The sequence below is a fragment of the Schistocerca cancellata genome, chromosome 11 (genome assembly GCF_023864275.1).
Source record: "Schistocerca cancellata isolate TAMUIC-IGC-003103 chromosome 11, iqSchCanc2.1, whole genome shotgun sequence".
Taxonomy (NCBI): domain Eukaryota; kingdom Metazoa; phylum Arthropoda; class Insecta; order Orthoptera; family Acrididae; genus Schistocerca; species Schistocerca cancellata.
Genome location: NC_064636.1, coordinates 127,332,040 through 127,448,157, shown reverse-complemented (window position 1 = coordinate 127,448,157; position 116,118 = coordinate 127,332,040). Strand labels below are relative to the sequence as shown.

Below are 116,118 nucleotides of genomic sequence, written 5' to 3'. Positions count from 1 at the left end.
CAAGCAAATGGCAACAATACCAACAACATAACTATCAAACTATAACCTAAAGCTTTTTTTTTCGTGTGTGATGGGATTTACAAAGAAAGTTTAAGAAACCTCCAAAAGTGTAAAAACACTGTTAAGGATATTTACAAAATGGTTCTGAACAATTTGTTTCATATTTGTCAGCACTATAGCCTTAATTGTTTACAAACAGATGAAATTAAAATGCAGGGAGAAAGAGCAGCAGCAGACGAGGGATCGGCGGAGCAGGGAGTCCCAGCGTCAGCTTTAGAAATGAGTGCCTATTGCTCAGTAATAACTTGGTGACAGTACTTGTTACTATATTTAAAGCTTAGACATAGCTATTTTTCAAGGTTTTTGCTTAAATTAGCTAGCAAATCTAGGTCGCATGTGTCTAATAACCTTACACCATATAACACTCCTGTCTGCTTCTGCTATACCATAACCTTAAAGTTGTTAGAGTAATTATGGTATAAAGCAACAGAGCAGTGTTACCCTCTGAGAGGAATTTTGTTATGTTGACCGTGTTGTACCTAACGGAGGTGGCTTATCGGAAATGGAAGTCAGAATTACGTAAATATTTGAACAGTAACAAACAAAATTTTGCCTATCTGCACTGTTCAAAGGATAAAGAAAACGGTCGCCAGCCTAACTAGGCAAGAGAATGATTAACATTCTCGTTCAAGAAAATAGTTATTAGTAACTTTAATGAATAAACACAACCTATACTTTGTCACACGCGAGTGCAGTGAACTCTGACACAGACATATGTTTACGGTAAGATTGAAACTAACAGTTAGAGCAGCAGAAATTATAAGAGATACCAAAACACACTATTACTTTCAGGGCTTAAAGAAATTATGGTTTTTATAATTAGTGGTCTTCCCATTACTTGTTACCTAGCATTAACACAATATACAGACTGTGTATCTTGTTATACTATTAATATGCACTTCCAGTACACAAGAGAGAGAAACAATTAGCAAACATGAGTATATAACGTTTCACAACTGCAGCTTTCTCACCTTTACTACAGCGAAACACAATGTTGACAAAGTGCAAGAAACTGACTCACCTTTTAGAATTTACTACAGACAACAATGTAATCATTTACTTTATAAGCCTCAGTCTTAAGAACTTTTAATTTTGAAGTTGGCAACAGCACTTTAATAAGCAGTTTTAATAGGAATATTTTCAGCAAACAACATTTACGTTAACTCACTCTCTTGCCACCTTAATTTTAACTTTCTTTATACTATGTTGAAGAGGCATTTTTAGAAAAGAAACCCATGTTCTTTCAGTAGGGACACTCGGTAATCACTTTAGTTCAAACGGAGAGGAACCTGAGAGGTGTTACAATAAGGAAAAAAATCAAGGTAGATACATAAATTCAGATATAAATTACCTTATATTTGAGCACACTAACACATCCATTAAGCTGATCCTTCACTGTACATCATTGTAGTATTCCGATGTAATGATTGCGCAATGTGGTGGCAACTGCATGTTGTTAGGTGGAATTGCAGGTAGAATTGCTGGACTCAGTCATTTCTTGGTGGCGATGATTGATACCAATCCCAGAATATTTCCAGCTATTTATCCATTCTTCTGAGGCATTGGAAAGCGGCAGGAAAAGCCTCTCTGAACCAGCACAATATGCATCTTTTACATGGCAGTGCACAGACTCGTAGCTCGTCCCCGGCTCATAGCTCGTCCCCGACTGACTATCAGTTCCACCTTTTCTACCTAGGCCAACCACAATTTGCGCGCGCTACACAGTTCCGTTCCCGAGGGGAACCACTACACCTTTTACATACAAATTAACTAAGAATCCTAAGTGAAGGTCAGCAGTTTACATAACAGCAAACAAACACATTAAATAAAACAAAACATTTACACATATTGACATCTCTACAAAAAATTATTCACACAAAATTACAATTATATACAGTAAGTTTTGTTCCCTCCAAATGCGACAAAGAGTTTAAATGAAAGATATGCTACACAGCATAGAATCAAACCATGACATCAAAGTTTGTATAAAGAAAGCAGTATACAATTTTATGTTATCGATTCAATCACACACATTTACAGAAGCACAGCAGTGTAACATTAAATAAAACAAAAGCAAAATAAATCAGTATAGCATTAGAGCTATGGTGTTACAACCAGTCTACCATTTAGCATACATTGCTCTGCTAGGAAGCTCAACATTTCTACATCAACACCAGTGAGTATTGGAACAACAGTGGTACTGGGACAAAGTACCGTTATTCAAGATGGGGGCGATGACGTAATCCAAGATGGTGGCGATGATGTCATCCAAGAAGTCGGATTTTGACGGGAAGTTTGAATTTTACAGCAATGTGCCACGATCCCCTCCCCCAGAAAAATGGTACTGCGTCACACCTAGGAAAATGGCGGGAAAATGGACTTGTCTTTATTATGTAACCAATTTCAAGCTTGTGTGTTCGCCACCAGGTCTGTACTCCAACTGACTTAGTTCATATCGTCGCCACCAGAGATCGCCACCGTGATGTCAAATCATGACGCAAGTATCGTTTCTAAGATGACTGCACCCAGTGTATCCACCACGGTACACACGGTACACAGAGGACGCTGTCTTGAAGTCAGCTGATGGCGCGAGTACCGTTATCCAAGATGGTGACAATTTTTTTTTTCTCCACTCAGTTGACTGGAATTGGTGGTGCACATTCAGTATTTTCTGCGCTGTCGTTGTCAGACCATTGTCATGTGTTCGATCATCGAGATGAATGTCAATGATAGAGCCGCTTTCAATAGCTGCATTACATGGAGACATTCAAAGGAGGCCTGTAACCACAGTTCACTACATCACATATGGAAGAGTATGATAATGGAGGAGTGTAGGAGGAAGAAGTACAAGAATTTTGTTCAGCAGATTTCAGCAATGCAGAACGATGGACCCAGGATGCATATCATAACCAACACATGCTCATGCGCATGCCGAAATATTCATATATGTAAGAAAAAGGGTTCGCTACGCTTTCAACTGCTTTTCAAGGTCACCCAACCGCTCATTTCCACATCCGAAATACAGGCACATAGATCGATGTATGTAGGAAATGTCTTATGATTTTGGGTAGGTTAGCGAGTAAGACACGTAAAAATCCTCTTACAAAATTTTTATTAACTTTTGCATATACATTTACACACAGGAAACATCTCTTTCTTTATTTTTGTTAGGTGTAGCTTTAATAATGTACAAATTAATTTTTAACTTATAGCTTAAATCCACACCTGAATCATCTTTCTCCGACCACTAATTTGACAAATACAGAGAAGATATATTCTCGGATTCTAATACATATCTAATTTTCTTCCTGTAAAATATTTGTTTTATGGCTTTAACTATCAGCTCTGTTCCTTCCTGCAGTTCTTCTAGGCGAGAGCATTCGGTGATTTTAATTTTTCCTTGTATATCCTGTATGTCGCTGCTGTTAAAGCGTTCCACGTCCACCTGTGTGTATGTCGGCAACTCTTCTGCTCCACATTCTTGCAGGACTTCTGTATAGAACTTTAAGTTTACAATTTTTGCAAATGAGTGGCCATTAAATATAGCTGTTCCATCAGTTTTAAACTTGGCAAATGGCTGTTCCGTGGCTAGGTGGGCAACATCCAGCTCGCCACGCTTAGATAGAATGTAACTATCCTTTTTAAGCCGATCCAAATGGGAATAGAGATTAATAAACACGTTTTCTGTGTATCCCTTAATATAGTAAACGTTCTCAATTCCAGCGATTTCGGTCAGTACTCCAACACGTGACCAGTTTCTATGGATGTTTACTGTAAATGCCAATATTTGTATTCCCCTTTCGTAGTCAGATTTTTCCGTACAGAATGTTTAAATCCATATGTAAACCTGGCCTGCACATCGGCAATAGCTTCTTTCTTTTCCAATTGCAGCTTATATTCTTGCTTTATGGCAGTTGTCTTCTCCATACACTCCAGTCTCCTTTTCTTTACTTGGAGTTCCTCCATTTCCAGTTTTCGTTTCCGTACACTTAATACATTAACTGCACTTAATGGAGCAATTTATTTAATCTGGAATGGCTTAAGTCTGTTTTATGCATTGGTTCTATTTCTTAAGACGAGGGGTATAACATTATCTGTAGGAACCAGTCCCAATTCAGCGATATCTATTTAGGGTGGTATAGTGGAGAACAGGATTCTAGACTGAGAAATATAAGTTTCTCCTGCTCTAACATAACACTTCTGAGTAGTACTTATATTGTCTTTGTTGGAGTCAGAGTTAAGAATATCCACGTAGTTTACAGGTAGATAATTAAAACTGTTTGCAGACAGAGCATAATTTATAAGCCTTTCTGGGCCTTGAGGGTGTGGCTGACGTACTTGCACACCTGTCAATTTTCGGGTGTTCTCATTACCCCAGTAGACAAATTGTACAACGTCGTTAAACACCACACAGCAACTGTTCTGTAAATTATTAGTTAGCTGACACCACATGGCTGCAGTTGGCATAGAGTAAAGTGGAGTGCATCATGGTGTCCAATACACTTAAACAACTTAGCACTGGGTGGAACACACTATCCTTAGCCAAAGAAGACGTAAAAGTTTCCTGTAGTCGCGTGTCTGGACACTTTACATCTATAAGATGGTTACTTATAACTTTGTTTACTCCTGGACTTGTGATTTGACATATAAATTTGTGATATACCTCTACCCTACAATTGGAGCTCATCCACGTTCAACAGTCTCTTCGAGCTGTTATATCGTTGTCCACAATCACATTGCTGCTTCCCTGATGGTCTCCTTCCATGCAGAAGTAGTGGGTTGATATTAGGTAGTCGCACATCTCCATTTCATTAAAAATTCCGGCAAAGTCTAGCGTTATGTCTAAATCTTATCCCTTGAGAAAGGACTGGCATTCACACACTATCTGACATGTTAAATTTTCTGACAGAATTGCCCACACAAATTCCTCATCCAGTTGTACACTTCCCGCAAGCAGTAGTTGGGCAGACTGATGCCTGAGGCAGTGGAGACGCTGTCGGCAGGGGCGGCTGTCTGGCCAGGGCTGCTGTGCAGCTGGTAGCAGGGCGGCCCCTGCAGACGCCTTGTAGACGTGATGCCTGACAGAGGAAAATGCACTGAAGATGGGCAGAAGCAAAGTGTGGGAACAAGGGAAAAATTTCTTTAACTTTCTGTAATGTGATAGTGCAGGTCAATGTTACGTGATACATGGTAATACGTCTTGTAAGTGGAGTGTCACAGCTGTGTGTTGTATTTGTGATTATATGTCATTCTACAATTCTTTCTTCTTTAAGATAAACTGCTAACTTTTCAAATGATTAGCATATAACTTCGTTTGATTATTGCTACAGATGGCACACTGCAGTTATACAAATTAATTACTGAGTTACGCACATACATGAGTCAATTAGTTCCAGTGTAAAGTCAAGTGCCGACTCGCCAGTCGGGAACGTGAGAGCAGAGAGGGCTGTGCAGAAGACGTCTGCAAATAGCACGCTGACTGACACCTCTCTAAGACGACAACGCGACAGCAGCGGCATCTGGGCGAAGAGAACATAAGGGTAGGTCCCGACGGGTCGCGGCCACAGCGTCAAGATTAGGCACTTCAAGACCACCGACTTTGGAATTGTATATACTGAAGAGATTTTTTTGTTTGTGTGTCGCCCTTTCCTTGCAATACTTCTGTATTATTGTCAAAGTTAAGTATTGCCATTGGTTCATTTAGCAATAAAACACTTTAATACTATTTGCTTGAATTGCTGTCTAGTGATCAGAGAAGGAGGTTCCCCAGGCACAATATATTGGGCATCTAGGCATGATACAACATTGACGATGAGTATTAAGAGGAACTCAGTCCCTGACGACCAAAGATTTCGTTTTCTATTTTACTGGCGCTTTAATTCTGCGTTGGCTTTTCTTTGCAAGGGTGTGTTAACTTGCTTTAACCCTGTGGCGCATAGCGTCCTCTACAGTGGACAGCTGTTAATGGTCGCCTCTCCTGCATTTTCAATCAGTCCTGACGCTGCTAATGCACACGGTTCAGTGCAGTCGGGAGTCCCTACTGGTGTTGTGCCCTGCGTGCATTTGCACCCGCATGACTGATTGAAAATTCCAGATAATTTACCATTATAAGTTGTCCACTGCAGTGAAATTCACGCACCACAGGGTTAATAGTTTCTCTCATATTATTTTCACTAATCAGTGTTTCCAGGTGGGCGTTGCGGCGATTTTCTTTGCTTCTGTACTTATTTTTATTGGCTGCCTTGTCTGTTTATTGCAGTTCTCTGTTCCAAATCGAACAACCCACTTCTCCCACCCCTTGGTCCAGCGGCACAGCTGCTAGCGATATATGAAACGCAGCTGACACAGATGTTTCAGTTTCAGAGTCAGCAAATCGCAACTCTACGGACTACAGTACAGCAGCTACTCACCGCTCAAGCCACTAATGAAACGCAAAATACCACACCTCTAGCTCCGAGTGCCATACTGCCTTTTTGCCAGTTTAATTAACAACAAGACGAATGGCTAGATGGGTTGCAACAGTCTGAAGCCCACATAATTGGTCACAACATACCAGGTACTGTGGAACTTCATTATTTCTTATCAACAGCAGGAAGTGCTGTGATTTGTCTCATTCAGAGATTATTCCCTACCGCAACTCTGAGTGAACTTTCCTATGATAAGGTTGTAGATTCACTAATTAACTATTAAGACCAACAAGTAAATGTGGTAACAGCTAGATATCAATTCTTTCGTTGCAAGAAACGGTCAGAACAAACTTACTGTGAATGGGTAACAGATTTGCATGGTGTGACGAGGAACTGCTAATTCAAAAGTGCTTGTGGTGCTTTATATTCAGATGTTATGTCACGTGATGCGATCGTGTACTATGTAACTGATGTCTCACTTAGAGAACAGACTTTGAAACAGTCTGAACCATCATTTCAGCAAGTAGTGCAAATACTAGATCAGTACAATTCGGGTGCCATGTCGGCTGATAAATGTAAGCAGCCGCCAATCTGTCAGGTTGAGTCCCTTGCTCCTGACAGGCACATTAGGCAGCATACACTTGCGAGCGCCACGCCATGTAAACAGTTCTCTATGGAGCCTAACCAGCTCTCTACACAGGCAAACAGAGTTAAGTCATGCCCTTGGTGCTACTCACACACGCCAAGACTGCCTGTCTAGACAAGCACAGTGTTATGCTTGGGAAATTAAGGTCATGTACAATCCGTATGTATGCAACAGAACAAACATAAACGAAATAGTAGTCACAAGGCCCATGTAATCAATGCAGTCTAGTCAAAGCCTGCTGGAGGCATCAGCATAACTAGCAAGCGAACAGTTTCTTCAGTGCAGTTTCTTCAGTGGGCACAAAAAGTTTGTGAGAAAACTTATTGTTCATTTGCACATTAGTGGAAAACATGTGAAATTTCAGTTGTACACAAGTGTCTCAGTAACATCGCTGAATCGTAAATTTAGGTTCCCTACGCCTGTATAAACCTAGCATGTACCTGATGGCTTATAACAGACAAGACATTCCCGTTCTCAGAAAATGTACTTTGCCTGCCATGTATCGCTCACATTCGTGAACTTTAACTTTCAGTGTGCTACAATCATGCGATTGTGAGAACTTATTTGGCCTTGATTCATTTGATTTGTTGGGCTTCCAAATTCAGTACAATGTGTTGGCAGTCAATGCATTCAATGCTAAAAACAGTGTAGCTAGTTTGCTAAAAGAATTCCCTTAACTCTTTTCTGAACGTTTAGGAAAGGCTAACAGTTTTGTTCCACATATTGGTCTACTATGAATTTCTCTGGTCAACCTAAATTTTACCAGGCTAGAACTGTTCCTATTGCATTACTGGACGAAATAGCCGCTGGAAATAAAGAATTGCAAGCTAGCGGAGCTATTGTTCCCATTGGTTTTTCTTCCAAACTTTCAGGTCGCATTCACCTCTACTTCGACTTCAAGTACATGGTCAACCCACAAACTGCGATTCATACTTACTCCTTACCTCGCTCAGAGGATCTCTTTAATAGATTAGGCGCTGGTCGCTACTGTTCAAAAATTGATTTGTGTGATGCGCGTCTTCAAATAACGCTCGATGAAGAATCTCGAAAAGTGTGTATAGTGAATACTCATTTGGGCTTGTTTAAATATTTGAATTTGCCTAATGGCAGTGCTTCCACACATGATGTTTTCCAATGTTATTAGGAACAGCTGACTGCTCAAGTGCCAAACTGTTCAAACTATTTAGACGATATTGTTCTAGCAGGTCGTACACCTGAAAAACACACTGTAGATTTGCGTGCTTTGTGTGTTACCTGATGCAGGACTAAAGTGTTGACTGGACTAGTGTGATTCTTTTTTAAACATGAGTTACAGTATGTTGGTCATGTCGTAAACAGTCAAGGTTTTCATCCTCTTCAGTAGCATTTGTTAGTCATACGAGACCTGCCAGTTCCTCGCAATGTCACAGAATTGCAGTCAGTTTTAGGGAAAATGAACTATTATTCTCGGTTAATACCGAATGCTGCAGAAATTGGTGCTCTATTCGACCGCTTGCGTCGCAAGATTGTCCCCTTTGTTTGAACAGATAAGTGCCAAGTAGCTTTTCGAGAACTTTAAGATGTGTTGCTCAATGATCGATGCTTAGTTGACTTTGATCCTGACAAATCAACTGTATTGCCAGTTGACTCTTCCTCTTATGGACTCGGTGCCGTTCTCTCACATAGATTTGGTGATAAAGACAGGCCTGTTGCATTCGCATCAAAAGTGTTTTCCAAAGCTCATTGTAATTATTCGCGTATAGAGAGAGGGGCACCGGCTATTGTGCATGGTGTCACCAAATTCCACCACTATTTGTATGGCATGAAATTCTACTTAGTAACGTATCACAAGCCTTTGCAGTCGTTGTACCTACTGGCCAAAAATTGCAATGATGGGCTTTGTTGTTGTCTCAATATCAGTAGGGGATTGTCAATCTTTGATAGATCAACATGGTAATGCGGACGTACTTTCAAGTCTTACGATTGACCCTGATACAGACTTTGACGCTTCTGCAGCATTTTGTTGTCACATCGATGGTCAGGATTCTGAATTGCTTCAACCTTTGCCTCTGAACAGCAGGAAAATTGCACAGGCCACGGAAGCTGATTCAGATTTGGAGATCCTGCTAAACTACATTCGCACTATTTTGCCTTGCTCATAGTATAGTATTAAGACCTCCGTAGGGCGCCAGTACTTTGCACGTCGGTATAGCATCGCTATAAAGCGAGGGGTGATTCTTGTTCAAAATGATAGTGGACTGACACTGGGGGATTATTACGAAACAGTTAGCGCATCGTGACTGGACTTGGAAGGGTATGTACAGCCAAATAGAACAGCGTCACGCATGTGGGGAAATTCCGTCCGCTATACCATAAAAATTCTCTTCTTGGCCTAAGTCGCAATCACCATGGCAACGTGTGCACATAGATTTTGTGGGATCTTTTTGGTTGCTTGTGGTATACGCTTATAGCAACGGTTTCTCACCTCCTATCGTTCGCATCCACAAGATGGACCATCGCTGGTGGACACTGCTCCACCAGCTCCACCATTCTCAATATCCGACGTCGAAGTATGGACGCAGACGGTGGGCGCGAGGCGAGATCGTTCGCCGACTTGGTGCTTGCGTGTATCTCATTTCAGGCCCAGACGGATTGCAGCACCGACATCAGGATCAAATTCGCCACTGTAATGTGCACAGTGATCGTTGTGTATCTCTTCCACCAGATTTATAGATCCCGAGGACAGTGTGGCCACAACAGCTGTCAAAGGGTGTCGTCACGACACCGCGGGACGACCCCATGGAGACGGAGGCGTCGCCTCCTCCTCTCGTCCTACCCATGGAGCTGGACCCGCCAACGCCGCAGCAGCTTGCGGCTTCTCCATCTGGTTACGGGTCTCAGGAGTTGGGTGCGTGAACTTCTGTGCGTTTTCCGGGGGACGTTTGCACCTGAGCGCAGGCCAGATGGCTGCTACTGCTCTCATCTTTTACTTTCCCCTCTTTGGGTAAGTGTGAGGGGGAGTTTGTAGCCTTTCGGCTTTTACTCCCCTGTGGACGTGTCTGTGTGATTTTTCTATAGTTTCTAAGGTGTCTGTGATAATGTGATGATTGTTGTGTGTGTGTCTGGTACTTGCCTAGGGTAGGCGAGAATTTTTATGTTGTGGGGGAAGGAACAGGATTAGGGATTGTGTGTTGCGATTTTCTCTTCGACTTAGTCGTCGAAGACCGTCATAGGGCGCTTGTGTTTATCGCGGGACATGTCATACCGACCTAGGGAGTGGATGAGTGCGTTTCCGGATCTGGGAAAACCCTCATTGAAGGCCCTTGCCAGATCCTGGAAACGCTCTCTCAGAAGTGGGATTTCGGCTGCGGCGTGCAAGTCGTCTGTGAGGAATCCAAGGGGTAGACGCAGTGCCCTTCTGAGGGCGCGGTTCTGCAGCCTCTGGAGTTTGTCCAGGTGCTGCTTCGCCGCGTATCCCTAGACAGGGCACGCATACTCCATTACTGGCCGGATCAGGGCCTGATATACATTTACTGCTACTGGGCAGGGAAGGGAGCTGGTTGTGTTCAGGATAGGGTATGGGATGGACATTCTGGCGCAGGCCTTCCTGTGGACCTCGTCTATGTGGGGTTTCCACGTAAGACGAGAGTCCAAGGTTACGCCAAGGTACTTGGCGGTTCTGCGCCAGGGGAGTTGGTTTCCGTTTAGGTAAAGGTGGAGGGGGGGGGGCGTTGAGGAGGTTCGCGCCTTCCGAGCCTGCAGGTAATCAGCATTGCCTGCGACTTCTCAGAGTTGATGGTGATGCGCCAGTGACGGGCCCAAGTTTCTGTGTCATCTAAAACCTTTTGTAGCCTGCGGATGACCAGGTCCTTGTTCGCGTTTCTCGTGTAGAAGGCTGTATCGTCAGCGTACTGTGCGGTATGCACCAGGGGGGCCGTTGGAGTGTCCGCAGTGTACAAACTGTACAATACGGGCCCCAGGACCAATCCCTGTGGCACCCCTGGACGAATACGCCTTCTGGTGGAGGTGGCAGTTTCTACTTTGACGGTGAAAGTCCTATTCGTGAGATAGCTCTTGATCAGCTGAACTATGCTCCCGGGAAACCCTTGTGTGTACAACTTGTAGAGTAGCCCTCTATGCCATACCGAATCGAAGGCTTTGGCTACATCTAGTAGCACTATCCCGCAGTAGCCTCTGTGGTTGAAGCCCTCTGTGGCTGCTTCAACCATTCTCATGACCTGTTGTGGGGCAGAGTGGTGCTGCCAAAACCCAAATTGGAAATCTGGCAGAATTTGCTCTCTGGTAATATGTTCTTGTATGGGTCTTAGCAGGAGGCACTCATAGATCTTGCTGAGGGTTGGCAAGAGGCTAATCGGCCTGTAGTGCTGCGGGAATAGACGGTCTTTCCCTGGTTTGTGTATCGCGACCACTTCCGCATGTTTCCAGCAAGCTGGGAAAACACGGGATCGAGTAATCTCGTTGAGGACGTTCGCGAGGTGTGTGATTGCTGTGGGTGGGAGTTTTTTGACTAACTGATTGGTGACACTATCGTGCCCTGGTGCCTTTTTTGTAGGGAGGAACCTGATTACTCTTGCCACGTCCTCGGGGGCAAAATGTATGGGTTCGTCCTCTGGGTCTTCCTCGGCATTGAGGAAGACAGCCAGCTGACGACGGACCACTCTTTCATGCTCGTCATCCTGGGGTTCTGCCGCTTGGAACTGCTTCTCGAAGGAGTCGGCGAGGGCGTTGGCCTTTCCAGCATGGCTGTAGACCAACACCTGATCGCCGTGCAGTGGCGGCATCCTAGCGCGTCTTTTTGTAAAGTGTTTGGTCGCTTGCCATAGTGTATGATCGTCTACTTTGAGAGCTGTGAGGCGGTTTTGCCATTGCTGGTTTCTGTGCTCATTGAGCGCTACCTTCAGTTCTCTCTGTAGACGATTGAGCAGCCCCCTGGTGGCCTGATTTCTGGTGATCTTCCACTCTTTTGCCACTCTGTTCTTATGTCGAATTTGAGCTAGCAAGTGTTCCGGGAGCTGTATTTGCGGCGGTGGGCCATCCCTTTGTGGAGGGGTGGCTTCTTCCGCTGCTTGCAAGATGGTGCCTGTTAGGTCTTGTAGCGCTTGTTCAACTGTTTCAGCAGTAGGTGGCGGAGCGCTAGCGATATCAGAGGCGACAGTTTCTTGGTATTGCTCCCAGTCTGTACGTTTGTACGACGTCTGGTACCGTGGGAGTGCTACCCATTCTCCCACATCGACCTCCAGAATCACTGGGTTGTGGTCGGAGGACATTCTGTTGATAGCCCTTGCGGTCACAAACCCTGCGATCCTCCTAGTGAGAGCTATATCTATCACGTCGGGCCTGCCTCCATTTTTTGGAAAATGTGTGGGCTCGACTGGACCCCATGTTTCGAAGTGGTGGGTGTGCGCTAGTTGTTGCAGTTTGGCGCCTGCTCTGGAGGTTACTCTAGAATTCCAATCAGGATGTTTGGCATTGAAGTCACCCCCTATTAAGAGTTTGCCTTCAATTTGCCCTAGAGCAGCTATATCTCCCTCTTCTATCTGGTCGTTTGGGGGTCGGTAGACTGCAACAATTGTTAGGGGTCCAGTGGCAGTGGTTACCTCCACCGCCACTGCTTCGATTTTGTTGGTAGCTGGTAAAAATACCTGGTGGTGGGGGATCCCTCTTTTTATGTAAATGGCCACTCCTCCGCCTTGGGTTGGCCTGTCTTTACGGTAGCTAACGTAGTTGGGAACTGTCGCTTTTATTCCCGGTTTTAGGTGGGTTTCCCCCATCATGCATATGTCGATGGAGAACTCCTTCATGAGTTCTCTGAACTCGACCTCTTGATTAACAATGCCGTCTGCGTTAAAGACGCACATTGTCAGGCCTTGAATATTCGGTCTTCTATTCATGATGGGGTTTTGATACTACTGGGGAAGTTGCAGAGGGGAGCGACTGCTGGACTGTTGACTGAAGGGCGAGGAGGATCTGTGTGTTCTGCTTCTGGGCTTCCCTGAATTCCTTCATCATTTCCATGACGAGGTTCATGGTCTGCACCATTACGCCTAACACCTGATCCATGGGGGGGGAGTGTGTGTGGGGTTCCCTAGTGCTTCCTCCGTCTTGTTGGACCTGGTCGTTGTTGCTGTGTATTTCCCGGTGTTGTTCTCGTGATAGTGTCTGGTGTTGTGATGATTGGGCCACGCATTCATGGTTCCTCGGAGGAGAAACCACTTCCGCATAGGTCGCCCTCGGTGTGTCCAGCCTTGGTTTTGCCCAGGCCTTGTCCGTGTGAGTTGTCATGTTTTGTTTTCTGGTGTGTCTGGGTGGGTTTATGGTGTTTTGTTTCTGTGTGTGGGGGGCGGCCTTTGCACCCTTTGCTTGTTGTGTGTGTCGTTTGTGGACCTCACAACCTTGGTAACCCGCTGTGTGGTTTTTGCCACACAGCGCGCACCTTATTAGTGGGTCCGTGTGTAGAAGTGTACATGTTCTTGTGTCGTGGGCCTCGGCGCACTTCCTGCACCTTACTGGCATGGTGCAGTAGGCGGCGATGTGATTCAGGCCCTGACACCTGAAGCACTGCACCGTCTTGTTCTTACGGCGCAGTGGTTCAGTGGTGACAGGCACAGCCAAAACCATTCTTATCTCCCTTTTCTTCTAAGGGATGTCTGGGAGTTTGGCCTGGTATAGTGGCCACTTACTGTTGATGTTGCCCATCTGTTGGACCGCCTTGACGACGTACCCCTGGGCGGTCAAATCTGTTTTGATCGCCTGGGGGGACACTTGTCTTGGGAGGTCTCTTATCACAATGTTTCTGTTCCTTGTTTTAGTTGTGGGGAACGTGTTGTGTGGTATGTTTTTGTTTGTGAAAAGTGTTTTGACTGTTGTGTAGTTTTCAAGTGTGTGTTGTGTGATTTTGATCTTGTCTCCACCAGCAGGTTTTGCCTGGAAACTGCCTCCCCCGATTTCTGCCTTCAACAGCTCGAAGAGCTCTTCATAGCTTTGTGCGAATTCTTCTACAATCGGGGGGAGGTGGTGGGCGACTTGATTCTGTGTTTGTGTTGTGTTTCCTGTTGTCGCTGGCTCATCAGCAACAGCCTGAAATCTGTTCAGGGTGGGTTCCACTCCCCGGGCCGGCGGGAGCTTCGGCTGGCGAAACGTTTTCCTCGCCAGCACGAAACCATCCGCATCCTGCCCGGTTACGCGGTTCCCTTCCAGTACCGGTGTTTCCTGGTCCCCTCCCAGTGCGACGACAGGTGCTGTCGGGGGCGCTGGCTCCTCAGAGGGTGTGGAAGCGGTTGGGGTGGGGTTGGTGGATTTCTTCTTCCCCTTGGAGTGCTTCTCCTTCCGGTCCTTCCTTACGCGTCGCTGGTTAGATGTGGTGGACTTGAGTGGGGGGGATTTAAGGTATTTGGAGCGGGTGGAAGACTGAGACGAGGGGGTGGGTTTGGGGAGGATTTTGGTCGGCAGACGGGGCATCTGCTTGCCATTTTTCATGGATTCAATGAATTCAGGTAGTGTGTCGGTGGCGTGGGCAAGCAGGAGCGGGGTTAGGGCGAGGTTAGGTGGGGTGGGATTGTAAGTACTGACGATGTATGAGGTTGTTGGTGTTCTGTGTAGGGTGGCATTATTTGCTGTGCTATTTGCCATGTCCGGAGTGGAGAAGGGGGCGCTGCCAGGGGGGTGCCAGTTACAGCCTTCGTTGGCACCGTTAGGTCTCCCGGCTGCATTGCTGGCCCTACTGTATTCGTGGACGCGGAGGTCTGGACGGCGGCGGCGGAAACCTTTTCTGTGGTTCCGCGGCCGGCTTCCAGGTCCTGGCCCACAATTTACCTACTCTTGGGGGGAGCAGAGCCTGGCTCTGCGGCAGCTGGGGCGCTCGAGACGGCCGACGACGCGGCCCGCGGTAAATACAAGACGCGCTTTTTGTCAACAGCGGTTGATCGCTTTGACCCCAAAGCACCACTGGAGCTCGACATCCCGCAGAACAAGAAGAAACACGACAACTCTGCTGCCGGGCTTCGCAAAGTAATGAATCCTGCCCGCCGTCGCTTGCTGTAGACCTGTGAGAGAGTTACCGCCAATGCTTTAATAAAAGCAGAGCCGAATAATCTCCTGTTTTGTCTCCCGTGCAAGCCTATGACTGACACTAAACGAGTGAGAGGAGCGATGCTCAACCCTCGACTGCTACTCAGCGAGTGACCCTGATACAGACTTTGACACTTCTGCAGCATTTTGTTGTCACATCGATGGTCAGGATTCTGAATTGCTTCAACCTTTGCCTCTGAACAGCAGGAAAATTGCACAGGCCACGGAAGCTGATTCAGATTTGGAGATTCTGCTAAACTACATTCGCACTATTTTGCCTTGCTCATAGTATAGTATTAAGACCTCCGTAGGGCGCCAGTACTTTGCACGTCGGTATAGCCTCGCTTTAAAGCGAGGGGTGATTCTTGTTCAAAATGATAGTGGACTGACACTGGAGGATAATTACGAAACAGCGCGTCGACACTGTACTCGGGAGAGTATAGACAGCCAAATAGAACAGCGTCACGCATGTGGGGGAATTCGGGCCGCTCCACCATAAAAATTGTCTTCTTGGCCTAAGTCGCAATCACCATGGCAACGTGTGCACATAGATTTTGTGGGATCTTTTTGGTTGCTTGTGGTATACGCTTATAGTAGTTTCTCACCTCGCATCGTTCGCATCCACAAGATGGACCATCGCTGGCGGACACTGCTCCACCTGTTCCGCCATCCTCAATATCCGGCGTTGAAGTATGGACGCAGACGGTGGGCGCGAGGCGAGATCGTTCGTCGACTTGGTGCTTGCGTGTATCGCATTTCAGGCCCAGACGGATTGCAGCGCCGACATCAGGATCAAATTCGCCACTGTAATGTGCACGGTGATCGTTGTGTATCTCTTCCACCAGATTTATAGATCCCGAGGACAGTGTGGCCACAGCAGCTGTCAAAGGGTATCGTCACGACACCGCGGGACGACCCCATGGAGACGGAGGCGTCGCCTCCTGCTCTCGTCCTACCCATGTAGCTGGACCCGCAAACGCCGCAGCAGCTTGCGGCTTCTCCATCTGGTTACGGGTCTCAGGAGTTGGATGCGTGCCCTTCTGCGTATTTTCCGGGGGACGTTTGCACCTGAGCGCAGGCCAGATGGCGGGCTGCAACTGGAAGCCTGACGTCCGCTGCAGCCACAGTTTCCAATCCACCGCTGCCTCCACGCTCCTGCCTTCCCTCCCATTGTCGCGCTCCTTATACGACGACGGTCCGTCGTTTTGGGGGGAGGAATGTTATGGCGTAAAGTCGAGCGCCGACACCCAGTCGGGAACGATAGAGCTGACTGGGCTGTGAAGGAGACGTCACCCAATATCACGCTGACCGACCTCTGTCTAGGACGACAAAGCGACAGCTGCGGCCTTCGGGGGAAGAGAACATGCGCACACTCCCAGCTTGTCGCGGCCACTTCTACATCAGAGATTAGTCACATCGAGACCAGTGACTTGGGAAATGTGTATACTGAAGAGATTTCTTTCTTGCATGTCGCCCTTTGCTTGCAGCACTTCTTTGTTGTTGTCAGAGTTAAGTATTGTCAATGATTCATTTCGTAATAAAACTCTTTATTACCATTTGCTAGAACTATTGTCTAGTGATCCGAGAAGGTGGTTTCCTAGGCCGCCGGTATTCGACGGCTTGACAGTATACAACAAAATTCACTCTGGAAACGGAACTAATGTGTCGTAAGTACTGGTAATAATACCAATTTTTAACTGCAGACACAAGTTGCTCGACTGTCAGCACATTAGGTACAGAAGTAAATTCAGTAAAAGATCTCAAATGAAGATGTATTTTATGTACAGAGCTTAAGTGTCGGCAATCTAGATACAAGGAAATTCATAAGAGTCTTATATAAGTTCCACATAGCACCAAACATGCGTCTAAAAAGTATTTTTCAGTAACAAAATATTGTAGAAAACTGGTGTTCATTAGTAATAGAGAATTATTCAGTTTGTTTTGAATTTTCAGCAAAAGGAGAGTCCCTCTTTGAACTTATGGTAGTCCATAAACACTCTTGGTGTTATGGTACTTGCGTCGTTGTATGTACTATGTAAATTAGGGTGCAAACCAAGACTGGAGGATAAACTTTTCTGTATTCTTTATTTTATAAGTAACAAAGATCCCATAGAAGGCTTTTTTTATTTTACTCCAGAGTCGTTTGCACTATATTTAGCTTGATCCTAGGATATCTATGAGACACTGGTGGTTGTTCCGCTCGGCTAGGTCCAGCGGCGTGTCCCCATCGTAATTCCTGACTTCCCTGTCGGCCCCTGCCTCCAGTAGCGCAGTCGCCGCGTCTGCTTGTCCACGCCGTGCCGCATCGTGCAGTGGTGTGTTCCCAGTGTGATCCCTGGCGTTGCAGTCGGCAGAGGATGCCGCCAGCAGCCGCACCACAGCCGTATTGTCATTCCATGCAGCCTGATGCAGAGGCGTGTTCCGCCAGCGGTCCCTGGCGTTGACATCAGCTCCACCCTCCAGCAGACGCCTCGCCACCTCCACGTATCCCCTGGCTGCTGCCCAGTGCAGTGAGTTCTGCTGGTTCTCGTCCTTCGCCTCCACGTCCGCCCCAACTATCAGCAACGTTCGCACCTTGCTCACTGACCCCTCCTTAGCTGCCGCAATCAGCAACTTGCCCTTCTCTTCTCCAGAAAGATCCCTGCAACAAAAGGAGAATACTTACAGCTCCAAACACACACGCCCGAGGAGGAAACACTGTGGCAGAAGCAGAACTGTGATGAGCCCCTAAAAGTCAAGAAAGTTACCGCAATGCACTGGTGTCCAAAATTAAAGCCTCTAACTGCGATTTCCCATCCTGTGTACAATTCACGATGTAATCATGCAAACTGTCAACAGATGTCTGCACAACCGTGTTCTACACGGAAGTTGGCATTCCAGTCAACGGACAACCACGCCCACGACGAAGTCAGTGCAGCTAGCAATTGGGTAGTGGTTGCTGGGTACTCCCACATCCGCAGTCGCTGTAGACACAGTCACAGATGGTGCAGTATGGTACAGAAAAGACGCATTCCAGGCTCTCTGCAGTGGAGGGCCATAGGAAGAATGGGAGGAGGACAGTCACAACCTGATGTGGCCCAATGGGTTAATGTGAATCGCACTGTTGTTTATCAGATGTGGCGACTGTTTGTAGAGATGGAAACTGTATCTCGAAGACGAGGGCAGACCACGTATGATTCGAGAAAGGGAGGACCATTATTTGGTTAAAAGGGCATCACAGTACTGCCTTAGTAGTGCATGGCAACTGGCACCTCACCTTGCAGGATGCACTGCTGTTGTATCTAGGCAAACGTTATACAGAAGATCTCACCAGAGTGCCACTTATTGTCAGGGGCCCGTTGTTTATGTACCTCTGACACTTCACAGAAAGAAATGTGTAGAGTGAAGTCGTCAACATCCCACCGAATGGCCGAACAGTGTGCCAATGTTATCTTCACACGTGAGTCCCGAAATGGTCTGGAGCGTGTTTCTCGACGGATTTTCACATGGAGGGAACGTGGAACAGGATTTCGTGACCCAAATATCGTGCAAAAGAGACTGATATCAGGGAGGTTCTTTAATGGAGTGCTCAGCGATTACGTGGACTACCTGAACACCTCTTCATGACATTGTATGGGTGAATTGGCAAGGCTTAACTCCTGTAAGGTATAGTGACGGGATCTTGGAACCTCATATGCCGTCGTTGCGAGGTGCTGTGGCCTACACTTTGTATTGATGGACGATAAATGTACGCCTCATAGAGATCAGCTGATTGAAGGTTTCTTGGAAATTGAAAATATTGCACACCTGGGATGGTATGCTAGACCTCCCAATTTCAATCCCATAAAGCATGTCGCGGATTCACACCTCTACCAGAAAACTTCAGTGAGTTTGTTTTTACTCTGCACGGCAGAGTATACGAGAGGATGTAGAAAATCGTACATTCAAGGCTACAGCGAAGAGACAAAAGAGAAATACGAAACGTATTGTGGTCTCTATGACGCCAACCCATTCTCGCCACGGACAATGGAGAAGAAGTCATAATAACAATGATTGAAAATAGAAGTGGTAACACACTCTAGAAAGCATTAACATAACTCACAGTAGTCGGTAAGTGTGGAGACTGCTCAAAAATTTGATGGTATACCTACAGGTACACCAGGCTTTGTTGGCAGTACAGCAAACCAAAGCCTTCCAGTAGCTGAAAAACGGTAAAGCGAAACACAGACTGAAGAAAGGGCATGCGAGTAGACTAGATGCTTTCCATGAAGAAAATAATGATACACTCGATCATACATTTACAATATGAGAACTGAAAGAAGCAGTCAAAAGTTTAAAGACTTGGAAGGCCGCAGGCCTAGATGATATTAAAAACGAACAGATGATACGTCTTGGTGTCGGCTCTAAATTGTGGCTGTTGGAGTTCATGAACTGCTCTTGGGCAACTGGATGAATTCCTGAAATCTGCAGACAGGCAAAAATAGCTGCAATTCTTAAGCCTGGTAAGGACCCAGAAGATCCTAAGTGTTATCGGCCAATCTCTCTGTTGTGCACAACATACAAACTGTTTGACACTAAACAGATTCAAAGAGCTGATTGAGGGCACCCTAATAAAAGAGCAAGCAGGATTTTGGCCTGGCAAATCTTGTACCAGTCAAGCTCTCAGCCTAACCCACTATACTGGAGATGGGTTTGAGAAAAGACGAACTACAGGAATGGTGTTTATAGATTTTATGGAAGCATATGATACTATCAGTCTCAGAAATCTCATTGCAAAAGTGCAAAAAACAACAAAATGCCCTCAATTCACTTCTGTACTCAAATCAGTTCTATTTAACAGAAGGTATTTTGTTGACTTCCAAGGTAACAAGAGCAGATGGTGACTACAAAAAGATGGGCGTCTCCAGGGCAGTGTTCTTGCCCCCAGGTTATTCAATATTTATACAAATGACCAGCCTATTTGTCCCTGGTCAAGATCTTTTATTTATGCTGATGATAGGGCAATAGCGGCTCAGGCATAAAACTACAAGAATATTGAGGAAATACTAGCTGACAACCTGGAAAATCTCAACTATTACAAAGAAAACCAGTTGAAACCCAATCTAAGTAGGATCCAAACTTGCCTATTCCATCTTAACAACAGAGAGACGAAGCAAGAACTGAATGTTTGGTGGAATGACACAAGATTAAAACACTGTCCTCTCCCAGTGTACTTGGGAGTTACTCTTGATAGGACACTGTCATTCAAGAGGCACATTGAGAAGAGCAAGGCAGAAATCCAATCACAGAATAACTTACTTGGCAAGCTAACACCATCAAAATGTCGAGCTAATCCAAAAGTTATACGCACCACCGCAATGGCACTCTGTTACTCTGCTGCTGAGTTTGCAAATCCTGTTTGGGAGCAATGATGCCACACAAACAAGCAGGACAACTGTCCTGAACCAGATGTGTAGACATATTACTGGATGTCTTAAGACAACAAGAGTAGAACACCTACGATCCTTGTCAGGAATTGCTCTGCCAAATGTCCGACGTTCAATACAGAGCAGAACTGAACGAACAAAACAGGTTCAAAATCAACGTCATCCGCACCATGGGTACCAAATGTTACCTAAGTGCCTTACGTCAAGAAGTAGTTTTCTCCACTCAACCCAACCACTCATAGGTCCACCAAAAACTTCTAGAAAAAGACTGTGGCAGGAACAACAAGAATATGCACACGATTCTGAGGAAGTGCTGCCATGAGATGCGGAACTTGAGTGGGAGAGATGGAAAACCGTGAACAGGCTACGTTCAGGAATGGACAGATGTAACAGAAATCTGCGCAAGTGGGGAATTAGTGAAAGTGCTTTGTGTCCGTGTGGGAGCATCCAGACGATTTCCGTTAGTAAACCACCCAAGAGCGTGCACGGCCCAAGACCTGATGGCGTGCACCGAAGTAGCGAGGGCATATGTGGACTTCTGGAAGAATGACATGTGAAACAAAGACTGTATAAAATTTTATTATACTGTATATACAGGGTGTTTCAAAAATGACCGGTATATTTGATACGGCAATAAAAACTAAACGAGCAGCGATAGAAATACACCGTTTGTTACAATATGCTTGGGACAACAGTACATTTTCAGGCAGACAAACTTTCGAAATTACAGTAGTTACAATTTTCAACAACAGATGGCGCTGCGGTCTGGGAAACTCTATAGTACGATATTTTCCACATATCCACCATGCGTAGCAATAATATGGCGTAGTCTCTGAATGAAATTACCCGAAACCTTTGAAAACGTGTCCGGCGGAATGGCTTCACATGCAGATGAGATGTACTGCTTCAGCTGTTCAATTGTTTTCTGGCGGTACACCCGGTCTTTCAAGTGTCCCCACAGAAAGAAGTCACAGGGGTTCATGTCTGGTGAATAGGGAGGCCAATCCACGCCGCCTCCTGTATGTTTCGGATAGCCCAAAGCAATCACACGATCATCGAAATATTCATTCAGGAAATTAAAGACGTCGGCCGTGCGATGTAGCCGGGCGCGAACTTGCATAAACCACGAGGTGTTCGCAGTGTCGTCTAAGGCAGTTTGTACCGCCACAAATTCACGAAGAACGTCCAGATAGCGTGATGCAGTAATCGTTTCGGATCTGAAAAATGGGCCAATGATTCCTTTGGAAGAAATGGCGGCCCAGACCAGTACTTTTTGAGGATGCAGGGACGATGGGACTGCAACATGGGGCTTTTCAGTTCCCCATATGCGCCAGTTCTGTTTATTGACGAAGCCGTCCAGGGAAAAATAAGCTTCGTCAGTAAACCAAATGCTGCCCACATGCATATCGCCGTCATCAATCCTGCGCACTATATCGTTAGCGAATGTCTCTCGTGCAGCAATGGTAGCGGCGCTGAGGGGTTGCCGCGTTTGAATTTTGTACGGATAGAGGTGTAAACTCTGGTGTCATTTGGACCGCAGCTGCAACACGGCGAACGGAAACCCGAGGCCGCTGTCAGATCACCTGCTGCACTAGCTGCGCGTTGCCCTCTGTGGTTGTCGTACGCGGTCGCCCTACCTTTCCAGCACGTTTATCCGTCACGTTCCCAGTCCGTTGAAATTTTTCAAACAGATCCTTTATTGTATCGCTTTTCGGTCCTTTGGTTACATTAAACCTCCGTTGAAAACTTCGTCTTGTTGCAACAACACTGTGTTCTAGGCGGTGGAATTCCAACACCAGAAAAATCCTCTGTTCTAAGGAATAAACCATGTTGTCTACAGCACACTTGCACGTTGTGAACAGCACACGCTTACAGCAGAAAGACGACGTACAGAATGGCGCACCCACAGACTGCGTTGTCTTCTATATTTTTCACATCACTTGTAGCGCCATCTGTTGTTGAAAATTGTAACTACTGTAATTTCGAAAGTTTGTCCGCCTGAAAATGTACTGTTGTCCCAAGCATATTGCAACAAACGGTGTATTTCTATCGCTGCTCGTTTAGTTTTTATTGCCGTTTCAAATATACCGGTCATTTTTGAAACACCCTGTAGGTTTCCATGAATTTTATTTTATAAATTAGCATTGCAATATTGTACATTTTATAGAGGAAAACTTATTGTATAATGTGTGGATTTATTGTAAATTGTTTATAGTATGCATACGAAATATATGTAGTTGTGAGATGGGTTGCATCACTCAAGCATCCACCAACAATTCCATAAGACTTGCGAGTAGCTCTGCAGGAGTAATGGTGTTATTGCCTCCACAAGAGATTGATGACATCATTCACAGCTTGCCTTGTCGATGTCAGGGTTGTATGAGCCAGAGGTGGTCACAGCCTATGCTGAGCACATTATCCAGTTGTCGGATTGTTTGTGCAAATCTGTTAACTTGGAAAAAACGAAGAACATTTTTTTCTATCTTTATGCATACTGTAGTTGTTTATGTTCTTTGTTCTTAACATTTTTCCTACTTCACTATCACCTGTTTGTACTTTTTTATGGCAAAATAAACGCAACATCTCAAAATTTCCGTTTGTTGCTTTAATTTTGGACACCAGTGTACATCGAATTTCATGCGCTTTTCGTACCATTCAAATATCTAGGCAATCTGGATCTTGGCTTCGTGAACACACTAAAGACCTGACAGCATTTATATACACTGTTGAGGTTCTTACGGTGTTCAGTCCAGAGACAGCTCTGATGCAACTCTCCATGCTACTCTACTGTGTGCAAATTTCTCGTCTCCAAGTAACCACTGCAAACTACATCCTTCTGAATCTGTTCTGTGTATTCATTTCATGGTCTCTGACTACGATTTTTAGCCTCCACACTGCAATCCAGTACTATATTTGTTATCCATTGATTCCTCAGAACATGTCCTAGCAACCGATCCCTGCGTCAAGTTGTGTCATAAATTCCTCTTCTCCCCAATTCTGTTCGGTACTTTCACATCAGTTATATTATCTACCCACCTAATCCTCTGCAGTGTTCTGTAGTACCACATTTCGAAAGCTTCTATTCTCTTCTTGTGTAGACTATTTATCGTCTAAGTTTCACTTCCATTCATGGCTACACTGCATACAAACACTTTCAGAAACGACCCCCTAACACTTAAATCTGTACTCGCCGTTACCAAATTTCTCTTCTTCAGAAACTCTTTCCTCGTGATTGCCATTCTACAGTTTATATCATCTCTGTTTCCTACATCATCAGTTATTTTGCTGTCCAAATAGCAAAATTCATTTACTACTTTAAGCGTTTCATTTCGTAATGTAATTCCCTCAGCATGAACTAATTTAACTTGGCTCTATTCCATTATCCTCGTTTTGCTTTTGTTGATGTTCATCTTATATCCTTCTTGCAAGACACTGCCCATTTTGTTCAGCTGCTCTTCTAGGTCCTTTTCTGTCCCTGACAAAATTACAATGTCATCAGACAACGTCAATCTTTTTATTTCTTTTAATTCCTACTGCAAATATTTCTTTTGTTTCCTTTACCGCTTGCTCAATGTACGGATTGAATAACATTGGGGACAAGCTACACAACCGGATCAAAACTATCTAGACACCTTTATATAATGTGTGGCTGACCAACAAATGTAATGAAAGGACGATCCGCCAGTATAAAAGGAAGCAGAGACGCATGTGTTGTCAGCAGAGAACCAGAAATAGCAGAATGGGTTCATCAGGGAGGTTCAGTAATTTCGAATGTGCACTAGACACTGGATGGCACCTGAGTAACAAATGTACCAGTATTATTTCGACCATGGATGAGTGGAAACGAATGGTCCGGACATGTGAATCACCGACGGAAGGTTCTGTTTTTGGTTGATGACTGTTACCTGCCATTTTGTGTAATGCCAGAAGTGAAGGACTGAGGAGATGGCGTTACATTATGGGGATATATCCATGGTCATGTTGTCATTCCCCTATTGAGCTTAACACTAAATCCGATAGCATGTAAATCACGCTTTCCAGCTTTATGTACTGCATACAATACAGTAACATTGTTTGTATTAGGAAGACATTGCTCCTTGTAATAAATCATTATCTGTTACGCAAGAGTTTGTGGACAACAACATTCCATGACTGTACTATTCTGCCCTGAATTCAGAGCTGAATCCAATGTAACTGCTTTGGGATGAGTTAGAAGCTTACTTCGCTGCAGATTAAAGAGTCCAACGTTGAGGAAGAATGGGTTCTCATTTCTCCACTGAAGTTCAGACGCATTACTGAAAGTTTCCTCAGCAGAGTCAAAGCCTTCATAGAGATGAAACTTTGACACATCCCTTATTAATGTTCACTAATGAGTGTCCAGAAACTGTCGATGTAACTGAATGTCTACTGAGAAATGGGCCATGTTATTTGCATGTGACAGCAACACCTACATTTTGATGTTACAAACTGTGTGTTGCAGCCTCGGGAATAATATGTAAAACTTTCTTTGTGAACTAAAGGCAATTAAGTACAAATATATTCTATTAATCTGTCAAATGAGATTATTTTAACCAGTAGTTTTCTAATTGGTTTGATGCGGCCTGGCACGAATTCCTTTCTTGCACCAACCTTCATCTCAAATAGCACTTACACACTACATCCTCAATTAACTCCTCGACGTATTCCAACTGTCTTCCGACTGAAGAGAAAGACACTCTTCAGTCTTTACACTCTACATCTCCTTCGCCTTGTCAGTATTTCCCCATGTCACAGATTCTGCAGAGTACCCCCCTCATTCCATATCCAACAAGTCCACCTAATTTTCAACGCTTTTCTCTAGCACCACATCTCAGACGCTCGTAGTCTCCTCAGTCACGGTGTTTTGCCAATGTCTACGATTCAGTATCCTACAAAGTAGTTCTCCAAACATAGATTCTCATAAATTTCTTCCTCAAATTATGACCTATGTTTCATAGCAGTAGAATTATGTTGGCTAGTTGTACCAATTTTGCCTTTGCTAGTATGCTTTTTATGTCCTTCTTGTTATGTATATCATGGGTTATTTTGCTTACAGATTTCCTTAATATTGTCTACTTCATGACCACCAATTTAAATGTAAAAAATTCCGATATCTGCTGCTTCTCATTATTCCTTACTCATCAGACTATCCATTCAATTCAACAGATCCCATTATTCTGCACTTTCTCTGAGGACAGCAATGTCATCAACAAAATTTTCATTGGCATTCTTTCACCGTGAATTTGAATCCCATCCTTGAATCTTTATTACATTTCCATCATAGCTTCTTCGATGAATAGATTAATACTAAGGGCAAAAGACTGCACCCTGTCTTACACACTTTTAATCTGAGTACTTTATCTTTATTTTCGAGTCTTATTCTTCAATCTTGGTTCTTGTACATGTTGTAACCCACCTGTCTTTCCCTGTAACTTACTTATATTTAAGTAAGACTTTCGAAGCTCCTGCAGAATTTTATACTGTCGAACGCTTTTTCTAGGTAAAAAACTTTTGACCGTATTTTGACTTTTCGTCCGATTTGCTTCCATTATCAAGTACAACTTACGAACTGCCTCTCTAGCGCCTTTACCTCTCCTAAAGCCAAACTGACCGTCATCTGACAGTTGTTCAATTTTCTGTTCCATTCTTATTTACATCATTCTCATCAGCAGCTCGGATGTATGAGTTCCAAAGATGATTGCGCTGTTATTTCCACAGTTATCTGCCCTTGCTACCTTTGGAAATATGTGGATGATATTTTTTCTGAAAGTGTGACAGTACATTGCCAGTCTCATTGATTCTACTCTCGAACTTGGATAGTCGTTGGGGTGCCACTTTCCCCTATGAACTCAGTAGTCATGATGAAATTTTATGTATCCTTTTAGCTTTATTTGTTATAAAATAGACCAGAGCTCTTTTAAATATGGCCTCTAACAGTACATCTTCTATATCTTCCACGCCAACACAGATTGCTTCCTCTACCATGTCATCAGAAAAGTTCCTCCATCATAGAGGCTGTCAATGTAATCTTTCCATTTATTTGCTCTCTCTTCTGGCGTTGGGAATGGAATTCCCATGGTAATTATTGTTTTCGCTTTTCTATATTCTGTGTCAGTCCTTCCTACGACTGTTTGTTTACAGTGTTGTCTTAAGTTTTCTACAGTTATTTAGCCTTGGCTACCTAGAACATCGTACATATGTCATTCCTAAATGATTCACATCGAGGTGACAAGTTGTGCAAAAGTGATGTGCACATACACAGATGGCGGTAGTAATGTGTACACAAGATATAAAAGGGCAGTGCATTGGTGGAGCTATCATATGTAATCAGGTGATTCATGTGAAAAGTTTCCGACACACAGCGAGAATTAACACTTTTCACACCGAACTGTAGTTTGAGCTAGAAGCATGAGACATTACATTTCGGAAATCGTTAAGGAATTCAATATTCCAAGAGCCACAGTGGCAAGAGTGTGCCGAGAATACAAAATTTGAGGCATTACCTTTCTCCACGGTCAGTGCTGTGGCTGACGGCCTTCACATAACGACTTAAAGTAGTGGCGCCTGCATAAATGGGTCAGTGCTAAGACAGAAGCCAAACTGCGTGAAACAACCGCAGAAATAAATGCAGAATGTACTATCGACGTATCTGTTCGGAATTGCGGCGAAATTTTGCGTCAATGGGCTGCGGCAAAAGACGACCAGTGCAAGTGCATTTACTAACAGTATGTTATCACCAGCAAAAGGGCTCTGAGCACTATGCGACTTAACTTCTGAGGTGACCAGTGGCCTAGAACTCAGAACTAATTAAACCTAACTAACCTAAGGACATCACACACGTACATGCCCGAGGCAGGATTCGAACCTGCGACCGTAGCGGTCGCTCGGTTCCAGACTGTAGCGCCTAGAACCGCACTGCCACTCCGACCGGCTATCACCTGCAGCTCCTGGTCTCATAACCATATTGGTTGAATCCTAGACGACTGGAAAATGGTGACCAGGTCAGATAAATCTCGGATTGAGTTAGTGAGAGCTGATGATAGTGTTCGAGTGTGGTGTTGACCGCAAGAAGCTACAGACCCGAACTGCCAACAAGGCGCTGTGCTAAATGGTGATGGCTCGATAACGGCGTGGGTTTTGTTTACACGGAATGGGCAGGGTCCTCTGGTCCAACTGAGCCTATCATTGAATGCAGACAGTTATCTTTAGCTACTTGGAGACCATTTTCAGACATTTGTGGACTTCACGTTCTCAAATAACGATATCATGTCAGTGGGCGAGAACTGTTCATGAGTCGTTTGGCGAACATTGTGGACCACTCGAATAAATGATTTGACCACCCAGATCGCGCAACATGAATCCCATGGAACATTTATGGGACACAATCGAGAGGTCAGTTCGTGCACAAAATCCTGCACCAACAACACTTTAGCAGTTGCGGGTAGCTATAGGGGCAGCATGGCATATTATTTGTACAGGGGACTTCCAACAACTTCTTGGGTCCCCACCACCTCGCGTTCGTGCTCTAGGTTGGGCACAAGGAGGTCTGACATTATATCAGCAGGTATCCCACGACTCTGGCCATCTCAGTGAATGTAGCTGTCTTCCTGTCTTTCGCTGAACACTTTTATACTTTCTTCTTTCATCGGTCAGTTGCACTTTTTTTTTTTTTTGTTACCTAAAGTTTCTTTGAAGTTGGCTTCCCTTTATCTGTGTTCGTCTGTCCACCGCCTGTGGTTTTACGTTCTAGAGATGTCCTCTCCTCTTGAACTGAACAGTCCACTGTCATATTCCTTACCGCAATATCCGTATCGTTGGTAAACTTTAAGTTTCATTTCTCAGTACTGCAATATGCTACATCCTTCTACACTGATTCTTCTGGTCGACTCTCTTAAACCTCACTCTACTCTTCATAATTACTAAATCTATGTTTATATCTGGGTACACCGTACATTCCAATATCTGATTTCGGAATCTCTGTCTCACTATCATGTAATCCAGCTGGAATCTTCCAGTGTCTCTGGGTCTTTTCCAAGCTTATTTTTTCCTCACATGATTGATGAACAGAGTATTTGTTATTACCATCTCAATTTCAATGCAGAAATCAATTAGACTTTCACCCCTCTCATCCCTATGCCAATCCCATACACCCCATGACCCTTTCTTATTTTCTTTCCCCTGCAACTGCATTTCAATTGCATACTTCCTCTCTTTTCTCATTTTGCTTGTGTCGTTACCATGTGTACCTGACCTATCGTTGTTGGCGTTCGTTTGATTTCGAATCTGGTGAGAAAAACTCTGCCATAGAGCTGTTCACAGTAGCCCATTCTCTCTCCTCCTTCCTATACATAATGAATCCTACTCCAATTACAGCATTTTCTGCTGCTGTTGATTTTACCCCAATGTGTATTATGACAAATCCTTAGCCTTCTTCTGTTTCACTTCAATGACCCCCACTGTATCTAGACTGGGGCCTTTGCACTTCCGTTTTTAGACTCCCTAGCTTTCTAATTACGATCAAACTTCTGAATTCAAAGCTCCAAGTCGCCGAAGGTTAGCCCTTCCTAAATCATTCGGTCTCTTTTCCATTGTCACTTCGACCTTGGTAGTCCACTCCCAGAGATCCAAAAGGGTAACTGGTCCAGAATCTTTTCTCAATGCATATTGCATCAAGACAGTATCCCTGTTAACGACGTATGTCCTATGGATACACGTTATGTGGTTTTAATTTATTGGATTCCTCGCGTCATTGATCAGTACTGACTCTTCTCCCTTTTAAGGGCAGTTTCCCACCCCAAGGGAAAGGGAGTGCCATGAAGCTCTGTCGTTACTCCACCCTATTTGACAAGGCCTTTGTCAGGAAAATGGCGACTTCTTATGCTGGACGTCTTTGCTGACACTGCTGTTAATTTTCGTTCAGAGGTTAAGCAGTTCCTGTGCTGGAACCTGGGACGCAGAAAATTTTGACCACTAGTCAATGGCGCACTCCTAAGCCATTGGCATATGAAAGCAGACACTGTCCCAACGTTTATAAGACTAACATATAAAAATGTGAAGTATGTCGTTCAAGAACTTTTTGAGATTTTGGTAACAATGTTAACAACGTCTTTTACTTTCGAAATAATACAGTACCAAGAACAAGCAGTGCGACATAAACGAAAGTTCGTAGGTGTGTTTCTAAATCTGGAATATTATGTATTTTCAAATTTCAATGCAGTTGCTCAAGAGTGGCGATAGTAGCATCACTACGAGGAATCCAATCAGGCTTGCTTTAAAAACACGCTGTAACGGGCTTGAGCGTTAGTTACCTTTGAGTTTTGACGCAGTGAGTTGATGTAGGGCAAAAATGCCTTTGAGACGACAAAGACGCTGTTAATAACATCTCATAGAGACTAAGCGAAGTCTGTACTAGGGCTACGAGATTCTGGTTGTTCCATTCGTGATGTAGAAATATTTCACAGTAATGTACCCACTATACATGCCTGTTGGCAGCGGTGATTAGAAGAATATCCGGTCGCAAGAAGACTGGGTTCCAGACGGCCACGTGGCACTACTGAGAGGGAAGACCATCCTGTTCGGCGTATTACTCTGGCAGCAGTTTGAGCAGCAGTTATCACCAAGTAACACAATGAACTCTTACAAATCGGTTACTTTAAAGACAGCTCCGAACCAGATGGCCTGTAGCATGCGTTTCACTGATCCCAAACCACCAGCCTCGGTGCCAGTAATGGCCATGTTTTGATTAGGCCAGTTGGGGGCCTACAACCAGCCTTTCTGTGTGTTAACACACTGGACCTACACCTGGAGTTATGGTCTGTGGTGCGATTTCGTATGACAGCAGGAACATTCTCATGGTTATCCCACAAACCTTGTCTGTTTCAATCTGGTGATTCGACCCGTTCTGCTGCCATTAACGAACAGGATTCCAGGGGTAGATCTTCAACAGGATAACGCTCGCACACTTACCGCTCTTGTAACCAACATGTTCTATAGAGTGTTGACAAGGCTCTTGGCATTCTCAATCATCAGGTCTGTTTCCAGTCAAGCAGATATGGGACATCATCATACAGTAACTCCAGCATCATGCACCAACAGCATTAACCGTCCCTGTACTGACCAACCAGATGCATCAGGCATCGAACTCCATTTTAAATACTGATATCTGATACTTGAGCAACACAATCCATACATGTTTGTATGCCTGCATTCGACCTTTTGGCAGTGCTCCAGCATTTCACGTGTCCAGTGGCTTATCTCGCACTTACATTAACTTGCGATCCTGCAATGTTAATCAGTTAAATATGTAACCCTGGCAAATCTATTCCCGACGTTTCACGGTTCTATATTAACAAATTTTTGGTTTTGTGATTCCTTTAAATCCGTGTATTTATGACTGTAAACTATTTTTGTTTAAAGCTGTTCTCGCTTTTAGTCTTCCAAAGCCTATATTGATGTAGGACCTCTTACTAGTCACCACAGACGTCTGATGCCGAAGAAAAAAGGAAGCGTTGGCTCTCTTTCGCCCTGTACATTGTTATTCACATTACTACCATGCTCTCCAGGCTGGTGTTCTTAACTCACTCTCAACAAACTTTTCACTCCATTATCGAGTATTGTCTTAATATGTTTCATTTCCTGCTCTTAATAGTTTATTTCCTCATGCTGATGTTTCTCTGTCGCTTTTTAGCCAGCTTTCTCCTCTTTTTGTATTAGTCTCTTTATGCAGAAATATTTTTCCCTTTCCATGTCTTGTCTCTTATTCAACAACAATAATTTATTTTCTAATTTTTTTCAGCTCCTTTTCAACTGAGATTCTGCTAATTTTATATCTAGCACGTGTAACATAATTTACAGACTTTACCTGAGATCAAATACATTAATTATTTTTGATTATGCTGCATCATCTTACATTGATGAGTTTCTGGTTTATCTACAAAGTATTCCTCGTTGTGCTCTCTATCTTTAGTCTTTCCTGTTACACTTACTTCGCGTGGGTTGTCTTCTTATGTCAAATGGCTGATGATATTTGTATACGACAAATTGGGTAAATACCTATCAGGCTCTCTATCTTATAAAATTTCAGCGTACATTCTCTGTAGCTTTCTATATTATCAGACCCGGGGATGAAGTTTTTTTGACAGCCTGTGTGCATAAAGCTTTTAGACTGGGAAAAGTATTCTCAATTTGTGGACCACTCGAGTAAATGATTTGACCACTTGGATCGCCAGACATCGTACGTCTGTGGACAACCATAATAGGTAATTATAGCCGGAAATCCTTGAATCACTGGGAGAGAATAAGTTTTCTTAAGTCGACTGAAACATTACTGATCCCATTGTCATTGTTAAAATACCTGGTAGGGTTCCATGTTTTCTCTTGAATAGGTACAGACTCCGTTATTGCCCAAAAACTTGTTGGATTCTGCTCTGATTAACTGTAAAGGCACATTGAATACTCTGAATTGCCACTTTTGGGCCTGTTGAATTCAGGCATCAACTGAACTGTGTCTTGCAACAATATCAGTTCACTATCAGATAGGGTTTCTATTTCACAAAGCGACAGTAAAACATCGGTGACTACCACTATAGATCAATGATTTCAAAGAAGAAAAGTGAAGTGATGACGAATTTACGCTGAAACTGGTCTGCGATGAATAAAAAGAAAAACTCCTGTCACTTCGCCTGTAAAACTCCCTGAGCTACAGAAGATTTTACAGCTGTCGATATACGGCTACTGTGTCCATCTCCACTCAATCATGCCCACACAATAGGATTGACCTGATTTTTATTCATCCAAAATGGCAACCTTTATCACTTGGCCACCGACAGGTCCGACTTCCACTTTCGTAGAAGCCCATGTTGCCATGAATGATTTCCAAAAACTGCCAATAGACGTTGTCACATACGTCTCTCGTAGTAGGATAAGCCACGGATCTCAGCTCATTTAACTCCCCCAGCTACGGTGTTACAACACACCCTGTAAGAGAATTTCTCATTATGCCGTTGGAAGAATAATCGTGGAAATTAAAGTGAAGGGTTCTTCCCTACATGGGTAATTCATGAGATAGAAAACCATGTACGTCTACGTCTACGAGATTACTCTGCTATTCACAATAAAGCGCCTGGCGGAGGGTTCAATGAACCACCATCAAGCTGTGTCTCTACCGTTCCGCTCTTAAACGGCGCGCGGGAACAATGAATACTTAAATTTTTTTGTGCCAGATCTCTTATTTTATCGTGAAGATCGTTTCTCCCTATTTAGGTGGGTGCAACAGAATGTTTTCGCAATCGGAGGAAGGAAACTGGTAGTTGAATTTAATGATAATATCTGAGTTTGTTTTAATGATTGTCAATCCAATTCACGTATCATGTCTGTGGCACTATCTCCACTACTTCGCGGTAATAAAAAATGAGCTGCGCTTCTTTAAACTTTTTCGATGTCATCCGTCAGTCCCACCTGATACGGATCCCATACCGCACAGCAGTACTCCAAAATAGGATGGACAAGAGTGGTGTAAGCAGCCTCTTTAGCAGACCTGTTCCACCTTTGAAGTGTTCTGCCAATGATTTGCAGTCTTTCGTTTGCTCTACCCACAACAATATCTACGTGATCGGTACAGTGTAGGTCATTTGTAATTGTAATCCCTAAGTATTTAATTGAATTTACAGCCGTCAGGTTCGTGACACTTATCGCGTAATCGAAATTTTGTGGATTTCTTTTAGTGCTCGTGTGAATAACTTCATACTTTGCTTTGTTCAGGGTCAATTGCCACTAATATAGACCAGGAACGATAGAGGGCCTGTGAGAATTCCCTGGGGAACGCCGGATATTACATCTGTTTTACTCGATGTCTTTCTGACAGTAAATCACGAATCCAGTCGCGCAAATGAGGCAATATTCAATAGGCACGCAGTTTAGCTAGGAGACGCTTTTGAGGAAATGTAAATCAAAAAATATGGAATCATTTTGACATCCCCTGTCGATAGCACTCATGACTTCACAAGTATAAAGACCTAGTTATGTTCCACACGAACGATATTTTTCAAGCCCTTGATGATAATGTGTCAATAAATCATTTTCTTCGAGGTAATTCACAATGTTCAGACACAGAATATGTTCCAAAACCATACTGCAAATCGACGTTAGTGATATGAACCAGTAATTCAGCGGATTACTCGTATTTCCCTTTTTGGGTATTGGTGTGACAAGAACCATTTTCCAGTCTTTAGGTGCGGATCTTTCTGTGAGCGAGCTGATGTATGTACTTGCTAAATATGGTACTTTTGTGACAGCATATTCTGATAGGAATCTGACAGATATACAATTTGGATAGGAGGCCCTGCCTTTATTAAGTGATTTAAGCTACTTTGCTACACCGAGGATATCTGCTTCTATGTGTCTCACTTTGAAGTTATTCTTGATAGGAATTCAGGAATATTTATTTCTTCTTATTTGGTCAAGACGTTTCGGAAAACTATGTATAATAACTCTGCTTTAGTGGCACTGTCACCAGTGACTTCACCATTGTTATCACACAGTGAAGGTTATTGACTGCTCCTTTCCACTAGTGTGCTTAATGAACTACCAGAATATCTTAGGGCTTTCTGAGAGATTACTAGGCAGAGATTTCGCTGAAAACTGAAACTGCTCCCAATACACCAGCAAAGTCGTTATTTTTGGGGAAATATTTAGTGTTATCTTGCACAAGTCAGCTGTGTTAGGAACTGAAAACGAGTCATGCAACAAACCTGTAGAAGGGTGTATAGATCCCCTTATATCCTTTCCTCGTCGAACGTCACAATTAATGAAAAGAAAAACTTTATACTAGACCTACAACTTCTGCTTCGTCAAAAACGTAAAATAGCGACATTCGATTTCTTCACTTTATCACTTGGCTAACTGCCCAACATGTCGCTCTGTGATTGTGGGCAGTCTACACGTAAAGTGACTGAACTCACCGCAGGCGAGAGACGGCGGCGTCATCAGGCTCTGGAGTCGTCTGGGGAGAGGTGGGGGGCGCAGCTGTGGCTGGGCTCCGGCCGTCGTCGCTGTGGCCACTGTGCGGCTGCGAGGAGGCGCCGGTCCTGCTCTCTCCAGCGCTTGGCGTGCTGCACAGAAGGAACACTGCTTCCAAAAGTGATTTCACATCGAGTCCAGTGGTCAGATTACCACAGACTGTACAGCTGAGGTACTGTCCACACACAGATAATAGAACGCACACTGCCAACGACAGTAGTGGCCCACGTAAGACGAATGACAGCATTCAGGTAATCATACATCTTCCTTCTCCTCATTTTCTCATACCTGTAGCCTAGCATATTACACAATATCTGGTACAAAATAAATATAAGATGTGTACAAAGCTCAACAAATATGCTTACAACACCCATTGGTCATCATAACTTCAATAGACAACAGCATAAATCACAAAGAAATTTGAATGACAGTAACCCTTAAATGCACTTAATGTGGTACTACCGACATGAGATGGTGTTTGTAGCTCGTATGTTAAGGGGGTTGGACGTCAAACGGACCGACTTGGAGCAGAAGAGGCACCACAAGACACTAAATTCTACTGTCTATATTTTTACAAATAAATTCATAGAATTTTTGTCAGCATGACCAGGATTCACAATCATAGCAGTGGAAGTTCAAAAACATAACGAAATAAATTATTTTTACATGTGAAATTTTATAACTTTTTCACTTACTATTGGCTGCATTCTTTTCTATAGGTACACTTTTCTTCATAAGTAAGAGAGATTCTTCGATGAATTTTGCACAGCATACAATCCATACATAAGGGTGTATGAAATTATAGAATTTATTTAATTTTCAAGAAAATGAATGACCTGTTACATTTTAAACTTCATGTTTAGAAAAAACTAAATTTTATAGTTAATTATCTCAAACTTTACCACTGCGCTGCAGAGTGAAAATCTCATTCTGTTTACCACAGTTTTTAATACAGATGGAAAATTCTAGAGTTTTGCATTATGGAGTTGTGTTTAATAAGGATACCAAGTTGGAAAAGGAATGGCATATTTATTTTGGGTGTTACATGTATCTGAGAACAGAAATTTGTGTTTTGCAGAAAATGGCCATTTAAGTTTCTGGCTGCATTTGGCATCTTTTAGAACTATCCAGCCCCACAAATAGGTTTTTTTCCATTTTATAAATCTGTTTTCGTCTTTTCCACATTCCTATGATTCACTATTTCCGAATTTATCACTTCCAAAAGTGATTCATGTGCTTTCACTACACGCTCTCTGTTTATTGCATATAAAGCTTTGATGCAGTTCACTTTGCCCTTGATTCCCATTTTCTCTAAAATACATATCCAGTTTTACACACTATCATTAAAACATGTAACTGCATCATAAACACCAACAGCAAGTACATCTCTTCCACACAAAAATTGGTTTTTGGCAATCTTTTCCATGCACATTCATTAAAGCTTTCATTGGGGTTTGGGTGCCGCCATCAAGAAATTTCTTCTATGTCAATAGTCCCTTAATACACGTATGACCATCTCTGGCGCTAATATAAACATTCGAATTCTACACAGCGAAATACACGTATGTATGACAGCAGACTTCTGTGGTAAGGGGTGTAGCGCTTAATCTTGGTACACGCAGGACCAAATAGAGTGGCTTATAATCACTGAAATATATATGTTTTATACATCAAACTTTTCAGAAAGATGTACTCTACAAAACAGACATATTTTCGAAAAGTCGATTTTTTTTTAAATTTTTGACTTCCTACCCGCTTAGGAGACAGGAATCCGACTATAGGGGGAAGAAATTGGAGAAAAAAAAATCTCTTTGGGTTCTCTCGTCGCTGTTGTCTGTCAGAATGATGCGAAAATAAACCCAGAACACGAAGAAATGGGATATAAATCAAGAAGGGGATGAATTATGCCAGTGATATGATGTTGTGCAAGGTTGTTAGTTTGTGGGATGTCGCTTCCGAACATTATTGATGGCCCCAAAACAACACAGTGGCCGCAACGCTCTCCTGACGCGACAGCACATGGGCAATGGCTCCAGTTCCGCCCTGGGGCCACGACGACGACAGCCTTCGCCAGCCGCCCCAGGCAACGCGTCGCCCCCTGGGTGAACGGCAGACAGCCCGGCGGCTGCATCGGGGGTCACCACTGGGTTAGGCGAATGCCGCGCCGAAAACTGGGGTCGACCTCCATGTCTGTGTACAGCGAGAGAAACTCGAAAGCGCAGAACTGCTCCTTTGCCAAGCAGACTACTGTCACAAGGGACGTCATATCCGTCTCGCCGCTCGCTACTCGCTATCAAAGACAACTGAGGCGTAAGGTATTTATGGTAAAATGAAAAAGTTGATCTATGAATACTAGAAGTAGACATATAACATGTAGGGATTAATTCTTATCACTTTACGGTTCCATCAAGTCGTTAGACTTCCACGAGCCTTAGACAGAGTGCTCGTGCGCCATTGCCGAGTAATAGCTGCTCTGCGAGTTTTTTCTGTATGTTGATATTTTAATGCCTCACAAGGAGGTGACAAAATAGCCAAATACAGTATGTCTACAAGGCATAATGTCGTTGATAAATGTTGCATAATATGAAACGAATTAGGTACGATAGAAGACAGTTACCGAATTTTCAGATGTTTAAGTGAATATCGCCCACTCATGGGGAATAGAAAGAAACGCTTGTTGCTTACTTTCATGTTCCTTGCATAAAATTGCACGATAGATCGTCATGTGGTCGAATGAGTCATTTTAGATGCAAATTTCCAGTTAATTTATACATCTATTTGAACTCTAAACATCACCATACAATTACTATTCTTTTTCCCCAAAATGGTAACAAGAAACACAGATTGAGTCATCAGTTCCCACCCATACCATTTTACACATTACAAACATAGAAAGTCTTCTACAGAGTAGGAGGAGTTCTCAAGCAGAAACTTTTTCAATTTATTTCCAAATTTTACCATACTGTCTGTTAGACATTTTATATCACAGGGTAAGTGGTCAAAAGTTTTTGTTCAAACCTTAATGGCAACCTAAAGTAAACCTTAATGTTTAGTAAGGAATGTAATTTTTTCTTCTGTTATTGTAATCATGAACCTCATGGTTCCTTTTGCACTGTAGTAGATTGTTTACAACAAGCTTCATGAGGGAATAAATATACTGTGAAGCGGTAGTCAGTAGGCCCAACTCCTTAATCAGATGGCTACAAGACGATCGCGCGTGAGCGCCACATATTATTGTTACAACTCGTTTTTGGGCAATGAAGACCTCCTTTCTTAAAGATGAATTACCTCAGAACATTATTCCATATGACATTGCTGAATGAAAAGAAGCAAAATATGTCAACTTACTGATTTATCTCGTTTCAAAATTTGCTATGATTCTAAGTGCAAATGTAGCGAAACTAAGTTTTTTTAGGAGTTCCCAAATTTATGTTCTTCCAATTAAAATTCTCATCAATATGGACACCTAAGAAATTTAAAAGTTTCTATTCTATGTATTACTTCACCACCATGTGTTACACTTACCATTGATGCAGTACCCCCAGAGGTGCAAAACTGTATATAATGTGTCTCTGTGAAATTCAGGGTGAGACAATTTGTAGAAAACCAAACAATGATTCTTTTGAGAACTTTGTTTACCATTTCTTCCAGTTCTGTATTAACACTGAGAGAGATAACAATACTGTTGTCATCTGCAAAAAGAACTAATTCTACTTGCTGTACATTAGATGGTAGATAATTAACATATATGAGAAACAGTAGTAGACCTAAGATTGAGCCTTGGGAAACCCCATATGTGATTTCCACCCCGTCATAATTATGTCCCTGAATTCTGTTGGTTGAGTTACTACTAAATACAGCTTTTTGCAACCTTTTGGTTACATGTGATAAGATGTATTGGTTGACTACACCATCAACCCTACAAAATTTATCTAGCAGTATATTATTATTTTCACCATCAAATGCCTTGGATAGGTCAGAGAAAACACCCACCGGTGCTGTTTTGTTACTTAATGCTTGTACTATCTGGTGTGTGAACATTTAAATGTCATTATCAGTAGAGCATCCCTTCTGAAAGGCAAACTGCGATTTGGTGACAATATTATTGTTGCCAAGGTGTGATAATCTTCTACAATACATCACCTTCTCAAAAATGTAGGTAAATGATAGAAGCAGTGAAACAGGTCGATAGTTGCTGATGTCTCTCTTATCTGTGAAATAAAAGGTGTCACATTCAAATTCAAAGCTGAACACTATTCAGTCTGTGAATCCAAAGAAGAGTGAAGAGACCGATTGAAACAAGTGTACTGTTACAAGTCACTGTTTCAGAATTAATAATGCGATGCGTGACAGATAAATTAAAGCATACCGAAAAAGCGGTGAGATGTCATTCTGGCTTCTTACACAAACACGCCATCAGCTGCAGTGTAACTGATCAGGGTTTCAAATCTCCATGACAGGTAGACCGGACACCACAGCACGTTTATATAATGCCCGTGAACAGTGTCAGATGTTGTGTGATACTTGTGAAGGATACAGAGACACTTTCTATGCATGCGTTATCTGCAACTGACATAGTTTGGAAGCTGCTCCACTCTTGATCTCCAGTTGCGTGGCTGGTCTAATTGTGCAGCAATAAGATTTTGGGGCATTTAGACGTTACAATGTAGCAGTGTTGAGTTGCACATGACCACGAGGGCAGGCATTATCGTTGTCAAGGTTACAGTCTATCACGTCTGGTCAAGACAATGGAAGAATGCCATATTGCATACTGGGCTCACAGTGACCCCTTTACAACTATGCCTACCATCTGAGACCAAATAATGGTTTTTTATCAGCAATGTGTTATCCTGCACTTTGGTTCAGAGATTAATTTATTATTTTATTTATTTATTTATGTCATTTTCTCAATACCCTCTCGGGTGGAACAGCGATCATTGCAATTTATAAATAACAGACTCATTAGCCAGAACATTATGATCACCTGCCTATCATCGATTAAACGTGTACTGGCAATAGCAGAGTCACTTCACGAGGAATGACTGCTAGTCAGACGCATGCACAGTCGATGTAGGATCAGCAAATGTGCTGTCCATCTGTAGAAGGGGAAGGTATGCTATACATCTCAGTTTGAAGGAGGGAATTTTATGATGACCTGAACGCTCATCACAAGCATTTCGGAATGCACGATTTGTTGAGTGTTCGAGGAGTGCTGTGGTAAGTGCCTTCGACATGTGGCGAAACCAAGGTGAAACTATGCCCAGACGTCATGGGGTTGGGTGGCCAGCCCTCATTACATTCTCGAATGTTGTAGGCCGGGCAGACTGGTAGACTGCGACAGATGGTGCAGGCTACAAGTGTGTCTGAACACACAGTGCCCTCAAGACTCCGAACAGTGTGCCTCTGCAGCTGACAACCTATACATTCGCCAATGTCAACACCATGACATCAGCAACTATGGCTGAAATGGGCATATTAGCATCTCCTGGGCACCTATGCTGTGGGACAGAGAGAACCTGGCGCTGGTTCCACTGTGCTCTGGGGAAATTCACCTTGACATTCATAGGTCCAGTAGAGATTGTTCAAGGCACCATGATGGCCAACAAGTAATATACACTTGTTTCAGACCACATACTCCTCTTCATGAGGATCATGTTTCACGATGGCAGTGGCGTATTTCAACAAGATAATGCACCATATCACAACGAATGGAAGTGATGGAGTATTTCGAGGAACAGAGTGGCGAGTTTCAATTAATGTGCTGGTCCCACAACTCACCAGATGGGAATGTGAACGAACACATCTGGGATGTGCCTCGACGTGGCGTAAGAGCTCATTCCTCCAGTGAGGAATTATTGGGAATTAGGTGCCTTGTGTGGGCAGTGTGGCGCCAATTCCCTTCCAGACCATGATGCGTCACTGCTGCTATCCATTGCAAAGGTGGACATATCAGGTATTACATAGGTGATTATAATGTTCTGGCTGATGAGTGTTTTCATTTAGTCTACTGGTTACTGGTTTTGGTACACAGTACCACCTCAGGACATCCTCTGCCATGCTCTCGGGAAACTATCAGGTACCTCAAATATGTCAAGCTTGTTTTTCTCTTATTTCTTTCTTATTTTGAACATTATAATGTGGTATGTCTAAAATATAAGATTTTCACTGTCCTTGTTTCTGTCTACTAGTATGCTCCAACATTTAAATGGATATCGATGTGGTGCTCTACATAGTGGCATTCGTTATTTCAAATCATCTTGCCTGATTTTACTATTTCATTTTACATATTGCTATTAACACTACAATGAGAACTGATACTGTAATTGCAGTAATAAACAATATAACTCTTACAACTATTGAAAGCCTCTATTAATACTACATCACCATGAATTTTCTCTAGAAGCTACAACTACTACTGTTACTACTATGTTATTACTGGCATTTCTTACTAATATTAACACTAATACAAATACTTATACTGCTGTTACAAAAGATAACATTATATTTATTGACTCAGAGAGAAAGGATACTAGTTTACTGCCTTGTATAGCTTTGCTCTTTCCATGTACAGTAGTCTAAGGTGGACCCACATACACACGCAATTTATTAGAAGGTGGGGTCAAATAAAAGCAGCCAGAAATTAGAGTTCAATAGTACAAAGTAATACAACAGAGGAAAGTAAATGCAGCACTAAGATGCCTATATCAGCTGTTGAAAATGACCACCATTCATCTCTTGATGCTTTTGGGCCCTGGTCGGTAGGCTGCTGATGGTGGATGGAAGATTGGATGCTTGAACTGCTGCAGTCTCATCTTGAGTGTTCTGCAGCAGTTCTTGATGACTGTGAGGGTTGTTGTGATTGACTCTGCTCTTGAGGGCTCTCGTGCAGTGTAATAACACACTGACAGATCAGGTGACAAAGGTGGCCAGGTAGGGCCCCAACCAGGCTGACCTCTGCTAACAACTGTGAATCATGAAATTGTGTATCTGTGATCAAAGGTTCGGCTTTCTGTATGACCAGTTGCTCCATCTTCTTGGAAGTAACTGAACACCTTTCCCTCCTCCATTAATGCTGCCACAAATAGCTCCAAAATGTTGGCAATGTGATGGGCCAAAGTCAGCAGCTCATTGAAGAAGGTGAAACCAGTAATGCTGCGTGCAGACATTGCACACCAAAATCCAACCTTATGATCGTGCAAAAGTGTTTCGTGGAAGTTCTGCTGACTCTCTGCTAGCCAGGACCTGTGATTCTGTTAGTTGACGTAACAACTCAGCTGAAATTAGTCTCCATCAAACATAAAGAAAAAATCCATGTCCAAGCCATTCATTGCAATCTCAGTGAATGGACATTCACAAATGTGGAGGTGATTAGGAGCATCTGCTGGTTTTAATGCATGACCAACAGACATGCGATAGGGATATACAGGGTGGTCCATTGATAGTGATCAGACCAAATATCTCACGAAATAATCATCAAACACTACAAAGAGAGATACTCGTCTAGCTTGAACAAGGGAAACCAGATGGCGCTATGGTTGGCCCGCTAGATGGCGCTGCCATAGGTCAAACGGATATCAACTGCGTATTTTTAAATAGTAATCCATATTTTTTATTACATGTTCGTGTAGTACGTAAAGAAATATCAATGTTTTAGGTGGACCACTTTTTTCGTTTTGTGATAGATGGCTGTGTAATAGTCACAAACGTACAAGTACGTGGTATCACGTAAAATTCCTCCAGTGCGGACGGTATTTGCTTCATCACGCAGTACCCATCTTAAAATGGACCGTTTAGGAATTGCGGAAATGGTCGATATCTTGTTGATATACGGCTATTGTGATCAAAATGCCAAATGGGCGTGTGCTATGAATGCTGCTCGGTATCCTGGACGAAATTATCAAAGTGTCTGGAACGTTCGCCGGATAGTTAGCCTACGTTATTTAAGGAAAGTGTTCAGCCACATGTGAAACGTCAACCACGACCTGCAACAAATGATGATGCCCAAGTAGGTGTTTTAGCTGCTGTAGCGGCTAATCCGCAAATCAGTAGCAGACCAATTGCGCGAGAATCGGGAATCTCTAAAACGTCGGTGTTGAGAATGCTACATCAACATCGATTGCACCCGTTCCATATTTCTGTCCACCAGGAATTGCATTGCGACGACTTTGAACGTCTTGTACAGTTCTGCCACTGGGCACAAGAGAAATTACGTGATGATACCACAAGATGTTTCACTGCATTACAGAATGGCGATGTACTTCCAACATTATGGATGTCTGGCACATAGCTCGCGTACGGTTGAAGCGGTATTGAATAGCATACTTCATGACAGGTGGATTGATCGTCGAAGCACTATCCCATGGCCCGCACGTTCACCGCATGTGACGTCCCCGGATTTCTTTCTGTGGGGAAAGTTGATGGATATTTGCTATCGTGATCCACCGACAACGCCTAACAACATGCGTCAGCGCATTGTCAATGCATGTGCCAACATTACGGAAGGCGAGCTACTCGCTGTTGAGAGGAATGTCGTTACACGTATTGTCAAATGCATTGAGGTTGACGGACATCATTTTGAGCATTTATTGCATTAATGTGGTATTTACAGGTAATCATGCTGTAACAGCATGCGTTTTCAGAAATGATAAGTTCACAAACGTACATGTATTGGACCACCCTGAATATGCAGGTCTGCGTAATCAGTGTGACATCCTGGTCTCTTGTGACAGGTGTTGGATTGATTTGGTAGGTCTCTGAAACATTTTCTGGCGCACAGCTGCCATGTTTTGTGATGTGCAAGGGAGTTTAGGCATTTTTTGTTTTTACTGGTTCAAAACAGATCCTGTTTGACATCAATTTTGGATTAAGCGTTGCATGGTACTCGTTGCTCACACTTTAACACCACTAAATTTCGCAGAAAACAACTGACCATACCGTTTCCATTACTTCGTTGTCACATAACTTTTTACAACGAACGCCTGCTGCTCCACTGTGAGTACCACCGCCCCCTTTGCTCTACTCCACTCACACTGGCACAGCCCCCACTACAATCTGAACTGATGTCGATCATGTGGTGGATCACATGGCGTGCTTGTCACAGGGTGTGGCTATATGCATAAATTCACGTGCAATCGTATTCATTCTCCCAGGCCACTTTCATTTGCTCCAACCTGTACTAACAGAAGTATCTAAGGTCTCTCTAGGTTTGGAGCCAGATTGGCGACGCTATCATGTCCGGCAATATCTTTCTGCCTCGAGACAGCATTGCAACCAATCAAAGGGTATCACTTGTATTTCACTCATTTTTCTAATCTTCTTAGATACACTCGTGGTCAACTCCCTTAACACTTTTGTTATTGAACCAGCCAATCGTAGTAATGTATTGTTTTGTTCACAGTCCCTAAGATCATGAGCATGTCTTCCTCGTCCCTGCATTGGTGTCAGAGGCCACTAGCAGATGGGTTATGGAATTATTCAGCCACGTGTAGCTGTCATTACTACCAACACAGAAAAGACTTCTATTGGAGTGGTTCTGTCAATATAATGCATAGACTACTCGCATTACAGCTATGAATCACACTTTGTACTGGCTCAGATGAGCATCGTCAGGCACTATGGCGGCGACCTTGGTCGCATTCCTTCTGTTTTCTGAAGATGTGCAGCAGTGTTACTTCTGGGGCCATGGTGTGTGGATCCACTGGGTATGACCTCAGCTCAAGACTCATACTGACTGAGGGCGCTGTCGGCACAATGGTATGCCACTGCCATCCCATGTCCCTGTTTGCTGCCTCTCATGCAACAGTAATGTGACATCAACAATCAACAGAAAAATGCTCACCCACACATAGGATGTATCTCCATAAATTGTCTGCGTGATGTTGAAATACCCCCACGTCCCGAAAGACATCCAGATCTAACATGTCGGGCGTCAATCCATAGCAGTGCTAGTAACTGCGATATCAAGGACGAGTTGCAACGGTTAATGCCCACTTTCCCTCAGGAGAGGATAAAATGAAGATTTACTTTCCAACAGAACCAACGCATGTGTCCAGGTAAGTGTGGTTGCAATGCCAAACTATAAATGTGTTCATACCACTAAGTTCTGTGTAAATTTGACTCGATTTTTCAATGACTGATATAATGTCACATACTGCATCAACATGTGAAGTATCATTTCGTTTCGTCAGCCCTTCCGAATACTTCAGTTCTTGTTGATGCAATGTATATTTAAACATAAACTCTACATCAAGCGATGTTCATACTCTTACGTGGAGGTTATCTTTCCAGTCTTACATGCTTCACTTTCTCCAGACTCTACCTTTCTCTTTTGCAGCTGATAAAGTCCATAAATTTATGTTCATGTATGATACTCATATAGCAATGCACCAGCAACCTACTTCCACATCCATTCCCTTCGAGATTAATTTGGGAGATACATAACCAACAATGGAACTAGAAACTCCATCCACTACATTAATATATACAGAAACTTTGGAAAAGAATTTTAGCTTAGGAAACAATCCCCATACTACCACACTGAATGAACATAATACAAAGAAAGATGTTGATATCGATTAAAACAATAAGTTTACTGTTAATCACTGCCATCTCTGATTTTTAGAAACTAAAATTCGATTTTTTCGCCATAACACTTTGCTGACGCCACCCTCCTCTAATTTGTTTAAAGAAATGCTTATGTAGTGACAGAACTCACGGCATGCCACAGACGGGGGTTGAGTGGGGACCTGTGGTCTGCACAGCTGTGTTGAGGGTCCGGCCACAGCCGCTGTGCTCACTGTGTGGCTGTATATTGGGGGTTGGTCCTGCTGTGTCCAGTGGCTGGCCCACAGTGCAGAGGTAGACTGTTCTGATACATGTAGTAAGAGACCACTGGGCAGCTGTCCATCTACAGATAATGGGACCAATACAGCCAAAGGCAACAGTTGGTCCACTAACCCATTAAGATAAATGACTTACTAGTGAGACAATCAGTTTACACGCTGCTTCTCCTCAGTTGCTCATACTAGCAGTTTAACATACCAAGCTACAGTCACTCAGAAGTTAGATTGGCAAAACTTTTAAATGTACTAAATTTGCTACTACGTCCATCAGATGGTGTTCGTAGGTCATATGCTATAGACTGGGCGGTAGGGGTAACATATGGTAAATATGATGACAGATAGTTCTGAAATGACCGGGGAAGGAAATTCAGAGAAAAATGGAGCACAATATTTGTCATATTACGAAGCTACTGCAGTAAAAATTTAACTTCCGCTAAAACCTTTATCACAGAATTGAAACTTCGGCCAATAGATTTATTTGATTCACACTGGCCAATGAGCACCCACACGAAACAGGTGAACATTAAATAGTACCTGACTGGGAGGCTCAACGAGTCTATGAGTATGATCAGTAAAATAAGCAGACACATTAAGTATATAATATATATTTACGCCTAAGTGCTGATCACAGGTTGTAACTCACTGAAATCAAGAATTTTGTTTCGTTACTGTGTTCAGTGTAATGATATTTATCAGACTGTGATTAGTGTGTGTGTGTGTGTGTGTGTGTGTGTGTGTGTGTGTGTGTGTGTGTGTTATATTAATGCTTAATAATTTAAATATAAGTGCAATGCACAGACAAAGGAACTATGCTACATATGCCAGTTGATGCAAGTTTGTATGCAGTGTGATAACCAGTGAAAAAGTTGTGGCTGGTGTTTGGACAATGTGGAATTTACAAGTGGTGCTTATGAAGCAAGTGTTGTGATGGAAAAGGACAAGTATTTCAAGAGCCGTGCAAACCATGCTGCACGTAGCAGTGGTATTTAATGGCAGTAACTGTTGGGAGAACCGTGTATCAAATGAGAACTATTGAAGATGTGCCAGTTTCTAGTTTCGCCAGTTGTAGTTTTGTTCTGTGTGTGTGTGTGTGTGTGTGTGTGTGTGTTGGTTAACGTTTGTGATTTCTCATGAAGAAACTGGGCAATGAATATACCATAGACATAGAAAGAGAGGCTTCATGTATATGCATGTAACGTGGATGGATACTTGTGTGAAGTGGTTGTCATGGTAAGCAATGCAATAGTGTACATAGCTTGACGCAATGAAGAAGATACTGGTTAGGTTTTGTGACATGCACCCTATTTAAGTTAAGAAGTGCGTTTGCCAACTTTGCTTCTAAATAATTCAGATAGAATTACATATTTAAAGTTAATGTGTAAATAATAGGCATCTTAAAAACATAGCTGTGGCGATAAGCAGTTTCATTCAACATTAATTTTCGTTTATAATTATGGGATACACTTCTGTAACAATAAAAATCAATGAGAAATGAATCACTGAGTGTACGGATTATTATCTGAAAGATATGAATTCCAGTTTTTGAAGCAGCTCAGTAAGTAGTGCATAAATATTCAGACATATCTAACAATAAAAGTAATTTATGATAATTACATGTCACTAACATTGCAGTGAGTATTTATAATGTGATATTTTGATAACAAAGAATAGAAGGATCTAAAGACCTCTTTCATTTTGACGTGGTTAGGAATGGACCAATAACTGGAACAGGTCAGATAAGGAAACCCCTAAGCTCTAGCAGAAGAAAACACTGCAGGACTAATCTTTACTAAAGCCACAGCAAAGACTGGTCAGTAGATATTTGACAGACCCTTCTCTAAGAGCCAAGAACGGAGTTTTCACACAAAAAGCGCCTTCCTTTGTGTGTTGCACAAGCTAGTGCACTGAAGTATGGCAATATCACGAGAAACAATAGACTAGAAGTGGGAAGGAAATGTGAAGGAAGACAGAGCATTATGCGGAACTGCCTGAAGCGGCAGAGCTGTTGTGAAACCCTGTCGCCTTTCTTGTGAGGTCGTCATGTGGTGTTTAAGAATTGTGTTTTTATATCACCTTCTTTAAGAGAGATGTTCCATATATGCTCCGATTGAGAATGACAACATTTTCCTTAGAGCATAGTAAACTTCAAAAATCTTATTTCTAATACCCCTCGAATACTTCGTTAGAGTTAATGAATTTTGTTACAGAACTTGTCAGCGAATCCCACATATATATCTAGAACGTAAAACGGAGATACACAACACTGTTGTACTGATATGGGTGTAGCGACTAATGTGACTGACTACTCCACTACCACGAATATTTCAAGATTTACAGAATGAGAAAATCACGATTGGGGAATTTATAATACGTTGCTGCCCACCTTGAACTGTGCTGCAGCATTCTAAAGTACACTATGTGATCAAAAGTATCCAGACACCTGACTGAAACTGAAATACAAGTTCGTGGCGCACTCTATAGGTAATGCTAGAATATAATATGGGATCAGCCGACCATTAGCCTTGATGACAGCTCCTACTCACGCAGGCATACGTTGAATCAGGTGCTGGGAGACTTCTTGGGGAATGCCAGCCCATACTTCATGGAGTGGTGCACTGAGGAGAGGTATCGTTGTCAGTCGGCAAGGCCTGGCACGAAGTTGGTGTTCCAAAACATCACAAGATGTACTGTAGGATTCAGGTCAGGACTCTGTGCCGGCCAGTCCATTACAGGGATGTTTATGCTGTGTAACCACTCCGGCACAGGCCGTGCGTTATGATCAGGTGCTTGATCAGGTTGAAAGATGCAATCTCCGTCCACGAATTGCTGTTCATCATAACCGCCTCCGAATTTTACTGTTGGCACTACACACACTGGCAAATGACGTATTCCAAGGATTCGCCACACCTACTCCCTGCCATCGGATGGCAACATTTTGTACCGTGATTCGTCACTGTATCCACTACAAGTACAATGACAGTTAGGCGGGAGGTGAAAAAACTAGGATTTCATGGTCTAACGGCTGCTCTTAAGCCACACATCACGAAGGTAAATGCCTGGTGTAAGAAGCGTAAGCATTGCACGATTGAGCAGTGGAAAAACGTTGTGTGGATTGACCAATCATGGTACACAATGTGACAATCGGATGGCAGGGTGTGGGTATGGCGAATGCCCTGTGAACGCTCTCTGCCAGCGTGTGTAGTGAGAACAGTAAAATGCAGAGGCGGTGGTTTTATGATATGGTCGTATTTGTCACGGAGGATGCTTGCACCCCTTGTTGTTTCGCGTGTCATTATCACACCACAGACCTACATTCATTTTTTAAGTGCCTTCTTGTTTCCAACTGTTCAAGAGCAGTTGGGGAATGGCGATTACATCTTTCAACATGATCGAGCACCTGTTCGTAATGCATGGGCTGTGGCCGAGTGGTTGCATGACTGTAACGTCTTTGTGAAGGACTGGCCCACACAGGGTCCTGACCTCAACGCTACAGTACACATCTGGGATATATTGGAACGCCAGCTTCGTGCCAGGTCTCACCGACCAACACCGATACCTCTCTTCAGTGCAGCACTCCGTGTAGAATGAGCTGCCATTCCCCAACAAACCATCCAGCACCTGATTGAACGAATGGTTGCGAGAGTGGAAGCTGAGATCAAGGCTAAGGGTGGACCAACACCACACCGAATTCCAGCATTACCGATGGAGGGCTTCATTGAATTTGTAAGTCAAATTCATCCAGGCGTCTGGATACATTTGATCACAGAGTGTATACAAGAAAATGGAAATCAGTAGTAGTGTATTTTACTGCGCATGCACATCTAATTAAACTTTGTGGTGGACATTGTAGGCCTGGAAGTACACACATTTATCGTCGTGTAACGTGGAATTTTGACTCGTCTCACGCTTACCTGGTGTCTGTCGGTGTCTCTGCAATCAGGCGAGCCAACTCCACAACTGTTTGTGGGTCGTTGACTACAGCCTCAGCCCAGCCCTGCGTCGCCATCACATGGAGCAAGTGGGCCTTTATGAAGGCGACGGCGGCCTGCTTCAGCCTGTTGGCGGAATGCCTAATCGCGATAACACCTGCAGCTGCCGCAGTCTCGACAGACAGCTGGGCGACCACCTGTTGCTCACAGTGCGCTTTCAGTACCGACAGGCCGTATACGTCGGCGGCGACCAGCAGCTTTGGGGCCATGCTGGGCAGCTGGGGCACCTGCAGGGTGTAGAGGTATGCCAGCACCTGGCGCAGCACAGGACCCTCTGTGTCCGAGATTACGAGTTGGCTGCTGCTAGCCTCTAAGGTGACGCGACGGAACATGTCCGCAAACACAGGACTCCTAGCGGCCAAGACAGCCCTATGAGCCACAAGCCGCGTGTCCCCAGCCAGCAGAGTCACCACAGCGCCGTCCCCGGCGTCCAGCAGAGCACCCAGATCCACGGCCGTGGCCTTCTCAGCCTCCTGAATGAGTCCCACTGTCAGCGATTCTGGAACACAGTTTCCCAAATATTTGAAAAAGTGGGAATGGCTGTCAGTCCAATCAATGCCACAATTTAAAGGCATTTCTAAAGCTACTATCAGGATAAAATTTACGCCCAACATAGATTATAGTGTGTAGATGAAGGAAATAATACTTTTGAAAATCTATTATATCTCCTCTTAAAACTTCCCTATTTGCTTGCACAAAATGTCACAGAAGGAATAGAGGCCTCTTTCTACAATTACCTGCTCAAAGTATCAAAATGAATATCTTGCACAAAACTAAGAGCATACATTGTTCAACACCCAGTCCCGATTTCTGCAGTTATTTAAGAAAACAATGATATTTCATGCCTGAATTCGGTATCCCTCTGCCCTTAACTGATATATCAGCATGTTTCTCTCCAGGAACTGATACAGGGGATCAAATAACTGCTCTCACAGTCAGGAATGACTTTCTAGAAACGTGACATAGAGGTGGCAGGCATAGCTAGATGGCAACTTCTGACATATTCCAATATGACAACACCCAACATTTTGTAGGGTAGTGGCATAACACCCCAATGGATAAAATTAAATTTTATGAGGAGTACAAATAACTGTGACTAATTGCGTTTCGCTCACAATACTAAATTATTTCTAAAAGATCATGTTTATAATGACTATTTCGCAACAGTTTGTAGCTATTACATAATTTATCATCAATAAATTTTTATTTTCAAATAATAGAAGTAATGAATGACAGAATGTGGTGCATGCTACAGCTTGTGAAACGAATGTATGAACTTCATCTTCCACACATAATCCTCTTGCTGCACACAATAGTTTTCACTTTGTACCATGATGGAGAAATGGAGACGTATAGATCACATATGCTTCAATATCTCATAAAATTTCTAGGAAATGACCAGAAATTTAGTCATCACTCACTTCATAATAATAGATGTAAAAATATTAAACTTCAACTCAACACTTACTATGTAATGGCTACTATTGTAGTGTAAGATATGTACAGTACTTTATTTTTATTATTATTTCTGGCACCTAGTCAGACACAAAGCGTTGGCAAGTTAAAATCGTTCGATTTCTGACACTGCTGAGGTAAGGAGTCCAGCAATCAAGTGATTCAGAAACAGTAAGTAGAGTGCACGAATTTTCACTTGATTGATTTTAAGTATAGGTGCAGGGTGAGGGTGACACAAGTGTCAATAGAGATAGAGGTGGTGTAGAGGAAACAAGTTTTGTAACAAGTGCATAACTTCATTGCAGACAGTTAGTTAACTTCCATTTCTGAGTAGTCTTAGACACAATGAGAAAGGCTACATCATTACAAATAAGAAGTACCAATTGTATAGTTACATTAGTCTGAGGTTTAATAAAACTTCTACAAAAGCTAAGTATCATTTATCTTTCATCACTTTCAAAACAAAAGTTTTCAAAGGAAATATTCTTCTTAGTGGAGTTTAGTTCATCGCTAAGGATGATGACTTGGTGTGTGTGTTTGGGTGTTTGGGTGGCTGGGAGGGGAAGGGGGAAGTGGAGCTCTAGCTAGTGCCTGTCTGCACTCTGGGATAATGCTCCCAGAAAGGTTGGGAGCCATTACTGTAGGGGGATATGTCAAAGCCAGTCATAGAGAATATGCCATCTTTTCAACACACATTCTTTCCATCATTTCGTATTTGATGTCACCCTACAAAATTGTTGCAGATGGAACTGATAACTGACCTTTGTTGTTGGAAGTTCCTCATTACAAGCTGTAAGTAGCGCTGAAAATAGTCACAATTCCAGTTACTACATTAGACGATCAGATTGATCCATTATATGACGTTTTAAATCACTATTATTTATTGCAGCTATTTTATATCAGCTAGCTCTGAAAATCTGAGAAACAAGGATGCTCTGGGAAAGACCACATTCCAGCTGAATTTGTCGAATCTGGAAGAATTGAAATTAGAAATCTGTTAAATACTCCCTTGTGTAACATATAGGAACAGGGGAAATTGCACTCAGACTAGAGAAACATTATACGATAGTTATTCTTGTCTAAAAAATCAAAAATTACCGAAGTCTTAGCTTAGTTGTGAATGCCACATCAAATAAAAGCTTCCTCTGTCTTCGAACAATTGACACACGATTATCAGAAAGTCAGTTTGGATTCGGACAAAAACCGAATAATCCAAGAAGGAGTAATATCTTTAAACTTAATTTTAAATTGTAAATAAATAGCTTTTGTAGGTATACAGGAAATGTTTCATGATGTAAAATGGCCAAATAAAGTTTGAGGTACAGAAGAGAGTAGGAATATGCATAGAGAGTGATATGTGGAAGCTGTATAAAAAAGGAGAGGACTTCTATTGGAGTGCACTCTACACACGTTCTACACATATTCATGAATGATCCTGGCAATACCGCACCGATTATTCCATGAGTGGACACTGCACACCACACAGTCTCCCGTTGAGGGTGAAGTGACATCCCGATCGCCAAATGCTGACTCTCAGTCCCCCAACTGTGCCAATTTCACTTGCTAAAGCATCCATCCAAATGAAAGTGGCCGACAACAACCTGGCGTGTTCGATGGGCATTCTAATTCCCATCGTGTCCCGCGCCTGTGGCATTGGACTGGATGAAGAAAACCCATTGAGTTCCCTCCATAGTCGCCAGATCTAACAGCTACAGACTTTTACTTGTGGGGAACTGTGAAAGATAACGTCTATCGACGTAAGCCACGCACGCTGGAGGAGATTACAGCGACATGTGCAGCGATCTCAACTGTAATAGTGACTGACATACACTCCTGGAAATTGAAATAAGAACACCGTGAATTCATTGTCCCAGGAAGGGGAAACTTTATTGACACATTCCTGGGGTCAGATACATCACATGATCACACTGACAGATCCACAGGCACATAGACACAGGCAACAGAGCATGCACAATGTCGGCACTAGTACAGTGTATATCCACCTTTCGCAGCAATGCAGGCTGCTATTCTCCCATGGAGACGATCGTAGAGATGCTGGATGTAGTCCTGTGGAACGGCTTGCCATGCCATTTCCACCTGGCGCCTCAGTTGGACCAGCGTTCGTGCTGGACGTGCAGACCGCGTGAGACGACGCTTCATCCAGTCCCAAACATGCTCAATGGGGGACAGATCCGGAGATCCTGCTGGCCAGGGTAGTTGACTTACACCTTCTAGAGCACGTTGGGTGGCACGGGATACATGCGGACGTGCATTGTCCTGTTGTAACAGCAAGTTCCCTTGCCGCTCTAGGAATGGTAGAACGATGGGTTCGATGACGGTTTGGATGTACCGTGCACTATTCAGTGTCCCCTCGACGATCACCAGTGGTGTACGGCCAGTGTAGGAGATCGCTCCCCACACCATGATGCCGGGTGTTGGCCCTGTGTGCCTCGGTCGTATGCAGTCCTGATTGTGGCGCTCACCTGCACGGCGCCAAACACGCATACGAACATCATTGGCACCAAGGCAGAAGCGACTCTCATCGCTGAAGACGACACGTCTCCATTCGTCCCTCCATTCACGCCTGTCGCGACACCACTGGAGGCGGGCTGCACGATGTTGGGGCGTGAGCCGAAGACGGCCTAACGGTGTGCGGGACCGTAGCCCAGCTTCATGGAGACGGTTTCGAATGGTCCTCGCCGATACCCCAAGAGCAACAGTGTCCCTAATTTGCTGGGAAGTGGCGGTGCGGTTCCCTACGGCACTGCGTAGGATCCTACGGTCTTGGCGTGCATCCGTGCGTCGCTGCGGTCCGGTCCCAGGTCGACGGGCACGTGCACCTTCCGCCGACCACTGGCGACAACATCGATGTACTGTGGAGACCTCACGCCCCACGTGTTGAGCAATTCGGCGGTACGTCCACCCGGCCTCCCGCATGCCCACTATACGCCCTCGCTCAAAGTCCGTCAACTGCACATACGGTTCACGTCCACGCTGTCGCGGCATGCTACCAGTGTTAAAGACTGCGATGGAGCTCCGTATGCCACGGCAAACTGGCTGACACTGACGGCGGCGGTGCACAAATGCTGCGCAGCTAGCGCCATTCGACGGCCAACACCGCGGTTCCTGGTGTGTCCGCTGTGTCGTGCGTGTGATCATTGCTTGTACAGCCCTCTCGCAGTATCCGGAGCAAGTATGGTGGGTCTGACACACCGGTGTCAATGTGTTCTTTTTTCCATTTCCAGGAGAGTAGTTGCGACGAGCCGGCCGTTGTGGCCGAGCGGTTCTAGGCGCTTCAGTACCGAACCCGGCTGCTGCTACGTTCGCAGGTTAGAATCCTGCCTCTGGCATGGAAGTGTGTGATGTCCTTAGGTTAGTTAGGTTTAAGTAGTTCTAAGTTCTAGGGGACTAAGGTCACAACATGTTAAGTCCTATAGTGCTTAGAGAGTTGCGACGACCGCTCGTCGTTCTGCTATGTGTATAGCCGTCGACTATGAACTTTTTAACACTTGAAGTAACCATATGCTGAGCTAAAGGTTGTGCAACATCTGTGATCGATTATTAAATGTAAAATAAACACATAAGTAATACATTTCGTTCCTTATGGTGTGTCTACATTTTTCTGGCGGGCTGTATATGAAGAAGAAAGAAAAAACATAAATTAGTTACGGAGTTCGGCGTGTACACATTTTATTCAGAATGTAAACGTCACTACATATATTCGGATTAAGGTTATGACATCTTCGGTGTGACTGCCGTCATAGGCAATGACGTGGCGCAGACGAATAGCGAAATTCTGCGTGACCCACTGAAGTGTCGGAACATAGATGCTGTCGATGACCTCCTGAATGTCTGTTTTCAGCTCAGCAATAGTCTCTGGGCTATTGCTGTACACCTTGACCTTAATACAGCCCCACAAAAAGAAGTCGATGTATTCAGATCTGGAGAATATGGAGGCCAATCGAGGCCCATGCCAGTGCCTCCTGGGTACACCAGAGCCAGAATGCGGTCCCCAGAATGCTCCTCCAGAACATCAAACACTTCCCTGCTTCGAAGTGGTCGAGCACTATGTTGTATGAATCACATCTTATCGAAATGATCGTAACTTTGGATAATCGTGATGATATCATCTTCCAAAACCTTTACGTACCGTTCGGTAGTCACCAAAAGAATATTGCACTGATTATTCCGTGACTGGAGACTGCACACCACACAGTGCTCCGTTGAGGGTGAAGAGACTTCTCGATCACTGAATGCGCAGTCTCAGTCCACCAAATGCGTCAATTTCGCTTATTGACGAACCCATCCAAGTGAATGTGGGCTTAACCGCGAAACGAAACCATATTCACATAAAAGTCCTGTTCGTCAATTCTGCAGACAACAGTGTAGGCGAAACACGACTGCTGTTCCATGGCCCTCGAGCTTAAAGGTTGAGAAGCTTGAATTTTGTATGGGAAAAGATGCAGGTCTTCAACAACTACATGTCGCAGTGCCTCCCAGTAGATTCCCAGCTGTTGTGCAGCTCGTCTGATAGATTTCCTGGGGCTGGTTTGAAACACAAGACTTGTTACGTTGATGTTTTCAGTCGTTTTCATCCTTTTTGGACGACCGACATTGCGAACACTGTCAGCAAGAGAGCTACCCGTTATCTCAAACTTTCGAACCATATTCTTTATTTTTAGCACACACGGACCGGTTGTCTTCAGCTTGATCTCGGTCGCACCACTTCCTTTGAGCCGCATTTGGTGTGCTATTGCTAGCGCAGCAGGCCTCCACAAGTGGTATATGTTCAGGTACATTGTACCGTGACGTTTTCTTGTGCACGTGGCCGACAACAACTCGGCGCACGCGCATGCACATACTAATTACCATCATCCCCCGCGGCCAAGCATGCAGTTTGAACGTCATAAAGCAAACCGTTCAGAATCTGTGAGGATTTCATTTCATGTAGGTCAATAATTGCACCCTCAAACTTCCTGGTAGATTAAAACTGTGTGCCGGACGGAGACTCGAAATCGGGACCTTTGCCTATCGCGGGCAAGTGCTCTGTCGACTGAGCTACCCAACCACGACTCACGTCCCGTCCTATGGGCTTCATTTCTGCCAGTACGTCGTCTCCTACCTTCCAAATTTCACTAGCACTCCTGCCAGGAAATTTCCTATCAGCCCACACACCACTGCAGAGTGAAAATTTCTGTCGGGAAACATGCCCCAGGCTGTGACTAAGTTACGTCTCCGCAATATCCATTCTTACAGGAGTGCTAGTCCTGCAAGATTCGCAGAAGAGCTTATGTGACGTTTGGAAGGTAGGAGACCAGGTCCTAGCAGAAGCCCAGAAGACGGGACGTGAGACCTGCTTGGGTAGCTCAGATGGTGGAGCACTTGCCCGCAAAAGGCAAAGGCCCCAAGTTCTTGTCTCAGTCAGGCACACAGTTTTAATCTGCCAGGAAGTTTCATATCAGCACAGAGTGAAAATTTCAGTCTCGAAGTGTCACCCAAGTTTCCTTCCTGATTTCGATCGTAACCATGGTGTTGTTGTTGTAATGGTCTTCAGTTCAGAGACTGGTTTGATACTGCTCTATCTGCGTAACCTCCTACATCTCAAAGTACCGACTGCAATCTACATCCTTCTGAGTCTGCTTAATGTATTCATATCTTAGTGTCCCTCCAAGGTGCTCTCCAGTACTGAATTGGTGAGTGCTTGATACCCCTAAACATGTCCTACCAACAGATGCCTTCTTCTAGTCAATTTGTGCCATAAATTTCTCTTCTCCCCAATTCTATTCAGTACCTCCTCATTAGTTACGTGTTATACCCATATAATCTTCAGCATACTTCTGCAGCACCACATTTTGAAAGCTTCTATTCTCTTCTTGTTGAAACTACTTATCGTCCATGTTTCACTTCCATACATGGCTACACTCCATACAAATACTTTCAGAAACGACTTCCTGACACTTAAATCTATACGTGATGTCAACAAATTTCTCTTCTTTTGAAACGCTTTCCTTGTCATTTCCAGTCTACATTTTACATCCTCTCTACTTCCGCCATCACCAGTTATTTTTCTCCCCAAATAGCAAAACTCATCTACTACTTTAAGTGTCTCGTTTGCTAATCTAATTCCCTCAGCCACAACTGATGTAATTCGAATACATCCCATTGTCGTAGTTTCACTTTTGTTGATGTTCATCTTTTGTCCGCCTTCTGTCTGTTCTACTCGACTGCTCTTCCAGGTCCTTTGCTCTCTGAGAGAATTCCAATGTCATCGGCAAACCTCATTTTATTCGGATTTAAATTCCTACTCTGAACTTTTCTTTTGTTTTATTTACTGCTTGCTCAATATGTAGATTGAATTACATTGGGGACAGGCTAAAACCCTGTCTCACTCCATTCTTAACCACTGTTTCCCTTTCATGCCCCTCGGCTGTTTCAACTGCCATCTGGTTTCTGCACACATTGTAAATAGCCTTTCTCTCGGTGTATTTAACCCCTACCACCTTCAGAATTTGAAATAGAGTATTCCACTCAATATTGTCACAAGGTTTCTCTAAGTCTACAAATGATAGAAACGTAGGATTGCCTTTCCTTAATAAACCAAATAACCGTAAACATACGCCAGTGTATTGCATCTTTCACCTTAGACAAATACATTTTTTTCAGCTTAGGAAGGCAAGAGTCAATGATGAATGAAAAACAAGCACAGTACTGTTATGTCGTCCGTCAGTCCCTCCCGATGGGGATCGCACACCACACAGCAATACTCCAGAATAGAACGGACAAGCCTGGTGTAAGCAGTCTCTTTAGTAAAACTGTTGCACCTTCTAAGTGTTCTGCCAATGAATTGCAGTCTTTGGTTTGGTCTACCCAAAACGTTATCTATGTGATCCTTCCAATTAAGGTTATTTGTAATTGTAATCCCCAACTATTTAGTTGAATTTACAGTCATCAGATTTGAGTGACTTATCGCGTAATCGAAATTTAGTTGATTTCTTTTAGTACTCATGTGAATAACTTCACACTTTGCTTTATTTAGGGTCAATTGCCACTTTTCGCAGCAAACATATGTTATCTACATCATTTTGCTGTTCGTTTAGGTCATCTGATGACTTAACAAGACGGTAAACGAGAGCATCATTTGCAAACAATCTGAGAGAGCTACTCAGATTGTCTCCTATGTCGTTAATATTCTTCAGGAAAAACGGAGGGAAAAATTTGGAAGTTTGTGGTAAGGTCTTATGGGACCAAACCGCTGAGGTCATCCGTCCCTAAGCTTACTCGCTATTCTATCTAACATAAACTAACTTACGCTGAGGGCGACACACAGACCAATGCCCGAGGAAGGACTCGAACCTCCGACGAGGGAGCCGCGCGGAGCGTGACAAGGCGGCCCAAACCACGCGGCTACCCGGCTCGGGAACAACAGATGGCCTATAACACTTCCTTGGGGAACGCTGGATATTGCTTCTGTTTTAATCGATGACTTTCCGTCTATTACTACAGACTGTGATCTTACTGAGAGGAAATAACGAACCCAGCAGCACAATTGACGCTGTTTTCCATAATCATGCAGTTTGGTTAGATGACGCTTGTGAGGAACGGTGTCGAAAGTCTTCTGGAAATCTAAAGACATGGAATCAATTGGACATCCCCTGCAGATAGCATTCATTACTTCTTGAATAGTTGTGTTTCGCAACGATTGACTATGTGTCAATAAATCGTTTTCTTCGAGGAAACTGATAATGTTCGAACACAGTATATGTTCCAAAACCTTACTACAAATGGACGTTAGTGACGTGGGCCTGTACTTTAGCGGATTACTCCTACTTCCATTTTTTGGTATTGGTGTGACTTGAGCAATTTTCCAGTCTTTAGGTACAGAACTTTCTGTGGGCGGGTGGTTGTTTATAATTCCTAAACATGGAGCTATAGCATCAGCATAATCGGAAGGGATCCTGAGTGGGATACAATCTGGACTGGAGGCCTTACCTTTATTAAGTGATTTAACCTGCTTGCTACACCGTGGAACCGAGCGAGCTGGCGCAGTGATTAGACACTGGACTCACATTCAGGTGGACGACGGTTCAATCCCGCGTCCGGCCATCCTGATTTAGGTTTTCCGTGATTTCCCAAAATCGCTCCTGGCAAATGCCGGGATGGTTCCTTTGAAAGGGCACGGCCGACTTCCTTCCCCATCCTTCCCTAATCTGATGAGACCGATGACCTTGCTGTCTGGTCTCCTTCCCCCAACCAACCAACCAACCTACACCGTGGATGTCTACTTCTATGTTTCTCATCTTGGCAGTTGTTCTTAATTGGAATTCAGGAATATTTACTTTGTCTTCTTCGGTGAATTAGTTTCGGAAAACGTGTTTAATAATTCTTGGTGGCATTGTCATCAATGAGTTCACCGTTATCGGGCAGTGGAATTATTGATTTCGTCTTGGCACAGGTGTGCTTTACGTATGAGCTATCGCTGTCCATTTTCACTGTCAACTGTCCTCAGTGCCAGTGATTGGCCGCAGAGTCGCACTGCTGCAGGAGGATCACCTGTTTCTGGAGGTGAGCGGTGCGCCAAGTCTTAATACAATGGAAAGGGGTTGCTTGGAAGAAAAGTGCACTCTCGTCTACCTCTCGCTAAAGCATTACTAAAGGTGGCGTTTGGACATTTAAGCTGCTGATTCAGAACAGCTGACACCATGAACTTGCCTTCCACATATAGGCAGTATTGAAACTGGTGTAGATACAGTCGCAAGTTCGAATCCTGCCTCGGGCATGGATGTGTGTGATGTCTTTAGGTTAGTTAGGTTTAAGTAGTTCTAAGTTCTAGGGGACTGATGACCACAGATGTCAAGTCCCATAGTGCTCAGAGCCCTTTGAACCATTTTGAAACTGGTATACCGAATCACTGCATACACATATACATATCTTTCGTGCATTGCCTGTTGGCTTTCCCTTTCACAAATTTGTAACCACACAGAAAACGTTTATATTTGATGTTCTGTCAAACATTTCGGTAGTTATGTCACTTTGTACGTATATCCACACACGACTTTCAGTGCTTACTCATTAAATGTTGGTGTCGTATGTCTCCCTGTAGTCGCCACGCCTACAGGATAGCTGGCAGGCTGATCCCTGCAGAGGACAGAGAGCTGAACCTCACCGTGGTCGTCGAATTGCATGCCAAGACAACTTGGTGGCCAAGGAATCAGGGTTTAAAAGATGGTTTTGCTCTAAATGCAAGTCCGTCTGGAGACTACACACCCTGTTCCTCGATGCTCAAAAACTCGGTGATGTTTTCACAATTCTTCTCTTACTTTCGTTTCGGCCCCAGGCCATTGCTTCAGTATCTTTCTTTCGTCACTGTACATTATACTGTTGTGTGTATTTTGTTAATTCACTACGATTTATCTATAATGTCTGGTCTCACTTCAGAATAACGAAAGACGTCTCTCCTGTATGCATTTTACATCTGTTTGTTACCAGATTTTTCTGACACAAAAATTAAAGATTTCTGAGACACAAATTAAAGATTGATATGATTAACTTAAATTGTATAGGCACTTAAGTATTTTGCAACCATATATACTTTTTTCAGTTTTTATGTATCTTGTGTACTTCACCGTCATAATTGTACGAAAAAATGGACTACGCCTGTCACTGTAGACTTTCATTTCGCCTCTACGCATCCACCCTTCAATACCTGATCTGCTGCCCATTGAAAGGTACATTTTCAATTTCTTGCTTTTTCCGTATGTACTTGCAAATAATAACCGATCTAAAAAGTACGACCACTAACAGCCATAATTATTAGTCTGCAAATGACGCAAGTACTGATATAATACTGTTTAGTACTCTGTTCTCACTCGCCAATAGAAATATTTGCACTTATACCCACTACACCATGCATGTCTACATGCAGGAAAGTGTCCGATCTGTACGTATAACTAACTACACACACTAAGCATTTGAATGTTATACGCTGAAAGGTCTCTGTTGGATTCCTTTCATGTTAATTTCTTAAATCTTTTGTCATTTACAGCATACATTTCACTTCAAAATTTACTGTGGTGTATCTGACTCTACCTGGGAGCAGACTGAGCAGTGGAACGTGTTACTTTTACACACAATCAAGAACGATCTGTCACACTACTACACTTTAAAACACAGTTTATATGTAATTCATGTCACACAGTCTCATACGGAACCTACATCCGCTTTCTTTTATATACTGTATATGATAAGAAACTGTCATCCCCCTTTCCTTCTGTGTGAAAAGATGAATGAGCAAATGTATTTCTAGTTGCATGCTTGATGGTAGAAGGTCATTGTCGGAACAAGTAGCTACGCTTTCTAAAAGCAAAGAGGTTTCTATTCTTAGTATGGTCCTGTCCATCCCTTGTCATGGTGGTATAGGAAGCTGCCTCACTGGTCACTTCCGTTTTGTATCTGGAAGCACCCTTGGTAGGGGCCCAGTGCAGTCTGTCCGCGGTGAGCGTCTAAAGTGGTGAGATCTCCGGCTAAGCGATTCCCTGCTAAGTCCGTAGGACAATGGATGTCTTAAGTTCAGCCTAACTGAAAATTTAATCACCTTTATTTCAGGTTTAGATCTAAAATATCTAATGTTGTCTTAAATTGCAATGCAGTGTAATTCGAGTGTGAAGTTCGGACTATCTTCCAGTAGTTGCTTTGTCACTACTTTGTGAGTAAAGTGGAACCACGTGTTGATCAGTAACTCTAACTAGCATCATCAATCTAAAATGCGAATGTGCGTGAGATTATAACGTCTCGTCTTGACAATATTTTTCAATATAGCGACTGTTCTTTATGTTCAACCCACTTGGGGTGTACTTTGTGAGACCAGTACCACGTGCTTATACAATTGTTTGACCTATCAGGTTAATAGTAAGACGATAGTAACCACTTCGAGGTTTTTCTTTTGTAATTTGTGTTTCGAAGTAATTTATTTTAATTATCAAAATTATTGGGGAGTTACACTCTTTGTGTAAACCAAGCTGACCACGTGAAGAATGTAGTGTAATTATCAAAGTAGCCCTCAGCTATTCTTTTCAGGAAGATTTCACAGAGAGTTAGTATGAATTTAGTATATCAGTGTGTGGTAATTTCATGATGGACAGGATTGCGCTACGAACGTAACTTCTTTGGGTGAAAATTGAATCGGTTGGTTGTGGTTAATTTCCTCTTGCATATGTCTCAACGTTCTGCAGGTGTTATTTTATGAATGCAGTGTTGTATGCAGTCTCCCAATCTTGGCTCCATATTTGATGTGTTCTGTAAGATTACAAACTCACATTTTCACAATCCTAAATAAGGCACCAGTTTAGTTATGAATCAAGTTTAATATGCTAAAATTTTAACGGAACAATGATCAATGTTAAAATAAATGTCCAAATATAAACTGATTTATTTCTTTTTATTTAAATTTTTTATATATATATCGCTGGTTATCGTAAGATGACTACTAAAATATTATAATTAATGTTAATATGATTGGGAATTCGGTAAGCTACACTGGACACCTGTTGAAACAGTGGCTCAGTAATGCAAGGTTAACTTCCCCATATAGCTCACAGCTTTTAACCCGCTTTTATTGTCTTGAATATCAGCACCGCTTTCAGAACAAATTAATGCATCAACATTACAACACACTGAAGAACCAAAGAAATTTCGTGTAGGGCCCCGCAAGCACGCAGAAGTGCCGCAACACGACGTGGCATGGACTCGACTCATGTCTGAAGTAGTGCCGGAGGGAACTGACACTATGAATCCTGCAGGGCTGTCCGGCTGTCCCTAAATCCGTAGGAGTACGAAGGGGTGGAGATTTCTTCTGAGCAGCACGTTACAAGGAATCTCACTTATGCTCAACAATGTTAATGTCTGGGGAATATGGTGACCAGTGAAAGTGTCTAAACTCAGAAGAGTGTTCCTGGAGCCAGTCTGTAGCAGTTCTGGTCGTGTGGGGTGTCGTATTGTCGTTCTGGAATTGCCAAAATCCGTCGGAATGTACAATGGACACGAATGGATGCAGGTGACCAGACAGGAAACTTGTGTACGTGTCACCTGTCAGAGCCGTGTCCAGACGTATTAGGGGTCCCATATCACTCCGACAGCACACGCGCCACACCATTACAGTGCATCGACCAAGTTGAACAATCTCCTGCTGACATACAGGGTCCATGGATTCCGAAGGTTGTCTCCATACCTACATCCACTCGATACAGTTTGAAACTAGACTCGCCCAACCAGGCAATACGTTTGGAATCATCTACAGCCCAGGCGAGGCGCGAAGACTTTTGTCATGCTGTCATCAAGGGTACGCGAGTAGGCCTTCGGCTCCGAAATCCGTTATCAATGATTTTTTCTTGACTGGTTTGCAGCCTGACTCTTGTTGATGGCCCAGAATTAAAATCTACAGCAATTTGCGGAAGGGTTGCACGTCTGTTACGTTGAACGAAATGGTTGTACAGGAAATTCTCCACTTCATCGCTGCCTCGGAGATGCTGTGTCCCATCGCAACTGCGCCGACTATAACACCACGTTCAAACCCACTTACATCTTGATAATCTGCCATTCAAAGCAGCATAACCGATCTAACAACTACCCAAGACACATGTTGTCTTATACCGGCGTTGCCGACCGCAGCCCCATGTTCTGCCTGTTTACATATCTCCGCATTTGAATACACAGGCCTATACCAGTTTCTTTGGCACTACAGTGTAGATGACTCATCATAAATCTCTCTGTATACACAGACATACACGTTCTTTGCGTATTGCCTGTTGACTTTTTCTTTCATACATTTGTAACAACACGGGAAACATTTCCATGGTTATATATGTTTGTACATATATCCAGACATAACTTACCAGGCTTAATCGTGAATTTTCTTGCCGTATGTCTTCCCGTGAACGCATACGTACTTCTTTAAAAGCACTGTTCACAGTCAATTGTCTTCCTTTCGTAAGTAGTGTTGGATATAAGCAGACAAATGCACTATTTTTATTTCAGCCATGTTAATTACTTAAGGTTCGATTTTCAAATTGTGCCGAGTACTGTGCATGCGTTGCATTGTAATTCAAATAAACGAAGTGTTTGTATGTAAGTTCTCTGTAGTGAAATATTTTTCGTCATCAGGCCACACATGTGGCATGTGGGAAGCATGTATTAGCCTAATTTAGTAATCACACTTGCAGCGAAAGTTCTTGTGCTAAGCTGCTGGTTTCTGAAAATGTGAGCCGCAACTGTAAACAACAAACGTTCCAACTCGAATGGCATATCTGCTGCAATCATTGGATTTTGAGGCATTGGTATATCTTATCTTGCAATGTCCGCATTTAACATTGTGGTTTCAATGATATTATAATCTTTTTTTTGCAAAAAAAGTGATGCAATTGGATAATCGTGGCGGCTTAATGATTCGAAGAAGAATAACAGCCAAGCAAATTTCCAGCGGAAGGCCTGACAAATGAAGTGAATTTAATAATTTAGTTGAATTTTTAAGAACTTCATTCTGATTTATTGCAGTACCAGTGTATAGATATACAGTTGCTTCGCCCGATAATTTTGGTTTACATGCATATGAAAAGCTATGTTTAAGAATGTGTAGTTCACGAACGAACTACTTGAAATGAACTGTTCTGAGAAAGGAACTGTTTGAAGTGGACTTTCTCTTAGTGAAATATAGTTCGTTTGCTTCTTGTTTCCCCTACATATTGGAAGTTAGAATCTGTGTGAACGAATTTCTCCTCCCTTGAGAGTGAGTACAGCCGATTCCCAGGAAGTAAATGTCCTTCGTTCTGACCTCCTAATGGTGAAATGTGCGGACTACATCTGATTAGAAGACTGAAACCGTTCTGTAGTTTGTAGTCTCATTCGGCCTTTCTCCTTCCATCTGTTGTCAACATAAGGCAAAAGTTTCTGTGATGATTTGAGAGGAGCGAAGATTACTGTTAACTTTCTAGATTACTTAGCTTGTCATTTTTAGTTTTCTGCAGTTCTTCTTTTCTGGAGGTCTGATTCTTTGAAGATATAAATGTCACATCAGCTCCTCGCACTTGGTTTAAACCAAATACATTTTAAGATTGTGGTTGCAGCAAGTTTTTTACACAAATATATTTTCTCACATTGTAGTATACCATACAGATTTTTGATATTTCGCATTAACAAAGCCGAAATTAAACTGTTCGCACAAAAATACGTCCGATCACAGACATGCTTACGACTCTCTCACTCTGCAGGAATAGCAATATTCCAAAGGGTTTACAATTTTGGTTAACAAATGAATTCTTACTAGATTTATTTACATAATTAATTTCGATTATTGTTTCGTAAATGAATCCAGAAATCAACAAAGAAAACGGTACAGGATTGCGTAATTAATTACAGAAATTGTAAGGGTGACAATAACTCGTAATTTCAAATGTTTGTAAAAAAAATTATTTTAACTATACATTCAGAAGTAGTAGTTATCGATTATGATATCTAAACTAATATATTTTATAAAGTAATTCCATTTCATAAATTTTTGTTCGAAATATTACATGCTACGTCTGAAATTATATGAAAGTTTTCAGAAAGGTAGCTGAGATAATATTGACTGATCCAAGATTCCAAAAATAATACTGGTATCGACAAGTACTGTTGTGGAAAAGTAGTGCTAGAGGAGGATGTCCCGTCACATGTCCTCTTACTTAAGTTCAGGCTCCAGTTCCGAACTGTGCGAACTGCGTCGGGTAGAAGAGAGAAGCCATTCCATTTGTAGGCTTAGTTCACCTCACCCTACAGTGCCTGTATCTAAATATTTCCTTCTCATGTTAAGAATTAATTTTTGCGAAATACTTAATAAGAGCGAGTTTTCCTATTTCTAGATCTTGTCAGATAGAGAATTAGATTGCAGATAATCGCTTTGGCGAGGAGGAGAATAATTTCATTGTTAGTGCTTCCCACTTGCTGCGTTCCTAACTAAATATCGAGGTATAACTGAAAATGCACAGTCCATTGTGCCAAAAAGACTGCATGTAAAAAAAACATAGAAATATGCTGTCTCATTTGTTTTTAAAGGTCATTCAGTTTCATAGTCCACCTCCATGACTGAGTGATAGTTCGGCTTGCATAGCCATGGCACGCGGATGACTGCTCGCGTCCCGCCCGTCGTGGAGAGCACGCGCTCGGTTTCTCTGTTTACCCCCCACCGCGGCTCCGTGCACTGCCCCCTGTTACGAGCGAGCCGTGGCGCACACTGAACGCCGGATGGCGACCAGGATCAGGTTTCAAGTTGAATATGCACGACTACGACCTTTCGAAAATGAGTTGCACGGGATGATCTTCGCCTGGACCCACAGGTTGTAACTATCCATTTACTTTTCTATTACTGGTAACGTTGAAGGTGTCAATATGCGCACCGAAGAATTGTGTACCGACATTGAGATCCACCGCGTGCCAAACGTCAAGTTTAAGGACCCTGACGGACATGGCGGGGCCTCCATTCAATTAGGGTCTCTGAGCTCCCAATTGAGGTCCCACCACATATCGTCATGTCGTCTTCCAAGCCATATGGCAATGTACACAGTCACCAGGCCGACAGAAGGAAAACCTTTGATACCTATCCTGTTCTCAACAGTGTCCGTCAACCAAAATTTGACTTAGTGAAGCATGTGCCATTATTCCGAAAGCATCATAGTACAGTAACTGCATTAATCAAAGTAACTAATGACATTAAGCATGCTATGGACAGAGGTGAAGCTACCATCCTAACACTGCTTGACTTTAGCAAGGCTTTTCATACTGTTGACTTTGATATATTACTAATTAAAATGAAACAGCTGAATTTCTCAAACAGCGCAATACACTGGTTCGACAGCTACCTCAGAAACATAAGTCAATGGGTCATGGAAAAACGTGCTCTCTGGACTTCCCATGGCTCCGTCCTTGGTCCACTACTCATCTCCCTGTACATTAATGATATTTCTTCCGTGATTTACTCCTGCAACTACCATCTATATGCCGACGACATCCAACTGTACACAAGTGCAAGCCCCAAGAACATTGCTGACGCAGTAGCGAGTATGAACGCAGATCTTTGGTTTTTTTCTCGATGGGCACAGAATCTAGGTCTGGAACTAAACCCCAAGAAATCCCAGGTCATTCTTATATCTCATTAAAAGATAATCAGCTGGTACTTTGACGAAACAGTCCCTCAAATACTCCTCAATGTTACCCAACTACCCTATCAAAAAGCAGTAAAAGACCTTGGAACAATCTTGGATGAACGCCTAAACTGGGAAGAACAAACTGTCTCAGCTTGCCGGGAATCGCTCTCCTCCCTACATGCAATCCAAAAATTTAGAAAAATATTTCCAACCCACGTTAAACAAAAATTAGTCCAAACACTAATCGCGCCTAATCTATACTACTGTGAAGTAGTTCAACACGGCACAAATAGTGAAAATTCGAGATGCCTCGAGCTAGTGATGAATGCTTGCGTTAGATGCGTATGCAGTATACGGTTGTATGATCATATCAGTCATTCATACTCCAAGCTTGATTGGATACGCCCACATAAGGTATGCGATCTCTGCACGATGTGCTTACTTCACCTATTTCTTAGTCACTGGTTCCCCCAATACTTATCTTCTCACATTAAACACCTATCGTCATTCCACAACCGCAATACCAGATCGGATACGTCTAGCATTTTGGCTGTACCCTTACACAACACAAAATCTTTCTCTGTGTGATGCTCCATCTCAGCCATACGACTATGGAACGCGCTCCCCCGTGATCTGCATCTTATCCAGAACCATTCAACATCTGTTGTTGAAAATTGTAACTACTGTAATTTCGAAAGTTTGTCTGCCTGAAAATGTACTGTTGTCCCAAGCATATTGCAACAAACGGTGTATTTCTATCGCTGCTCATTTAGTTTTTATTGCCGTTTCAAATATACCGGTCATTTTTGAAACACCCTGTATAATGGACGCAGTATGCAAACATTTGTCTTGCATCGCAGATCCTGCACATGGCCCAAACTTTTCATATCCTGCCGTCAATAGATAGACATGTGTTAGCCGAGCTGGCATGTTGTTTAAGGTCCGCTATGAGTCCCCCACCCTCGTGAAGCGCAGAGGAGGCCTCAGCTTTTGTCATCTCCAACATCAAACAACTGCCCTCTTTAAATTCTTGGATGTCAAGATGTGGCAACGTATTTCGACTTGTCTGATTAGCCTATTGACTAGTCTCTGTCGTTGCCCCAGCGCCGCTGACAAAGGTCCCAACGTCCTTTTCCTGCTGGAACTATTTCTTTCATAAATACAACTACATCTGGACCCCGCTTCTCCCTCCAAGGCCAAGGTAGTGTATGTCTCACTGCAATTGCAGCTTCTGCTGAATGTGATTGAGGAAAAACAGCCCCTTTTCTCGTGGAATGTTGTATGGAGGGAAGTGCAGGCCCAGACTATTGCGTCAGATGTCCAATCCACCTGATACACGATGGTTAATGGAAAGCAGATATTAAAGTCGCTTCTATGCAGGATACACCTCACAGCATCACCATTACATACTACATGTGGCCTACAACGATATCTGTGAAGGCGAGGTGAATGATGTTTGGCCTTTGGTCGAGCAGATGTGGGCATTCATCTCACACATGACTCCAGACATCACTACAGTCCCAAAGCTTCTCTTCCCAGGCATGGACTGTTTACTGTGGACTAAGACTCAATCAGGAGCTTGGATTAGCGGACATGCTGCCTACCACCTGTTTGGTGGTGGTCCCTCGATTTGTGGCAGTACCTTAATGACTGTCATTGTGCAGTTGTCAAGAATTCTAAGAACCAACAATATTTATCGAACATTCTCAAGGGTGCTTTCTGTAACCACCTTCGCAAATGGATCATACATGCTAGGAACAGCGACATACCTTCCTTTCCTCCGTTTTACAGAATCTATCCCCTGAACAGATATTCATACACACTTGTGAAAAGATGTGCGTCAGTGAATTACTAACGCATCCCTACCACCCAGATTCTCTCCCGATGATGCTGAAGGCTATTGCCAGTCTTTCTGGGGAAGTGCTGGCGCAGCGAAGGTGGCTTAAAAACACAATTAAAAAAGATCTCCGTTGTATCCTCCTTTCCCCTTTGGTAAACGTTAATGATATTAACTGGGGCTACACATGAAGTTCAGGAGATCATTTTATTTTTTTATTTTTTTTTGGGGGGGGGGAGGGCTTCATTTACGATAAGAGTGGCTGGCGATGGCATTGACTTCTTCGTTTCCTTTGTGTGCCTAGGTATAGTCAAGAATGGTAGAAACATGGTAAAAAAAAATGGTCAGTGAGGCATAGCTGACATTTTCTCCACTCAGGGACTGGGCGTTGCGTTGACTTCAACATCATTTCATCCCAATCGACACGCAGGCACCGAGGTGACTTTACCTGAAAAACCTTGCAACAAGTGGCTGGACACACAGGTGAGGCTCCTGGCCTATCCACAAGCATCATCAATGTATTCAGTTTAGTAGGCAATGAAATTATTAAATTTTACATTCTAATTATTGCGGCGCGGAGTGACCGCGAGGTTTAGGCGCCATGTCACCGACTGCGTGGCCTCTTTCGCTGGAGGTTCGAGTCCTCCCTCAGGCATGATGTGTGTGTTGTAAATAGCATAAGTTAGTTTAAGTAGTGTGTAAGTCTAGGGACCGATGACCTAAGTTTGGTCCCTTAGGAATTCACACACATTTGAACACATTTTTTCTAATTATTAGTTTGCGGGTTATTATTACTACTCTTGTTTTTTGCTCATTTGAACTACTTTATTCAACTAACAAGAAGAAATACCTCTAAAGGAGAAGTTGTGTACAAAGAACTGCATCGCCCATCTCTCACAATTTTTGTAATTCTGTGGGATATTTTGAAAAATTTGAGCATCATTTTGTGTATGATTGCTGTGGCTTTACCGAAGTTCGTTGCCAATGTGATGCTTTGTGTTGATTTATTGGTTGTCATTTTTCCATTCCAAATATAGAACAATTGTGTTGCATAACATTCAGCAAATGCAACATGTAGCTGTTTCTCACTGATATTCGTCTCCAAAGTCAGTTTTGCACATATTTCTATAATACCGGTAATTTGGGAAGTGCTTTCACTTCATCAGTGGCTTCTGAATGAGGTACAGCTGAAAGAGCTTCGTCAAGAAGCAGCAGACAAGAGGACGAGTGGGCCACCAAAGTGCTCTTCATTATCTCTCAACTATGAGAGTACGATGAGCTCTTTTTTGCTCTGTAGTGCATTCGTCCCTCATAATGAACTGACGTGATTGGAGTTCTGTACCCATTACAGTAGTTTTGTGGGTACTGGATAGAGATATCGCAGTGATTGAACAGGCGACAGTAATTTAGTTGCTGAAAGCAATGCTTGGCCACTATCGAAAAGAGTTGCTGCAGTTCCAGATGATGCAGCTGCAAGGGTACTACTTCATTCCGACCATATGTTTTCTAAATAAATGAAACGGACAACGTTCTGATTTTGCCTCCTGGGGCATGTAGGATATACTATCAACGACATTGACTTGTAATTGTAAGCATGGTTATGTTATAGCCTATATGTTATTCTGGAACCAATTCCAGAAGATTCGTTTGAATAGGTGTGCCCAATTATTCAACGTCATAGAGTATTTCACATTGCTTATTGTGAACGAAAACGTTGTTTGAGGCTTGATTTGGGGCAGCCATTCCCAATAGTTTGTTAGGGAATGATAAGCGTATGTCGTCCATCAAAACCAGCACCTCATTATAGAGGTTTGGCGTGAATCGAATGTTTGGATTTTGATTATTAGAATGCTTGGATGTTAACCCTTAACTGGAAGCGATAATTTAACGAACATAACTATAATCGCTGGTCCAGATGGACCCTTCAATAAAATTCAACACAATCCCCATAAAGGAAATAATTCATATGTAAATGGATAATTATTGTATTAAAATAAATTAAATTTCAAATATAAATAAACTTTTATTGAGTAAAAATTTTACATTGTGTTATTTGTTTAAGTCCTATGTTTCATATTTTACAAAAAAATTTTAGTATATTACTTTGGATTGCTACATGATTGCTTACATCAAAAAACCTAGATATACTATGGGGTTCTCATAACCTCCGCTTAACATAAATAACGACTCTACATGCCACCAGTCATAAACAAAAATAATGAAAACGAAACATGGAGGTGTCCAAATGTTATCTACATCAGTACCTGAACGAAGAACAGCACTTGGTACACAACACTGCTTTTCCTGCATGCCGTTTACAGATGAATTTAAAACAAGTGTCGCATTTTTGCGATTGTTTGCTGTCAGTTTTAGGACCACATAAATAACGTTTTCCCCTTTTTCGTGATCCACATTGATTACAAGGTGAATTTTCTGGTCAATGGTCATTTTGTGGCTCATCAGCTGCCCCTAGTAAATTATCTATCCTGCTCCCAAATCTACTAAACATGAATAATCTTTCTTTCTGTGATAAAGAGCCTCATAAAATTTAGTCCAATTTCTTTATGTAATGATTACTTTTCATACGCTTTACACCATTTGATGCCTTCCATAATACGAATCGACTTGCAATCGCAAAATTCAATGTTCTTCTGGGACTGAATAATTGGCGAATTTCTGATCTCATGTATCAACACCACCTTTCATTCTCTTGTAAAATTCAATTATCTCAGGTTTTCCAGTATTTTCATTGACTGAATTGTCATGGTGCATTGATGAGATCACCACTGTGCTTCGATCCTTTTTCTGGACATAAAATGTCAACGTTTTATCCTTCATGAAACCAAATAACGTAGATCCTACTACCCGTTGTTTATTGGATAAAAGTTCTGGTGGTATTTCCCTTTTAATTTTGTTCATCGTTCCAATGAAGGTCAAACCATTTTCAATCAGTTTGTCAACAAGCTCCACGGGAAAAAACCCATTATCGGCAGTTATATTTCTATTTGTTCCAAATAAAGGTTCTGCAAGCTGCAGTACATTCTGTATTGGAAAGGAAAGTTGGCTTGTTTTATAAGTAATTGCTTTGCCTGTATAGATAAAAGCATTGTATAGACGGTGTGTTTTAGCGTCGCAAAGGCACTTAATGTTGCTGCCATATTTAGCAGACTTCGAGTTCATATAAAGCTTGAAAAAACATTTCCCTCTAAAAGGGCGAAGCAGTTCATCAACTGTCAAATATTCTGAGCAGCTATTTCTTTCTTTTTTTTTTTTGACAGTTCAGAATGAAATCTCCAAATATTTCTGAGTGAGAGTAGCGCGTTCATTAGCTCTTCTTTCTTCCCAGAAATTCACATATTGAACTCTCGAAGCAGATAACAGGAACGTAAATCTCTTTACTGACATCGTTATTCTGAATATATCTTGGCTTGTTACATCAGTTGCCCATAAACTCTGTATGTCTTCATGGCCCGATTTCAATACACTTGATAATAGTAACAAACCAAAGGATGCTTTCATTTCCGTAATACTCACATGGTTAGTGTAAGTTGCATTATTTTAATACTTTTCTGAATATTCTGTTATTTTATGATTAGTGTGAGTGCAAATATGTGCGATTATTTCATCTGATATCAGCAAATGCCATGACTGAATTGGTGACATGCTCCGTTTTTGACGAACTGTATCGATGAGACGAGGCAAGTGAGTGATGAAGGTGTGGCTTCTGAGTCTGGACCTAGCTGGTGGATGAATAGACCACTTTAATCGATTTTTACGACAAAAATATGAACTACTTGAGAGCCAACTAACTCACTCTACTAAACCACCAGACGATGGATTACTTGAATCAGAACAAATGTCTTGTTGTGTATTTTCATCGTCACTTATGTCGTCATCACTTATGTTCTCTTAATCGCAAGGTTCAAAATCGCTTAAAGATTCTGTATCTGAACAATTTTCGTCTAATAACAGTTCACAGATTTCTTTTTCAGTGATACTGTGCTGCATTCTGGGAATAAAGTGCCTGAAACCCACAAAATAATTCAATACACACTGACTAAAAGAAGTCCGTATCTGGAATCGAGAGTCACATTGGACTTTCAGGAAATTTCAAGTAGCGAGCTCCCCATCCCTGGTGTACCTCACGATGTACTGAGACAGGAACGTACCTACAGCTTTTGCATGGAGGGGGGGTGTAAGACTATCATTTAAGAAGCTAAACCTGTCTTCGCCCCACCACATAAAAAGATTTTGCTGTTAACGCCAATAGTCAATCAAGTAGAAATTTAAAAACCCACAAATTCGTTAGCATCTATATTCCATGTGGGTATAACTGTAGAGAAACATTAATTGATGCAAGCGTCTTTAAATAAAATATATGTATTGTAGCTGTTGAGGTATTTATTTATGAAAAAGCAACTAATTCTAAGCTAACATTGGAGGTAATTATATATTTTTGAATATCATTATTAATCATTTATATTAAGCGATAATATTTTACATTAGTCTTTGTATTTAAACTGTGACACTTTGGCATTTTGCTGTAACTTCAGGTCGTAAGTTAATTTAAAAATAAACATTAATTGCTTTAATTTAAAGTATTATATTTAGCCTTTTACGTCTTGCTCCTAACTTACTAATAATTTCTTCACAATGTAGTTGCACCGCCAGGGGTGCAAAATTGTTTTATTCGCCACTGTTTGTCACATTTACTTTTCAGCCAACGAACAGTCCACCATTTTTGCTGGCAAAAAAGCTACTTCAACATGGACAAAGTTGCAACTATTATTCATTATTAAACTTCATGAAATTATATCACACTGTACAGTCTCAGTGATTGTAGTTTCAAGATTAGGTACCACAAAAAGAGAGCTCCAAAACAATCACACGCTTTCTATGTTCATATTGTTCACGGAAAACTTATTTTAGGAAAATTATAAGAAACTTTCAATAAGTGATTGAATAATTTCTTAATTTGAGATTTACTCGGCCAATACATGTGCCTGTAACCACATGAAATTTCATTAAGATGACACTAACACGTTTCAAGAGTTTTGAAGTGAGTAGTTCCTAGGGAAAACGCCCATAATCCAGGCAATTGTTACTATAAATATCAGTGGAAAATAGTTATTAAACATTATAACCAAATTCTCTCATATAATAGCCTAACGCAGAATTAAACTAGAAAAAATTGGTATAACGTATTTTGCGATAGGTCCATTTGTTCACTTGTAATGAAAAGTTAAACTAGAAGGTTATTCTTAATTGTTGCAAAACTGTGGCTCAAATTCATATAACCCTTTTTATAATGGTAAATAGGAGACTCACCCATCTTTTTTTCTTCCTCAGTTTTCCTGGATGGGCCCGCTTCTTCATGCTGAGATTCCGCATCACGTGGTGACATTCCACTATCTTTCGAAACAAGTGCATCAGAATTCTGTGTCTCTTTTTTAGAAAAAAAACCAGGAGGGATTTCTGTCTTGTCCGTTTAATTGTTTTTTTTTTTTAACGCGACTCTTTTAACTACTAAACACACGCACGCACTGTTTAAGCTGGCTTAACACACTACGCCCGAAACTTCGTCACTCTAACTGTGACTGCCCAAGGGGAAGCTACAGAACACACGGGGTTGATTCCGTTCAATGTTGCCAGCCAAAAATAAGTTAATTCCGCTATAAGCACATCCAAATTCCACTACATTTTCAAATGTAATTTATGATATAGTCAACATAATTCCTGACGATATACAGGCTAAATAAATAATTTAAGCTATAAACAAATATATTCCATATCTTTCCAGCTGGGGCATCTAACGATCAGCGACAGCTAGGACGACAGTGTCCAGTGATGGACCTGAATATCCGTGCCTCATTCAAATACTTGCTGTTAACCTAGTAATTGTAGTTTGATCCGACAGGTAATTTTCCTCTTTATATGGAATCTGAACTGACTAAGGCGTAAGGAGTTAATTTATAAGGTATTTTTTTTTAGCATTGTGTGTGTGAAACGTTTCAATGTTTATTAAAATCACAGTGAAATTTATGAATTTTTTGATGCACCAATTTTTGATCACCTTCATTTCTCAGATAATAATTGATACGTCTTTTCAAACTTACGGGAATGTCCCTCCGTAATGTACGATCCCATTTACAATGACAATCCGAAAAACCATGGCAATGGCTATAAACGAAGTTGATACGGCAACGGTTACCAGCGTAACAACTACAGGGAAACAAAACAATGAAGGCTACCAAAATGGATCGCGAAATCAGAACAGTTCTCAGCAGCAGGACCAAGTCATGCAACACCAACAAAATGCACCACCACAGCGAGCAACGAATGCAAAATATCAGCAGCAGTTTAAACAAAATCAGAAGCCGCGTGGAGCATACAGTCCGACCATATTCTGCACCTAAGTCAGGCCGCCGCCGAAATACAATTTTTGCAACCAGCCGGGATTCGTACCAACGGTAGCATGGTATTCAAGCTCTACCGTGACGATAACAGAAGACAATGGCACGAGCGCTACATCAAACGGTAGCAGCTCAGCACAAAGGGAAGCGGAAAACCGGAAGCAGCTGGTCCAGGCCTCCGTGGGTTGGCTGCTGAATGCGTAGGGGGCGACTTCATGTCGGAGTTAATAAGTCTCATACGCAGAACTCAGATATACGTGAACAATTAATAGGAGAAAAGGTGACTAAACCAACAGAAGACGTATGGCAAGACCGAGTACAAGCTTCTGCGCAGATCTATATATCGCTCATTTACCAATCATAACAATAGAAGATACAGGTACAAACGGGAATGCAATGTCGTTGTGTGTTTTCAGACAAGTATCTGCCATAATCAAAGTACCCACTTTACCGGTTCAAGGCTGTACAGTTACCAGTGCTGTCGGTTCCATGATTCAAAGAGTAAACCAGTCCGAACAGAATCAATGACAATTGCATGTGTGTGCTTAGTCGTGAAAAATCTATCCATTCCTTGCATACTCGGTGTGGAGTTTCTCCGCAAGACAAGAGCAGTAATTGGTATTTATAACAGTACGCGGGTACCCGGGTTCGATTCCCCGCGGGGTCAGGGATTTTCTCTGCCTCGTGATGACTGGGTGTTGTGTGCTGTCCTTAGGTTAGTTAGGTTTAAGTAGTTCTAAGCTCTAGGGGACTGATGAACATAGATGTTAAGTCCCATAGTGCTCAGAGCCAGCCTATAACGGTACATGCAAGCTGACAGTTAACGAGACAGCAATTACGGTTTAACTTTTGCGTGACATCATAAGAGCAGCGGATCGACAATGCCATGTCCTGATGCACCGACTGTACCGGTGGGGTAAAGCACGCAGCGATCACCTGTTGCATTTCAGCCAACACGTTTCTGATTGTGACGAATACGAGCAAATACCGGCTCAAGAAGAAATAATTCGCAAAACCATTGAATCACGTGAACTAACAGACGCCCAGCAGCAGGATTTATTCCATCTTTTAATGAGATATTCACCCGTATTTTCTACCAAGCCAAGGATTATAAGAGGCTTCGAGTTCGACATGATCATTTCCCAAGGCACGTACTGCAAGACCACCTATGCCCCGGCCAGTGTGGCCGAGCGGTTCTAGGCCCTTCAGTCTGGAACTGCGCGACCGCTACGGTCGCAGGTTCGACTCTTTCCTCGTGCATGGATGTGTGTGATGTCCTTAAGTTAGTTAGGTTTAAGTAGTTCTAAGTTCTAGGGGACTGATGACCTCAGATGTTAAGTCTCATAGTGCTCAGAGCCATTTGAACCATTTGAACCACCTATGCGATTTGGCAATCCAAGAACGCAGTCGTTAGAGACGGGATAAGATAAATGATCAAGTGTAACATTATCTTAAACTCTGATTCACCCTATTGCAACCCCTTAGTTCCTGTTATGATGGAAGATGTCAGCGTAAGGTTGGTACTGGACGCTAGCAACATTAATAAAATAATATCACCGGTTTTCAGGAGGCCTGAACCGCTCGAAGAGCAATTCCAGAAATTTAGAGGTGTAAGGTATCTGTCTAGTTTTGACCCAAGACGTAGCCGCTGTCAGGTCTGGCTGTCACAACAATCGAGGAAGTATACATCATTTAATTTCGCCGGCCGGTCGTATCAGTTCAAAGTAGTTCCGTTTGGTTTGAATGTCAGTTCTGGAATATTTATTGCGGCTTTGGATTACGTTCTGGGACCAGAAATTTTAGACGTAGTGCGGTGTACGTCGATGACTTGCTAATTGCCACCATTTCATGAGAAAACCACATGCAGCTCATCGAGAAAGTGTTCAGGAGGTTCACGGACAACGGAGTTACTGCCAACCTCAGGAAGTCAATATTCGGGAAACAAGAGATCAAATTCTTAGGCCACGTGTTATCTTCAGAAGGAATTCGACCGGATCCCAAGAAACTTTCACCTATAGAAAACTTCCCTACGCCCACCACGAAACGTCAGCTTAAAGGGTTCATTGGAATGGTGTCATTCTTTCGGCGTTTTCCATCCGAACAATGCCTTAACCACCCGTCATTACACGATCTGTTGAAAATGAACGTTCCGTGGAATTGGATGGAAGAGTGTAAACGAGCTTTCAAGGGGATAAAAGAAGCATTACATAGGGGTCCTTATTAGACTTGTCATTTGTTAAACCCTACAGATAAATACTGTCATTTTGTTGCATGTGGAACTAGCATATGTGAAAAACGCAGATTGGTTAATGAATGGACATTTCTACGTGATTTGTAAACTTTTCAAACCACTCAATTTCTGTCATTGTTATTCACGTAAGTGTTAACATGTTATATGTACGTTAAGTCCAAGTTCGTAATTATAGTGACAATTACCCTAAATTTGTGTTTGCTTAATCATTTACTTTCTATGTGTCAAGTTTTCTTTTTACAGAGCCAACCGTGTCCGACGTGTCATTGCGCGGACAGAACAGTCGAGGGCGACGTTAACATACTGCTTATATTCCACCATTGTAATATTCCTCAAATTCAGTTTCAGACTGGCCCTTAGGTACATTTTCAGTGCGAGTGACGTCCGGGACTTTCTTAGCAAACTTTACTTCTCCTACTGAACATCGCTCACACGAAGCCTCACTGTTCCACAACACATAACCAATGAGGAAGTACGAACAGAACTGGAGAGAAAAGAAACTGGTGGCACAACCTAGTTAGAAGAAGGTATCTGTTGATAGGACACACACTGAGACATCTGGAGATCACGAATTTAGTACTGGAGAGAAGCATGGTGAGGGGGCGGGTGGGGGAGGGGGTTAGAGTCATACAGGGAGATCAAGTAATGAATACAGTAAACAGGTTGAGAGGGATGTAGGTTGCAGCAGTTACTTGGAGACGAAGAGGCCCGCACAGCATAGAGTATCGTGGAGAGCTGCGTGAAATCAGTCTTTGTACTGAAGCCCATAATAACAACAACCTTACTATTATTTCAGTTTTCAAATAGCATTTGCTTCTTTATACTATTTATCACAAATGGGATATGTGGTACCTGGATGTAATATAATTTCAATAGTTGGAGACAGTTGCTTATTATAGCACACAAATATTAGAAAACTTGCACGTGCACATACCTAATGCTGTAATTGTCACATGAAACTTAAATTTGCTTCAGCTGTTAGTATGAGGACCCTGAGGCTAGTCCATCAGTAGACTCAGATGAAGGCTGTACATTTTAGTCATAACATGATATGAGATACACTATTAACTATGTATACATGACATCATAAGCACTTTAACTTCAGACCTGCACAATCATCATTAAGCTTGCCCTTCAAGCCTAACCAGTCACCATTATGAATTTAGCTTTTACAGATAACTGTTACACTGTACTATGATTTTAAGACGAGCAATCTTTAAGTTCGATACTTGAAATCTATTATTGGCAATTACACTTTAATAAAAAAACAACTATCCTTGTACAAAAAAAACGTGGAGTACGTCAAAACTTGGCCTGACTGAATACTTATAGGATCAACTACTCCACTCAAGTTATTGCTTTTTTTTATGGGAGGTAATTAGTTTTCAGTTCAATGCTGGGATTATTGCAGCACTTGGAATAGGACCTTGTTTAAGTAAATGATTGCGCATAAAATAAGAGTACCCAACCCATTGTTTAGGGAACAAAAACTTATTCTTCATTAATAGAACAGATAAGTGGTCAATGCAATTAGTCAGTACTCAAATGATTCTGTGAGATGCAGGTGGTGGCAGTGTACATCTCATGTGGCTATTCAAAAAATGTGCCAAAAATATCCATGGCTCTTGCTGTATAAGGTAAACTGTCTACAACTACTGAAACTATATTACATCCAGGCACCACATATCCCATTTGTGATAAATAGTATAAAGAAGCAAATGCTATTTGAATACTGAAATAATAGTAAGGTTGTTGTTATTATGGTCTTCAGTACAAAGACTGATTTCACGCAGCTCTCCACGATACTCTATGCTGTGCGGGCCTCTTCGTCTCCAAGTAACTGCTGCAACCTACATCCCTCTCAACCTGTTTACTGTGTTCATTACTTGGTCTCCCTGTATGACTTTAATCTTCTTGGTACGGTATTTCAGTGCTAACTAGTGAATACCTTGAAAAATGAGCCTACGTTTTTCGACACCCGAGGCTACATAAAATAATTTTGCCGCTCTTCTTGCGTCGTTCAGTTCACAAGGTGTGAACACTTTGCGTGCTAGCCACCAATTTACTGTACGTGCAAAGGAACCTTTCTTTCAAGCTTCAGACGATTACACACCTACTTCCCGCTTGGATGAACCAGTGTTTCAACTGAAGTTCTAACGTTTTAATTCTTTCACAGACTATTAATTTCAGAATTACATCAAATTCGAGTAGCAATACACTTACGTTGTACACACTAATTTCTCTGCATTAAAGCAACACGCTGAGTCCTCCCTAACAAATAAATCCTCAGTTAAGTCACAAATTTCGCATCATACCCCATATAATCTTACTTTTGGTAATAAGTGTGGTTATGGCAGTGAGCCAAATGATTTTATCGAAAATCGAAATTACTGCATTTACCTTACTGCCTCGATTATAGCTTCAAGGATGTCATGAAGGAAATGTGACATGTGACCGTTTTCTAAATCCATACTGATTGGCAATGAGGTCCTTCTATTCAAGGAACCTCATTACGTTTGAGATGAGAATATGTTGAAGAATCCTAGAAGAAATGGATGGCAAGGATACTGCACGGTAGTTTTGTGAATGACTCCTGCTACTCTTCTACTAGATGGGTGTCTCCTCGAACGTCTTCCAACTACGGGGCACTGTTATTTGTACTGGAGATTTACAATAGATTTTGGTTAAGAGAGAGGCTAAATCAGACGCAAATTCGGTGTAGGGTCTGATAGAGATTCCATCGGGCTTGGAGCCTTGTTAAATCTCAGCTGTTTCTCAACACTAATGACACTAATGGTACATCTATATCTGTCATCGTCACAAATTAGAGCAATACCCCACAATACCACCTCTAAAGAAACATTTTGGGATACTAATTCAGAGTTTCTGATTTTGCTTTGCTATTCTTGATTGCTGTCATTACCTGGTCTGCGAGTGTCTGAACACTAAATTTGGTACCAGCTTTACACAATACCGGCATTTCCTTGGTTTTGTGAGAGATCCTTCCTATTCTGTTACAGCAGTCCTAGTAGGAGTGAAATTATGAAAAATCCAGGATGGAATGTTACCATATTACGAAAAGGAAAGTTGCAACTCACTACTGACAAGAAATGCTGAGTTGCAGATAGGCACAACAAAAAAGTCTCAAAGTTAAAGCTTTTGGCCAGTGAGGCCTTGGTCAACAGTAGACACACACACAGACACACACACAGACACACACACACACACACACACACATGACTGAAGTCTCAGGCAACTGAAACCACATTGTGAGCAGCAGCACGAGTGCATGATGGGAGTGGCGACTGGGTGTGGGGAGAGGAGGAGGCTGTGGCAGGCAGGGGAGCGACGGTATGGTGGGGTGGTGGACAGTGAAGTGCTACAGGTTAGACAGAGGGCAGCGGAGAGGTGAGGAGGGAGGGGAAGTAGCAGAAACGCAGGGAAATAAAAGGACTGGGGGTGGTGGTGGAATGACGGCTGTGTAGTGCTGGGATGGGAACAGGGCACCTTACTGGATGCGTGAGGACAGTGACTAACAAAGGAGGACGCCAGGTGGGTTGTGGGAACCTTTGTCAGTCAGTCCTCACCCATCCAGCTCCTACCCTACTCCCATTCCATCACTACATAACCGTCATTCCACCACCAAAGACAGTCTTTCTATTTCCCTCCTTTTCTGCTACTTCCCTCCCCCTCCCCACCATTCCCATTCCCACCATCTAACATGCAGCACTTCACTGTCCGCCGCCCACACATACTACCCCTACCCCTCTCCACCCCAACCTCCTCTTCACCCCAACCCTGTCGCCACTCCCATCATGCAGTGCTGCTGCTGCTCGCAGTGTGGTTTCAATTGCCTGAGAGAGCAGTCGTGTGTGTGAGTTTCGTTTGCGTGAGTACCTGTGTGTGTGTGTGTGTGTGTGTGTGTGTGTGTGTGTGTGTGTGTGTGTGTGTGTGTGTGTGCTTGTTGTCTATTGTTGACTGCAGCTTTAATGACCAAAAGCTTTAATTATGAGAGTCCTTTTGTTGTGCCTATCTGCGAGTCGGTAGTCTGAGTAGGTTAGACGAAATTCTCTTTCATCAGCCAAACACATCTCATTTAGCATCTTCCTACATGTAGCCCCACGTTTTGCCTAGCATTTATTGACCAGTTGTCTCTTTTTCTTTAGATGTTTCTTTAAAATGACTGCAGACTGTGGAGTGTCCCTCTTATCATGAACTGCTCTACATATGTACAAAGTGCACAGTTGACTGTTCTTATAAACCTGAACCACAATTTTTCTACATGTTTTTCTCCAGAGCTAAATATTTCGAGTTTTGTATTCAAATAGGTCACAACTGCTTCTATATCTGGTTTGCAGAACATATATGTATTCTGCTACTTGTTTTAGTTGCCATTTGTACGTTGTAAATCATTGTTGCTTCATGGTTATTGATACTAGTTTCTGTGTGAGCTTCCTCAAAGAGTTATGGTCATTTTGAAACTATCAGATGCAATATCACTAGTGGGCTTCCAAACAGTCTGTTTTAGGTAATTCTCAGACAACTCATTTAGAGGTGTTTCACCAGACGTCTTGTCACCCCCACCTCTTACTAAACTGTCATTTTCTCAGTCGATTGTTGCACAATTAGTATCTACTTCAACAATGAGAGTGTGACTTGGAAACTTATGTAACAGTGCTTCGGCTTTCTCTATAATATTTTGTTGCATCTGGAGTAGATCTAGAAGTGGACAGAGGGACCTGATTCCAAATTAATGCCCACCGATGATACTGAGTCTTTCCCAGACAGCCTCACACGCAGTTTATGTTTCTGTTTTGGTTGGTACAATTTGTTTGTGACCTGGGACAAATGCCCTACTATCTCCATGTACATTTTCGATACACGCTGAAATTTTTATCAGTATCTCACTGCTGTCAGTTCCGCGTTTCCACCAGCTTCTGTACCGGGTATTATGTGAGCTACTGGGCCTGCTTGAAACCCTGGCACGTTCTTATCGGTGACTGAGAAGTTGATCACTTGAACTATAATACTCTCGCCAGTATGTGACTCTTCTTTGGAACTGACTCTTTCAGGTCCCTATCGTTATCTGGACTGGATGAAGAGTAGTCTAATCTGAAAATCGTTATGTCCACTCCGCACCCAAACAGCTACCTGAGCAGCAGGCTCTGATGTGTACCTAACAACTGACCCATTTACGGTGTCTATAGAGTACTCAACCCCTTGACGCAAGTCCAAGAAATTTCAGGCTGTTTTGTCACAGAACCTTTGAATCAGTAGTTACATTCGACTGAGAACGTGGGGGGCACGACCAGTTTTGCACTACAGCAAATTGTCTCACTGAAATTAGATGACTGAGACCACCATTATCAACCTTCTCTGACAGTTGAATGATCCAAGTGTGGCCGAAGAGCGCGGCGAGCTGCCGGTTGCACTACGTTCCCTCAGCAGTTGAGGGAATGGCCTCTTCAGCAGGCTGAATAAGGCTTCCAGCCATAGACAGTGAGTACACTTAGTCTTCCCTCACATCGTTTCTTGCATTTACCTAACGGATACATTCACTTGCCGTACATTTGAACTTCCTACAGTTAACAGATGCTATCCTTTCATGTGTGCCTCTTCTTGACACTGCACATACCGTATTACTCAAAAGTTGAAGTTAGTCTCACTGACTCAGTTTCGATTTCAGTGGAAGTCTGCACCTCCTATTTGTTGGTTAGGGTGATAGGTACCGCGTGCTGAGTCCTCCCTGGTCCCTGCTTCACTGTCCATGCAGCCTAGTCCTACCAATGGCAGACCACTCACAGCCAAGTGGATGGGCGGTGACAGATCATGTACTATCTGTAGAAGCTGCTGACAGCCAAGAAGGATGAGCGGTGATAGATCATGAACTTCCTGTGCAAGCTTCTTACAGCCAAGTGGGTGAGTTTTGATAGATCATGTACTCCCTGTAGAAGCTGCTGACAGCCAAGTGGATGATTGGTGATAGATCATGTACTTCCTGTACAAGCTTCTTACAGCCAAGTGGATGAGTAGTGACACATCATGTACTTCCTGTAGAAGCTGATGACAGCCAAGTGGATCAGCGGGGACAGGTCATGTACTCCGTGTAGAAGCGACAGCAGGAGATGGTAGTAACTCAGGTATCTGTGGTATATCTGATACATGACTGCTGGTAACTCTCCAGAAACACCCATATACAGCAGCTTCCAGGCGACTGATCTTAACTTATGAACGTTAGCTAACTCTTCCCACGTTCGAGGAAGGTGTTCACAGTAGGGCTGCAGTGTGGCTGGTGTAATGTTTTTCAGAACAGTAAATAAGTATCATTGAAGTAAGCCTGCAGATCCTTTCTTATGTTCTGGGCCAGTTAAGCTCCAAGAACAGCTAGTTACCGTTAAGATCTGAAGCAGTCCGTTCGCAAATCGATGTTACCTTTATAGTGCAGTAGCATCTTCTATAAACGCTACTAATCTCGTGAAATTTTTAGAGGTTGTAGTCGAAAACCAAATGAAAATTATCGTTAGTTTACAGTAAATGCAGACAATGGGACACATGTTACTTACAACAAGCGCTACAGGAACACTGATTTTATGCGACACACGTACTACACATCACTGATAACTCATGAAAATTTTAAAAAATTTACGTATATTCACTTTGATACACAATTAAGGATTGGATAAATCTTTCTTTGAATGAGGCTGCTACTCCGATAATTTTTATGGAGGATAATTGTTGATCGCAGCTGATGTTGCAGCACAAAATACGTGCCTGATGGTACATAGCGTACGAAAACGGAATGTATTACAACTCAAGCAGGATTTAAATACAGTTAACACGAAAAATGTTTAAAATTGATGTGAAGTTTTAGGACGTGACTCTTAGAGGAGACTTTATCTGTCATATCTGATTTTACTTGGACACGAAGGAAATAGAGGAAGTCGGTTGTTACATTTTGAACTTGCGTGTCCAAGATGAACTCTGTAACATCAGTATGTCTCTAAAAAAAAAAAAAGTTACGGTGTGGAACATAACACAGGTAAGTAAACCTTTGCGAAAATTCTACCGATACGTTACACAGACAGATTACTCTATGGAATATGCAAGATGATTTTTTCAACCATATAAAAACTCTAGTGATTGATCAATGAGAGGGTAAGGAACAAAAAATGTCTGATGGTGCCCAGAAACGCATGATCCGTATGCCAGAAACCATTTATACAATCATACTTTGTTACAGATGCTGCAGTGTAATACCATGCAGCTACAGTTACAGTATGCATGATATCCTCGTAGAGGGTGGTACTGTTTATCGCACATCATGACCTAGGATGCAGGAAGTCGTGAAGGACGTACCCGAAATGATCAGAGTCTACAGTTGGAAGAAAATGTAGTCAGCAGTGTGGAAGGCGACCGCCATTCAGTAGCAGCCAGTGGACTGGCCTGTACAGGGTAAGCCAGACGACCGTGTGGGACATTCTCCATGTCGATTGTTACTACCGTTATCACTTACAGTGTGTGCAGGGCGTACGAGCGACAGACTTTCCACATAGGGAACAGTTCTGTCACTGATTTGTTCACCAGGCAACCACGATTCCGGGATCTGTGTTATCCATCCTGTTCACAGACGACGGCACCTTTACGTGGAGTGGTATCTTCAACTCTCGTAACAGGTATCTCTGGGATGGTATGCAGAACGCCCACGGTATGGTGACAGCGACTCATCAGCATCTGTGCAGCCGGTATGTGTGGGCCGGGATAATTGGCGGCCGTATTTTGGGACCAGCCTTCCTTCCACATCGCCTAATAGGCCTGAACTATGGGCGCTTCTTGCGGGCGTCTTTCTGGAAGAAGTGCTATTGATGATTCTAATGGTTATGTGGCTGCTACACTTTGCCGTTAACATCCAGACGCATCTCAATGGCGTCTTCCCTGGTTGATGGATTGGAGAAGGTGGTCCAGTTGCATGGCCTGCTCGTTCACCGCATCTCAGCCCGTGCGATTTCTGGTTATGGGGCGAGCTCAGGAAGTGTCGTGCACGCGTAGCCAATTCCAGATGTGGAGACACTGGAGCAGCGTATTCATCCCGCCTTCGACGCTGTTCGTATGCAGCCTGGCCGGTGTGAGCGTGGGAGGCAGGGCACGCTACGGCGCGTATACACGCATGGATTGAGGCACATGGAAAGCATTTTCAGTACATACTGTAACTGTCGCTGCGTGGTACAGCGACTATTAGACTGCAGTCTTCGTAACAGTGTATGATTGAATAAATGGTCTCTAGCATGGAAATCATTCATTTCCGGACGTAAGTTCGTTAGACCTTTCTTGTTGCGCATGCTGTCATCCATCAATCCCTAGAGTTGGTACACGGTGGTAAAAAACACCCTGTATACGCAGCATGATGACCAAATGGCATTCCAACTGGAGCTTTCTACAGTACCGAAAGCAATGGTACACTGATACCCAACCAACGATGTTGCGCAGTTCCCTCGCAGTATTCCTATGACTGCCCTGTGACCCAAAGCAGTTACCCCAACACGTTCACGCCTGTGTGAACCACGTGTGGGTCACGCCCATCTCTGCCAGTTATGTTACTTGCATAGCAATAACGTCTGACGTACGTATTGCCTATCATGCAGGAGCAACGAACTGTACTGAATACAAGTTGGTGTGACCCTTGGACAAGAGAGATTTCTGAACAATTGATGTATATTCATTTTATATCTTCTCTCGCTGTTCTAAAAATAGAACCTCGATATATTCAAGTAGGCTATTAGCCTAGTGTGTTTGAATAAGACTAGCAGGGAACAGGTGGCGCAGGCAGCTGGAGGGAAGCTCGCACACGCTCGCCTCCCCACGGCACCGGCGAGGACGTCTCAAACCAGAAATAAGGCTACCGTGATTAAATAAACTAGCAGCAAAAGGACCACTTGGATCATGAGTAACGGATGAAACACTTACCTGACTTGTCGGCTGTTACACTGTGTCCGCTGACTTCTGTATACGATTCCGGAAAATAAATTCGTAATAATCTCAGTGCATAACTTAAACATTTACTTCATTACTTCACAAAAAATTGCTGTCCATTATCGTACCCAGCCTCATAGGAATCGAAAAAAAAATAATTTTTACCTGTAACGGAAATTGGGCGACTGTAGCCACTACATATGACCACCGCCACAAAAATGCGGATGAACCAACAAGCGTTTCTGCGGAACATCACGGAAGGTCGCAGGTGTCGGGCCAAGTAAAAAACTTTTCCCTCAAAACAACTTCACCGAACTTGCAGTCTGCTGAACAACCTGAAATGTTACGAAAAGTGTAATTACAAAACGTACTTTTTTTTGCAGCTACCTGTATAGTAAATAAAGAAACGTAAATTAATCTGAATTACACCATTTCACCAGATGGATGCCACTCCGTTGTTCCGAATATACAGGGTGATTCACGAAGGTATGCAAATGTTTTAATTTGTTGTTCTACAAGTGAAAGTAAAGAAAAAAGTTCGTGTGAACGCAGGTCCGCAAATGTTCATCTACGGAGTTACGGCTAGTAAGAGATTTTGCCTGAAATTTACCAACTTCGGTAATATGATGCCATCGCAAAACAGTACGAGGTTACAGTAAAGCACGATTTCCATTTATTTTGTTGTTATTCATTTGGTGAAACTAGTAAGAGATGCTCCAGGCGCGTATCTGCAGTAGTTTTTCAGAACATCCAGTGAAGCAAAGAAGTAATTTCGTAAAAATTTTAATTTATTACTTGGCCCAATTGGTTTTTTAAATTCGAGGCGACTGCACAAAGTTTTCAGCAGAAGTTGTAGAGAATTTTATTTTGAAATAAAGAGGCTAATAACTTTAACTGAAACTGTATGAATTTGTCAGATAATCTGCTTTTATTAATACCACATCACACGTGAATTCATGTTACAGCGGATAAAACATAGCTCAGTGTTAAGGAAGTGGTACAGTGGGCACACAGTTTGACAATACATTCACAATAAATTATCAAAAACGTGTCCACCGAGTTCAATGAATTTAGCTACATATGTGTGAACTGATTTTGTTGCTCGTTTCAGTTCCACAGAGTTGTTCTTAATTCTGCCTATTGCATTCACAACGCGAACAAGTAATGCCTCACGTGTATTGACTTTGTCCTCATGTCTTTCAGCCACCTGCATACAAAAAAATGCATTGGTGTTAAATCTGGCGATCTGAGTGGCCACAGACGTGTAGCATCTCGACCAATCCATTTATGGCGAAAATGTTCATTTAAATGTGTAGTGACGGGTTGGCGAAATGTGGAGGCGCGCCGTCACGTTGGAAACACATTTGCAATCGCGTAGAAAGTGGAACATCTTCGAGCAAGCGGGGTTTTGTTCTTGAAGGAATTGTAAGTATGTCTCGTCAGTTAGACGTGCTGGGAAAATATTTTATTAGATTCATCATATCAATGACGACGAAGTAAATGGAAATCATGCTTTACTTTATCCTCGTACAGTTTTGCGATGGCTTCGTATTAGTGAAGTTGCTAAATTTGAGGCAAAATCCTTTATTAGCCGTAACTTCGTAACTAAACATTTGCGGACCGATGTTTATATGAACTTTTTCTTTAGTTTTACTTGTAGGATAACATATTAAAATATTTGGGTATGTTCAGGTACCACCATGTATACTGGCTCATCAGCTGCACTGTTTAAGGCAAATACTGTCGAAACAATTTAAGAGATCGTTATAATGTTTGCACCCTATTAATTGCGAGAAACTGCTGTATGAGCGACGTATAGTCCCTTGTAATACTCATATTAATTGCAGGAGACAGGGATCAACTTCGCTTTTTAGAATGAAACTGTAGTATATGTCTATACGTGGTGATCTGGTATGCAGAGGGAGAGAAGGACGGGGCTGTGTCTCGCCTACAGCAGTGGCCTTAGCCGGCTAGACGAGCCTCAGGCGGCTAAGGACACGCCAGCGTGTGCTTCAGAGTCTGGTGCTGGCGGGAACTGTGCTCCAAGAAACATAGGGTGAATCAGAATGCGTCATCCGATTTCTAAACTATCGTGACTGTTATGTTATTTGACATATGTGTATGAACAACTTACTTGTGGAAAGAGCAGGCCCGAGTTTTACCGAGCACGGGGTCCCGGGTTCGATTCCCGGCGGGGCAGGGATTTTCACCTGCCTCGAGATGACTGGGTGTTTGTGTTGTCCTCATCATTTCATCATCATCCAGGAAAGTGGCGAAATTGGACTGAGCAAAGATTGGGTAATTGTACGGGCGCTGATAACCACGCCGTTGAGCGCCCCACCAACCAAACATCATCATCATCATCATCCGAGTTTTACACCATTTCAGCCAGTCAGCAGCAGTGTGCGCCCGTTTCAGTTCCAGTAAAAATGGTGTCCGGACAACAGAAAGCGCTTTGTGCTCAAAGTTTTGCGCACTCCGGGTCAGTAATAACCGTTCAGCGCGATTTTCGTGTGGAACATCCTATAGCACAGATCGTTAGACAATGGGATGAACAATTCCAAGAAACAGGTTGTGTGTGTAAGGGCAAATCGCCGGGCCGTCCCCGAGTGTCTGAAACAGGCGTCGAGCGCGTCCGCCACAGTTCCACAGGGAGTCCGCAGCGATCCGTTGGTCGCACAGCTCGACAGCTCAACGTGTCCCCGATGTCCGTCCTGGCGTTTATTGCGTAGACGTTTACATACAAAACCGTACAAAATCCTGCTACGGCAAGCCTTTCGTGAAGGTAACAAACGACAACGTGTGGAGTCCTGTAATTTCGTTCCTGGAAAGATGGAGGATGACAGTTCTCTTCCACACTTAGAGCTTAGTGACGAGGCCAAATTCCATTTGAATTGACAATTTGGAAATGATCTATGAGGACGTGCGTGCGAGTGCGCGGAATAATTACAATAATGGACCACACGCTTCGCAACAGCACGTAGCAAACTGTGTCGACGGAATGTCGTACCAGCATAACAGGGGACAGGCAAACGCTCAGGGTTACAGCAATCATAATAATTTCAACCGCCGCAATGGAAAACTGTGTAGCAAATTTCCACATCAGAATAGATACAACCTGATTTATGAAAACACACAGCGACAATACAGTAACTCACCAATAAATCACAACTGTAATTACAAGCATCCAAACTACTGGAAATGTAATGGAAAGCGTCACAAGGGAAAGAAATGGAACAATATTATCGGGCCACAACAGTATAGTCAGCCGAGTCAGTTCACTCTCTCACATCAAAAGAATTCTTTGCAGCCTCAAAATGCGACACTTTCTCAGCAATTCAACCAACACTTCAGGAACAATAATCAGGACAATCCGTCGCATGCTTTTCTTAACACCGCCAGTCACAATAGCCGAGGAAACCCGACAATTTCTTACATGCAGCCGAACCAAGCATCAAACGCAATGTCAAATGACACGCAATTAAGTGATGCACATTTCGTACGGTATACGAACGCAAGTTTTGAGCCTACTACTCAAGTAAAATTAACTGACATTTCAACTCCACCTAAGTCGGAAAACTAGTAGCAGCTTCTTTATGCCTCCACAGGGAAGCTGCGGAACAAAATTACAACACCCTGAAGTAACATTGGACGACAAGTTAAGACAAGCTCTCATATCTTTAATCACTCATGCCAACCTAAGAAAAAAGGCTCATGACAAACACATTACCAAAGTCTTATCGTATCATGTAAATGAACGAGTGCTTTTAAAGACCGACTTCAAACCATTTTTAACTTATCATAAGAATCGCAAGTGGCAGTACTTGTATGAAGGGCCATTTATTATACTAAGAAAGCCGCACATTGGTTGCTATCTATTAGCTGACCCTGTGTCTTGATGAATAAAAGGATTGTTTCATCACAATAGATTTATTGTAGGAGAGCAAGATTTGCCTTAGATGTAAGTTTTAAGTTAATTGAGCCATGAGCAGCCACAGCCAGAAAGCTGAAAAACAAATAATATAGGAGGGACGTGCTAAGTGCCACCTGATACCACTAGTTTTAAGTATAACAAAGCTCTCTCCTCTTGAGTGAAATAAATTAAAATGATCATTCGGACCAGAATGATATCTCGTAAATAAAAGTTGATTAAGTTCGCTTACTCTTAGGAGGGAAATGTTTTATTATGTATAAGGAGTGTTTGATAACAATTTTTATGAGACCACCTGTGAAAAGCAGTTGATACAGACCGCAGCTTAGCATATATGTGTCAAATAAATCAATAACGATCCAGGAAGCAGGAAAGAAGTGTGCAACTCAATTACTCTTATTACAGTACCGAGAAAACCGTATGCGCTCATAGGAATTTTACGGCAGAGTGCAGCTGAAATACTTGCAAAGATCAATTATAAGTAAAATAATTTAGTACCAGAAGTCTTCTTTTATATATTTTTTTAAATTTTTTTGGGGACCCAATTTTACGATACCCAGAACAGAAGATAGCTAACAGACACTGTTCACTGCTAATGCACGGTATAAGCAATTTTAGATATGTATAGAGAAATGCTTGGAGAGCTGGATCGGACGAAACTGAGACTACTGTATTGATTTGCGCTAACTACTTATCATGGAAAACTGGCGTGATGAGGCACAATTTATGTTACGCTCATCATTTCATACGTCATTAAAAGTTTGTCTTAAGATCTCTTCACCCCATAAAGGTCTATTGTGTTTTCCTCTAATCAGTATCCTTATCTTCCTACCTTATCTAGTAGAGAAGTGAATGTTACGGACTGACAGCAAGCTTGATACGTACAGACTGTACGTATGGATAGACGTGACACTTTAGTTGTTGACAGAATATGCATATTCTCCGCGAACCGCGAATTCAATTGAGGTTTGTTATGTGCAACAGCACGACAGAGAACACTAAGCTTCCCAATTTCCCTAATGGAAACTTGAACATGAGCTGTTCATCCCATAAGCGAAGCCATAGTGACTATGTCTTCAAACAAACGACGTAATTAACACAGAAAAAATAAGAGCTGAACTTAAGAAAAGAGTAATTAATGTAAAAAGAGAAGAGTAACAAGTTTTCCAACAAGGTGTATGCCCTAAACATAAAGTACTTTGGAAGCACAAACTATGAATAAGAGACACTTTTTTTCGTCAGGCCTTGTAGTCATAGAGATTATTTTTCCTTTGTAAATAGTATTTATACATAATATGTGTACCGAATGTTAATTCGGTAGTAGGTGGCTATGGATTTGGGGTAAGAAATGAAAGAGGAAGCCGCCTGGTAGAATTTTGCACAGAGCACAACTTAATGATAGCTAACACTTGGTTCAAGAATCATAAAAGAAGGTTGTATACATGGAAGAACCCTGGAGATACTGATCGGTTTCAGATAGATTATATAATGGTAAGACAGAGATTTAGGAAGCAGGTTTCAAATTGTAAGACATTTACTGGGACAGATGTGGACTCTGACCACAATCTATTAGTCATGAACTGTAGATTAAAACTGAAGAAACTGCAAAAAGGTGGGAATTTAAGGAGATGGGACCTGGATAAACTGAAAGAACCAGAGGTTGTACAGAGTTTCAGGGAGAGCATAAGGGAACAATTGACAGGAATGGGGGAAAGAAATACAGCAGAAGAATGGGTAGCTTTGAGGGATGAAGTAGTGAAGGGAGCAAAGGATCAAGTAGGTAAAAAGACGAGAGCTAGTAAAAATCCTTGGGTAACAGAAGAAATACTGAATTTAATTGATGAAAGGAGAAAATATAAAAATGCAATAAATGAAGCAGGCAAAAAGGAATACAAACCTCTCAAAAATGAGATTGACAGGAAGTGCAAAATGGCTAAGCAGACATGGCTAGAGGACAAATGTAAGGATGTATAGGCTGATCTGTCGGAGCGGGGGGGGGGGGGGTTAGATAGATACTGCCTACAGGAAAATCAAAGAGACCTTTGTAGGAAAGAGAACCACTTGTATGAACATCAAGAGCTCAGATCGAAACCCCGTTCTAAGGATAGAAGGGAAAGCAGAAAGGTGGAAGGAGTATATAGAGGGTCTATACAAGAGCAATGTACTTGAAGGACAATATTATGGAAATGGAACAGGATCTAGATGAAGATGAAATGGGAGATATGATTCTGCGTGAAGAGTTTGCCAGAACACCGAAAGACCTGAGTCGAAACAAGGCCCTCAGGAGTAGACAACATTCCCTTAGAACTACTGACAGCCTTGGGAGAGCCAGTCCTGACAAAACTCTACCATCTGGTGAACAAGATATATGAGACAGATGAAATACCTTCAGACTTCAAGAAGAATGTAATAATTCCAATCCCAGAGAAAGCAGATGTTGACAGATGTGAAAATTACCAAACTATCAGATTAATAACTCACTGCTGCAAAATACTAACGCGAGTTGTTTACAGACGAATGGAAAAACTAGTAGAAGCCGACCTAGGGGAAGATCAGTTTGGATTCCGTAAAAGCACTGGAACACGTGAGGCAATACTGACCCTACGATTTATCTTATAAGCTAGATTGCATTCTAGCATTTGTAGACTTAGAGAAAACTTTTGACAATGTTGACTGGAATACTCTCTTTCAAATTCTGAAGGCGGCAGGGGTAAAATACGGGGAGCGATAGGCTATTTACAATTTGTACAGAAACCAGACGCCAGTTATAAGAGTTGAGGGACATGAAAGGGAGGCAGTGGTTGGGAAGGGAGAGAGAAAGGTTTGTAGCCTCTCCCCGATGTTATTCAATCTGTATATTGAGCAACAGCAAGGAAACAAAAGAAAAATTCGCAGTAGAAATTAAAAGCCATGGAGAAGAAATAAAAACTCTGAGGTTCGCCGATGACATTGTAATTCTGTCAGAGACAGCAAAGGACTTGGAAGAGCAGTTGAACGGAGTGTCTTGAAGGGAGGATATAAGATAAACATCAACAAAAGCAAAACGAGGATAATGGAATGTGGTCGATTTAAGTCGGGGGATGCTGAGGGAATTATAGTAGGAAATGAGACACTTAAATTAGTAAAGGAGTTTTGCTATTTCGGGAGCAAAATAACTGATGATGGTCGAAGTAGAGCGGATAATGTGTCAGGAAGTCGTTTCTGAAAGTATTTGTATGGAGTGTAGCCATGTATGGAAGTGAAACATGGACGATAAATATTTTGGACAGGAAGAGAATAAAGCTTTCGAAACATGGTGCTGAAGAAGAATGCTGAAAATTAGATAGGTAGATCACATAACTAATGAGGAGGTATTGAATAGGATTGAGGCGAAGAGAAGTTTGTGGCACAATTTGACTAGAAGGAGGGATCGGTTGGTAGGACATGTTCTGAGGCAGCAAGGGATCACCAATTTAGAATTGTAGGGCAGCGTGGAGGGTAAAAATCGTAGAGGGGGACCAAGAGATGAATACATCAAGCAGATTGAGAAGGATGTTGTTTGCCGTAGGTACTGGGAGATGAAGAAGCTTGCACAGGACAGAGTAGCATGCAGAACTGCATCAAACCAGTCTCAGGACTGAAGACCACAACAACAACAACTACAACTCCACTTTGTAGTAATAATGCAGTGCTGCCATTTATACCTGAAGTTCTACCAATCCCAGTGCAAGTCATACCTACCCAAAGCGCAGTAAAACATTTTTTTTTAATGTCATGAAAGCCGTAAATCAGTAAAGTGCTAAGAGTTTAGCGCAAGAAATCTACGTCCAAACCACGACAAAAATATTCCTGTAAATGGTTCAAATGGCTCTGAGCACTACAGGACTTAACTTCTGAGGTCATCAGTACCCTAGAACTGAGAACTACTTAAACCTAACTAACCTAAAGACATCACACACATCCATGCCCGAAGCAAGATTCGAACCTGCGACTGTAGCGATCGCGCGGATCCAGACTGTAGCGCCTAGAACCGCTCCGCCACCCAGGCTGGCTCTGTAAATGGCACTGTATAACAAGAATGTCTGTTCTTTGTAATATATTTTTCCAAGAGTGCACACTGCTCCCAGACTTCCTGCGAAGTCAAATTATTTATTTCTTTGTTATTTTTTAATATTTATTATGCCATGTATAACGTATCTATGTATGTGTATCTTTAGTCTAATTTCATTGTCTCTTACCGAGAAATGAACATCTGTTTTCCTTGTATAATAAATTAGAACGAGTCCGGCTCAATAGTCATGTAATTACTCCAAGAACAATTTACCATCAATTTCAGTCGTACGAATATATTTACCTGTCATTCGTTATGTCTACCACTTTGCCTAATGTCATATATGAAATCTATTGTAAAGAATTCCAGCAAGTAATACTAATTTGATTGTTGAAAGCAATAATATTACAACTACTCGTGAGTCGCGATGATCCTGACTGAGTCATCGCGCCGGCCCGGGGTAGCCGAGCGGTTCTAGGCGCTACAGTGTGGAACCGCGCGACCGCTACGGTCGCAGGTTCGAATCCTGCCTCGGGCATGGATGTGTGAACGTGTGCCTATTACAAGATGCGCGGCCAGCGTTTAAATACTCTAAATAAACACTATGACCCGCTGGGCGCAGATATTTTAAATAATTGCCACAGCGCTTGATACAAGAAGCAGCGAAACAGAAGAAAAAACAATCTATCATTTGTTAAGAAATATTCTAGAGACTTCGTTACTCTTGTACTTTTGGTCGCTGACATGTTAAGACGTACTACATAGCATTGCTACCAGTTGTATTTTTATCTTATGTAAAAATTATGTGAAACAACGAAGAAACGTCTCGATAGCTCGGGTGAAGAAGGAACGGACTGACAAAGCAGCAATTGTTGGACTACGCCATGTACAAAATAAATATCACCTGTAACCCATGTACTTATTCTGTACTTGTCAGTGTCTAGAAGTTTAAAGCCAATTTGTTCAAGATATATTAATATTTTACGATGGAGTAATTTTCTTCTTATTTTTTTCTTTCACTAACCAAAAATGATGTTCAAATTGTATATTTGCTTTGTACAGGTTCGTTCTTTATCGCAGTGTCTCGATAGTATTTGGGAGACCACTGATGTGTTCAACTTCCGATCCGTTAATCTTTCTCTTACGAAATTCGACTAATTTGCTTACATTTCTGTTTTTATATTCACATAGGTCCCTTAGGTATTTTCATCGAAGATACTGATAGCGTGAAGGCAATCCAGGTCAAAAGGTCAATTAAGAAAACCCCTTGGCGTAATCAATCAGTACGTCTCCTGAACACAATCGACAACCGACGCATCGGTGATCAATTGATAATCCTTCTCTCTTATTAAGTCGTACTGAAAAACGGCCACACAGGATAGCTGTAAGTACGCAATCTAGTGTTAGGTTTTATTTTGCCAGTAAATATTACCAATTAACAGTGACAGCATCACTATTATTATTTACTGCTATTTCTTATACAGAATAAGCAAGTTACTAACGCCAGAACAGGAAGTGAAAAATGGCTAAGCAGTGATGGCTACAGGACAAATGTGAGGATTTAGAGGTATACATTACTAGGGGTAAGATAGATACCGCCTACAGGAAAATTAAAGAGACCTTTGGAGAAAAGGTGAATCTGAATGAATATCAAATCGAAATCAATTCTAAGCAAAGAAGGCAAAGTCGAGAGGTGGTGAGACTATGTAGAGGGTCTACACAAGGGCGATGTACTTGAGGGCATTATTACGGTAACGGAAGAGGACGTAAATGAATATGAAATGGTAGATATGATACTGCATGAAGAACTTGACAGAGCACTGAAAAACCTACGTCGACTCAAGGCCCCTGGAGTAGACAACATGCCATTACAACTACTGACAGCCTTGGGTGAGCCAGCCCTGACAAAACTCTACCATCTGGTGAGCAAGATATATGAGACACGTGAAGAACCCTCAGACTTCAAAAGGAATTTAATAATTCCATTCCAATCCCAAAGAAAGCAGGTGTTGACACGTGTCAAAATAACGGAACTATCAGTTTAATATTTCACGGCTGCAAAATACTGACACGAACTCTTTACGGACGAACGGAAAAACTGGTTAAGTCGACCTCGGGGAAAGCAGTTAGGATTCCGTAGAAATGCTGGAACACGTGAGGCAATTCTGACCCAACGATTTATCTTAGACTAAGGAAAGGCAAACCTACGTTCCTAGCATTTGTAGACTTAGAGAAAGCTTTTGACAATGTTGACTGGAAGTCTCTTTCAAATTCTGATGGTAGCAGTTGTCAAATACTGGGAGCGAAAGGCTATTTACAATTTTTGCAGAAACCAGTTAGCAGTTATAAGAGTTGAGGGGCATGAAAGGCAAGGAGTGGTTGGGAAAGAAGTGAGACAGGGTTGTAGCCTATCCCCAATGTTCCATTGAGCAAGCAGTAAAGAAAACGAAAGATAAATTTGGAGTAGGAATTAAAAACCATGGAGAAGAAATAAAAACTTTGACGTTTGCTGATAACATTGTAATTCTGTGTGAGTCAGCAGAGGTCCTGCAAGAGCAGTTGGACTGAATGGACAGTGTCCTCAAAGGATGACATAGGTTGAACATCAAGAAAAGCAAAACGAGGATAATTGAATGTAGTTGAATTAAATGACGTGATGCTGAGGGAATTATAGTAGGAAATGAGACACTTAAAGTAGTAAAGGAGTTTTGCTATTTCGGGGGCAAAATAACTGATGATGGTCGAAGTAGAGAGGATATAAAATGTAGACTGGCAATGGCAAGGAAAGCCTTTGTGAAGAAGACAAATCTGTTAACATTAAGTATAAATTTAAGTGTCAGAATAGAAGCTTTCGTAATGCGGTCCTACAGAAGAATGCTGAAGATTAGATGCGTACATCATGTAACTAATGAGGAGGTATTGAATAGGATTGAGGCGAAGAGAAGTTTGTGGCACAATTTGACTAGAAGAAGGGATCGATGGTAGGACATCTTCAGAGGCATCAAGGGATCATGAATTTAGTATTGGAGTGCAGTGTGGAGGGTAAAAATCTTAGAGGGAGACCAAGAGATGAATACACTAAGCAGATTCGGAGGATGTTAGATGCAGTAGATACTTGGAGATGAAGAACCTTGCAGGGGATAGAGTAGCATGGAGAGCTGCATCAAACCAGTCTCTGGACTGAAGACCACAACAACAACACGTTTCAGTTACGAAGAAGTTGTTTTAAAAGGACCAAGGTAGACCATTACCTTGGGGCGGATGTTTGGTTACCTAAGTTCCTGAATCCGAGAGAGCGTAAAAATTTGTTCCACACAGTGCTGGTGCGTGTGACAACATGTATAATTGTTGGTCCACTATCTTAATCTCTGCATTAGCACACTGTTTACTTGTGTTCTGGGTGCAAGATTAATTACTGTAGAGACTAGGCGCCTTTTAGCGTGCCCGTTTGATGTGTTAAATAATAGATTGAGCCAATAGGTTGCCGGTTTGAACTGAGTGGCTTATCATGATTTTCGGTATTGATTTGTAACTTCAAACTGTCTCTCGGAGCGAGGACTGTAAATTTTAAATCATGTAAGATTTCTTGAACAATTGTGTTGGAAAACCTAATGAGTATAAGCAGCTCTTATTTCAGATGTTGCTTGTATAGAGCGTCTCCATATTGTTCATGAAGATATTTTGGTTTTGTTGTCTATGTAACTAGTAAACCTTTTGCCATTGGTTACTGTACTAAGAATTTATTTGACTACAAGCCTGATATACATTTAATTTCACTTATTGATTCTTTCATTTTGTGACCTATTATTTCATTCTGTTCGAATTTAACTGAATGCGTCACTCGGTGTTAAGTTCGAAGCAACCACTGTTGTTGATCTGTGAAGTGTGAGTAGTGTTGCTAGGCGGCCTTAGAGTAAAAATACAGTTAAATTTTGTTAACGTTTCGTAGGCTGTGGCTCATATAACATGCAAAATTCATTAATCACGGACCTCTGTAATTTTTCAAGTTATCGAGTTTGTTTGATGAATTCGTATTGCGTAATAGACTGTTTCATTTGGGCACCAGCACCTTACCCCTCCAACCTAGCTCCCTGCCACTTGAAGTATTGTAGGCAAGATATAAACTGAATGAGGTAGCACTGTCTTAAGCAGACTGGACTTGTATTCGGGATGGTGGATGCTCTACTCTTCATCTACTCATCTAATTTAGATTTTCGTGGTATCCCTAAATCATATCCGGTAAATGCTAGGTTTATTCATACTATAAGGTCACAGCTAACTATTTGTCGCACTCTTGCCATTCTAGACCTATAAGCCTGCAAATGTCTCTTTATGTGACTTACAGTAATTTATCGTTCGTAAATTGTAATATCAAGACGTGTCCAGTATGCCTGTAAAAAGTGATCTACTAATTAAAGACTAATACTACTACTACTACTACTACTACTACTACTACTACTACTAACGTCATTACTACAACAACAACACAAAAATGCTAAGTATTCATACATACACGTTCAACACTTGCATGGCAGGGTGATCAGGAATGTTCTGGAGATAGTGCAACACACTCATGTGGGCATATTACCGCATTCGTTCCTCAGTTTATCAACATTCAGAGGTACAGTTTTCAGTCCTTCCTTGCCTTCTACCGACAATGGTCGATCTATCGTAGTCGCTAAGTAGCATGCAATGCAGCTATAACTGCTGTTACCAAGATCGTACCCAGTACCTGAGGTAAGGGCCAATTTCTACTAATTTTGTGGATGGGGAATGTGTGGAGAAAACAAAAACCTGGTTAACATGTGTGATCGACGTACTATCATGCCAATCTCGACCATAGCAAAGCTGGTTACTTATGCAAAGTGGTAACAAACCCAAGAAAGCAGCAATATGTTTATTTCTGGAACGTCCTTGCAGATTAAAGCTGTGTGCTCGAGCGAGACTCGAACTCGGACCTTTGACTTTCAAGTGCTGTACCGACTGAGCTACCTATACACGACTAACGACCACTCCTTACAGCTTCACTTCCGTCAGTACCTCGTCTCCTACCTTCCTACTTGCCCGCGAAAGGCAAAGGTACCGAGTTCGACTCTCGGTTAAGCAGACAGTTTTGATCTCCCAGGAAGTTTCATATCAGCGCACACTCCGCTGTAGAGTGAGAGTTTCATTCCGGAACTCTCGCCTGCTTCAGTTATCATTGGGATCCGACAAGTTTACTTAGATAAAAGCAACTTTCGTTCAAGAATCATTGCTATTAGCACCAATACGTAAATTGTGCTGTAAGAAGCAATAATAAGCATCTTTCAAAGCTAACGTGAGCCAATACGGGAGTTCTTAATAAGAACTGTCGCCCTACAAGTCGCGGAAAATATTTTAGAAAAGAGAGAAACATCTCGGTCTCACTTTAGTTTTCCCCATTTTCATAGCCGGCACTTTTCAGTGTGGACAACACTGAGAACAGGAGACAGCCAAATAGAGGGAAGTTAGACGCACAGTACATACCTACCGTACGTTGATGGAGGGAGTACGTGGAGACTCACCAGACAGGTCGGGCGCCGCGGCAGCCAGTGCAGTGGTGGTCGGCAGCGAGACTCGCCTCCTGTGCTGGACTGGGCTGCCGCCCCCCACCCACTCTGTCTGCAGTTTTCCTCGAGAACCCCTCCCTCCCCCACTCCTTCCCCCACCACCCTCCGTACCGACAACGATAACTCTTGCATAGGTCTGACGTTCGAAGTATTTCTGCCATCTGATCTTAGCCGAAGCACTAAGAAATCTTGCTCTCACGCAAACCCAGTGAGTGAATTCAAGTCACGTACCGTGTCGCCCAGTGGCGACACTGGCACCATAATGGGAGATGATGCACTCGGTCTTTCTGAAATGTTTCAACGGAAATACGGTCGCTCCTTCCAATCACTGCATAAACACTGAAATTGCAGAGACTGAGATAAGCGATCGCGGAACGCGGAACCTGGAATCGCTTACCAGTGAAAAGCCCTGTGCGCCACATCAGATGCTGCTCATTCCCAGGCTCAGTCCGCTCCATTCTCACTGCGACGTACTTTGCCAGCAAGAGGTGTTCATTTCCGTTGCCTTTCTCTCTCCTTCTCCGAGATACGCAAGCCGGACAGAAAATTGTTCCCTCTCAGGAGGCGCCTCGCACTTGCCGTCAAGTTCATAAATTATATGAAACAATTCGTGAGATGATATCATATTTTAAGGGTATTTTTCTTTGCATAATTAGAGAAAAATAATGAAAATCGAAGTAAATTGTTCCAACGCCTGCAGACATTTTAATTTTCATTATTTTCACTTGCGTTGAGGTTCATATTCTTAGAAAATAAGTTATTAATGTAAAATCAAAACATTTTTGATTTCATATGAACAATTGGAATGGCTATGCTACACACAATTCACTACTCACAACCTTCAGCGGACATCACAGCATAACTCTGTTATTTTTGGCTGAAATCATTCAAAAAATTCACGGAAACTATTCGAAACATGAATGAAAATTGTCAAAATTTGATTAAATTGTAATTAATTCCTTGCACCCAAAACAAAATCCCAAAAAATCTGTCAAACAACATCTTAATGTGGTTTCCCCCAATAACCCGAAGAAATGGTATCAAGGAATGGTATGAAATATAAACTCGAAACATCACAGCCATTAGTGTTGAATGCTCAAACGGCGCAATTAGGCGGGCGTTCTGTCTGCTATCTGTGGAGGATGCATTTCACGCTAGAGATTGTTATGTGGTGCTTTGGGATTCTACATCCCACTCCACACATCAAAAAACAATTTCGCATTAGCCCGATTCCCAGAACTCCTGAAAACAGACGTTGACTGTGGATATTGTATCACAGACACAGTCCTGCCGGCTTGTGATTTCCCTAAATCACTCCAGGCAAATGCCGGGATGGTTCCTCTGAAAGGGCACGGCCGCCTTCCTCCCCCATCCTTCCCTAATCCAATGAGACCGATGACCACGCTGTCTGGTCTCCTTCCCCAAACAACCAACCAACCAACAGACACAGTCCCTTTGACTGTTCAGAGCTGTCACTAAACCCACACAAAGATGTAAACAACCATGAATGACTATCGCCTAATAGATGGAGGCGTCGTGATGACTGGGTGTTACGTGATATCCTTAGGTTAGTTAGGTTTAAGTAGTTCTAAGTTCTAGAGGACTGATGACCATAGATGTTAAGTCCCATAGTGCTCAGAGCCATTTGAACCATTTTAGATGGAGGCGTCCGACAGCCGATCAGTTCCAGTCATTTCTCCAGGAAGGAGGTATACAGCTCGTTTTGTCTGTAGTTAAACCATGCCTAGACGCTCAATACCAGGGTTCGATCGCGTGTGGATTGTTACTTTGTACCAGCAAGGGCTCTCAACAAGAGAAGTGTCCAGACATCTTGGAGTGAACCAAAGCGATGTTGTTCGGACATGGAGGAGATACAGAGAGAGATAGGAACTGTCGATGACATGCCTCACTCAGGCCGCTGAAGGCCTGCTACTGCAGTGGATTACCGCTATTTTCGGAATTTGGCTCGGAGGTACCCTGACAGTAGCGCCACCATGTTGAATATGCTTTTCGTGCAGCCACAGGACGTCGCGTTAGGCTGCATGATGGGCACCTTGACTCCTGATGTCCTTGGCGAGGTCCATCTTTGTAACCACGACGCCATGCAGCGCGTTTCAGATGGGCCCAACAACTAGCTAAATGGACCGCTCGGGACTGGCATCACGTTCTCTTTCCCGATGAGTGTCGTATATGCCATTAACCAGACAACTGTAAGAGACGTGTTTGGAGGCAACCCCGTCAGAATGAACGCGATAGATACACTGTCCAGTGAGTGCAGCAAGGTGGAGAGTCACTACTGTTTTGGGGTGGCATTATGTGGGGCTGACGTACGCCGCTGGTGGTCATGGAAGGAGCCGTAATGGCTGTACAATACGTGAATGCCATCCTCCGACCGATAGCACAACCATATCGGCTACATACGGGCGAGGCATTCGTCTTCATGGATGATAATTCGCGCACATCTTCTAAATGACTTCTTTCAGGATAACGACTTCTCTCGATTGGAGTGGTCAGCATGTTCTCCAGACCTGAACCCTATCGACATGCCTGGGATGGATTGAAAAGGGCTGTTTATAGACGACATGACCTACTAACTACTCTGAGGGATCTACGCCGAATCTCTGTTGAGGAGTGAAGCAATCTGGACCAACAGTGCCTTGATCTTGTGGATAGTATGCCAAGACGAATACAGGCATGCATCAACGCAAGAGGACGTGCAACTGGGTATTAGCAGTACTGGTGTGTGCAGCAATCTTGACCACCACCTCCTGAAGGTCTCATGCAATATGTGGTTTTAACAAGCAATAAAAAGGGCAGAAATGATGTGTATGTTGATCTATATTCCAATTTTCGGTACACGTTGCGGAACTCTCGGAACTGAGGTGATACAATTTTTTTTTATGTGTGTATATCGTGGGCCCAGTAATGCTTTTTAATGTGAACAAAAACCACGGTGTTTATTCCAACGCAGTGTTGCCCTCTCTTCTGCATCCTCCACACGTTGCGCCGTCTGTTGACTGGATGGACATTACGCATAGTTTGACAAGAGGCCAAACGTCGAGACGCCTGAGCACACTGCGCGGCCCCAGGCAGCTGCTGCCCGATCGCTGTGGTCGCTGGCCCACTGGAGGTGTCCAGTCGCGAGTGCGGCTGTGGGAAACGTCTCCGCTGTGAAGGGTCAGATTCCAAGTGAGCTCTCTGTGCAGTCCCCTTCTCTACGTTCTCTGGGAAACTTTTTGATAATGGTACGTTTTTTTTTTTTGGTCATCAGTTTACTGACTGGTTTGATGCGGCCCGCCACGAATTCCTTTCCTGTGCTAACCTCTTCATCTCAGAGTAGCACTTGCAACCTACGCCCTCAATTATTTGCTTGACGTATTCCAATCTCTGTCTTACTCTACAGTTTTTGCCCTCTACAGCTCCCTCTAATACCATGGAAGTCATTCCCTCATGTCTTAGCAGATGTCCTATCATCCTGTCCCTTCTCCTTATCAGTGTTTTCCACATATTCCTTTCCTCTCCGATTCTGCGTAAGACCTCCTCATTCCTTACCTTATCAGTCCACCTAATTTTCAACATTCGTCTATAGCACCACATCTCAAATGCTTCGATTCTGTTCCGGTTTTCCCACAGTCCATGTTTCACTACCATATAATGCTGTACTCCAGACGTACATCCTCAGAAATTTCTTCCTCAAGTTAAGGCCGGTATTTGATCTTAGTAGACTTCTCTTGGCCAGAAATGCCTTTTTTGCCATAGCGAGTCTGCTTTTGATGTCCTCCTTGCTCCGTCCGTCATTGGTTATTTTACTGCCTAGGTAGCAGAATTCCTTAACTTCATCGACTTCGTGACCATCCATCCTGATGTTAAGTTTCACGCTGTTTTCATTTCTACTGCTTCTCATTACCTTCGTCTTTCTCCGATTTACTCTCAAACCATACTGTGTACTCATTAGACTGTTCATTCCGTTCAGTAGATCATTTAATTCTTCTTCACTTTCACTCAGGATAGCAATGTCATCAGCGAATCGTATCATTGATATCCTTTCACCTTGTATTTTAATTCCACTCCTGAATCTTTCTTTTATTTACGTCATTGCTTCCTCGATGTACAGATTGAAGAGTAGGGGCGAAAGGCTACAGCCTTGTCTTACTCCCTTCTTAATACTAGCACTTCGTTCTTGATCGTCCACTCTTATTATTCCCTCTTGGTTGTTGTACATATTGTATATGACCCGTCTCTCCCAATAGGTTACCCCTACTTTTTTCAGAATCTCGAACAGCTTGCACCATTTTATATTGTCGAACGCTTTTTCCAGGTCGACAAATCCTATGAAAGTGTCTTGATTTTTCTTTAGCCTTGCTTCCATTATTAGCCTTAACGTCAGAATTGCCTCTCTCGTCCCTTTACTTTTCCTAAAGCCAAACTGATCGTCACCTAGCGCGTTCTCTATTTTCTTTTCCATTCTTCTGTATATTATTCTTGTAAGCAACTTCGATGCATGAGCTGTTAAGCTGATTGTGCGATAATTCTCGCACTTGTCAGCTCTTGCCGTCTTCGGAATTGTGTGGATGATGCTTTTCCGAAAGTCAGATGGTATATCGCCAGACTCATATATTCTACATACCAACGTGAATAGTCGTTTTGTTGCCATTTCCCCAAATGATTTTAGAAATTCTGATGGAATGTTATCCATCCCTTCTGCCTTATTTGACCGTAAGTCCTCCAAAGCTCTTTTAAATTCCGATTCTAATACTGGATCCCCTATCTCTTCTAAATCGACTCCTGTTTCTTCTTCTATCACATCAGACAAATCTTCACCCTTATAGAGGCTTTCAATGTATTCTTTCCACCTATGTGCTCTCTCCTCTGCATTTAACAGTGGAATTCCCGTTGCTTTTAATGTCACGAAAGGTTGTTTTGACTTTCCTGTATGCTGAGTCTGTCCTTCCGACAAACATATCGTTTTCGATGTCTTCACATTTTTCCTGCAGCCATTTCGTCTTAGCTTCCCTGCACTTCCTATTTTTTTCATTCCTCAGCGACTTGTATTTCTGTATTCCAGATTTTCCCGGAACATGTTTGTACTTACTCCTTTCATCAATCAACTGAAGTATTTCTTCTGTTACCCATGGTTTCTTCGCAGCTACCTTCTTTGCACCTATGGTTTCCTTCCCAACTTTTGTGATGGCCCTTTTTAGAGATGTCCATTCCTCTTCAACTGTACTGCCTACTGCGCTATTCCTTATTGCTGTATCTATAGCGTTAGAGAACTCCAAACGTATCTCGTCATTCCTTAGTACTTCTGTATCCCACTTCCTTGGGTATTGATTCTTCCTGAGTAATGTCTTGAACTTCAGCCTACTCTTCATCACTACGATATTGTGATCTGAGTCTACATCTGCTCCTGGGTACGCCTTACAATCCAGTATCTGATTTCGGAATCTTTGTCTGACCATGATGTAATCTAATTGAAATCTTCCTGTATCTCCCTGCCTTTTCCAAGTACACCTCCTCCTCTTGTGATTCTTGAACAGGGTATTCGCTATTACTAGCTGAAACTTGTTACAGAACTCAATTAGTCTTTCTCCTTTTTCATTCCTTGTCCCAAGCCCATATTCTCCTGTAACCTTTTCTTCTACTTCTTCCCCTACAACCGCATTCCAGTCGCCCATGACTATTAGATTTTCGTCCCCCTTTACATACTGCATTACCCTTTCAATATCCTCAGACACTTTCTCTATCTGTTCATCTTCAGCTTGCGACGTCGGCATGTATACCTGAACTATCGTTGTCGGTGTTCACAGTAACACTCCCTCTGCCCTACCTTCCTATTCATAACGAATCCTACACCTGTTATACCATTTTCTGCTGCTGTTGATATTACCCGATACTCATCTGACCAGAAATCCTTGTCTTCCTTCCACTTCACTTCACTGAACCCTACTATATCTAGATTGAGCCTTTGCATTTCCCTTTTCAGATTTTCTAGTTTCCCCACCACGTTCAAGCTTCTGACATTCCACGCCCCGTCTCCTAGAACGTTATCCTTTCGTTGATTATTCAATCTTTTTCTCATGGTAACCTTCCCCTTGGCAGTCCCCTTCCGGAGATCCGAATGGGGGACTATTCCGGAATCTTTTGCGAATGGAAAGATCATCATGACACTTCTTCAATTACAGGCCACATGTCCTGTGGATACACGTTACGTGTCTTTAATGCAGTGGTTACCATTGCCTTCTGCATTCTCATGTCGTTGATCATTGCTGATTCTTCCACCTTTAGGGGAAATTTCCCACCCCTAGGACAAGAGAGTGCCCTGAACCTCTATCCGCTCCTCCGCCCTTTTTGACAAGGCCGTTGGCAGAATGAGGCTGACTTATTATGCCGGAAGTCTTAACTGACAATAGCAACCCCTGTCGGCTTTGAACCGACTGCCATTGACAACGTGTGGCCCTCTTATTGGGTCCCTGTCAGTTAGGAACTTGTTACGATCACTGTCCTTGGACCGCAATGCGTGGCTGCGTGTAACGTACCATTCCTCTTTGATACCTATGTACAAATGAACCAGCTTCAGACAACGTACGGACAGAGGCAAGTACAAAAACGATAGGATCTTCTTGCCAATTTATCACGTCCCGACATCGACCTACCGTCTTGTGCTCATTGAATTCCAAACGGCCGGCACTTTCAAATCGATTCGCTGCCTCTACTGAAGTTACGGTTTCCAGCATTTCTCAGGACTCCAGACTGATATTTCCAGAGGTGGCCTTCTCTTCAGAAGATAATTCATGTCATATCTTGCAGCCATGCTGATGGTTCAATAGTATTCACACCATCACCTGCTTTCTTTAGTATTGCATTTATTGCATTATTTCCGATGTCTGAGGATATTTGGCCTGTTTCATTTGTCCTGCACACCACATGGAAGAATTTGGTCATATCTGGCCTCAATAATTCAGAAGTAATGTATTTCCAGTTTGAACAGTTCTCGGGTATCCGACCGGGTGGTGTTGTAATTTCTCCTAAATATTTCGGCAGACGTACACGCTGCCATCTTCAGGTGTTTCCTGATTAATGCTGTGCTGTTCCTCTCGGCGCCGAGAGGAACAGCACAGCATTCGTCAGGAGCCACCTGAAGATGACAGCGTGTACGTCTGCCACCTGAAGATGACAGCGTGTACGTCTGCCTAAATACTGTGGAGAAATTACGACACTACCCGCTCGTACACCCGAGAACTGTTCAGATAGGTTGGACACCATTGCATCATCCATACTACACTCTAGGCGTGGTACCCTCGGCCTTCCATCTCTTTGGGCCACTTGTAGATTCTCTATGGGGAAGATACTTTGAAGATGACGAGAGTGTCAATGGTGCAGTGAAAACATGGCTACGCCTACAGGGAATAAATGCTCTTCCACAACATTGGCGCATGGGCATTGGTCGTGATAGAGTCTATGTAGAAGACATGTTGATGTATATTGTTACCAAACTCTGACTCTAAACAATAAATATGTTCTGAGACAAATAACGTGGGGCATTACTCATTGAACGACCCTCGTATATGTATATTAGTTTCAAAAATTTTTTCTTGTTGTGGCCTTCAGAGACTGGTTGGATGCAACCCGCCATTCTGCTCTACACTGCACAGGCTTCTTCAAGTAACAACTGCGAAATACATCCTTATGAATCTCTTTAGTGTATTCATGTCTTGGTTATCCTCTATGGTTTTTGGCCTCCACGCTGCCCTCCAACACTAAACTGGTGATCCCTTGATGCCTAAGAACACGTCCTACCGACCGATCTCCTCTTCTAGTCAAGTTGTGCCACAAATTCCCAGTTGTGTTCAGCACCTCCTCATTAGTTACGTGATCTACCCATCTAGTCTTCAGCATTCTTCTGTAGCACCACATTTCCACAGCTTCTATTCTCTTCTTGTCTAAACTAATTATCGCCCATGTTTCACTACCATAGCCGGCCGGTGTGGCCGTGCGGTTCTAGGCGCTTCAGTTTGGAAACCCGTGACCACTACGGTCGCAGGTTCGTATCCTGCCTCGGGCATGGATGTGTGTGATGTCCTTAGGTTAGTTAGGTTTAAGTAGTTCTAAGTTCTAAGGGACTTATGACCTCAGATGTTGAGTCCCATGGTGCTCAGAGCCATCACTACCATATATGACTCCACTCCACACAAACACTTTCATAAAAGACTTCCTGACGCTTAAATCTATACTCGATGTTAACAAATTTCTCTTCTTCAGAAACGCTTTCCTTGCCACAGGCAGTCTACATTTTACATACTCTCGACTTCTACCATCATGAGTTATTTTACTCCCCAAAAAGAAATACACATCTAGTACTTTGTGTCTCATTCCTAGTCCAATTCCCTCGACATCATCTGATTGAATTAGACAACATTCAGTTATAGTCGTTTTGCTTTTCCTCCTTTCAAGACACTGCCCATTGCGTTAAACTACTCTTCCATATCCTTTACTGTCTCTGAGAGAATTGCAATGTCATTGGCAAACCGCAAAGTTTTTATCTCTGCTCCATGGATTTTAATTCCAACTCCAAATTTTTCTTTTCTCTCCTTTACTACTTGCTCAATATACAGATTGAATAACATCAGAGACAGGCTACAGCCCTGTCTCACTCTCTCCCAAAACTATTGCTTTCCTTTTATGTCCCTTAACTCTTATAACTGTCATCTGGTTTCTGTAAAAATTGAAAATGGCCTTTCGCTCCCTGTATTTGGCCCCTGCCACCTTCAAAATTTGGAGGAGAGAATTCCAGCAACACTGTCAAAAGCTTTCTCTAAGTCTACAAATGCTAGAAATGTGGATTTGCCTGTCCTTGACCTACCTTCTAAGGTAAGTCGTAGGGTCAGTAACCAAAAATGTAGACTTACGAAATCGGATTATTCTTTCTGATACAGCTTGTATAAGTAAAACGGCGAAATAATTTTACGTGAACCTTTGTATTGCAATAGAGGGCCTCTTTACATCCTTTTCCTCCTCCACAGACCCGTTCTCGGAGGAACAGTCAACAAATCGTTGGGCCGCAGTTACGCTGTTTGTTTGTCGCTCAACTGTGCTGGTGGGTAATTACTTCTCACGAAAAAATAAATAAATAAACGTTGACAGCGACTGTTAGCGGTCTGGGGCAGTGGTTCGCTAGAGATATGGGGCGCCTCGCCTTCCTTCAATCGACGGCTTCTTACGTCACACCGATAATGCGTGACCGGAGAGGCTGTTTCAGTTCGCAGAAGCACAACGTGTCGAGCGCGGCAGGAACGCAGCGGCTCATTCGTCTTGTACTGTACTCGTTTCTTCTTTTTGTTTGCCAGCCCCAGGTCGACGATATTTCCCAACTGGGGCAAAAACTTGATAGTGGCATCTATCCTCCTACCAACCCATCGTCTGTTTGCGATAGGACGCTAAAAATTAAAAAAAAATCGATTTTTGCAACATTGTAAGACGTGTATATTTTTATTGTCTACTGCCAAATCACAATTTATGAAAGATGTTTATATTTTGTTAATAGGATGAAGTAGGAATAATTAATATTTGTCATGTTGGAAATAATTGTGGTAGCAGGGAATATCTGCACCAAAGTATTATTGATATAATTTTAAAAAGGGAGGGAGAAACCGCGTATGGATACATTTTAAGAAAAGAGCGGGAAAGATCGCGCATTGATACCTTTTGCAATGGTAGCAGGGATTGTCTGCACCAGAAAGCGTTGTTGGCAGGAGAGACCGCACTTTAGCGTTCATAGGAAGTCAGTAGTAAGTGAGATGTGAAGCGAGTTGGTAGCAGGTCTGAAGCGAGAGGTTGAGAGGAGCGGTGTGCCTGCCAGCCACCAGCTATGATTTACAAGAGATTATAAACAGATGTACAGAGACATCAGCTAACTATTATAATAAGAGGAACTAATATTACTGAATTAATTCTTTGCGAAACTCAAGACTACTGAAGGTATGTTTGCGCAATGCTAGTTGTAACATGATTGTAAAAAGTATGTCCCATTTGAACGTTTGTAAAATCATTTCATTACCAACAGTAAATATTTGAAGCGTTTCCACAATATATTTAATTTTTGCCAGCTATGTTGTATTACTGATTATAATTCATCCCAAAAACCATCAACATAGAACTTTGCAAAAATTTTATTGGTGTCACGAAAAAGTGTAACTATGAATTACGTAACTTCAGTCAAATTAATTAAAGAATAACGTCAGCTTTGCTATTAAAGAATAACGTGAGCTTTGGTAATAAATACAGCCACTTATTATGACAGCCCACCAGCAGTTAATAGAGTATAGTAAACCAGAGTAAGTATATTCATGTCGCAGTTCGATGTAGCAGTCAGAAGGCGATCCAGTAACAGTAAAAAAGGTAAGGAACAGATTTGGGTTATTGCAGATAATGACTGAGGGCCACGACGACGACACATTCTATGTTTCGTCGAAATAATCAGAAAATCACTTTTAATACGCAGCAATTATATTTGTATGCGAAGATTGAGAAAGAGAATAAATTTCAAAGGGAAGATTTCATTTGTTATTATTAAGCAAGAGATAGAAATCCTAAGGGAAGGTTACATAGGTTATTGTTAAAGGGAAGGTTATCATTAACAGAAGAGGTATAGAGGAGACGGGAAGGTTTCGACATGCGTTCATTTTTCAGCGCGCATCTTTCTGATGAGTTCGAAATATGGAAGATATACAGTACGTTCGAGGATGTGTAAGGCTTGTTATTCGTTCTTAAGTCTGCCAAAGTGCAGTGCCACGCCTCTTCACACAACAGCCTCCTCTTGCACGAAGCTGTATTCCGCTCTATGCTATTCAAATTTGTATATTTTCTATTGGAAGCCATCAAGCGTATATTCAGGACAGTGGAAGTTGAAAAGTACTGTGGTGCCTCTCCTGCTCACAGTCGACCGATTTGACATCCTAACCCTCTTAAAAAAAGAAAAAAAATCTCCCAATTAATACTTGGTTGCGTTATTTACATCTACATCTTCGTGATTAGTCTGCTAATCACACTGCATTGCCTGGCAGAAGGTGCCACCTTCAAGCTGTCTCTCTACCGTTCCACTCTCGAATGGCGCGCGGGAAAATCGAGAACTTAAAGTTTTCTGTGCGAGTCCTGATTTATCTTATTTTATCGTAATGATCAGTTCTGTCTATGTAGGTGGATGCCAAAAGAATGCTTTCGCATTCGGAGGAGAAAACTGGTGATAGAAATTTAATGAGAAGATCTCCTTTGTTTTAATGTTTAATACTCCAATTCACGTATCATGTCTGTGGCACTATCTCCCCTATTTCATGGTAATACAAAACGAGCTGCCCTTCTTTGTACTTTTTCGATGTCATCTCTCAGTCCCATCTGAAGCGGATCCCACACCACACAGCAATACTCCAGAATAGAGCGGACAAGCGTGGTGTAAGCAGTCCCTTTAGTAGACCTGTTGCACCTTGTAGGTGTTCGGTTCTAGGCGCTCAGTCCGGAACCACGCGACTGCTACGGTCGCAGGTTCGAATCCTGCCTCGGGCATGGATGTGTGTGATGTCCTTAGGTTAGTTAGGTTTAAGTAGTTCTACGTTCTAGAGGACTGATGACCACAGATGATGAATCCCATAGTGATCAGAGCCATTTGAACCATTTCTAAGTGTTCTGCCGATGAATCGCCGTCTTTGGTTTGCTCTACCGACAATATTATCTACGTCATCGTTCCAATTTAGGTTATTTGTTATTGTAATCCCTCGGTGTTTAGTTGAATTTACAGCCTTCAGAGTTGAGTGACTTATGACCCCTGAAATTTAACCGATTTCTCTTAGTACTCATGTGAGTTACTTCACACTTTTCTTTTCTTTACTCTGGGTCAACTGCCACTTTTCGCACCATACGGATATCTTATCTGAATCATTTTACAATTCGTTTTGGTCCTCTGATGACTTTAGAAGACGGTAAATGAGAGCATTCATCTGCAGACAATCTACTTGTTAATAAATTTCTGATTAATGTGACACAAATTTAAATATAGGAAACATAAAACCAGTAAAAACAAGAGACAATCAAGACAGTACAAATTTCTTCAATCCGAATGTCCCGGCACTTTTATTGTCACTAATCTCGCTACAGATTTACACTCTGTGATTGCATATTTGTGAAGCAATCCATTACCACATCAAAGTCCGTCAAACGTTTTCCTATATGAAAAATGAAAGTATTGCTGTCTGATACTGAAAAAGCTGTGTTAACACAAATATTACCCAAGACCAGTGTTATTTCTCGATTTTATTACGTCTATTTCCCCACTGTCTGCTAAATAAAAGGAAATGGGCCTTCCTTATATTGCAGCATTTGTAACACACACCAGATAAGTGACACTGTTTTTGTATAAATTGTCATTTCTGTGTACTTCATTTAAATAAATAACACAGCAGAAGATAACTCATGAAGTACTAATATAAAATACCTATTATGGCCTACTCCAGGCAAAAACTCTGATATTAAGAAATGGTTTCACATTTCGTTCATACGCTCCACTTCCTAAGCCATGAGATCGACAAGTAGTAGTACCGAATTTTTCATACAATTTTAGAATCATCAAATTCTTCCTTATAATTTGTGTGGTGTCCCCGTTTCTTCTCCTTCCTCGTTCTAACACATAATCTTTTCATCACAACTGTTGCTGCCATTGTCTAAACTTATTCTCTGGTTAATTTCAGTACCCTGCCAGCAGCACAGGTTCAGTTATCCCGCTTTTATTCACCGGTTAGGCATCATTACGTATTCGTACGACGCGTTTCCCGCACTTTACCGAGAACAGAACTTAACGCGGCTACTAACCGGGCAGTAACAACTGGTAATGTAGCGATTTGGCAAACACTTTCTGTCAAAATTTCCTTTTCTTGGATACACCCGGAACATAATATGTGATCTTTCCAACCTGATAGTCTGACTTTATGAATTTCGCTGGTAATAATAACAACGCTGATCATTCGCGCACCCTATCAACCACATAAACAAACAGGGGTCGGCATTCATCCGTTCGGGTTTATTCGGCTCAGCTCGTATACCACTATCCCCTCTTTTTATTTCCACACGCGAAGGGATTTCCCAGGCAGACACACCACGTAAACTATGCATGCATTAGAAAAAACTTATTATTCGTTCAGAAATCAACTCAGAATTTGTTCAAAAATGTTCTAGAAACAACTCGAATGGGTTTCAAAATCATATGAATGATCGATAAACAACATGCAGTGGATGATAAGGTTTTTTTTTTTCAAGAATATGGCTGGGCGCCCAGTGGAATTGCGGTCTCCCCTAGATCCAGGCCTGAAACTTTCTCGTCCAGCCGTTTTAAACTGCATGTAACATTATGTTGATAATTTTCACGTTAGATCGATCATATTCAAGTGAATAAACGAGTTTTATCAGGTCATACGCCATTATCCTGTTTTAAACGGCGTGGTCGTTGGTAGGATTTGGGGAAGATGTTCCTAATGTTTTCATGTTCTGGATTTAGATATGTTCTTCTCCTTCCTTACATTCGAAATTTTTCGTTAGATCAGAACTGACTATCTGAAGGTTCCCTTGCCTCATGTTATCTTTTGAAGATAACACGGAGCAAACGAGTGTTCATAATGTCAGTGGCGTGCTGTTGAAAGTTCCAATGGCAGCAAGATGAAGAACAGCGCTGAAACCGGAACCAGGACAAGCTGTTTATCGTAGGTCGCATGGAGCAACCAAGAGTAGCTAGCGACTGAAAAGAAACGCAGAGCATTTTCATTTCGAAGGAGGATCATAAGACCGAGGTAAATATAATACGCCTGTATCGTTGACATCAACCAAGAATTATTGAATATGTATTACGCTTACAGAAACCTGCTATATAAAAATCAACATGGATTCCATATATAGAGATCCTGCAATACTCAGCTCGCTGTGTTCTTCCGTGAGGTCCAGGACAGTGTTTACACCGGTGGCCAGGTTGGTGACGTTTTCCTTGACCTCAGGGAGGCATTCGACACAACCCCACACTGCCGTCAGTGAAAAAGCAAAATCGGGGCTGTTACGGTGGGAGACCAAAGACTTTCTATTTCAAACTCTGCACGAGCGTCTTCATAGCAGCTGCAGTGTGCTGGTGAGCATTCTCATGAAAAGGAACATTGCCTAAAGACAGCGTTCCTCTTCGCTTCTTCTGAACTGTCCCTTAGGGTCAATTTTCTCGAATCGCCTTATCCAATCAGTGAACAAGAACATCAGCTGACATTCGCTTCTTTCCCTGACTACCTGCATGATGAACATCCTGCTTCAAATATCTCGCATGACTGCCACTCCTTGATATCACACGTCACGGCTGTTTCTCATGGGCCGCATGAAATCAGGCTGAATCCCTCAGCATAATGAAATCAAATTACAGCACACACTCCTCATTTGGAGCGTGTGTCTGTTGCTTTAGCCATCAGTACGTGTTCGTTTTGTGCTCAGAACTGGAAAGTGCGACGAGGCGCGATATATCGGGATACGACAGACACTGCACAACACGTTTGAGCAAAGTTGTCTGAAGTCCATTTGACGATAAAATCCAACAAATCACCACCATTTCTCCGGAAATATGCGCAACCACCGTCTGTGCAGCGAACGATAAAAAGTATAAAAAGAAGCAAGTGCAGAAAAATCGTCCAAATCAACCTTAAAGTGATTGTGTCCAAGTTTCAGTTAATACTGTTTACATTGATCAAAATCATGTGCATTTAAAAGTTGCACAAATAACAGAACGCAAGTACAGAATCTGATATCTGTCCCATCACTACGTCCAGATATTACCAATAGATTCTTGCAACTTTTGCTTCTAGATTTACGGCAGCAGAAGGCCTAGAATGTCTGGTTGCTGTTTCGTCCGCACATTGGCCGTGAAACACGCTCTCCCACATTCGTTCACACTTGTCATATCTCTTTTCAATACATCATGGAACGCACAAATTGTTATAATACTTTTGCCAGTGTGATCAAATCTGCCTCAGCTGCGCTTTCATTGAGAGAGGAAATATCTGCGAAAGTACATGGAACAAGGCAAACTGGTATCTTGAATCCTGATTTCAAATCCATGAGCAGAAGTACAGGGCTGTTCGTCCTTCGCATCTGCTGCTGTTCTGTCCTTGAAAAGTGAAACCAATTGACTGCCATATGAGGATTCCACCAAAGGATATGCTGAACTGTACGACGTGGCTGATGCTCGAGGCAGACGTTTGTTTGCTTTCTCCTGTAGAGCCCATGTGAATTTTGGTTCAGGTGGAGTGAAAGTAACAAGATGATTTAGTGTAATGATTATTAAAAAAATTGATCCTGTTGTCACTTATATTGGTGTAATGAGCTGTTTTCAATAACGCTAAACTTGTAGCTTACAATTTCTTTGTATGAAATTGTATTTGTAGAAATTAAGCCTATCATAAGTCTGCAGGACAAAAGTGTGTATTTTGTAACATGGAGACAATTCCAGGGAAAATATTCAAAATCGCTATAAAATACCAGATTTGTGTAATATAAATTTAAGTACTACAAATTGAATGGACTTAATAAAATGAAAGAGGCGAGAATTGCTAGCCTTGTAATACAGATGCTGGAGAAGTGATTTTTTTAAAAGATTTTCGCCCTGTTGAGGGATTCTTTGGTTTTCGTAGAAGAAGGAAAATCTTTCACCCGCCGATGCACGGTCTGAGTCAAAGCAATTCGCGAACTTCATTGGTGAGTGACTTCCTCTGAGGAAAAAATAAAGACGCTGATTTTCCGGGTCATGGATCGGGGACGCTGGGTCGCCAGTGATAGGACGGGCTTCGCCTGCTGTGAAGCGGCGTGTTTTGAAATACAGTGTCACGTGACGTAAGCGGTGGAACTGGGAGGCTGTCTCGGCCCTCGAGCACAGCAGGTGTGTCTGGCGACAGGTGGCTGCCCTGCACGAGGCGGCCCCGTGCGTCCAGCACTGATCTCGTTTTCTCTTTAATTTCAGATGGCCT

The 116,118-nt window shown here is 42.6% G+C and overlaps 1 protein-coding gene across 1 annotated transcript; it reads right to left on the bottom strand.

Annotated features, from left to right (window-relative positions):
- Positions 1-17,239: 17,239 nt before the first annotated feature.
- Positions 17,240-74,314, bottom strand: LOC126108331 (uncharacterized). Its single transcript, XM_049913548.1, has 4 exons — positions 74,239-74,314; positions 49,372-49,948; positions 34,562-34,711; positions 17,240-17,821 (listed from the first exon to the last, which is right to left on the bottom strand). Exons 1-4 carry the CDS (start codon positions 74,312-74,314, stop codon positions 17,335-17,337), a joined length of 1,290 nt encoding a protein of 429 aa, XP_049769505.1. The 3' UTR covers positions 17,240-17,334.
- Positions 74,315-116,118: the final 41,804 nt, after the last annotated feature.

Coding starts and splice junctions, on each gene's coding strand:
- LOC126108331 (XM_049913548.1), bottom strand. CDS start 74,314: ATGTCACCACGTGATGCGGAATCTCAGCATGAAGAAGCGGGCCCATCC. Junction 49,949..74,238: donor TGAGGAAGAAAAAAAGATGG/GTGAGTCTCCTA, acceptor ACTGTGTTCCAG/AATCGCTGACAGTGGGACTC. Junction 34,712..49,371: donor GAGACACCGACAGACACCAG/GTAAGCGTGAGA, acceptor CCTTCTGTGCAG/CACGCCAAGCGCTGGAGAGA.